At 49.9% G+C, this 118,508-nt stretch overlaps 4 protein-coding genes across 10 annotated transcripts; 3 read left to right on the top strand and 1 right to left on the bottom strand.

Moving 5' to 3' along the window:
• The first annotated feature begins 18,053 nt into the window (after positions 1–18,053).
• On the top strand, positions 18,054–20,018 carry FAM167B (family with sequence similarity 167 member B). The gene is made up of 2 exons (XM_007979588.3): positions 18,054–18,571; positions 19,532–20,018. Exons 1-2 carry the CDS (start codon positions 18,311–18,313, stop codon positions 19,760–19,762), a joined length of 492 nt encoding a protein of 163 aa, XP_007977779.1. The 5' UTR covers positions 18,054–18,310; the 3' UTR covers positions 19,763–20,018.
• A 2,222-nt stretch (positions 20,019–22,240) lies between these two features.
• Positions 22,241–56,466, top strand: LCK (LCK proto-oncogene, Src family tyrosine kinase). 6 transcript variants are annotated; one of them, XM_037995228.2, is made up of 13 exons: positions 22,241–22,347; positions 43,186–43,295; positions 43,838–43,919; positions 44,094–44,184; positions 44,415–44,513; positions 44,656–44,759; positions 45,020–45,169; positions 45,443–45,595; positions 45,713–45,892; positions 49,709–49,785; positions 49,877–50,030; positions 50,115–50,246; positions 55,815–56,466. In XM_037995228.2, exons 2-13 carry the CDS (start codon positions 43,191–43,193, stop codon positions 56,015–56,017), a joined length of 1,530 nt encoding a protein of 509 aa, XP_037851156.1. In that variant the 5' UTR covers positions 22,241–22,347; positions 43,186–43,190; the 3' UTR covers positions 56,018–56,466. The 6 variants fall into 6 exon arrangements, with proteins under 6 accessions (XP_037851156.1, XP_037851105.1, XP_037851012.1 ...); XM_037995177.2 differs by having other exon boundaries at positions 22,257–22,347; positions 43,110–43,295; positions 55,815–56,230; XM_037995278.2 differs by lacking the exon at positions 22,241–22,347 and adding an exon at positions 42,984–43,089.
• Positions 56,467–63,577: 7,111 nt separating this feature from the next.
• On the top strand, positions 63,578–106,336 carry HDAC1 (histone deacetylase 1). Of its 2 annotated transcripts, XM_007979586.3 has the most exons (14): positions 63,578–63,718; positions 72,647–72,759; positions 87,871–87,988; positions 96,871–96,945; positions 99,661–99,799; positions 100,258–100,399; positions 101,800–101,892; positions 103,309–103,417; positions 103,499–103,639; positions 104,190–104,298; positions 104,392–104,522; positions 104,802–104,954; positions 105,413–105,461; positions 105,731–106,336. In XM_007979586.3, the coding sequence occupies exons 1-14, from the start codon at positions 63,670–63,672 to the stop codon at positions 105,756–105,758; spliced, it is 1,449 nt and encodes a 482-aa protein (XP_007977777.1). In that variant the 5' UTR covers positions 63,578–63,669; the 3' UTR covers positions 105,759–106,336. The 2 variants fall into 2 exon arrangements, with proteins under 2 accessions (XP_007977777.1, XP_007977778.1); XM_007979587.3 differs by lacking the exon at positions 96,871–96,945.
• A 213-nt stretch (positions 106,337–106,549) lies between these two features.
• Positions 106,550–108,924, bottom strand: MARCKSL1 (MARCKS like 1). Its single transcript, XM_037995434.2, has 2 exons — positions 108,638–108,924; positions 106,550–107,811 (listed from the first exon to the last, which is right to left on the bottom strand). Exons 1-2 carry the CDS (start codon positions 108,722–108,724, stop codon positions 107,311–107,313), a joined length of 588 nt encoding a protein of 195 aa, XP_037851362.1. The 5' UTR covers positions 108,725–108,924; the 3' UTR covers positions 106,550–107,310.
• Between the last annotated feature and the right edge of the window lie 9,584 nt (positions 108,925–118,508).

The following is a 118,508-nucleotide window of genomic DNA, read 5'->3' as shown; positions in this document are numbered from 1 at the left end:
CTCTGGGAGTCTGGGTGGGCCGTCCTGGTTAGTAGGGTGACAGCCACTTTGGAGCAGTGATAACCTCTCCTTTTCTCCTTTTTCTTGCAAACATTGCCAGTCAGATCTTGTACTGGGCACTAGAATAAAAGAGGAACAAGACAAAGTCCTACTTCTTAAGGAGTTCTATTTAAAGGGAGAAACCAATTTAGTTTTGCCTCAGTGTCAGAGAAGGCTAATTAAGAATGTGATGTTTGAGCTGAGTCTCAACAGACCTAGCATACCCGCTGTGCAAAGCAACAGCCAACACTTGGGGAAAATGGCAGAAGCCAAAGAAAGAAGGCGGGAAAGGCCCACTGTGAATATTGATAGGCCTGGACCCAGGAGCTTTTGAAAGAAAACTGATAACAATGAAGATGCAGAGAAGAGTGAGGCAGCTGCTGGAGAATCCAGATGGAAGAGACCAGTGTGGATGAAGACGGGGGGAGGGCCTTCTGGCAAGGGAGGACCAAACTCAGACAATTTTAGGAGAAAGACTAAAGATGAAGGATGGGGGAGAGGTAGGTAAATAGAGATGATCCAAGACTAGTGGGGTTAGTGAAGCAGGATGGGGTATGGAGGAAGACTGAGCAACAGAATATAATTAAATCTGATCTTCACCCTGGAAAGGAGTGAACTCTCCCTCCCCGCATCTCAGTCTCATAAAACAGCTGGCATCTGGGGCTGATTGGGAGCGTATGTAACAAGCCAACCAAATAATAAAAATACCACTTCTTTTATTTATTTGTTTATTTATTTAATGGAGTCCCACTCTGTTGCCTAGGCTAGAACGCAGTGGCATGATCTCGGCTCACTGAAACCTCTGCTTCCCAGGTGCAAGCAATTCTGCCTCAGCTTCCTGAGTAGCTGGGATTACAGGCGTGTGCCACCACGCTCGGGTAATTTTTTTTTTTTTTTTTTTTTTTTTTTGAGATGGAGTCTTGCTCTGTCACCCAGGCTGGAGTGCAGTGGCACAATCTTGGCTCACTGCAACCTCTGACTCCCAGGTTCAAGTGATTTCCTACCTCAGCCTCCTGAGTAGCTGGGACTTCAGGCAGGTGCCAACATGCCTGGCTAATTTTTTGTATTTTTAGTAGAGACAGGGTTTCACCATGTTAGCCAGGGTGGTCTTGATCTCTTGACCTCATGATCCACCCACCTCAGCCTCCCAAAGTGCGGGGATCACAGGTGTGAGCCACCATGCCCAGCCTAATTTTTTGTATTTTTAGTAGAGACGGGGGTTTCACCATGTTGGCCAGGCTGGTCTCGAACTCTTGACCTCAGGTGACCCGCCTGCCTCAGCCTCCCAAAGTGCTGAGATTACAGGCGTGAGCCATTGCACCCGGCCAGATTACGGCTACTTTTATCCCCTTCATGCTACTGATGAGATTGAGACTCAAACAGGTTTGCTATGAACACCCAGCAGGTGAGTGATGAAACTGGAATTTGAGCCCAAATTATTAGACTCTGCTTTCAACTTCCATTCTATTGCTTGGAAAGAATCAACCTGGCAAAGTGGTAGAGAGCCCCAGAAACTATTTTTGCAGCAAATTTCCCCTGTAATCCTTGTTTTCAAGGCAGGGGTTCATTTGCAATTGACTATGGACAGAGTAGGTATGTCTAAATGATTGGCCTTAGACCTATTTATCTCTGGGTTTGCAGAAGTTAGGAGGAAGTATGAGATTTGGAGACAGGGGCAAGGAGAACACTCAGTTTTCCTAAAAGACAAACTCACTTGAATTTGAGAAAGATGGCTCCTAAGGAAGTAAGCTGCTGGCCGGGCATGGTGGCTCACGCCTGTAATCCCACCACTTTGGGAGGCTGAGGTGTGTGGATCACCTGAGGTCAGGAGTTTGAGATCAGACTGGCCAATGTGGTGAAATTCCGCCTCAACTAAAAGTATAAAAATTAGCCAGACGTGATGGCGCATGCCTATAATCCCAGCCACCCGGGGGTCTGAGGCTGGAGAATAGCTTGAACCAGGGAGGCTAAGGTTGCAGTGAGCCTAGATCGCGCCACTGCACTCCAGACCAGGCAACAGAGCGAGACTTTGGCTCAAAAAAAAAAAAAAAAAAAAAAAAAAAAAAGGAAGGAAGGTGCTGATGGCACAGGTACACAACCCCTTCCTCTGCCTGCCCCTAACCCACCTCAACACCCCATCAGCTTACCTCTCCTTTTCGCTGTTACAGAGAAAGGTGCCAAAAGGGGAGGCATAGGCGTGCCCAAATAGCGCCAACAGTAGCCCTTCCCCAAACTCCAATGACAGTGGGAACTGGCGGCCCGGCTGCCACACGCAGTCCAAGAAGAAGAGAAAGGTGGGTGCCTCATGCTTGGGGTGGGCATGGGAGAAGGCTGAGTGGGCACAGCACAGCTGGAAGGGGTGGCCAGCCTGGGGAGTGGGGCAGAGCAATGGGCACGAGGAAGCAAGGTTTCTGGATGGAGGGTAAGGCTGGGGTTGGGTGGTCGCTTACTTTCCTGGATCCACTCCCACTCCACCAGTTCCTGGAATCCAGTCATGGTTTTGCTCAAGGGGTCCAGGATGAGTTGGGCCAGTGAAGTCACAAGCAGGGTGCTGTCTGTGCCTTCAGCCCCATGTACCAGGCCAGGAATAGAATGGACCCAGTTCTAGGCTATATTTGCTTACTGAATCACAGTTTTGCATTCAAGGGTTGAGAGCCCTGCCCATCCCACCCTATTCTCTGTGTCAAGGGGGCCTTACCTCTCCATGCCCTGGGCTGCCAGGCAGGCGGTGCTCAGTGCCTCCTTTACATGTTACAGCCAGCAGCAGCCGTCCAGCAGACTCAGCCAGTTGTCCATGCTCTGCTCCGAGTCCCCACAGGCCTCCACCAGGCGCATGAAGCTGTCCTGCAGGGGAGAGCTTGGCAAGTGCTCAAGACCAATGAGGAAGACACAGAATCCTGTAAAGAGCCTATCTGATAAAAGGGACATAGAGTCCCTTAGGGATTCCAGTCTCACAGCACATACAACCCACAGAGGAGCTCCTAATCTTTGAGACAGGGTCTCATTCTGTCCATGAAATGGTTTCTTTTTTTTTTTTTGAGACGGAGTCTCACTCTGTCTCCAGGCTGGAGTGCAGTGGTGCGATCTCAGCTCACTGCAACCTCCGCCTCCCAGGTTTAAGCGATTCTTCTGCCTTACCCTCCCAAGTAGCTGGGACTACAGGTGCATGCCACCACGCCCAGCTAGTTTTTGCATTTTTAGGTTTCACCATGTTGGCCAGAATGGTCTTGAACTCCTGACCTTGTGATCCGCCCACCTCAGCCTCCCAAAGTGCTGGGATTACAGGTGTGAGCCACCGTGTCTGGCCTAAAATGGTTTCTTAGCACTGAGGATTCCTCAGTCTGATGGGAGAGACTCAAGACCCTTTGAGAAAGCACCTGGGAAGGGGTCACATAGCCCTCTGGGGAAACACAGAATGTCCTGGGAAACCACCAATTTGCTGGAAGTATCACAACGCCCTTGATGTACCACAGTCTGATGGGAGCAACATAGCACTCGCTGGGGAGCCCCAGTCTGACAAGAAAAACACAATTCTCTCGGAATTCTGAATCTCCTCCTACCTCCCAGAAACTGCTCTGTTCAAGGTCACCAGTGACCTCCTGCCAGAAAATCTAACAGAGACTTCTCAGCTCTGTTTAAAAGCCTTCAGTGGCTGCCCGCCACGTTGAGGATAAAGTCTAGGCTCATCTGTAGCCTCATCTGTACTCCCATTTCATACTCGACACTCCCACCATACCGAAGGACATTAGTTGACCCCATCCATGGTTTCACTTTCTGAGGTTTCAGTTACCCATGGTCAACTGTGGCCTGAAAATATTAAATGGAAAACTCCAGAAATAAACAATTCATAAGTTTTAAATTGTAAGCTCTTCTGAATGTTGTGATGAAATCTGGAGTCACCTTGCTGTGTCCCACTGGATGGGAGTCATCCCTTTGTCCAGCATATCCATGCTGCACACACTCCCTGCCCATTAGTTACTTAGTAGCTGTCTTGGTTATCAGAGCGACTGTGGCATTACTGCAGTGGGCTTGTGTTCAAGGTCAATAGGAGCCGAAGGCTGCATTACAAGGCCTATGTCATTCACCACATCTCATCACATGGCATTTAAGCATCTCACATCATCACAAGAAGGGTGAGTATAATACAATAAGATATTTTGAGAAAGAGATCACATTCATATAAACTTTTTTTTTTTTTTTGAGATGGAATCTCACTCTGTCACCCAGACTAGAGTACAATGGTGCGATCTCAGCTCACTGCAACCTCCGCCTCCTGGATTCAAGCAATTCTCCTGCCTCAGCCTCCCGAGTAGCTAGGACTACAGGCGTCCATCACCACACCCGGCTAATTTTTTTTGTACTTTTAGTAGAGGCAGGGTTTCACCGTGTTAGCCAGGAGGATCTTGATCTCCTGACCTTGTGATCTGCCCGCCTTGGCCTCCCAAAGTGCTGGGATTACCCACCACGCCCGGCCTCATACAACATTTTTTTTTGGAGTTTCGCTCTTGTTGCCCAGACGGGAGTGCAATAGCGGGATCTTGGCTCACTGCAACCTCCACCTCCAGGTTTCAAGTGATTCTCCTGCCTCAGCCTCCCGTAATAGCTGGGATTATAGGCCTGCGCCACCATGCCTAGCTAATTTTTTATATTTTTAGTAGAAGCGGGGTTTTATCATGTTAGCCAGGCTGGTCTTGAACTCCTGACTTCAGGTGATCCGCCCGCCTTGGCCTCCTAAAGTGCCAGGATTACAGGCGTGAGCCACTGCGCCTGGCCTTTTTGTTTTGTTTTGTTTTTGTTTTTTTAGACAAGGTCTCATTCTGTCAGCCAGCCTCAAGTGCAGTGGTGTGATCACAGTTCACTACAGCCTCTACAGTCTCAGGGCTCAAGTGATTTCCCACCTCAGCCTGTTGAGTAGCTGGGGCTACAGGTGCACTCTACCATGCCTGGCTATGACGGAGTCTCTCTCTGTCGCCCAGGCTGGAGTGCAGTTGTGCGATCTCCACTCACTGCAAGCCCCGCCGCCTCCCGGGTTAACGCCATTCTCCTGCCTCAGCCTCCCTAGAAGCTGGGACTACAGGCGCCCGCCACCATGCCCGGCTAATTTTTTTGTATTTTCAGTAGAGACGGGGTTTCACTGTGCTCACCAGGATGGTCTCGATCTCCTGACCTCGTGATCCGCCTGCCTCAGCCTCCCAAAGTGCTGGGATTACAGGCATGAGCCACCGTGCCTGGCCAAGACAGGATCTTGCTCTCACCCAGGCTGGAGTGCAGTCACATGATTACAGCTCACTGCAACCTCCACCTCCGAGGCTCAAGCCATCCACCTCAGCCTCTTGAGTAGCTGGGACTACAGATGTGCACCACCACACATAGCTAATTTTTTTTTTTGAGATGGAGTTTCATTCTTGCTGCCTAGGCTGGAGTGCAATGGCGCTATCTCAGCTCACTGCAACCTGTCTTTCGGGTTCAAGCGATTCTCCTGCCTCAGCCTCCCGAGTAGCTGGGATTATAGGCATGTGCCACCACGCCCAGCTAATTTTGTATTTTTAGTAGACACGGGTTTTTCCATGTTGGTCAGGCTGGTCTCAAACTCCTGATCTCAGGTGATCTGCCCGCCTCAGCCTCCCAAAATGCTGAGATTACAGGCATGAGCCACCACACCCGGCCAATTTTTGTATTTTGTATAGAGACAGTGTCTCCCTATGTTGCCCAGGCTGGTCTTAAACTCCTGGGCTCAAGCAATCCACCCTCCTCGGCCTGCCAAAGTGCTGGGATTACAGGCATAAGTCACTGTGCCCAGCCACAATCCTCTAAATCTCCAAAATACCTATCTTTTACCTCAGCACCTGACCTATACAACTTTTATTACAGCATATTGTAATTGTTCTATTTTATTATTATTGTGCGCTTACTATATAAATTAAACTGGCTGGATGCAGTGGCTCACACCTGTAATCCTAGTACTTTGGAAGGCTGAAGCAGGTGGATTGCCCGAGCTCAGGAGTTCAAGACTACCCTGAGGGACATGATGAAACCCCATCGCTGCTAAAATACAAAAAAAAAAAAAAAGGCCAGGCGCAGTGGCTCACGCCTGCAATCCCAACACTTTGGGAGGCCAAGATGGGTGGACCACTTGAGGTCAGGAGTTCCAGACCAGCCTGGCCAACATTGCAAAACCCCATCTCGACTAAAAATACAAAAATTAGCCAGGCCTGGTGGCACGTGCCTGTAGTCCCAGCTACTCAGGAGGCTGAGGCAGGAGAATCACTTGAACCCAGGAAATGGAGGTTACAGTGAGCCAAGATCGTACCACTCCACTCCAGCCTGGGCAACAGAGAGAGATTCCATCTCTCTCTGTAAATAATAATAATATAATAAAATACAAAAAAATTAGCCAGGCATGGTGGCAGGCTCCTGTAGTCCCAGCTACTTGGGAGGCTGAGGTATGAGAATTGCTTGAATCTGGGAGGCATAGGTTGCAGGGAGCTGAGATTGCACCATCACACTCCAGCCTGGGCAACAGAGTGAGACTCTGTCTTAAAAAATAATAATAATGGCCGAGTGCGGTGGCTCAAGCCTGTAATCCCAGCACTTTGGGAGGCCAAGGCGGGCGGATCACGAGGTCAGGAGATCGAGACCATCCTGGCTAACACGGTGAAACCCCATCTCTACTAAAAATACAAAAAAAAATTAGCCGGGTGTGGTGGCAGGCGCCTGTAGTCCCAGCTACACGGGAGGCTAAGGCAGGAGAATGGCGTGAACCCAGGGGGCAGAGCTTGCAGTGAGCCGAGATCGCGCCACTATACTCCAGCCTGGGTGACAGCGAGACTCCGTCTCAAAAAAAAAAAAATTAATAATAATAATAAAATAAAATAAATACAAAAAAGAAAATTAGCCAGCCATGGTGGCACGTGCCTGTAGTTCCAGCTACTTAGGAGGTTGAGGTGGGAGAGTCATTTGAACCCAGGAAATGGAGGTTGCAGAGAGCCAAGATCACGCTACTGCACTCCAGCCTGGGTAACAGAGTGAGACTCCATCTTAAAAAATAATTATTATGATAAAATAAAATAAGATTAAAAAAATTAGCTGGGCACGGTGGCAGGTGCCTGTAATCCTGGCTATTTGGGAGGCTGAGACAGGAGAATCACTTGAACCTGGGAGGTGGAGGTTGCAGTGAGCCAAGACAGCACCACTGCACTCCAGCCTGGGCAACAGAGCGAGACTCTGTCTCAATAAAATAAAATAAATAAAAATAATAAAATAAATTAAACTTTTTCATAGCTATGGAAAAACATAGTGTCTGTAGGGTTTGGTACTATCTGAGGCTTCAGGCTTTCACTGGGGATCTTGGAACACACTTTCCGAGGATAAGGGGGAACTACTGTACTTGGCAGTTCCCCAAATAGGACAAATGACCAGGCTGTCTCCGCACCTGGACACTTGCAATTCCCTCCATGCAGGGTCTTTCTTTCTTCTTCTGGCTCACTCCTCCATTTTCAGGACTCAGCTAAAGCATCCTATTCTCAGGGAAACCTCTGATTACCTGAAGTCATTGTAGTAAGAGAGGGGCACCTCCTCTGCACTGCTGCTCATCTCAGGGGAGCCTGATTGTCCATTCTCTGCTGAGCTCTGTCTTGTCTGAGCTGGCCACCGTGGCAGCCCCTGTTGCTCAGTGCTGGGTAAATAAATAAATAAACACAGCTTTGAATTTTGGATAGGGAAGCAGTCTACTCTCCTCAAAACACAAAACTCCCTCAGGACCTCTTCTTGGCACTGCCATCACCTGGAGACAGAGGGCACAGATTCCATCTGTGCAGGTGCAGCCCCCAGGGAGGGGGTGCGTGTGTGCAGGGAGGTTGTTCCAGGAAGACAAATTTCAGTTTAATGTAAAGAGGTGCTTTTTCTTCCCAGGCAAAGCTGGGGTGCCTAGAGAGTAAGGCGCTCTCTCAGTGCTGGTGTGCAAGTCAGGTTTCCCATGTGGAGGGATGACACCAGGAAAGGCTTTCAGGGTTCCTGGAGGACCCCCACCCCCACCCCAACACACACTGACACACACGTCCATTCACAGAGCCCTACAGGAGAGGGCCTGGGAGAGGGTGGGAGGCTCCTTACCTCTCCAGGGACCTGTGTAACCGTTACCAGCCAGGGTAAGCGGCCTTGGCCTCCGTGCCTCCGCCAGTCGGTGGGCCCGTTTCGCTGCCTGGGCCGAGAGCGTGTCCATGATGAAGCCCGGCGCCCACGGACGAGCCCCCGCCAGCACAGTTCGCAGCAGTTCCTGGTCCTTCTCGCAGCGCCGCTTCTGGGGAACGGTCAGGGGCTGGCTGGAGCGTAGCAGAACCTGCGGAAGGGACTCAGCTCTGGAAGTGACCCCCCAGGCTTAGAGGGCCCCTAGGCCAGGTCTGCACACCGACAGGCTGGAGTAGAGAGACCAGGGCGAACTCAGGAGGCTTCGGACCAGTCTGGAGGTGTTGTGGCCAAAGTGGTTTGGGACCCTATGAATAGACCGTGGGCGGGTCCTGGCTTGACAAAGAAGGGACTAAGCTTCGCGGGGCCCAGAACCGTCAGGGGCGGGGCCAGAGAATGGTGATACTCTCCCCTGCGAAAAGGCGGGAGAGAGGCGGGACCAGAATGGAGCAGGAGCTGGGGCAGCGGCCAGGCCGCGAATTGGCCAGGCCAAAAAGAAAAGGCCCAGAAAGGACACGGCCGCCTAGGGGCGGAGCATGGGAAGGGCGCGCTCACGGTGCCGCTGGGAGCAGGGGGTAGCTGAGCACCGGGAAGCGACCTCCCTGACCGAATCGGGCGCTGCGCGCCAGGGCATCATCGTCCACCACGTGTGGCACGATCACGGCACGGGGGTATCTGGGGCACAAGCTGAAGTCCCCGTTCACCTCGCTCAGCCGCCACGTGTTGGTCTGCGGAGCAGGGAGGAGAGAGGCCAGGTCTAGGGCACCCAGGGAGTGCCCTGTCCCCGCGCCTCTTCCAGGCCCGGCGCTTCCACCTCACCAGGCCCCCACGACCGCCCCACTTCGCGAGCTACTCTCTTGTAGTAGCGTTCGGGCGGAAGGAAGAGCCAGGAGTCGCCCAATCTCAGGCCCTTGGGACGGTAGAATAAAGGGAAGGAGGTGATGACGGATTCCAGGGAGGACAGCGCCCGGAGAAGGAAGTCAGGGGCTCTGAGGAGAGTCGGAATAGTCTCGCCTGCGCCCTTTCCAGCCCCTCAGCCCCGTAGCTTCAGCTTCGGCCTCTCCAAGTACCCCAGACCACCCTGCATCCCCCTGGCATTTAGCTGCGGCTGCGGGGCCTCTTTGAACAGTAGCACCTTTTTTCCCCTCCACGCGAGACAGGGATAGCTTAAAGGGCTTGGGCGCGCCCTCGACACACCTCGATGGAGGGGGCGATGTCCAGCGTTGCTTCCGCGCCCTCTATTTCCAGCTGCAGCACTCGCAGGTCCTTACAGCGCAGGGTGATGGTGCCCGAGTCACTCGCAACCCTGGGGAGGGACGGGCCCAGGCTTAGTGTCCCTCGCTAAGGAGGGGATGATGTCCTCCTGCGTAACGCAGGGTGATGGTGCCCTCCTGCGTAACACCCAATCCGGGAAACTCGTTGCCCCTCTCCTGGGACAACGAAACTCGTTGCCCCTCTCTGAGACTCATTGTCCTTTCCCAGGCGAGGGGCAACGAGTTTCCCGGATTGGGCGTTACGCAGGAGGGCGCCAGCTCCGACTGCGCCGGCCGTGACCCCTACCCCGTCAAGCCGCGCGCTCCCTAATTCCGGGGACCCCCCCCTCCCCGCCACGTCTCACTGCTTCTCGAAGAAGTCGACGCTACGCAGCAGCAGCAGCCACAGGTCCAGAGAGGACGCGGGCCCTGGCGACAGCAGCAGGTGGTAGACAGTGACGCACAGCGAGCCGCGAAGCGGGAGCGCCTCCGGGCCCAGTGGAAGTTCTGCTTGGGCCCAGCCCGTGCGGATCAGCTCCAAAAACTCCATTCTGCCAGTGAGAGACCCCGGGCCCAGCAGAAGGCCAGACTGTGAGAGTGTCAGGAGGGGCAGCCTGGAGCTGCCAGCGCAGCCAGCGAAGCCGTCTGGACAGCTGTTAAGGAGGTCACTCAGAGGAAAGGATCACAGTTTCACAGGAATTTCCCCTCATATTGCCAATATCTCTTAGCGAGGTCCCTGGCCAGAGACTGTTATAAGCAAATCTCTATTTCATCATCTGTGAAATGGGGAGATTAATCTTGCCTAAAGTCCTTAACCCTATGCCTGGGTTGCAGGAGACACTCAATATTTTTGCATTTTTGTTTTTTTAAGCCCTGAGGCGCTAACACTACTGCTAACTTTAAAAAGAAAGGCCTGGCACAGTGGCTCAGGCCGGGCGCGGTGGCTCACGCCTGTAATCCCAGCACTTTGGGAGTCCAAGGCGAGCGGATCACGAGAGGTCAGGAGATCGAGACCATCCTGGCTAACATGGTGAAACCCCGTCTCTACTAAAAATACACACACACACACAAATTAGCCGGGCGTGGTGGCGGCGGCCTGTAGTCCCAGCTACTCGGGAGGCTGAGGCAGGAGAATGGCGTGAACCCGGGAGGCGGAGCTTGCAGTGAGCCCATATGGCACCACTGCACTCCAGCCTGGGAGACAGAGCGAGACTCCGTCTCAAAAAGGAGAAGGAGAAGGGGAAGGGGAAGGGGAAGGGGAAAAAAAGGCCCGGCGCAGTGGCTCACACCTGTAATCCCAGCACTTTGGGGCGGATCACCTGAGGTCAAGAGTCTGACACCAGCCTAGCTAACATGGTGAAACCCCGTTTCTACTAAAAATACAAAAAATTGGCCAGGCGTGGTGGCTCACACCTGTAATCCCAGCACTTTGGGAGGCCGAGGCGGGCAGATCACGATGTCAGGAGATCGAGACCATCGTGGCCAACATAATGAAACCCCGTCTTTACTAAAAATACAGAAATAACTGGGCATGGTGGCGCAGGCCTGTAATCTCAGCTACTCGGGGGGCTGAGGCAGGAGAATCGCTGGAACCCAGGAGAGGGAGGTTGCAGTGAGCCGAGATAGCGCCATTGCACTCCAGCCTGGGCAACAAGAGCAAAACTCTGTCAAAAAAAAAAAAGGCCGGGCACGGTGGCTCAAGCCTATAATCCCAGCACTTTGGGAGGCCAAGACGGGCGGATCACGAGGTCAGGAGAGCGAGACCATCCTGGCTAACACGGTGAAACCCCGTCTCTACTAAAAAAATACAAAAACAAAAACTAGCCGGGCGAGGTGGCGGGTGCCTGTAGTCCCAGCTACTCGGGAGGCTGAGGCAGGAGAATGGCGTAAACCCGGGAGGCGGAGCTTGCAGTGAGCTGAGATCAAGCCACTGCACTCCAGCCCTGGCGACAGAGCGAGACTCGTCTCAAAAAAGAAAAAAAAAAAAGAAAAAAAGAAAAGAAAGGAAGGAAGGAGGGAGGGAGGGAGGGAGGGAGGGAGGAAGGAAGGAAGGAAGGAAGGAAGGAAGGAAGGAAGGAAGGAAGGAAGGAAGGAAGGAAGGAAGGAAGGAAGGAAGGAAGGATCTCTTCCCCCGTACCCTGGTGGAAGGGCTGGAAAGTGGGTTTGAAACTGGGAACTGCCTACTTCCTCCCATACATAAGAAACTTGGGTTGGGGAAATCCTTTGGTCCACCTTAAATGCTTGCAGCTGTGTAGCTGGCGCCCCTCCCCCACCTTGCAGCTGGAAGTCCCTGCCTGAGGGCGCCCTCTGTGCAACCCACTTCTGGCTAAGTCCAGACCTCAAGAACCCCATCCACTATCACACCACCTTTTCAGCAAGTGTGTATTGCCGGTACAGTGAGCTAGCTGGGTCTTGTGTTTGGTGCTGGGGCCCAAGGATGACTGGGGAAGGTTCTGTTCACAGGGTTTTCAGTCTGGCAAGAGACACAATTAAGCTGGTAAAATTGCAGGAAGAGAACTGAACCAATTTCCCACAGAACCCATCTATTCATCCATCCACCTTCTTTTTCTTTTCTGTTTTGTAAATGTTTTTGTGGAGATGGTGGTCTCCCTGTTTTGCCCAGGCTGGTCTTCAACTCCAAGCCTCAAGCAATGCTCCTGCCTCGTGGACTCCCAAAGTGCTGGGATTACAGGCATGAGCCACCATGCCCAGCCTCTTTTATTCATCTTCTTTCCCTCCCTCCCTCCCTCTCTTCCTCTCTTCCTCTCTTCCTGTCTCTCTCTCTTTCTCTCTCTTTCGTTTTAATTAAGAATAAAGGAGGCCGGGCGCGGTGGTTCACGCCTGTAATCCCAGCACTTTGGGAGGCCGAGGTGGGCGGATCATGAGGTCAGGAGATCAAGACCATCCTGGCTAACATGGTGAAACCCCGTCTCTACTAAAAATACAAAACAAAAAATTAGCCGGGCATGGTGGTGAGCAACTGTAGTCCCAGCTACTTGGGAGGCTGAGGCAGGAGAATGGCGTGAACCCGGGAGGCGGAGCTTGCAGTGAGCTTGCAGTGAGATTGCACCACTGCACTCCAGCCTGCATGACAGAGCAAGATGCCGTCTCAAAAAAAAAAAAAAAAAAAAAGGCTGGGCATGGTGGCTCACACCTGTAATCCCAGCACTTTGGGAGGCCGAGGAGGGTGGATCATGAGGTAAGGAGTTCAAGACCAGCATGACCAACATGGTGAAACCCTATCTCTACTAAAGAATACAAAAATTAGTGGGGTGTGGTGGCACACACCTGTAATCCTAGCTACTCAGGAGGCTGAGGCAGGAGAATCACTTGAACCCGGGAGGCAGAGGTTGCAGTGAGCCAAGATTGCACCACTGCACTCCAGTCTGGGTGATAGACTGAGACTCTGTCTCAAAAAAAAAAAAAAAGAAAAAAAGAATAGGCCAGGACAGTGGCTCATGCCTATAATCTCAGCACTTTGGGAGGCCGAGGCGGGCAGATCACTTCAGGTCAGGAGTTCGAAACCAGCCTGGCCAACATGGTGAAACCCTGTCTCTACTAAAATACACAAAAATTAGTGGTGGCAGGCGACTTAATCCCAGCTACTTGGGAGGCAGAGGCAGGAGAATCGTTTGAACCCGGGAGGCAGAGGTTGCAGTGAGCTGAGATCGAGCCATCGCACTCAAACCTGGGGGATAAGAGCGAGACTTCTCTCAAAAAAGAAAAAAAAAGAAAAGAAAAGGAAAAATAGAGCTGGGCGCGATGGCTCACGCCTGTAATCCCAGCACTTTAGGAGGCCGAGGCGGGTGGATCATGAGGTCAGGAGATCGAGACCATCCTGGCTAACACAGTGAAACCCCGTCTCTACTAAAAATACAAAAAATTAGCCGGGCGTGGTGGTGTGCGCCTGTAGTCCCAGCTACTTGGGAGGCTGAGGCAGGAGAATGGCGTGAACCCGGGAGGCAGAGCTTGCAGTGAGCCAAGATCGCACCACTGCACTCCAGCCTGGGCAACAGAGCGAGTCTCAAAAAAAAAAAAGAAAAAGAAAAAGAAAAAAAGAATAAAGGAATAAAACAATGGTACTTCATAGGCAGAGAAAGCTTTTTTTTTTTTTTGAGCCCGGTCTGCCTCTCACCCAGGCTGGAGTGTAGTGATGTGATCAGGGCTCACTGCAGCAGCTTTGCCCTTCTGGGCTCAAGCAATCCTCCCATTGCTTGATGGTCTTGATCTGACCTCGTGATCCGCCCACCTTGGCCTCCCAAAGTGCTGGGATTACAGGCCTGAGCCACCGCGCCCGGCCAATTTTGTATTTTTAGTAGAGACAGAGTTTCTCCATGTTGGTCAGGCTTGTCTCCAATTCCCGACCTCAAGTGATGCACCCACCTCAGCCTCCCAAAGTGCTGAGATTACAGGCCTGAGCCACCATGGCCAGGCTCTATTATTATTATTATTATTTTTTTTATTTTTATTTTTTTGAGACAGAGTCTCGCTCTGTCACCCAGGCTGGAGTGCAGTGGCCAGATCTCAGCTCACTGCAAGCTCCACCTCCCAGGTTTACGCCATTCTCCTGCCTCAGCCTCCCGAGTAGCTGGGACTACAGGCACCCGCCATGTTGCCCGGCTAGTTTTTTGTATTTTTTAGTAGAGACGGGGTTTCACCGTGTTAGCCAGGATGGTCTCGATCTCCTGACCTCATGATCCACCCGTCTCAGCCTCCCAAAGTGCTGGGATTACAGGCTTGAGCCACCGCGCCCGGCCTATTATTATTATTTTGAGACGGAGTCTCGCTCTGTCGCCCAGGCTGGAGTGCAGTGGCGCGATTTCGGCTCACTGCAAGCTCCGCCTCCCGGGTTCACACCATTCTCCTGCCTCAGCCTCCCGAGTAGCCGGGACTACAGGCGCCCGCCACTGCGCCCGGCTAATTTTTTGTATTTTTAGTGGAGACAGGGTTTCACCGTGTTAGCCAGGATGGTCTCGATTTCCTGACCTTGTGATCCGCCCGCCTCGGCCTTCCAAAGTGCTGGGATTACAGGCGTGATATTATTATTATTATTTTATTTATTTATTTATTTGAGATGGAGTCTTGTTCTGTCACTCAGGCTGGAGTACAGTGGCACAATCTCGGTTCACTGCAACCTCTGCTTTCTTGGTTCAAGTGATTCTGTCACAGCCTCCTGAGTAGCTGGGACTACAGGCGCACACCACCATCCCCGACTACTTCTTATATTTTTAGTAGAGATAGGATTTCGCCATATTGGCCAGGCTGGTCTCGAACTCCTGATCTTGTGATCTGCCTGCCTTGGCCTCCCAAAGTGTTGGGATTACAGGCGTAAGCCACGGCACCTGGCCTCTAGCAGCTCTATTATTAAGAGTGTATATGTTTTCGCTTATTTATTTATTTATTTATTTATTTATTTTTTGAGATGGAGTTTCACTGTGTCACCCAGGCTGGAGAACAATGGTGCTATCTCAGCTCACTGCAACCTCCACCTCCAGGGTTCAAGAGATTCTCCTGCCTCAGCCTCCCATGTTTTCATTTCTTAAACACTGATGTCCACACTGTGCTGGATGCTGATTACTAAGAAGAATAATACCAACTTCTGCCTTCAAAGGGCCTTCTGGTCCACTCTGTTCCAGACTTTTGCATGTAAGTTTTGCACACACACATACAAGCCTTCTTTCAAATTAAAAAAAAAAGTAAAACCATAGTATAAACATAAAATTGGAACTATGCAGGCTGAACGCAGTGGCTCACGCCTGTAATCCCAGCACTTTGGGAGGCCGAGGCGGGTGGATCACCTGAGGTCAGGAGTTCGAGACCAGCCTGACCAACATAGAGAAACCTCATCTCTACTAAAAATACAAAATTAGCTGGGCGTGGTGGCGCATGCCTATAATTCCAGCTACTAGGGAGGCTGAGGCAGGAGAATTGCTTGAGCCTGGGAGGCGGAGGTTGTGGTGAGCCGAGATCGTGCCATTGCACTCCAGCCTGGGCAACAAGAGTGAAACTCTGCCTCAAAAAAAAAAAAAAAAAACAAAAATAAATAAAATTGGAACTATTCTATGAAAGAAATCAGACATGAAAGAATACATATTTGCTTCAGCCCAGGAGTTTGAGACCTTTTTTTTTTTTTTTTTTTTGAGACAGAATCTCGCTCGGTCGCCCAGGCTGTAGTGCAGTGGTGTGATCTCGGCTCACTGCAAGCTCCACCTCCTGGGTTCACACCATTTTCCTGCCTCAGCCTCCTGAGTAACTGGGACTACAGGCACCCGCCACCAGGCCCAGCTAATTTTTTTGTATTTTTTAGTAAAGATGGGGTTTCGCTGTGTTAGCCAGGATGGTCTCGATCTCCTGACCTCGTGATCCACCTGCCTTGGGCTCCCAAAGTGCTGGAATTACAGGCGTGAGCCACCGCGCCCAGCCAAGTTCCAAACCATTATGAGCAACAGAGGAAGACCTCATCTCTATCAAAAATTAAAAAAAACAAAAATTAGCTGGGTGTAGGGTCTTGGCCCTGTAAGTCCCAGCTACTGAGGAGGTGAAGCAAGATAATCACCTGAGTCCAAGAGTTCGAGGTTGCAGTGAGCCATAATCCCGCCACTGCACTCTAGCGTGGCAACAAAGCAAGACCCGGTCTCAAAAAAAAAAAAAAAAAAAAAAGTACAAATTGTAAAATTCCAGACCAGCAGCAGCAGCTGGGATGGAAATTTGGTAGAAATGCAGATTACCAGGTCCCACCCCATACATACTGAATCTGAAACTCTGGGTGGTGGAGCCTAGCAAGTTTAGCAAGCTTTCTAGGTGATTCTGATGCATACTAAAGTTTGTGAACGACTAGAAGTTATACAAACAGAGAAAACTATGTTGTTAGAATGAGGGTGGTGTTACCCTTTGGAGATTAGTGACAGGCCAGGAGCACACGGGAAGCTAACAGCCCTTCCTGGGTGCTGGTAACACTCTGTTGCTTGATCTGGGGGCTGGTTACATGGATATATTCACTTTGGGAGAATTCATTGAGCCATACATTCATTTATTTATTTATTTACTTATGTTTTGAGATGGAGTTTTGCTCTTTTTGCCCAGGCTGGAGTGCAATGGCGTGATCTTGGCTCACTCCAATCTCCGCCTCCCGGGCTCCACTGATTCTCCTGCCTCACCCTTCTGGGTAGCTGGGATTATAGGCGTGCACCACCACGCCCACATCATTTTGTATTTTTAGTAGAGATAGGGTTTCATCATGTTGGCCAGGCTGGTCTTAAACTCCTGACCTCAGGTGATCTGCCCGCCTCAGCCTTCCAAAATGTGGGATTACAGGCGTGAGCCACCATGTCTCCATGCATTTATGATATGTACAGTTTTTCTGTGTGTATGTTATGCTTCTTTTCTTTCTTTCTCTCTTTCTCTTTCTTTCTCTCTCTCTCTTTCTTTCCTTCCTTCTTTTTTTTTTTTTTTTTATTTGAGACAGAGTCTCGCTCTGTCGCCCAGGCTGGAGTGCAGTAGCCAGATCTCAGCTCACTGCAAGCTCCGCCTCCTGGGTTTACGCCATTCTCCTGCCTCAGCCTCCCGAGTAGCTGGGACTACAGGCGCCCGCCACCTTGCCCGGCTAGTTTTTTGTATTTTTTTAGTAGAGACGGGGTTTCACCGTGTTAGCCAGGATGGTCTCGATCTCCTGACCTCATAATCCGCCCGCCTCGGCCTCCCAAAGTGCTGGGATTACAGGCTTAAGCCACCGTGCCCGGCCTTTCTTCTTTCTTTTCTTTTCTTTTTTTTTTTTTTTTTTCCTTTTCTTAGACACACTCTTGCTCTGTCACCCAGGCTAGAATGCAATGGCTTGATCTCAGCTCACTGCAACCTCTGCCTCCCGAGTTTAGGCGATTCTCTTGCCTCAGCCTCCCAAGTAGCTGGGACTACAGACGCATGCTACCACACTCGGCTAATTTTTTGTATTTTTAGTAGAGACGGGGTTTCACCGTGTTAGCCAGGATGGTCTGGATCTCCTGACCTCTTGATCCGCCCACGTCGGCTTCCCAAAGTGCAGGGATTACAGGCATGAGGCACTGCAGCCGTCCTTCTGTGTGTACGTTATGTTTCAAAACAAAGTTTTAAAAAGGGAACTGCTCTGGTTGAAGCCCTGGGAGGGGCAGGGAGAGGGAAGGCAAGGAGCCCATCCACAGCTCTGCCCTTCTCCTGCAGGCAGCCCTTGAGGATTCCTTAGAGTATTAGCCTGAAATCCTTCATCTGTCCCAACAGAGCTCTGAGAAGGTCAGTGACTTGCCCAAGGTTCTGCAGAGCCAGCACTAGAACCCAGGGCTCCTGACTCCCAGGCCAGGGCCCTGGAGGCTAGTCCTTTCCTGAAGGGCTGGTGTCACGAGTAAGGACAAGGGGTGGCTAGGCAGCCTCCTCCCGGATCTCAGCTCCCTTAACTTGGGTCTTGGGAGGAGGGCCAAGATTCTGGTATGAATGATGCTTTTCTCATCCTGGAGTAACTTCCTTTCTGGGAACTGGGTGTCTCCTTCTGGGCAAAGACAATAAAATTCATCCAAAGGGCCACAGGAGCAGGGTTCCTCCGGCCCCCACCCAGATGGGCATCACGTGGCTCTCAAGTTAGCAGTCCAGGAAAATTCCAGCCCTTGCATACTTGGCCTCACACAACCATCTGCTCACTCACCTTGGCACACTCAGCCCCCCTAACCCACCTTCAACATTGACCACCGCACACTCCCTGGCGCGCTCTTCTCACCCTCAGCTTCTACCACCTCTCCCTGGGCAATATTGCCAGCCTTTCCCTAATTCCAGAGCTGCAGCCCTGCCCTGTCACTCACCTCAAACCTGCCATGTCCCTGGGGCTACTGAAATTCCAGGCAGTGGGTGAAGAGGACGAGGAGGATGAGGAAGGGGAGAGCCTGGACTCTGTGAAGGCACTGACAGCCAAGCTACAGCTGCAGACTCGGCGGCCCTCATATCTGGAGTGGACAGCCCAGGTCCAGAGCCAGGCCTGGCGCAGGGCCCAAGCCAAACCTGGACCAGGGGGACCCGGGGACATCTGTGGTTTCGACTCAATGGACTCCGCCCTTGAGTGGCTCCGACAGGAGCTGGTGAGTCTGGTGGGGTGGGCAGCTTTGCACAGGGCCTCAGGCTGGTCCTCCTCAGGGCCCAAGACCGCAGGCATGGGGCAGTTACTGGAGGCAACTCCGGTGTCCTGGGCTGAGGAGCCGGGAATGGACTTGTCCAGTGTTGTATTCAGGGAGTCTTGCTGAAGAAGGACTCCATCCAATGTACTGACCTTGCGCTCCTATTGCTTAGGGGACAGAACACTGGCGTTGGGGAGTGTGGGGCACCATTATAAATAGAGAAAGACACAGCTTCGCCTACTCTGGGACTTTCTATGGCCCAAAGATACAGCGATGCTGTAGGCAGATTCTGAAGAGATGAAGTTTCAGTAGGTGGCTCCCAACTCACCATGTGCAGATATAAAGATACCCAGCTGGGCTCCAACGCAGAGATTCCGCTTTGTTGATCTGGTATGGGGCACAGGCAGTTGGATTTGCTTAATAATGACTCCTGGCCGGGTGTGGTGGCTCACGCCTGTAATCCCAGCACTTTGGGAGGCCGAGGCGGGCGGATCATGATGAGGTCAGGAGATTGAGACCATCCTGGCTAACACGGTGAAACCCCGTGTCTCTACCGAAATATACAAAAAAATTAGCTGGGCGTGGTGGCCGGCGCCTGTAGTCCCAGCTACTCGGGAGGCTAGGGCAGGAGAATGGCGTGAACCTGGGAGGCGGAGCTTGCAGTGAGCCGAGATCCACTGCACTCCAGCCTGGAAGACAGAGCGAGACTCCGTCTCAAACAAACAAACAAACAAAAAAAGACCCCTTAGCTAGGTTTGAGAACCACCAGGTGGAGCCAGATTGGGAGATGGGGAGAGATCAAGCTGAGGTGAGAGGGGGCTGGGCAGGACACAGCCAGTGCAAAGGCCCGGCATTGCTAGGAAGGGAGAAAGGGCGAGCGACCGAGGGCCTGTCCGGCAGGCTCACGCCCCCTCTCGGCCGCAGCGGGAGATGCAGGCGCAGGACCGGCAGTTGGCAGGGCAGCTGCTGCGGCTGCGGGCCCAGCTGCACCGGTTGAAGATGGACCAAGCCTGTCACCTGCATCAGGAGCTGCTGGATGAGGCCGAGCTGGAGCTGGAGCTGGAGCCCGGGGCCGGCCTGGCCCTGGCCCCGCTGCTGCGGCACCTGGGCCTCACCCGCATGAACATCAGCGCCCGGCGCTTCACCCTCTGCTGAGGAACACCTGTGCTCCCCTGATTCCCCGCCCCCTCTCCCAATGCTGCTTCCTCTGCCTGTCTGGGAAGAGGAAAGGGAGGGGTGCCCCAGAGGCACCAGCTCCTGGCGGGGGAGGAGGAACATTTAGGTTTCTGAGAGCTGAATTCCAAGAGTGCAAAACCCCAGCATCCTGTTTCCTCTGCTGCCCCAGCTGGGAGGGGGAGGAGGAGGATCTCACACCCTCAAACTCCTCAATAAACGCCCTCTCTGGTTCCTATCAAGGTCTCTTGCAGTCGTTTATTCAGGCCCAAGGCCGTTATCTGAATGTCGCCTGTCACTGGGACCACCCTAGTTCACTGCAGGCCCATGGGAGGTGACTTAGGTAAATTGGGCTGCTGAAGAATGCAGAATCTGGGAGACATAGGTTCAAAGCCAGCTACCCCATTTATTTATTTTTGTTGTTATTTCTTCTTCTCCTTCTTCTTTGAGACAGAGTCTCGCTCTGTCACCCAGGCTGGAGTGCAGTAGCGCAGTCTTGGCTCACTGCAACCTCGGCCTCCCGGGATCAAGTGATTCTCCTGCCTCAGCCTCCCAAGTAGCTGGGATTACAGGCGGCCACCACTACATCTGGCTAATTTCATTTTCTTTTCTTTTCTTTTCTTTCTTTTCCTTCTCTTCTCTTCTCTTTTCCTTTCTTGAGATGCAATTTCACTCTTTCACCCAGGCTGGAGTGCAGTGGTGTGATCTTGGCTCACTGCAACCTCCGCCTTCCGATTTCAAGCGATTTTCCTGCCTCAGCCTCCTGAGTAACTGGGATTATAGGCACTCACCACCATGCCTGGCTAATTTTTGTATTTTTAATAGAGACAGGGTTTCGCCATGTTGGCCAGGCTGGTCTCAAACTCCTGACCTCAAGTGATCCACCTGCCTGGGCCTCCCGAAGTGCTAGGATTACAGGCCTGAGCCACCGTTTATTTCTATTAGACCCTGAGGAGCTCCCTTAACCCCTGAGTCTATTTCCTCACCTCCACAATGGAGGTGCTGATTCTCACTCCACAGGCAGCGGATGTGCCTTAAGGGAAATAGTGCACAGTGAGCACTCAGTGAATGTGAACTATTACTCCCAGCTGCTGTCTTTCTACTCTGTGCTGAGACCGGGAGATGGACAAGTGTTCAGGCTTACATTGCAACGGAGTCTGGGCCCTGCACCTGGAGCTCCAACTCCAGGCTCTGTGTCACTGTGAAGGTTTTTCAACTTTGTCTCTCTCAGCCTTTGTTTCTGTGTTACCCTCTTTGTCTGACTTTCCAACTCAGGCTTCCTCTTCCCCCCACCCATTTCCTGCCCCCCCTTCTCTCCGCAGCTGAGGTGCACACAGCATCGCTTCCACCTCACAAACCCCAACAATGCTCTGTGGGTTCCCCTCCCCCCACTAGCTCACTCAGGCAGTGACGCATGTGCACTTTCCTCCTGCGGGGGTCAAGGCCGGGTTCTCGGACCTGATGAGGCCACCTGGCGTTCCTCATATCACTGGTGACCTGGCCCTCAGCTAATGATGGGCGCCCCCTCAGCCTGGCCCCAGGGGAAATGGAAATTCTTTGCCTGCCTGCTGCTCCTGAGGATCTTCTTACCTCTTGCTTATAACAGAAAGTCCTGTCTGTGGCCTGCACCTGGGGGCCTGAGCGGCCCTGTTTGCTCTGTCATCCACCTGTTGCAGGAGATAGTGCCAAGCCCTCCACCTCTGCCAGGGGCTGTGACCTTGCCTCTACCTGAATTCAAAGTGTTGCCCTACTCTCCGACCATGATTAGTGGGTGTTGTCCTGGCCTCTGACTACAGCAGGGGCCGTTACAATGCCCTCTTGAAGACATGAGGTTGTCCTCCTGTCTACCTCCTGAAACAGGCTGTTTTCCAGCATTCTGTCTGTAAGAGGGATGGTAGCCTACCATTCACCTACCCTTGACTATAATAAAGCCACTGTCCCGTGCTCCGAGATGACATGGGAATTGTTCTCTTGACCTGACCTGACTGTAACATGCGTGGTCTGCTCACCAGCTATTTAACAGGGATATTGTCCTCTCCTCTGACTCTGAATGATGCTACCTTTGCTGCCAGATAGAAACAAAAGGGTCTCTCAGCTGCAACGGTGGTGCTGCGGTGCTGCTTGCCTCTCACCGTAAGCTGAGTGTGTGTCTGCTTGCCCCCTGCTCCCTGGGCCCAAAGGCTGCCCTTGAATCTCTTGCCCAGATGCACTCTGGAGGGCAGAAGGGAGGGTCTATCAGACATCCTCCCCTCAACTTTAAACCTCCCAGTGTCACCCCGGGACAGTAGGGGAAGTAGGGCCTGGCCTGGAGATGTAGGGGACCCCCAGGGGCTGAGAGGTGGGGGTCTATGGTGGCAGGAAGCTTGGGGTGCTAGAGGGTTGTGGTTGGGCTGCTGGGGCCCGGTTGGCTGCGGAGCCCTCGGGAGGAGGCAGGAAGTCAGGGTGGGACGTGGGCGCGGGGAGACAGGTGGTGGCTACGACGGTGAAGGGAGCTGAGACTGTCCAGGCAGCCAACTTAGGCCAGGAGGACCATGTGAATGGGACCAGAGGGCTCCCGGGCTGGGCAGGTAAGGAGCGCTGGTACTGGGGGCGCAGGCACTGGGGTGAGAGGCCTGATAGCAGATGGCTGCGGTTATGTGGGCCCAGGCTCCCTAGGGACACAGCAGCCCTTTGTGGCTGGGGAGAGAAGATCCTCGCTCAAGGTCAGGTGGGAGGCAGGCAGTGTCGCTGGGTTGCCTCTTTCCTGCGAAGCTGGTGGCACTTGCCTCTGCCGTGCTGTCCACCAGCAGCCCCACCTCACTGGGACCATGTTTCCTGGAGACCAGGCACACGGACAGTCAGGTGTTAAAAAGGCTTCCAGAAACCACCAAATCCAGTCCCTCATGCCATGAGGATGAGGCTCCTGAGGCCCAGAGATAACAAGGCACTCACTGCCCATGGTTTCTCAGCAAGGCAGTGGCAGGGCTGGGCCTCGGGAGAGAGTGATGGCCGAGGCTGTGACCACCCGCCTGGAGCAGGGTGATGGACAGGTTGGACTCAGAGGACCCAGGAATCCTTCTGGTTTCTGGGACAGACCCCAGTGACAAGAATCTCCTGAGAGAGAGAGAGAGAGAGAGAGAGATCACCCAGGGCATCCAGATGGACATGCGAGGAGTGATTTTATCCTCAGCTATCAAGGGAAGAGTCTCCTAATGGGCATGGACTAATATGTGTGGGGGTGTCCATCACCCAGGATGGAGCTCCAGGGTGGATGGACATATCTGATCTGAGTCTGGGAGGTTGGAAGTGAAAGAGAATGATGGGAGAAAGGAAGAGGAAGTACTATTTTTATCCCAGACAGGGGTGCAGTTGACCCTGGGTGAGGAAGCGCTGAACTCCCATCTGGAAAGTCACCATTCCTGCCCCTGCCAAGTGTCACAGCAGGATGTCCTCCCCTCGCCCCTGGCTCCCTCCGGCTTCAGCCCTGCCTGTGTAGGGCCAGTTGGTTTTGCTGATTCCTGCTTCAAACCCCAGGGAGGTGGAGAGAGATTGGGGAGGCATAGTTGCTACCTGCTCACCTCCTCACTTTTTAACTCTGGGCCTTAATTTTTTGGGGGAGTCCCCACTCAGCCAGATTTCCAGGTTTCCCCTGCTTCGTTGGAGTTTTTCTTGACACACACTTTCCGCCTAGTCAGCAGGTCCCAGCCTTTCTCCCATCTACAGCTCCGAGTCCTGTAGTCTCTTGTGGGGGCTGGGGAACATGGTGGCTCTCCCCGCGCTTCAGGGAGGGTCATTCACCCTGGACAGGCATGAGCAGTTCCTTCCACCCAGCCCTATGACAGATGAATCAAACAGGGTCCCTTGCTCTTGGGCCCCAGGAACAGAGGCTCTTCTCAAAGAGAGAAGGGCCAAGTGGACAGGGGCCGACAACAGGCTGAGGGTTGGTTCAGAGGAGGGGAGAAGGCACTTCTTAAGATCTGGAAAGCGGCCGGGCGCGGTGGCTCAAGCCTGTAATCCCAGCACTGTGGGAGGCCGAGACGGGAGGATCACGAGGTCAGGAGATCGAGACCATCCTGGCTAACACGGTGAAACCCCGTCTCTACTAAAAATACAAAAAACTAGCCGGGCGAGGTGGCAGGCGCCTGTAGTCCCAGCTACTCGGGAGGCTGAGGCAGGAGAATGGCATAAACCTGGGAGGCGGAGCTTGCAGTGAGCTGAGATCTGGCCACTGCACTCCAGCCTGGGCGACAGAGCGAGACTCCGTCTCAAAAAAAAAAAAAAAAAAAAAAAAGATCTGGAAAGCTTCCTGCCAGAGTCAAGACAGTTCTGAGAAGGAGAAAGACCCATTTTCGAGAGTGCCTAGGATGTGAAGCCAAGGTCACTATCCCTGGATTCTGTTCCTTGGGTACCACGAGGCCAGAGACCTCAGAGCAAGACCAAAGGCAAGAGAGCCCACAGATGTGGTGTGGGGCAGAGAACATGCATTTTAGAGACAGGCCGACCCAGTCACAATTCCGCTCTACCATGTCCTTGAGCAAGTGGCTTCATCTCTCTCTGAACTTCAGTTTACTTACCTGTAAAGAGGCAATAATCAAGCTGGGCGCAGTGGCTCACACCTGTAATCCCAGCACTTTGCAAGGCTGAGGCGGGCAGATCACTTGAGGCCAGGAGCTTGAGACCAAGCTGGCCAACATGGTGAAACCCTGTCTTCACTAAAAATGCAAAATTAGCCGGGTGTGGTGGCAGTGGCAGGTGCCTGTAATTCCAGCTACTCAGGGGGCTGAGGCAGAATGGCTTGAACCTGGGAGGTGCAGGTTGTAGTGAGCAGAGATCAAGTCATTGCACTCCAGCCTAGGCAACAGATTGAAACTCCGTCTCAAACAAAAATGCCTCCTGGGTTCAAGCGATTCTCCTGCCTCAGCCTCCCAAGTGCTAGGATTACAGGTGCGCCACCACGCCCAGCTAATTTTTGCATTTTTAGTAGAGATGGGGTTTCACCATATTGGCCAGGATGGTTTCGATCTCCTGACCTTGTGATCCGCCCACCTCGGCCTCCCAAAGTGCTGGGATTACAGGCATGAGCCACTGCACCTGGCCGGCACGTAGTAGGTGTTCAAGGGAGGTGAGGCACTCCCTCCCCCTGCAAATGATGCACCAAAAGGAGGGCTGTCCACACCCAAATTACACCCACTCAGCAGCTTGGCAGGCCAGTGAACCACCCATTCCCTCACATTTGTGGTGCGGCTTTGCAAATCAGCCTGTTTCCTGTATATAGTGTGAGGGGTGTGAGAACTCAAGCAGGCTGGACTCTGAGCAGGGCCGTGGGATCTGCTTTAGAAGAGGGTCTCTCACACAGCCACACACAGACACACACACACAAGCCAAAACACCATACATATCATAGGAAAATGTATGTGTACAGATGTGTTCAGAGGCAGGGCAGGGACTACACATAAAACACAGACTATATCCTATAACTCCAGGCACACACCCGAGCTGATGGCTTCAAGGCCAAGCTCAATTCAGTGAAAGTAATTCTCAGTGGGGTAGGGTGGGGTGGGGGGTGAGGAGCAGGTAGGACCAAGGTACCATCCAGTAATGTGGCCTCTTAACAATCAACCTCAGTGTTGATTTTAAAGTATCTGGAGCTAGGGGTTTGAGGCTGCAGTGAGCTATGATCGCTCCACTGCACTCTGGCCTGGGTGACACAGCTAGATTCTATCTCTAAAAAATAAATACCGCAGGGTGCAGTGGCTTATGCCTGTAATCCCAGCACTTTTGGAGGCCAAGGTGGGTGGATCACCTGAGGTCAGGAGTTCGAAACCAGCCTGGCCATCATGGAAAATCCCTGTCTCTGCTAAAAATACAAAAAATTAGCCAGGCGTGGTGGCACATGCCTGTAATTCCAGCTACTCAGGAGGCTGGCAGGAGAATCGCTTGAACCCGGGAGGCGGAGGTTGCAGTGAGCTGATTGCACCATTGCACTCTAGCCTGGGCGACATGAGTAAGTCTCCGTGTCAAAATACATACACACATACATACATAACGTATCTGGAACTCCTTTTCCAACTGTTGTACTAAAGGACACTAGTTGCATTAGGCACCTGGAAAGGAGAGGGCTCTGAGGCCAACTCAACATGGCTTCAGCTACAAGCTCTGGCCCATCATAATCACGATCACATCACAACCAACATTAGCTTGTTAAAGCTCCAAAAGTCTCCCCGAGAAGAAGCCTGATTCGCTTTGTCTAAACCAGTGTTTCCTGAACTTCCTGGGTCATAAACCTTTTTGTCTCATGTCACCTATTCTATGTTGATGCCTTTTGATACAAGGAGAGGAGTGGGAGGGCAGGGTGGGCTGTGTAGAGACACTCACATGATTGTGTCTCATGGTAGAGTTTATGTCTTGGCAGTAGTTTTGTTGTTTATGTTTTCTCTCTCTTTTTTTTTTTTTTTTTTTTTTTTTTTTGAGACAAGGTCTTACTCTGTTGCCCAGGGTGGAGTGCAGTGGCACAATCTTGGTTCACTGCAACCTCCGCCTCCCAGGTTCCAGCGATTCTCCTGCCTCAGCTTCCCTAGTAGCTGGGATTACAGGCGTGTGCCACCATGCCTGGCTAGGTTTTTTTTGTTTGTTTGTTTGTTTTTTGAGATGGAGTTTCGCTCTTGTTGCCCAGGCTGGAGTGTAGTGGCGCAATCTTGGCTCCCCGCAACTTTGCCTCCCAGGTTCAAGTGATTCTCCTGCCTCAGCCTCCCGAGTAGCTGGGATTACAGGCATGGGCCACCATGCCCGGCTAATTTTGTGTTTTTAGTAGAGATGGAGTTTCTCCATGTTGGTCAGGCTGGTCTCAAACTCCTGACCTCAAGTGATCCGCCTGCCTCAGCCTCCCAAAGTGCTGGGATTACAGGCGTGAGTCACCTCGCCCAGCTGTTTTTATTTTCTTATTACAAAATTAGCACATTGCTGTTTTAAAAACACTCAAACAGGCCAGGCACAGTGGCTCACACCTGTAATCCTAGCACTTTGGGGGGCCATGATGGGAGGATCACGCGGGCCCGGGAGTTTGAGACCCGCCTGGGCAACATAGTGAGACCTCATCTCTATTTAATTATTGAAAAAAATAAATAAAATTTAAAACTCAAACAGTACAGAGGCATATAAAGAAATATAAGAAACGGCCGGGCGCGGTGGCTCAAGCCTGTAATCCCAGCACTTTGGGAGGCCGAGATGGGCGGATCACGAGGTCAGGAGATCGAGACCATCCTGGCTAACACAGTGAAACCCCGTCTCTACTAAAAACACAAAAAACTAGCCGGGCGAAGTGGCGGGCGCCTGTAGTCCCCGCTACTCGGGAGGCTGAGGCAGGAGAATGGCGTAAACCCGGGAGGCGGAGCTTGCAGTGAGCTGAGATCCGGCCACTGCACTCCAGCCCGGGCGACAGAGCAAGACTCCGTCTCAAAAAAAAAAAAAAAAAAAAAAAAAAAAAAGAAATATAAGAAACGCAGCCTCCTCCAAACCCACTTCTGGGATATGCCCATCGTGAACAATTTGGTGTGTGTCCTTCCAGATTTTCCTGTGTATGGCTGCTGAAAAACGTGGAGGTTGAGTCTAGTCTCTGCAGGCTGGCAGACCAGGACTCACTTCACAACTCCACTGTTCATTTGTTTGTTATGAGGCCTCAGACAAAGCATTTTACCTGGTTTGGGCCTCAGTCTTTGCATCTGTAAAATGGGGATAATAATAGCACTTCATAGGATTATTATGAGAATTACATGAAATAATGCAAATAAAGGCTTAGCACAGAGCTTATTTAAAAGAATCCCCTATATACATATGTCAATGCAAATAGGCATATACTCTGCGTTCTGTTCCGCAACTTGCTTGCCATGGGGTATGCGGGATGTCTTTCCATGTCAATATGTGGAGCTCTGCCTCATCCTTTTAACTGTTTCACTAAACGTTAGCTTGGTAAATGGTTAACGGTGGTGATTTTGAAATGTTACTTCCTGGCAAGTGTTGCTGTCGCGTGCGGCCATGTTGTTGGTAGTCTCAGATATTATTGATCAGTGAGCTAACTACAAGCCTTACAGCCTCCTGTGAAAATGAAGTGACCCACCAGAGGGACACCCACCTCTGTCACAGAGGGCAGGGCCAAATGCATGGGACGCTCTCTGCTCACCTCTGCATCCTCAGCACTAGGTCAGAATCTGGCATGTAGGAGGTATCTATTAAATTTTTTTTTTTTTAGAGACAGTGTCTCACTCTGTTGCCCAGGTTGGGGCACTGTAATTTCACACACCTGGGCTTGAGTGGTTCTCCCACCTCAGCTTCCTGAGTAGCCTAGGACTACAGATGTGTATCACCACGCCCAGGTAATTATAAAATAATTCTTGGCCAGGCACACCTGTAATCCCAATACTTTGGGAGGCTGAGGCAGGAAGATCTCTTGAGACTAGGCATTTAAGACTAGCCTGGGCAACATAGCAACACCCCATCTCTATTAAAACATAATAATAACAATACATTTCATTTATTTATTTATTTATTTATTTATTTATTTATTTATTTATAGATGGAGTCTTGCTCTGTTGCCCAGGCTGGAGTGCAGTGGTGCAATGTCAGCTCACTGCAACCTCTGCCTCCGGGTTCAAGCAATTCTCCTGCCTCAGCTTCCCAAGTAGCTGGGACTACAGGCACATGCCACCATGCCCGGCTAATTTTTGTATTTTTAGTAGAAACGGGGTTTCACCCTGTTGTCCAGGCTGGTCTCGAACTCCTGGCCTCAAGTGATCCACCCCTGCTTGGCCGCCCAAAGTGCTGGGATTACAGGTGTGAGCCACCGTGCCTGGCATAATACCCTTTACGTGTAAAATGTAAAATAAATTTTTGGCTGGGCCAAATTGTAAAATAAAATTTTGGGAGGCTGAGGCGGGTGGATCATCTGAGGTCAGGAGTTCGAAACCAGCCTGGCCAACATGGTGAAACCCTGTCTCTACTAAAAATACGAAAAATTAGCCAGGCGTAGTGGCAGGTGCCTGTAATCCCAGCTACTCGGGAGGTTGAGGCAGGAGAATCGTTTGAACCCGGGAGGTAGAGGTTGCAGTGAACCGAGATCGTGCCATTGTACTCCAGCCTGGGCAACAAGAGTGAAACTCCATCTTTAAAAAAAAAAAAAGTGTGTGTGGAGATAAGGTCTCACTATTTCACCCAGGCTGCACTCACACTATGTATGGTCTCAAGCAATCCTCCCACTTCACCCATTACGTTTTTGTCAATAGGCCAGCTCCTTTCATCCACAAGCAGCAGCCTAAGCTCAAAGTTCTCTCTTGTAGTGCAGCATTTCCTAAAATATGACCTGTACACCACTCAAGTGTGTGAGTGATTTTAGGGGATAATGGATGAACATTTACGAATGTTAATTTTTTTTTAGTGTGCGCTGTTGTTTCACTTCCATTTATGTCTCATGATTTTGGTTTTCCATTTATGGTAGTAAAGTTTCCATTTTAGGTACATATATCAAAGATGAAAAGGTAGCCTGTGGAAGTGCCAAAAATCATGAAGGAAAATGAAAATGATCAATCATTTTAGCCTGGAAGATGTTTAAGGCCAGTGTCTATGTAGCAAGCACTATGTTAAAAATTTTATTTTATGAGATCATCTATATATCACATATCATGCTCACCACAGCCAGCCTTAGATGCAAGTCTTATTTTTGTCATCATTTTGCTGATGAAGGAACTGAGGGAAGTACAGAGGTTTAGCAACCTGCCCAACAGCCTTCTGCCAGTAAGTCTTGTTTTTTTTGTTTTTTTTTTGTTTTGTTTTTGAGACAAGGTCTCGCTCTGTCACCTAGGCTGGAGGGTAGTGGCTCAATCTTGGCTAACCATAGCCTTGACCTCCCCAAGCTCAGGTGATCCTCCCACCTCATCCTCCCAAGTAGCTGGGACCACAAGCATGGGACATCAAGTCTGGCTAATTTTTGTATTTTTTTTTTTTTGTACCGATGGGGTTTTGCCATGTTGCCCAGGCTGGTCTCAAACTCCTGGGCTCAAGTATTTGTCTGCCCACCTCAGCCTCCCAAAGTGCTGGGATTACAGGCATGAACCACCACGCCTGGTGCCCTTCTGCCGGCAAGTGATTGGGAGAACCTGGGATTGAACTTGGGTTGCCATGGCATGGACATGGTGAACTGAGCTTCCATAACTGCCAGACTCCCAGAAACTTTCATAAAGCAGTGTGGATTGCCAAGCTGTAAGTAAGGCTCCATCCTAATAAAACTCCCATGGTGCAAGAAGCACACCAAGGTACCCAAGGGAGGGGACTCAGTAAAAGGGATTATCAAGTACATTCATGTTACTCGTTGGGGGACTTCTACTAAAATACCAATTAGAATAATTGCTCTATATCCCTTATTTATAGCGATACTTGACTAGCAGAATCAGTTCTATGTTCAAGACATAAATACATTTTGTTTGCATATAAAATAAGGCTTTTGTTGTTGTTGTTGTTCTCTGTGTCAAGAAGCTACAGAGTTCATTCAAAAAAGGTATTAAGCCAGGCGTGGTGGCTTACACCTATAATCACAGCATTTTGGGAGGCCAAAGCAAGGGGACTGCTTGAGCCCAGGAGTTCAAGACCAGCCTGGGGAACATAGCCAGAATGCACCTTTACAAAAAATAAAAAAATTAACTGGGTTTGGTGGTGTGTACCTGTGGTCCCAGCTACGCAGGAGGCTGAGGTGGGAGGATCACTTGAGCCCAGGAGGTTGAGGCTGCAATGAGCCATGATCATGCCGCCATACTCCAGCCTGGGCAATAGAGTGTGATCCCATCTCTAAAAGAAAAAAAGAGAGAGAGAGAGAGAGGAATTAAAGTCAGGTGCAGTGGCTCGTGCCTGTAATCCCACCTATTCGGGAGGCTGAGATGGGAGGATTGCTTGAGGCCAGAAGTTTCAGACTGCAGTGAGCTACAATCATGTTCTGAACTACTCCAGCCTGGATGACAGAGTGAGATGTGAGACTCCATCTCTTAAAAAAAAAAAAAAAAAAAAAAAAAAAAACCGGCCGGCCGTGGTGGCTCACGCCTGTAATCCCAGCACTTTGGGAGGCCGAGGCGGGTGCATCACGAGGTCAGGAGATCGAGATCATCCTGGCTAACACGGTGAAACTCCGTCTCTACCAAAAATACAAAAAATCAGCCAGGCGTGGTGGTGGGCGCCTGTAGTCCTAGCTACTCAGGAGGCTGAGGCAGGAGAATGGCGTGAACCCGGGAGGCGGAGGTTGCAGTGAGCCAAGATCGTGCCACTGCACTCTAGCCTGGGTGACAGAGTGAGATTCTGTCTCAAAAAAAAAACACACAACAAAACAAAAAAAACCAGCCCAGGCCCAGTGGCTCACACCTGTAATCCCAGCACTTTGGGAGGCAGAGGCAGGTGGATCACAACATCAGAAGTTCGAGACCAGCCTGGCCAACATAGTGAAACTAAAATTAGTTTCTACTAAAAAAACACATCTCTACTAAAAATACAAAAAATTAGCTGGGCGTGGTGGCGGGTGCCTGTAATCTCAGCTACTTGGGAGGCTGAGGCAGGAGAATCACTTGAACCTGGGAGGTGGAGGTTGCAGTGAGCTGAGATCACGCCACTGCACTCCAGCCTGGGCAACAGTGTGAGACTCTGTCTCAAAAAAAAAAAAAAGAAAAAGAAAAACAATGTACAAAACCCAGCCTGCGTGACATGATGAGACCCTGTTCCTACTAAAAATACAAAAATTATCCAGGCATGGTGTTGCCCACCTATTGTGCCAACTACTCAGGAGGCTGAGGTGGGAGGATCACCTGAGCTTTGGGAGGTAAAGGCTGCAGTGAGCTGTGATTGTGTCACTACATTCCAGTCTGGGCAACAGAGTGAGATACCATCTCAAAAAAAAAAAAAGTATTATATATTTAAAAAAATATGAAAAAGGAGGTAGCCCAGGACATATCCCTGATCTACCCACTAGAAATTAATTACTGACGGGGCACAGTAGCCCATGCCTGCAATCCCAGCACTTTAGGGGGCTGAGGCAGTGGATTGCTTAAGCTCAGGAGTTTGAGACTAATCTGAGCAACACCGCAAAACCCTGTCTCTACAAAAATTCAAAAACTACAAAAATAGGCCCTCTCATTCACAACTTCTCAGGTGATAAAAGAAAAAGAAAAAAAAATAGCTGGAGGCTGGGTGCGGTGCCTCACGCCACACCCGTAATCCCGCACTTTGGGAGGCCAATGCAGACAGATCACTTGAGGCCAGGAGTTCTAGACTACCCTGGCCAACATGGTGAAACCCCGTCTCTACTAAAAATAAAAACATTAGCCAGGTATGGTGGCGGGCGCCTGTAGTCCCAGCTCCTTGGGAGGCTGAGGCAGGAGAATTGCTTGAACCTGGGAGGCAGAGGTTGCAGTGAGCTGAGATGGTGCCACTGCACTACAGCCTGGGTGACAGAGTGAGACTTCATCTCAAAAATAATAATAATAGGCCGGGCGCGGTGGCTCATGCCTATAATCCCAGCACTTTGGGAGGCCGAGAAGGGCAGATCACGAGGTCAGGAGATCGAGACCATCCTGGCTAACACGGTGAAACCCCGTCTCCACTAAAAATACAAAAAATTAGCCGGGCGCAGTGGCAGGCGTCTGTAGTCCCAGCTACTCGGGAGGCTGAGGCAGGAGAATGGCGTGAACCCAGGAGGCGGAGCTTGCAGTGAGCCGAGATTGCACTACTGCACTCCAGCCTGGGGGACACAGCGAGACTCTGTCCCCCCCAAAATAATAATAATAATAATAATAATAGCCGGGCGTGGTGGCACATGCCTGTAGTCCCAGCTACTCGGGAGGCTGAGGTAGGAGGATCATTTGAGCCCAGGAGGTCGAGGCTTCAGTGAGCTGTGATTGTGCCACTGCACTCCAGTGGCACAAGACAGCAAGACAACAAGAGGGAAAGACCCTGTCTCAAAATAAAATAAAATAAAATAAAATAAAATAAAATAAAGAAGTTATTTACCATTCCTGCTAGCCCTGATTCTTGATATTGCTTGATATTGTGATGAGGGTTCTATGTGGGCATGAATAGCTAAGTCTCTTTGTTGAACATGGGCAGCTTTGTCATTAATCAAGTCTGGGTCGGGGCAAAGGCCAAGAAAATGTTTTAAATGATTCATTTTTTAAAATTTTATTTTTATTTTTATTTATGTATTTATTTATTTATTTATTTTGAGATGGAGTCTCGCTCTGTAGCCCAGGCTGGAGTGCAGTGGCACAATCTTGGCTCACTGCAAGCTCTGCCTCCCGGGTTCATGCCATTCTCCTGCCTCAGCCTCCCGAGTAGCTGGGACTACAGGTGCCCGCCACCACACTCGGCTGATTTTTTGTATTTTTAGTAGAGACAGGGTTTCACCGTGTTAGCCAGGATGGTCTCGATATCCTGACCTCGTGATCTACCCGCCTCAGCCTCCCAAAGTGCTGGGATTACAGGCGTGAGCCACTGAGCCCGGCCTTTATTTTATTTTATTTTTGAGAGGGAGTCTTGTTCTGTCGCCAGGCTGGAATGCAGTCCCAGGTTTAAGCAGTTCTCCTGCCTCAGCCTCCTGAGTAGCTGGGACTAAAGGTGCGCACCACCACGTCCAGCTAATTTTTTGTATTTTTAGTAGAGATGGGGTTTCACCATGTTGGCCAGAATGGTCTCAATTTCTTGACCTCGTGATCCACCTGCCTCAGCCTCCCAAAGTTTTGGGGTTATAGGCATGAGCCACTGCACCCGGCCTTTTATTTTTATTTTTACAGAGACAAGGTCTCACTATGTTGCCCAGGCTGGTCTTGAACTTCCGAGCTCAAGTGATTTTCCCATCTTGGCCCTAGGATTATAAGCGTGAGCCTCCAGGCCTGGCCATTTTAAGTGATTTCTGACAGATTTTGCCACAAGGTAGTCGAGTACAACAGTAGAATAGCCTGCTTGTTCTTTTTTCTTTTTTACTTTTTGTGCTCTACATGTTCAGAGAAACTGAACTATAGAAATGACCCCTGAAGGAAGTACAGTCTTGTCTGCTGTATTTTGCGTTGCTTTGTTTGTTTTGTTTTGTTTGAGACAGGTTCTTGCTCTTTCCCCCAGGCTAGAGTACTGTATTGGCTCACTGCAACCTCAACCTCCTGGGCTCCAGCGATCCTCCTACTTCAACCTCCCGAGTAGCTAGGACCATAGGCGTGCACCACTACACCTGGTTAATTTTTGTATTTTTTGTAGAGATGGGGGTCTCACCATTTTGCCCAGGCTGGTCTTGAACTCCTGGCCTCAAGTGATCCTTCCACTTTGGCCTTCCAAAATGTTGAGATTACTGGCTTGAGCCATTACTTCCGACCACCTGCCTGTTCTTGATGTAAAGCATTGGCCCAAGAAACTCAACCTAGAAACTGACACATCTTTTGGACAAAATGTTCAATAAATCAATAGGTCTATAGTTGGAGGAGAAAAAATGTTAACTTAAAAAATTTTTAATTTAATTTAATTTTTTCTTTTTTTGAGACAGGGTCCCCCTGTCGCCCAGACTGGTGCGCAGTAGTATAATCATGGTTCACTTCAGCCTTGACTTCCTGGGCTGAGCAATCCTCCCACTTCAGCCTCCTGGGTAGCTAGGACTACAGGCACACGCCATCATGCCATCATGCTTGGCTAATTCTTTTTTTTTTTTTTTTTTGAGACAGAGTCTCACTCTGTGGACCAGGCTGGAGTGCAGTGGCGTGATCTCCACTCACTGCAACCTCCGCCTACCCAGTTCAAGAGATTCTCCTGCTGGCCGGGCATGGTGGCTCAAGCCTGTAATCCCAGCACTCTGGGAGGCCGAGGCGGGCAGATCACGAAGTCAGGAGTTCAAGACCAGCCTGGCCAACATAGTGAAACCCCGTCTCTACTAAAAATACAAAAATTAGCTGGGCGTGGTAGGACGCAGCTGTAGTCCCAGCTACTTGGGAGGCTGAGGCAGGGTAATCACTTGAACCCGGGAGTTAGAGGTTGCAGTGAGCTGAGATTGTGTCACTGCACTCCAGCCTGGGTGACACAGCGAGACTCTGTCCTCTGTCTCAAAAAAAAAAAAAAAAAAAAGGCCGGGCATGGTGGCTCACAGCTGTAATCTCAGCACTTTGGAGGCCAAGGTGGGCAGATCACGAGGTCAGGAGTTTGAGACCAGTCTGACCAACATGGTGAAACCCTGTCTCTCCTAAAAGTACAAAAATTAGCTGGGCTTGGTAGGCACATGCCTGCAGTCCCAGCTACTCAGGAGGCTGAGGCAGGAGAATCGCTTGAACCTGGGAGGCGGAGGTTGCAGTGAACTGAGATCGTGCCCTTGTACTCAAGCCTGGGTAACACAACTAGACGCCATCAAAAAAAAAAAAGAGATTCTCCTGCCTCACCCTCCCAAGTAGCTGGGACTATAGTCGCGTGCCACCACACCCCACATCCAGCTAATTTTTGTGTTTTTAGTAGAGATAGGGTTTCACCATGTTGGCCAGGCTGGTCTCAAAATCCAGACCTCAAGTGATTCATCTGCCTTGGCCTCCCAAAGTGATGGGGTTATAGGTGTGAGCCACAGCTCCCAGTAGCCGGGCGCCGGCCACTAATTATATAGCTGGGCATGGCCGGGCGCCATGGCTCACGCCTGTAATCTTAGCACATTGGGAAGTCAAGGCAGGTGAATCACTTGAGGTCTGGATTTCGAGACCAGCCTGGCAAACATGGTGAAACCTCATCTGTACTAAAAATACAAAAATTAGCCAGGTGTGGTGGTGCATGCCTGTAATCCCAGCTACTTGGGAGGCTGTGGCAGGAGAATCTCTCTCTTTTTTTTTTTTTTTTTTTTTTGATGGCGTCTAGTTCTGTCACCCAGGCTTGAGTGCAATGGCGTGATCTCGATTCACTGCAACCTCTGCCTCCTGGGTTCAAGCAATTCTCCTGCCTCAGCCTCCTGAGTAGCCGGGACTACAGGCATGCACCTAGTACGCCTGGCTAATTATTGTATTTTTAGTAGAGACAGGGTTTCACCATGTTGGTCAGGCTGGTCTCTCGAACCCCTGTGCTCAAGGAGTCCTACTGCCTCAGCCTCCCAAAGTGCTGGGATTATAGCCGTGAGTCACCACGCCCAGACTCCTTCTGGTCTTAGTTTGACAAAGATTGCTGAGTAGCCAACATGATCTAACCAGGTTAATAAATGAGGTCAATAAAAAGAAAATCAAAATTAAAGCTTAATATAAATTTATCATTGTCTGAAAGAAAGAAGTGGAAGAAGGAAAAAAAAAAAAAAACAGATGAAAGGAATCCCCAGGGCTCCCAGAACCAGCAATGAGGGCAGATTCTGGGGTGAATGAAACAGGACATTCTTTTCTCGCAATTTAGGAATCCAAGGTCAGGAGTAAGAATTTCGTAGATTCGAGGCTGCCTCTGACTAGGGCATGTAATATTCTCAGTCAAACTGCAGACTGCCCGTGGTCCACAGAACATTTTGTGACGATTACAGAAAGGCTACCGGCCAGGTCTGGTAGCTCATGCCTGTCATCCCAACACTTTGAGAAGCTGAGGCAGGCAGGTCACTTGAGGTCAGGAGTTTGAGACCAACCTGGCCAACATGGTGAAACCCTGTCTCTACTAAAAATAATAAAAATTAGTGGGCATGGTCGCGTGCACCTGTAATCTCAGCTACTTGGGAGGCTGAAACAGGAAAATTACTCGATCCAGGACGCGGAGGTTGCAGTCAGCCGTGATTGTGCCACTGCATTCCAGCCTGGGGGACAGAGCAAGACTCCGTCTGAAAATAAATAAATAAATAAAATAAAAATTAGACTGGGCATGGTGGTTCATGCCTGCAATCCCAACACTTTTGGAGTCTGAGGTGGGAGGACTGCTTGAGCCCATGAGTTTGAGACCAGCCTGGGCAACATGGTGAAACCTTGTCTCTACAAAAAGGTAAAAATAAAAGGCTGGGCACGGTGGCTCACGCCTGTAACCCCAGCACTTTGGGAGGCCAAAGTGGCAGGTTACTTGAGCCTGGGAGTTCAAGACCAGCCTGGTCCACATGGTGAAACCCCATCATTACAAAGAATACAAAAATTAGTCAGGCTTGGTGGCATGGGCCTGCAGTCCCCACTACTCAGGAGGCTGAGGTAAGAGGATCCCTTGAGCCCAGGGGTAGAGTTTGCAGTGAGCTGAGACAGTGCCACTGCACTGCACTCCAGCCTGGGCGACAGAGCAAGACACTGTTTCAAAAAAAAAAAAGAAGAAGAAGAAGAAGACCGGAAGGATGGGGATAGGGATAACACCCACAGATGTATGCCTATATGACCTCACAATTACATAGGGACAGTTGCTGCTATTCATAGTCTATCTCTGTTATATATCCCTCTGCACACACAGACTCCTGCAGACCCACAGACATGCACCCATAAGCACAGTGCTCACTGCATATGGTTTCATATGCATAGACTTGCATTCACCAGTCAGGTAAATACATAACCAGAAACATGCATTCTAGGTAGAGGGAGGATTGTCTTGAAGAGAAAAGCCTTTGTTAACAGCACAGTGGTCAAATTTTTGATGGGGAATGGACCCTACCCTGTCAGACCTGCCTTCCTGTCTCACATTCTCCTAGACCTCTCAGCCCTCCCCCTCCACCCTTAGACTTCCCAGGGAATGAAAAGTAGAGGAGAGGATCTTGATAAAGAATGTAGGAGCCAAGCCAGGCATGTGCCAGCAATCCCAGCTATCTGGGAGGCTGAGGTGGGAGAAGTACTTTAGCCCAGGAGTTAGAGACCAGCCTGGGCAACATAGTGAGACCTCGCCTAAAAAAAAAAAAAAAAAAAAAAAAGGATGTAAGGTTTTGATTTGAGTTTTGTATCTGCCAGGAACCCTCAGTGTATTATTGGGACAATCACTTAACCTCTCTTTTTCCCTAGTTTTATTTTTTATTTTATTTTTTTTGAGACAGAGTCTTGCTCTGTCGCCCAGGCTGGAGTGCAGTGGCACAATCTTGGCTCACTGCAACCTCCGCCTCCTGGATTCACGCCATTCTGCTGCCTCAGCCTCCCGAGTAGCTGGGACAATAGGCGCTTGCCACTACACCCGGCTAATTTTTTGTATTCTGTAGTAGAGACGGGGTTTCACTGTGTTAGCCAGGATGGTCTCGATCTCCTGACCTCGTAATCCACCCACCTCGGCCTCCTATAAGTGCTGGGATTACAGGCGTGAGCCACCGCGCCCAGCCTTCCCTAGTTTTAAAATGAGGCTGGCGAACTATATTAGTGTTTCCTAAACTCTTGTGAGGACAAGGTGTCTTTTACCATTTCCTGTTCTACACACCCTCTTCCCCACATGGATCTCATGATTTTAAAGTTTTTACCTCCTAAGCTACCTCATTTAGATCAAATTTTCTTATTTTCAAGTTAAAAAACAATTTAAATAGAGGAAGGGTCACACCACATTGTCCAGGCTGGTCTCAAACTCCTGGGCTCAATCAATCCTCTCTCCTCAGCCTCCCAAAGTGCTGGGATTACAGGTGTGAGTCACTGCACCTGGCCTCAAGTTTAAATTTTAATCAAAGATTTGGCCAGGTACAGCAGCTCAGAGGAAGATTCTATTTTTTTTTTTTTTTTTTTTTTGAGATGGGTGTCTTGCTCTGTCACCTAGGCTGGAGTGCAATGGCGTGATTTTGGCTCACTGCAACCTCCACCTCCCTGGTTCAAGCAATTCTCCTGCCCCAGCCTCTTGAGTAGCTGGGATTACAGAAGCGCGCCACCACACCCAGCTAATTTTTGTATTTTTAGTAGAGACGGGGTTTCACCATGTTGGCCAGGCTGGTCATCTTGAACTTCTGACTCCAGGTGATTCACCCACCTTGGCCTCCCAAAGTGCTCGGATTACAGGCATGAGCCACCATGCCCAGCCTGCTTTTTTTTTTTTTTTTTTGAGACAGAGTCTCACTCTGTTGTCCATGCTGGAATGCAGTGGCGTGATCTTGGCTCACTGCAACCTCTGCCCTCCGGGTTCAAGTGATTCTCCTGCCTCAGTCTCCTGAGTAGCTGGGATTATAGGTGCACGCCACCACAACTGATTAATTTTTGTATTTTTAGTAGAGATAGGGTTTCACCATGTTGGTCAGGCTGATCTTGAACACCTGACCTCGTGCTCCACCCACCTCAGCCTCCCAAAGTGCTGGGATTACAAGTGTGAGCCATCGTGCCCGGCCTTTTTTTTTTTTTTTTTTCTGAGATGGAGTCTCGCTTTGTTGCCAGGCTGGAGTGCAGTGGCACAATCCTGGCTCACTGCAACCTCCACCTCCCGGGTTCAAATTATTCTCCTGCCTCAGCCTCCTGAGTAGCTGAGATTACAGGCACCCACCACCATGCCCAATTAATTTTTGTATTTTTAGTAGAGACAGGGTTTCACCATGTTGGCCAGGATGGTCTTGATCTCTTGTGATCTGCCCACCTTGGCCTCTCAAAGTGCTGGGATTACAGGTGTGAGCCACCGAGTCCAGCCTTTTTTTTTAGACAGGCTCTCGCTCTGTTATCCAGACTGGAGTGCTGGAGTGCAGTGGCACAATCATAGCTCATCGCACTCTTGAGCTCCTGGGCTCCAGTGATCTTTTGCCTCAGCCTCCCGAGTAGCTGGAAGTACAGGCGTGCACCACCACACCTGGCTAATTTTTAAAATTTTTTTCTAGAAATGAGGTCTCACTATGTTGTCCAGGCTAGTCTGGAACTTCTGAGTTTGAATGATCCTACTGCCTCAGTCTCCCAAAGTGCTGGGATTACAGATGTGAGCCACCACGCCCAGCCAGCAACTCCAGGTTTGCTCTACTCCAAATAGGTTGTGTGACTTTAAGCATACCTCTGTGGGCCTCAGTTTGCTCATCTAAAATCAGAGGTTTAGCCAGGTATAGCAGCTCATGCCTGTAATCCCAGCACTTTGGGATGCCAAGGAGGAAGGATCACTTGAGGCCAGGAGTTGGAGACCAGTCCGGGCAACATAGCAATACCCCCCATCTCTAGAACAAACAAAAAATCATCTGGGCTCAGTGGTGCCAGCTACCCAGGAGGCTGAGGTTAGAGGATCACTTGAGCCCAGGAGTTTGAGGTTTCAGTGAGTTAGGATTGGGTCATTGCACTGCAGTCAGGGCAAAAGAGTGAGACATTATCTCAAAAATAGATCAACAAATAGTAAAATTGGAGATTAGGCTTGCTGGTTTCTAAGACCTCTGCAGATGGGAGATTCTGTGCATTAACACTCCACGTTCCAGTTGACATTTATTAACTAATTTTGGGTGCTGGAGGCTTTCAGACGAATAAACTACAGTTTCTGCTCTTGATGAACCCCCACTCTCATCAAAGGTATAGGAGAGGCAGTGGGACCCTGGGGTGACATGTGAATCAGTAATCGTGGAACTCTGTGCCTAAGTTGATTATTGAGGTCTGAATAGAATGTTGCAAGAGACTGGGGTGAGAGGAAAGCAAAGACCATTGGGAAGTCTTCACAGACTAGGTGATATTTAGGCTAGGTGCCTGTAATCCCAGCACTTTGGGAGACTGAGGCAGGAGGATTGCTTGAGGCCAGGAGTTCGAGACCAGCCTGGCCAACATGGTGAAACCCTGCCTCTACTAAAATTACAAGTTAGCCAAGCATGATGGTGCATGCCTGTGATCCCAGCTATCAGGAGGCTGAGGGAGGAGAATTGTTTGAACCTGGAAGGTAGAGGTTGCAGGAAAAAAAAAAAAAAAAAAGGGTAATATTTGAACTGAGCCTTGAAGGTTGAGTTAGAATTCAGCAGGTGGACAAAAGAGAGCATGCCGACTGGGTTCAGTGGTGCATGCCTATAATCCTAGTATTTTGGGAGGCCAAGGCAGGAAGATTGCTTGAGCCCAGGAGTTCGAGACCAGACTGGGCAACATAGTGAGACCTCATCTCTACAAAAAAATAATCAGCTGGGCATGATGGTGTGCACCTTTAGTCTTAGCTGCTGGGGAGGTTGAGGTGGGAAGACTGCTTGAGCCCAGGGGGTGTAAGGGGATTGCACGACTGCACTTCAGCCTGGGCAAGGAAGGGAGACCCTGTCTCGAGAGAGAGAGAAAGAGAGAGAGAGAGAGGGCACATTTCAAAGCAGAGGGATCCACAAGTACAAAGGCATTAAGTAGGCCGGGCGCGGTGGCTCAAGCCTGTAATCCCAGCACTTTGGGAGGCCGAGACGGGCGGATCACGAGGTCAGGAGATCGAGACCATCCTGGCTAACCCGGTGAAACCCCGTCTCTACTAAAAAAATACAAAAAACTAGCAGGGCGTGGTGGCGGGCGCCTGTAGTCCCAGCTACGCGGGAGGCTGAGGCAGGAGAATGGCGTAAACCCGGGAGGCGGAGCTTGCAGTGAGCTGAGATCCGGCCACTGCACTCCAGCCTGGGTGACAGAGCCAGACTCCGTCTCAAAAAAAAAAAAAAAAAAAAAAAGGCATTAGGTAAGAAAATAGCGGCCAGGCGTGGTGGCTCAAGCCTGTAATCCCAGGACTTCGGGAAGCCAAGACGGGCGGATCACGAGGTCAGGAGATTGAGACCATCCTGGCTAACACGGTGAAACCCCGTCTCTACTAAAAAATACAAAAAACTAGCCGGGCGAGGTGGTGGACGCCTGTAGTCCCAGCTGCTCGAGAGGCTGAGGCAGGAGAATGGCGTAAACCTGGGAGGCGGAGCTTGCAGTGAGCTGAGATCCGGCCACTGCACTCCAGCCTGGGCGACAGAGTGAGACTCCGTCTCAAAAAAAAAAAAAAGAAAAAGAAAGAAAATAGCATGGGGTGTCTGGGAAAGGCAAGAATAGTTCAGAACACAGGCTGTGTGTGGAGGTGTGTGGGGGGGTGCCTGTGTGTGGGTGTGTTTGTGTGTGAGTGTGGATGTGTGGGGGTATGTATGGAGGAGATGCCTGTGCGTGTGTGTGAGTGTATGTGGGGGTAAGTGTGTGGGTGTGTGCATGGGGGTGGGTATGTAGAGGTGCCTGTGTGTGTGTATGAATGTGTGTGGGGGGGTCATGTGTGTGGGTGTGGGTACCTGTGTGTGTGTGTGTGTGTGTGTGTATGTATGTGGGTGTGTTTGTGGGTGTGAATGTGTGGGTGTGTGGATGAGTGTGTTTGTGGGTGTGGGTGCCTGTGTGTGGGGGGAATATGTGTAGGGTGTGTGTGTGAATGTGTGTGTGTGAGGGTGGGTGCCCGTGTGTGGTGGATGAGTCTCTGTGTGTGTGGGGGGGCACTTTTGGGGGGTGAGAGTATGTGTTTATTGAGTGTGAGTGTGGGTGCCTGTGTGTGGGAAGGTGAGTCTGTGTGTGAGTTTGGGGGGGTACCTGTGAGGGGTGAGTGTGTGTGTATGTGAAAGTGTGTGTGGATGCCTCTGTGGAGGTGGGATGGGGGTGCCTCTGTGTGTGTGTGTAGGGTGTGTGTATATATAGGGTATGTGTGAGTGTGTGATTGTGTGTGTGTGTGAGAGAGTGTGTGTGTAGCAGAATGGACTGCGAAGGTGGATTTGATCTTGAAGTTCTGGAATGCACGGTACATCAAACTTTATTTGAGGACAGCGCTTTCCAAGCGCTCTGAGGAGCAGCCCTAGACAAGGAGGAGCTGCAGGGACTCCGGGGGCTTCAAAGTGAGGGCCCCATTCTGCTTCAGACAAAACAGGCCCACACTTACCGCTTTATCTATGGAGTTCTGCTTGATTTCATCAGACAAAAAATTTCCAATGCTAACACAGGCAAATAAGCGACAAAAAAAAGTTATGGCCAACAGACTGACTGGAGGGTTTTCTGCTGGGGAGAAGCACACCCGTGTTTGAAGGAACCCTGTGAGGTGACTGTGGGGCTGTGTGAGAGGAACAGCGGGGTCCTGATGGTGGACTTAGGGAGCAGAAGCCTCTTTCTCAGCCTCCTCAGCTAGACAGGGGAATTATAATAGTAGGTGGGGCGTGCACACCTCTCCAGTAGGGGAGGGTCTGATAAGTCAGGTCTCCCCCAGGCTTGGGAAAGTGTGTGTCATCTCTAGGAGGTGGTCCTCCCAACACAGGGTGCCGGCAGAGGGAGAGGAAGGGGGCAGAGGCAGGAAGTGGGTAACTAGACTAACAAAGGTGCCTGTGGCGGTTTGCCCATCCCAGGTGGGAGGGTGGGGCTAGAGCTCAGGGGCTGTGTGTGAATTTACTTGCAGCCTGAGGGCTCAGAGGGAGCAACGGTTTGGAGCTGGGACCCCCTCTTTTAGCTTTTCTGTGGCTGGTGAATGGAGATCCCAGGATCTCACAATCTCAGGTACTTTTGGAACTTTCCAGGGCAAGGCCCCATGATGTCTGATGTTGGGGAGCAGATCTTGGGGGAGCCCCTTCAGCCCCCTCTCCATTCCCTCAGGGATCATGGGCTGTGGCTGCAGCTCACACCCGGAAGATGACTGGATGGAAAACATCGATGTGTGTGAGAACTGCCATTATCCCATAGTCCCACTGGATGGCAAGGGCACGGTAAGAGGCGAGACAGGGGCCTTGGTGAGGGAGTTGGGTAGAGCATGCAACCCAGGAGAAAGAAATTACTCTCCTGCCGGGCGCGGTGGCTCAAGCCTGTAATCCCAGCACTTTGGGAGGCCGAGACGGGCGGATCACGAGGTCAGGAGATCGAGACCATCCTGGCTAACACGGTGAAACCCCGTCTCTACTAAAAAGTACAAAAAACTAGCCGGGCGAGGTGGCGGGCGCCTGTAGTCCCAGCTACTCCGGAGGCTGAGGCAGGAGAATGGCGTAAACCCGGGAGGCGGAGCTTGCGGTGAGCAGAGATCCGGCCACTGCACTCCAGCCTGGGTGACAGAGCCAGACTCCGTCTCAAAAAAAAAAAAAAAAAAAAAAAAAAAAGGAAATGACTCTCCTAAGATCACACAGCCAGTAGTTGGTAGACTCAGGGATAACACCCAACCAGGCTGGAGAGACTGAGAGCAGGGCAGGGGGGAAGGGGGCCAGAGTCTAACCCAGTCTTCTGCTTTCTGACCCCACCCTCATCCCCTACTCCACAGCTGCTCATCAGAAATGGCTCTGAGGTGCGGGACCCACTGGTCACCTACGAAGGCTCCAATCCGCCGGCCTCCCCACTGCAAGGTGACCCCAGGCAGCAGAGCCTGAAAGACAAGGCCTGCCGATCCCTGGCTGTTGGCTTCCACCTCACCCCCACCTACTCTCTCCCCGGTCCTGCCTTCCTTGTACCCCGCCCTGTAACTCCAGGCTTTCTGCCCATCCCAGCCCGGTTCTCCCTGATGCACCTTGTTTTTACAGACAACCTGGTTATCGCCCTGCACAGCTATGAGCCCTCTCACGACGGAGACCTGGGCTTTGAGAAGGGGGAACAGCTCCGCATCCTGGAGCAGTGAGTCCCTCTCCACCTTGCTCTGGCGGAGTCCGTGAGGGAGCGCGATCTCCGGGACCGCAGCCCTCCTGAGGCCACCGGTTGGGGTGGCCGCCCTTGGGACAAAATTCAAGGCTCACGACTGCTGAGCCAGGGTTCGGCGAGGCTGGCTTAAGGGGTGAAGGGGTCTTTGAGGGAGGGTCTCAGGTCGACGGCTGAGCGAGCCACACTGATCCGCCTCCGTGGCGCAGGAGCGGCGAGTGGTGGAAGGCGCAGTCCCTGACCACAGGCCAGGAAGGCTTCATCCCCTTCAATTTTGTGGCCAAGGCGAACAGCCTGGAGCCCGAACCGTAAGTGGGGACCCGTCGTGGGGCTGGGTGGGAGCAGATCTAGGGATCCTGGAGCAGGGAGTGGGCCTGGGGTGGCGGTGAAGGCTTGAGGGCCACGGAGGAAGATCCGACGACAGCCTTCGTTCGCTTCCGCCCTGCACAGCTGGTTCTTCAAGAACCTGAGCCGCAAGGACGCGGAGCGGCAGCTCTTGGCGCCCGGGAACACTCACGGCTCCTTCCTCATCCGGGAGAGCGAGAGCACCGCGGGTGAGCGGGCAGTGGTCTCGACCGGGCGCGGGGGTGCCCCGGGGTGTGCCCGAGGGGGAGCGCAGGGTGAGCTCGAGGTGGGGGCGCGGGATGAGCCCGAGGGGGGCGGGGGGTGAGTCTGAGGGGGAGCACAGGGTGAGCCCGAGGTGGGGACGCGGGGTGAGTCCGAGGGGGACGCGGGGTGAGCCCGAGGGGGACGCGGTGGCGGGCCAGACTCACTGCGTTCTTTAGTCCCTTTGTCCATCCATTCATTCATTCAGGATCGTTTTCACTGTCGGTCCGGGACTTCGACCAGAACCAGGGAGAGGTGGTGAAACATTACAAGATCCGTAATCTGGACAACGGTGGCTTCTACATCTCCCCCCGAATCACTTTTCCCGGCCTGCATGAACTGGTCCGCCATTACACCAGTGAGCCCGGCAGGACCCCTCCCCCGTGCCCTATCAGACTTTCTCCCCTCAGTCCCCCTCGGGTGTCCCCCATCCATCTTTCAATGCGCTCCTCCATTCCCCGCAGTGGGCGAGGTGTGGAACTTGACCCTACGGACCCAAGTGTTTGGGTGACAGCCCTACAGCCCCCTGCTAGTCCACTTCACCTAGATAGGGGCTTGGAGAAGTGGGGGAGGTGGTGTCAATACGAGGCCTGCCATATTGACAGTCTTCACCCCTCCCTTGTCCTCGCAGATGCTTCAGATGGGCTGTGCACACGGCTGAGCCGCCCCTGCCAGACCCAGAAGCCCCAGAAGCCGTGGTGGGAGGACGAGTGGGAGGTTCCCAGGGAGACGCTGAAGCTGGTGGAGCGGCTGGGGGCTGGACAGTTCGGGGAGGTGTGGATGGGTGAGTGTGGCCTCCAGGACTGCCCGGGAAGAGGGGAACGGGAGGGGCTGCTGAGGTGGTGAGAGTCCCAGGACAGCTGCCTGGCGACTCTCCCACTCCTTCCCTTCCCGGATCCAGGGTACTACAACGGGCATACAAAGGTGGCAGTGAAGAGCTTGAAGCAGGGTAGCATGTCCCCGGACGCCTTCCTGGCCGAGGCCAACCTCATGAAGCAGCTGCAACACCAGCGGCTGGTTCGGCTCTACGCTGTGGTCACCCAGGAGCCCATCTACATCATCACTGAATACATGGAGAATGGTGGGTGCCGCCCGAGTCGGCTGCCGGGGGACCCTGCTCTCCCCGCTGTCCCTGCCGGAGGGTGAAAATACACCTTTTTTTCTGGCCCAAAGCTCAAGCAAGGAGGGTTTCTTGAGCTTTCCTGGCCCCTAAAGACTCACCTCCAGATGGGCGCGGTGGCTCAGGCCTGTAATCCCAGCACTTTGGGAGGCTGAGGCCAGCAGATCACGAGGTCAGGAGTTCGATACCAGCCTGACCAACATGGTGAAACCCCGTCTCTACTAAAAATACAAAAATTAGCCAGGTGTAGTAGCGCATGCCTGTAATCCCAGCTACTCAGAAGGCTGAGGCAGAAGAATCCCTTTAATCTGGGAGGATGAGGTTGCAATTGCAGTGAACCAAGATCATGCCACTGAACTCCAGCCTGGGTGACAGAGCTCTGTCTCAAAAAAAAAAAAAAAAAGGCTGGGTGCGGTGGCTCACAGCTGTAATCCCAGCACTTTGGGAGGCTGAGACGGGCGGATCACCAGGTCAGGAGATCGAGACCATCCTGGCTAACACGGTGAAATCCCGTCTCTACTAAAAAATACAAAAAATTAGCCAGGTGTGGTGGTGGGCACCTGTAGTCCCAGCTACTCAGGAGGCTGAGGCAGGAGAATGGTGTGAATCCGGGAGGCGGAGCTTGCAGTGAGCCGAGATGGCACCACTGCACTCCAGCCTGGGCGACTGAGCAAGACTCCATCTCAAAAAAAAAAAAAAAAAGAAAAAAAAAAAAGACTCACCTCCAGGCATGTGAAAAAGGTATATCCTCTGATCCTGTCTGGGGGCGAGCCTAAGGTAGCAAGAATGTTCTGGAAGAGCATTCACCCCAACCTGCCCTGACCTGCCATTCTGTTTACCTTCTTCAAAGCCCTACCTTGATCTCAGGATGCTTGATCTCAGAAAGCGAATGGGTCCCTACCCCTGTTTCTCTCCCTTCTGCCCCTGAGCTTTGGGAGGGCAGATCTGCCCCGGAAGCCCTCTTTTTCAGTTCTGAGTGAGCCCCCCCACCCCGCACCCCTCTTGGTCTGATACTGGACAGAGTGAGAGCCCCAGGAAGAGGAATACGAGTTTCTAGCCTCAGCTTTGTTCACACCGATTTGCTGTGTGACAGGCCAAGTGCCTGCACTGTCTCTGGTGCTCAGTTTCCCCAAGAATAACAGCAGAAATCTAAATGGGCTCACTAGAATTAATATAGAGTATTCATCAAGGCCTCTAGCATCTGACTGCCTGGGTCAGAAGTCTGGCTTCATGATTTTATGGCTTTGTGATAATTACATCACCTCTTTCTGTCACGGTTTCCTACTATAATAACGCATTAGTAACTTCCTCATAGGGTCTTGTGAGGGTGAAATAATTAATGCATATAGAGCAGTTAGAACTATGCCTACTTTAGGCCGGGTGCAGTGGCTCACACCTGTAATCCCAACACTTTGGGAGGCCAAGGTGGGCGGATCATAAGGTGAGGAGATCGAGACCATCCTGGCTAACACAGTGAAACCCCATCTCTACTAAAAATACAAAAAATTAGCCGGCACGGTGGCGGGCACTTGTAGTCCCAGCTACTCAGGAGGCTGAGGCAGGAGAATGATGTGAACCCAGGAGGCAGAGTTTACAGTGAGCCAAGATCGCACCACTGCACTCCTGCCTGGGCGATAGAGTGACACTTGGTCTCAAAAAAAAAAAAAAGAACTATGCCTACTTCCAGGTGTAGTGGCTCAAGCCTATAACCTCAGCACTTTGGGAGGCCAAGGTGGGTGGATCACTTGAGCCCAGAAGTTCAAGATCAGTCCGTGCAACATAGCGAGACCTCATTCCTACAAAAAATTTGTAAAAATTAGCCGAGCATGGTGGTGTATGCCTGTAGTCCCAGCTACTTGGGAGGCTGAGGTGGGAGGACCACTCGAGCCCAGGAGGTTGAGGCTGCAATGAGCTGTGATTGCACCACTGCACTCCAACCTGGGTAACAGAGTGAGACCTTGTCTCAAAAAAACAAAACACAAAAAACCCACAAAACTATGGCTACTATATAGTAACTGATCAATAGGTTTGTTACTGTTATCTGGCTCTGATTCTTTGGGAGTGCAAGATCTATCCTTCTTTCAGGAACAGAAACAAGCTGTTCATTGGCTAATGGGAGATCGCAAATAGATTATGTCATGTGTATCTTTTTTTTTTTTTTTTTTTTGTCTCACTCTGTCCTCCAGGCTGGAGTGCAGCGGCACGATCTCAGCTCACTTCAACCTCCTCCTCCTGGGTTCAAGTGATTCTCATGCCTCAGACTCCCAAGTAACTGGGACCACAAGCATGTGCCACCATGCCTGGCTAATTTTTGTATTTTTAGTAGAGACAGGTTTTCACCTTGTTGGCCAGGCTGCTGTCGATCTCCTGACCTCAGGTGATACTCCCGCCTTGGCCTCCCAAAGGGCTGGGATTACAGGTGTGAGCCACCGTGCCCAGTCTATCATGTGTATCGACTTTGATTGGTAGTTGCTTGTAGCGCTGGAGAAGGATTCTGAGGTTCATTGGAAGTGAGTGCTGAGAATGATTAGTAACATCTGCCATGGACACAATGGAAGAATGGCAGTATATATATGTCTCTGTATTTGCTGTGTGTGGGGGAGGTCTTTGTCTTTGGTAACTAGTTCAGCACTCAAAGTGGGGACACTCAGGTTGCTGTCATCCTTTCACAGGGTTTTTTTTTTTTTTTTTTTGAGACGGAGTCTCGCTCTGTCGCCCAGGCTGGAGTGCAGTGGCGCGATCTCAGCTCACTGTAAGCTCCGCCTCCCGGGTTCACGCCATTCTCCTGCCTCAGCCTCCTGAGTAGCTGGGACTACAGGCGCCCACCACCACGCCTGGCTACTTTTTTGTATTTTTAGTAGAGACTGGGTTTCACCGTGGTCTCAATCTCCTGACCTTGTGATCCACCCGCCTCGGCCTCCCAAAGTGCTGGGATTACAGGCATGAGCCACCGCGCCTGGCCATTTCACAGGGTTTTAATCTCTTGGGAAGGGCCAGTGGTCATTCACTCCATCCTAGCAACTTCCACTCATGTCCAGCTGCCCTTCACTATTAGAGAGGTGGTCCTTCAGACCCCCAGACCCCCTCTTTCTATATTCCATCCAATATATTCAGCACATTGTTATTGTTTCTTACTCTGGGCTGGGCACCAGGAACATGGATGGATGAAACAAGGTTCCTGTTGTCAAGGTTCCCCAGTTATAGGTACTGGGGAAACCAGAGTTTGTGCCATGGGAAAGTTCCAGCATGCCCATGGGAGTGTAGATGATGATCCAGTTTATTATGCCTGGTAAGATCTAGAGAGGCTTCCTAGAGGGGCAGTCTAACTGGGCCATGAAAGAAAAGTAGAATTTTTTTTTAGCAGGCAGAGATGAAATAAAGAGGCTTTGGGGTGACAGCCTAGTAGTCTGAGTGCAGGATCTCAAAATTGTTAAAGTGTTTGAAGTCAAAGGCAGAGTGAGGGAAAGAGAAGAAGTTACCAGTGTCGCCCATGCCAAGCTTTGGATACTAGTTGAGGAGTCTGAATTCTACTTTATTGATGATGAAAAACCTACAGATCCCTCCCAGCGTGCTCTACCCTAGCCCCTCCCTCTGCAAAAAAACCTTCACATATCTTGGGCATCCTTACCCTGAACACACACTCCTCCATTCTCACTCTTCACTCTTCCTTTTCACATGTCAGACACACTTCCAGACATGTGAAAAGGGTCTGGGAGAAGGGTCTGGGGACCTCCTCCTGGGGCAACTTAGGCCAGCAACTCTTACTTCTGCCCACAGGGAGTCTAGTGGATTTTCTCAAGACCTCTTCAGGCATCAAGTTGACCATCAACAAACTCCTGGACATGGCAGCCCAAGTAAGGAGACTGGGGAGGGGCTGGGCAAGGGCACAGGCCAGTGGCGTGAAGACATCTGGCTCAGGATTGCTGATCTGTGTTTGTCCTGCAGATTGCAGAAGGCATGGCATTCATTGAAGAGCGGAATTATATTCATCGTGACCTTCGGGCTGCCAACATTCTGGTGTCTGACACCCTGAGCTGCAAGATTGCAGACTTTGGCCTAGCACGCCTCATTGAAGACAACGAGTACACAGCCAGGGAGGGTAAGTGTGAGATTTAAGGGTGATCTCGGCCCTGCAGGGTCTAGCCAAGCAGACCCAGGTGACCTCACTCTGCCTCCTCCTTAGGAGCCAAGTTTCCCATTAAGTGGACAGCGCCAGAAGCCATTAACTATGGGACATTCACCATCAAGTCGGATGTGTGGTCTTTTGGGATCCTGCTGACGGAAATTGTCACCCATGGCCGCATCCCTTACCCAGGTTAGAGCCAAGGGCAGGAACTGAAAGGGTGATGGGAAGGGCAGCAAGTCCATGTCTCCCCACTCAATTCTTCCCAGTCTCAGAATCTGAAACTTTGTAGTTGCATCTCCTCTATCCTTTCAGGGGTATGACTCCAACATCCCGAGGCAGATGCCACATCTCCCAGAGCTGGCTTCCATCTCTGTATCTCTCTTTAATAACCCCAGCTCTTTTATTTTTCTCTTTTTTTGAGGTGGAGTCTAGCTCTGTCACCCAGGTTGGAGTGCAGTGGCGCCATCTTGGATCACTGCAACCTCTGCCTCCTGGGTTCAAGCAATTCTCCTGCCTCAGCCTCCCAAATCGCTAGGATTACAGGTGCGTGCCACCATGCCCGGCTAATTTTTTGTATTTTTAGTAGAGATGGGGTTTCACCATGTTAGCCAGGATGGTCTCAATCTCCTGACCTCATGATCCACCCGCCTCGGCCTCCCAAAGTGCTGCGATTACAGGCATGAGCCACCGCGCCCGGCCCCAGTTCTTTTCTTTAGTTGTGGCCCAGGCAGCCTAGTATGGTAGAAGAGGATCTAGCTCAGGAACAAGAGGCCTACCTTTTATTAGCAGATCTGCCACTGTTGCTAACTTTCTGTTTGGCTTTGTTCAGATCACTCCTTCTTTCCCATCTGTTCTCATCTCTAATATGAGATTAGAACAGTGCTTGGTCAATACTAAGCTATTATCAATCATCACTTTGAACTAGTCACTTCACTTCTCTGAGCCTCAGTTTCCTGATATTAAAAATAAGAGACTAGGCCAGATACAGTGGCTCATGCCTATAATTCCAGAACTTTGGGAGACCAAGGTGGGAGGATGGCTTGAGCCCAGAAGTTCAAGACCAGCCTGGGCAACAGGTCGAAACCCCATCTCTACAAAAACAAAAATTAGCCAGGTTTGGTGGCATGTGCCTGTAGTCCCAGCTACTCAGAAGGCTGAGGTGGGAGGATCACCTGAGCCAGGGAGGGAGAGGTTGCAGTGAGCCAAGATCATGCCATAGCACTCCAGCCTAGGGCAACAGACCAAGACCCTGTCTCAAAAAAAGAAAAAGAGAGACTCCATCTCTTCCCCCCCACCAAAAAAAATAAAAATTAGCTGGGCATGGTGGCACACACCTGTAGTTTCAGCTTTTTGGGAGGCTGAGGTGGGAGGATCGCTTGAGCCCAGGAGGTTGAGGATGCAGTGAGCCATGATCATTCTATTGCACTCCAGCCTGAGCAACAGAGAGAGAACTTGTCTCAAAAAAAAAAAAAAAAAAAAAGGAAAAATGAGAGACCATTTGTGAAAGAGCCTGACTCATAGTAGGTTGTCAGTATACACTGACTCCCCCACCATCTCCTGGACAAAGCCCTTTACCCCTGAATTCAGCCAAGACAGGGATGGAATTTTTTGAAAGGAACTTGCTAAGAAACTCTGGGGAGAGGAAATGGAGCACAAAGACAACGGAGTAGGGAGGCGCAGCACAGTGGCTAAATTTGTAGAAGCGTCCCACATCCCCAGAGTAAGGTGAACAGACCTTTGCTCCAAGGAAGGTAAAGACACCTTGGAAGGCCGGATGTGGTGGCTCACGCCTGTAATCCTAGCACTTTGGGAGGCCGAGGCTGGTGGATCACAAGGTCAGGTGTTTGAGACCAGTCTGACCAACATGGTGAAATCCCATCCCTACTTAAAAAAAAAAAATTAAAAATTAGCCGGGCGTGGTGGTGCGCACCGGTAATCCCAGATACTCAGGAGGCTGAGGCAGGAGAATTGCTTGAACCCGGCAGGCAGAGGTTGCAGTGAGCCGAGGTCGTGCCACTGCACTCCAGCCTGGGCGACAAAGCGAGACTCCGTCTCAAAACAAAAACAAAAACAAAAAAACACCTTGGAGACAGGTGAAAAGCTGAAGGGCTTCCCTGCCCTGGGCTTGCCCCAACCCAGAGTCCAGGGGTAGTGCTGGAGCTGGAAATATGGAAATACTCTCCAGTTATCCTGCCAGGGGTCCTCACTGCTCCTCGCCTATTCCCACAGAAGCAAACCCATAGGGAATGTATCTATTAGAAGAAAATAGGCAGTGAAAGCATGATGATAAGTGGAAACTGACATGTAGCATTAGGGTCAGGGAGACAATGGGGAGAAATGGGGACCTTGGTAAACTTGCAGCTGCTGCAGCAGATGGTTGCAATTAAGGCGTGGGGGACCCGAAAAACCAGATCTTTTGTTTTTTTAAGAGAAGCCAAAACTTGGAGTTTTAGGAAAATTTGTTCATTTCCATTTATTGGCGATCGAGTCAAATTGTTTAAAAGCACTCTAGGGGCTGGGCACGGTGACTCACGCCTGTAATCCCAGCACTTTGGGAAGCTGAGGTGGGCAGATCACAAGGTCAGGAGATCGAGACCAGCCTGGCCAACATGGTGAAACCCCACCTCTGCTAAAAATACAAAAATATTAGCCAGGCGTAGTGGTGGGACCTGTAGTCCCAGCCACTAAGGAGGCTGAGACAGGAGAATCACTTGAACCCTGGAGGCAGAGGTTGCAGTGAGCCATGATCATGCCATTGTACTCCAGCCTGCGTGACAGAGTGAGAGTCCATCCCCAAAATAAATATAAATAAATTAAATAAATTAATTAAATGAATAAATAAACAAAACCACTCTAGGGCCAATCCAAAGTGGATTTGTGGGCCATACTCTGGCTGGATTTAACCTGTGGGCTTGCATCCCCTAACTCTGGCCATGGCTGTTTAGTTATGTGGCCTATGTCCTCCTATGCCCTAATTTTAAAATGTGAGAGTCCCGGTCGGGCATGGTGGCTCACGCTTGTAATCCTTGCACTTTGGGAGGCTGAGATGGGCAGATCACGTGGTCAGGAGTTGGAGACCAGCCTGACCAACATAGTGAAACCCTATCTCTACTAAAAGTACAAAAATTAGCCGGGTGTGGTGGCATGCGCCTGTAGTCCCAGCTACTCAGGAAGCTGAGGCAGGGGAATCCCTTGAACCCGGGAGGTGGAGGTTGCAGTGAGTCGAGACCATGCCATTGCACTCCAGCCTGGGCAACATAGTGAGACTCTGTCTCAAAAAGAAAAAAAAAATAAAATTGTGAGAGTCCCATAGGTAGAGGCCTCGCTTGTACAAGTCCTGGGGGAAAAGGGTCTCTGTTGACCAGGCTTTAGTCCCAAACTTTCCAGGAGCAAAACTGATTTTATAAATACCCTATAAGCTTTTGGTCTTTGGGAACTGCTTGTCACAATCTTTGCTCAGAAGACTGAAGGAGAAACCAGACACTACATGAGCAATTTAGAAACAGGGAAGGAGGGAGCTGTGTTACTGCTGTGATCACGTAGTTCTCCAGAGCAGTTCTTCTTGGGGTCTACATGCCAAACGCCTGCCAGAGGGGCCAGGACCAGCATAAAGGGAGGGAACCAGCTGAAAGACTATTTCATCTGGGTCATGAAGGGGCCTGGGGAACCTTCTCAAGCCCAAATAAGGTCTGCTTTGTGAGGCCCAGGGTCCATTTGGCTTCCTGATGCAGGATGTCATGTGCCTGGTCTTAAAACTGGAGAGACTTCACCACTGTCTTGGTTGTGGGTGCCCATGCTGCCCTGGGCCCTGACCATCTCATCATTCCTACCAAATAATAATCATCCCAGGTGCCCTTTATTAATTATTTATTTATATATGTATTTCAGACAGAGTCTCTCTCTATCACCCAGGTTGGAGTGCAGTGGCATGATCTCAGCTCACTGCAACCTCTACCTCCTGGGTTTAAGTGATTCTTCTGCCTCAGTCTCTTGAGTAGCTGGAATTACAGGTGTATGCCACCACGCCCAGCTAATTTTTGTATTTTTTTAGTACAAACAGGGTTTTACCATGTTGGCCAGGCTGGTTTCAAACTCCTAACCTCAGGTGATCCACCTGCCTCAGCCTCCCAAAGTGCCGGGATTACAGGCATGAGCCACCGCACCTGGCCTCAGGTGCCCTCTATGAAGCATCTCCGATCCAGACTTTCTGTGCCTGGATAGATTCGATGCTTTCTGTGATACATATATATGATTTTTATTTATTTTTTATTTTTTGAGACAAGAGTTTGGCTTGAGTTGCTCAGGCTGGAGTGTAATGGCGCAGTCTCAGTTCACTACAACCTCTGCACCTCCACCTCCTGGGTTCAAGCAATTACTATGCCTCAGCCTCCCAAGTAGCTGGGACTACAGGCATGTACCACCATGCCCGGCTAATTTTTGTATTTTTAGTAAAGATGGGGTTTTGCCATGTTGTTCAGGCTGGTCTTGAACTCCTGGCCTCAAGTGATCTGCCTGCCTTGGCCTCCCACAGTGCTGGGATTACAGACGTGAGCCACCATGCCTGGCTTGTGCACTATATTTGATGCTTTCTCATCAATCCTCATTCAATCCTCATAACAATTCTGTCAGGTAGGAACAGCTATTTACTCTTTACTCTATTTTCCAAATAAGGAAACTGGGCTCGCCCAAGGTCCCACAACTAACATGTGTGTATTATTGAGCATTTAATTTATACTAGGGGAGCCGGTCATGGTGGTGTGCACCTGTTGTCTAGCTATTTAGGAGGCTCAGGTGAGAGGATCACTTGAACCCAGGAGTTCAAATCTGCCATGTGCTATGATTGTGCCTGTGAACAGCTGCTGCACTCCAGCCTGGGCAACATAGTGAGATCCCTTATCTAAAACATTTTTTTATTTTTGTTTTTATTTATTTATTTATTCATTTATTTATTTTTTGAGATGGAGTCTCGCTGTGTCGCCCAGGCTGGAGTGCAGTAGTGCGATCTTGGCTCACTGCAAGCTCCACCTCCCGGGTTCACGCCATTCTCCTGCCTTAGGCTCCAGAGTAGCTGGGACTACAGGCGCACACCACCATGCCCGGCTAATTTTTTGTATTTTTAGTAAAGATGGAGTTTCACCATGTTAGCCAGGATAGTCTCGATCTCCTGACTTCGTGATCCACCTGCCTTGGCCTCCCAAAGTGTTGGGATTACAGGCGTGAGCCACTGCGCCCGGCCAACATTTTTTTATTTAAAGTAAATAATCAGCTGGGAATGGTGGCTCACGCCTGTAATCCAGCACTTTGGGAGGCCAAGGCGGGCGGATCACCTGAGGTCGGGAGTTCAAGACCAGCCTGACCAACATGGAGAAACCCATCTCTACTAAAAATACAAAATTAGCTCGGCGTGGTGGTGCATGCCTGTAATCCCAGCTACTCCAGGGGCTGAGGCAGGAGAATCGCTTGAACCTGGGAGGTGGAGGTTGTGGTGAGCTGAGATCGTGCCATTGCACTCCAGCCTGGGCAACAAGAGTGAAACTCCATTTCCAAAAAAAAAAAAAAAGATATAATCTATACCAGGCACTCCAAGTGGTGTAACTGACATTCAGCAAGTACGGCTTGTGTGACCTTACCATTGATGAAGACCAAGATTCTTTTGGATTGGTGCTCACACTGTGCCAGTTAAATATTCCGAACATTACCCCTGCCTGTGGGCTTCCAGTGCCTGACCTTCATGTCCTTTCTCCCATCAACCCCTAGGGATGACCAACCCGGAGGTGATTCAGAACCTGGAGCGAGGCTACCGCATGCCGTGCCCGGAAAACTGTCCAGAGGAGCTGTACCAACTTATGAGGCTGTGCTGGAAGGAGCGCCCGGAGGACCGGCCCACCTTTGACTACCTGCGCAGTGTGCTGGAGGATTTCTTCACGGCCACGGAGGGCCAGTACCAGCCTCAGCCTTGAGAGGCCTTGAGAGGCCCTGGAGTCCTCCCCTTTTCTCTCCAGCCTGACTTGGGGAGATGGAGTTCTTGTGCCATAGTCACACGGCCTATGCACATATGGACTCTGCACACGAATCTCGCCCATATGTGACACATATGCACCTTGTGTCTGTACACGTGTCCTGTAGTTGCGTGGACTCTGCACATGTGTCTTGTACATGTGTAGCCTGTGCGTGTATGTCTTGGACACTGTATAAGGTACCCCTTTGGCTCTTCCATTTCCTGAGACCACAGAGAGAAGGAAGAAGCCTGGGATTGACAGAAGATTCTGCCCACCTACTTTTCTTTCCTCAGATCATCCAGAAGTTCTTCGAGTGCCAGGACCTTATCTAATACCTCTGTGTGCTCCTCCTTGGTGCCTGGCCTGGCACGCATCAGGAGCTCAATAAATGTCTGTTGATGACTGTTGTACATCTCTTTACTGTCCACTCTTTGTGGGTGGGCAGTGGGGGTTAAGAAAATGGTAACTAGGTCACCCTGAGATGGGGTGAAAGATGGGATGAGTGGATGTCTGGGGGCTCTGCAGACCCCTTCAAATGGGACAGTGCTCCTAACCCCTCCCCAAAGGATTCAGGGAGACTCCTGCCTGGAATCCCTTAGGGAATGGGTGTGTCACAGGACCTTCCTCCCCATTATAAAAGGGCAACAGCATTTTTAACTGATTCAAGGGCTGTATTTGACCTCATATATATATATTTTTTTGAGATGGAGTCTCGCTCTGTCGCCCAGGCTGGAGTGCACTGGCCGGATCTCAGCTCACTGCAAGCTCCGCCTCCCGGGTTCACGCCATTCTCCTGCCTCAGCCTCCCGAGTAGCTGGGACTACAGGTGCCCGCCACCTCGCCCGGCTAGTTTTTTGTATTTTTTAGTAGAGATGGGGTTTCACCATGTTAGCCAGGATAGTCTTAATCTTCTGACCCGTGATCCGCCTGTCTTGGCCTCCCAAAGTGCTGGGATTACAGGCTTGAGCCACCGTGCCTAGCCCAGATTTTGTTTTTTTAAGGCTAGTCAAATGAATCAGTGGGAGTGGAGGAGGAACAAATAAATCTGTAACTATCTTCAGATTTTTTTATTTTTATTTTTTCGAGACAGGGTCTCACTTGGTCATCCAGGATGGAGTGCAGTGGCATGACCACGGCTCACTGCAGCCTCAACCTCTCCAGCTCAAATGATCCTCCTGTCTCAGCCTCCCGAGTGCCTGGGACTACTTTCTTGAGGCCAGAAGTTCAAGGCTAGCCTGGGCAACAGAGTAAGATCCTGGTCTCCAAAAAAAGTTTTAAAAAAACCAAACACACTTAGCCGAGCATAGTAGCTCACGCTTGTAGTCCTAGCAGATCAGGAGGCTGAGGCATGAGGATTGCGTGAGATATGACTGTGCCACTGCGGCACTCCAGAGTAGGCGACAAAGGGAGATCCTGTCTCAAAAAAAAAAAAAAAAAAAAAAAAAAAGGAAGGCTTCATTGAGAAGGTGGCTTTTGAGCAAAGATTCCAAGGTGAAGGAGTGAGCCTTGTATGGAGGGGGGAGGAGCAGTCAACCAGAGGGAATAGGGTGAGGCAGGCGTTTACCTGGCAAGCTCTGAGACAGGAGGATAGATCCTACAGGCCTGGGGCCTTGTGACCTCTGCAGAAGCCATTTTGAGGAAAGTTTGTAGGAATCTCTGCAAAGCTGGTATGATCTGAATTACATTTTATTTATTTATTTATTTTTATTATTTATTTATTTCTTGAAACGGAGTCTCACTCTGTCACCCAGGCTAGAGTGCAGGGGCGAAATCTTGGCCCACTGCAAGCTCCGCCTTTCTCTGCCTCACTCCTGAGTAGCTGGGACTACAGGAGCCCACCACCAAGCCCAGCTAATTTTTTTGTATTTTTAGTAGAGACGGGGTTTCACCGTGTTAGCCAGGATGGTCTTGATCTCCTGACCTCATGATCTTCCCGCCTTGGCCTTCCAAAGTGCTGGGATTACAGGTGTGAGCCACCACACCCGGCCTATTTTTTTATTTTTAATTGAGATAGGGTCTTACTGTGTTACCCAGGCTGGAGAACAAAGGTGAAATCTCGGCTCACTGCAGCCTCTGCCTCATGGACTCAAACAATCCTCCCACCTCAGCCTCCTAAGTAGCTGGGACCACAGGCGTACACCACCACTCCCAGCTAATTTTTTGTATTTTTGGTGGAGACGGGGTTTCACCATGTTGCCCAGGCTGATCTCGAACTCCCAAGCTCAAGTGATCTGTCTTCCTCAGCCTCCCAAAGTGCTGGGATTACAGGCGTAAGTCACAGCGCTCGGCCCTGACTTACATTTTAAAAGGATGGCTCTTACTGCTGTCTTGAAAATAGACTGAGCTAGTCAGTTTATAAAACTGGGGAGATTTTACATAAAACTCCAGATTTCTGCCTTCTCTTGTAAAATAGGGGCTAGGTACGTTGGCTCACTCCTATAATCCCAGCATTTTGGAAGGCCAAGATGGGCAGATTGCTTGAGCCCAGGAGTTTAAGACCAGACTGGGCAACATGGCAAAACCTTGTCTCTGCAAAAAAAAAAAAAAAAAAAAAAAAAAAAAAAAAATTAGCAGGGTGTGGTGGTACACACCTGTAGTCCCAGCTACTCAGGAGGCACGCCTGTATTCCCAGCTACTTAGGAGGATGGCTTGAGCCCAGGAAGTCAAGGCTGCAGTCAGCATGATCCTGCCACTGTACTTCAGCTTGAGTGAAAAAGAGAGCGAAACCCCATCTCAAAAAAAAAAAAAACCAGAAAAAAAAACCGAAGATTTAGCTATGTTGGACTTACCTGTCCTCATGGAGCCAAATAATGGCCACCCCTTCAGGTAGGGCATGAACTCTGCCTTTGCCAGAGTCCCCTCCACTCCCTGTTGGTCTTAGACAATGAAACTGAGTGTTAGTAGCTATTTATCATCAAGTTCGTGCTTGTTGTTCTTATAATAAAGAGAAGTGGTTTAATAAATGGTATAACAAAGAAAATTACATTATGGTATAATAAAGAAAATGGTTTTTTTGCACACACATTTCCATTAAAAAGTGAGAAAATTAAAGATACCTGAGGATGGCAGAGTGTTTGATGAAAGATGGGGAAATGTCAGCCAGGCACAGTGGCTCACATCTGTAATCCCAGCAGTTTAGGAGACCTGGGCCTGTGGATCACAAGGTGAGAAGTTCAAGATCAGGCCGGGCGCGGTGGCTCAAGCCTGTAATCCCAGTACTTTGGGAGGCCGAGACGGGCGGATCACGAGGTCAGGAGATCAAGACCATCCTGGCTAACACGGTGAAACCCCATCTCTACTAAAAAAATACAAAAAACTAGCTGGGCGAGGTGGTGGGCGCCTGTAGTCCCAGCTACTTGGGAGGCTGAGGCAGGAGAATGGCGTGAACCCAGGAGGCGGAGCTTGCAGTGAGCTGAGATCCGGCCACTGGGCGACAGAGCGAGACTCCGTCTCAAAAAAAAAAAAAAAAAAAGATAGACTTAGCCAACATAATAAAACCCCGTCACTACTAAGAATACAAAAAGTTAGCCAGGTGTGGTGGCGGGAGCCTGTAATCGCAGCTACTCGAGAGGCTGAGGCAGGAGAATCGCTTGAATCCGGGAGGCAGAGGTTGTGGTGAGCCAAGGTCACACTATTGTACTATTGCACTCCAGCCTGAGCCACTAGAGTGAAACTGTCTCAAAAAAAAAAAAAAAAAAAAAAAAAAAAAAAAAAAAAAAAAAAATGGGGGAATGTCATATTTCTTTATTAAAGGGAAAATAATCTAATTTTTAAATTTTATTTATTATTTTTGTTTTATTTTATTTTTGAGACAGAGTTTTGCTCTTGTCCCCCAGGGTGGAGCGCAATGGTGCGATCTCAGCTCACTGCAATCTCTACCTCCGGGCTTCAAGCAATTCTCCTGCCTTAGCCTCACTAGTAGCTGGGATTATAGGCGCCTGCCACCATGTCTAGCTAATTTTTATATTTTTAGTAGACATGGGGTTTCACCATGTTGGCCAGGCTGGGCTCGAACTCCTGACCTCAGGTGATCTGCCCGCCTCGGTCTCCCAAACTGCTGGGATTACAAGCTTGAGCAACCATGCCCGGCCTCTAATTTTTAAAACATGCAAACAAAGGGCCAGGTGCGGGGACTCATGCCTGTAATCTCAGCAGTTTGGGAGGCCGAGGTGGGCAGATCACGAGGTCAGGAGATCAAGACCATCCTGGCTAACACTGTGAAACCCCATCTCTACTAAAAACACAAAAGATTAGCCGGGCATGGTGGTGGGTGCCTGTAGTCCCAGCTACTTGGGAGGCTGAGGTGGGAGAATGGCATGAACCCGGGAGGGGGAGCTTGCAGTGATCCAAGATGGCGCCACTGCACTCCAGTCTGGGCGATAGAGCAAGATTCCGTCTTAAAAAAAAAAAAAAAAAAAAAAGGCCGGGCGCAGTGGCTCACGCCTGTAATCCCAGCACTTTGGGAGGCCGAGGTGGGCGGATCACAAGGTCAGGAGATCGAGACCATCCTGGCAAACAAGGTGAAACCCTGTTTCTACTACAAATACAAAAAAGTAGTCGGGCGTGGTGGCGGGCGCCTGTAGTCCCAGCTACTCGAGAGGCTGAGGCAGGAGAATGGTGTGAACCCGGGAGGTGGAGGTTGCAGTGAGCCGAGATCATGCCACTGCACTCCAGCCTGGGCAACAGAGCCAGACTCCATCTCTCAAAAAAAAAAAATAAATGCAAACAAAGAGCCTCTGAGTCATAACAACATAAATCTATCAACTGACCGACCTGCTGCCACACCTCATGATCTCATCTGATCCCCACACTCCTTCTCTTTGGGATACTGTGTGCTACCATAGTGTCGGTGAATTTTGTATTCCTATCCTCCCCATTTTTATTATTTTATTTTATTTCTTTTATTTATTTGAGACAGAGTCTCACTCTGTCATTCAAGCTGGAATGCAGTGGCCTGATCTCGGCTCACTGCAACCTCCACCTCCCGATTTCAAGCGATTCTCCTGCCTCAGCCTCCTAAGTAGCTGGGACCTACAGGCGTGCACCACCACACCCAGCTAATTTTTGTATTTTTAGTAGAGACGGGGTTTCACCATGTTGGCCAGGCTGGTCTCGAACTCCTGACCTCAGGTGATCTGCCTGCCTCAGCCTCCCAAAGTGCTGGGATTACAGGCGTGAGCCACAGCAGCCGGCCTCCTCCCCATTTTATAACAAGGGAAATGGAGGCCCAGAACGGTTAAGTAAACCCACCCAGGGCTAGCTGAGAATTCGCAGCAGAGAACTCGGAGTAGAATTTGTTCCCTGGCCCTTTGCTATTTCTATTATAGAGGCACCCAGCCTTAGATTTTCTGTTACCTTATAATTAATGACTCAAATGCAGTTTCTGAGTGAGAAACACAAGTCCCAAACACTCTTTAAAGAGGCATAAAGATGTATCTTGTTTTGTTTTGTTTGAGACAAGGCCTGGCTCTATTGCCCAGGCTGGAGTATGGTGGTGTGATCTTGGCTCACTGCAACATCTGTCTCCTGGGCTCAGGCTATCATCCCACCTCAGCCTCCTGAGTAGCTGGAAGTACAGGAGCGTGCCCCCACACCCGGGTAATTTTTCTATTTTTTGTAGAGATGGGGTTTTGCCGTGTTGCCCAGGCTGGTCTTGAACTCATGAACTCAAGTGATCCACCTGCCTTGGCCTCCTAAAGTGTTGGGATTACAGACATGAGCTTGCCCTGCCTCTTGTTGAATGTAGGACCACGAGTAGGTGGCTAACTTAGCACAATGTTTGGCATATAGGAAGCACTCATTAAATATCGACATTATTTTAGTTATTTTAATAGCCCCGCATTGCACTTTTAGGTCTTTCCGCTTTCAGTGATGATCAGTTGATAATTGATGATCTGGTGGAGTGGTTCTCAATGGGAGAGTTGGGGGCAATTTTACACTCCCTTACACCCCACTAATCTTCCCCCCAACCCAGTGGTAAAGCTATTGCACAGTACTTGGCAATGTCTAGAGACAATTTTGGTTGTCACAGCCTGGGGGAAAGGTGCTACTGGCATCTAGTGGGTAGAGGCTAAGGATGCTGCTTAATTTTTTTTTTTTTTTTGGAGACAAGAGTTTCGCTCTAGTTGCCCAGGCACAGAACAGTTTCCTACAAAAAAGAATTACCTGGCCCAAAATGTCATTAGCTTCCAGGCTGAGAAACCTGCCCTCCTAGGCCAGGCACCATGGCTCATGCCTGTAACATTGGGAGGCCGAGGCGGGCGGATCCTGAGCTCAGGAGTTGGAGACCACCTTGACCAACATGGAGAAACCTCGTCTCTACTAAAAATACAGTTAGCCGGGCGTGGTGGCGCATGCCTGTAAGCCCAGCTACTCGGGAGGCTGAGGCAGGAGAATCGCTTCAACCCAGACGCAGAGATTGCGGTGAGCCGAGATCACACCGCACAGATCACACCATTGTACTCCAGCCAGGGCAACTAAAGCGGAACTGTCCTCAGGGAAGGGAAGGGAGGGAAGGGAGGGGAGGGGGGAGGAGGGGAGGGGAAGTGAGGGGAAGAGAAGGGGAGGAGGAAAGGAAAGGAAAGGAAAGGAAAGGAAAGGAAAAAGGAAAGGAAAAAGGAAAGGAAAAAGGAAAGGAAAGGAAAGGAAAGGAAAGGAAAGGAAAGGAAAGGAAAATCTGCTCTCCTATCATAGGATAATCCCATGTCCTCGTGTCTAAAGAGACTCCTACTTAAGTCATCCTGGGTGACTGCTTCAGGGAGGTAGGTTTTGGAGTCAGAAAGGCTAGGTTCTGTCACTTTGTTACAGTGCCTCTGGTGCAAAGAAGGCATTCAAAAAACCCTGTACAGTTGAAAAATTGAATTTAATTACTTTGTGTAACTTTGAGTCATTCACAGAAATCTGAACTTCTTTATCCTGTCCTGTAAAATGGAGGTAAAAAGCCCTTGGCCGAGAGGTGTTTTGAGGAAAAACTGAAATAACATTGGTAAACTGTCGCACAGTACTTGGCACACAGCAGCCCCTCGACAAACAGCTTTCTTTCCCTTTCTTGTCAGTTTCTTCCTCTCAAAACCAGCGTGTTGCTTTTCTTTTTAATTTAATTATTTTTCTGTAGCCCTCCTTTGCGATCACAAACTCGCTTTCTAACCCAGGTTCAGCCCTTTTATTGGCTGAGTGACCTTGTGCAAGTCACTTTTCCCCTGTAGGCCTCGGTTTATTCTCCGTAAAATCAGAAAGTTGGCCTCCGATCTCCAAGCACGCTTTTCACGACCAAGTGGGACTGTTAAGTTTACGGAGCTGCTTTCCTCCCCCGGGACTGATGGTACGGTCCCCGGGCGGCTCCCCACCCATCTGTCGCAGACCTTGGTACAGGCCCAGGGGGCCCTCGGCGGCCTCTCCGGGCTGCCCTTGCCCCCTGCCGAGTTCCGGGCCCGTGTCTGCGCAAGCTGATTGGCTGGAGCGGTGCCCGGGCTGCGCGGCTATAGGTGAGCTCAGGAGGGGACGGGCGGGGCGGGCCGGAGACCCGCCCCCTCCCCCCTGGGTCGGACGCTGAGCTGAGCCGCGGGCGGGAGGGCGGACGGACCGACTGACGGTAGGGACGGGAGGCGAGCAAGATGGCGCAGACGCAGGGCACCCGGAGGAAAGTCTGTTACTACTACGACGGTGAGCACCGTCCTCGCGGCGGGGGCGGGGCCGGGCCGGGCCGGGCCGGGCCGAACCGGGGACCTGGAGGCTGAGGCTGGAGCGCCGATGGGAGGCTGCGGGAGGCTGAGGCGCTGGGGAGAGGCTCGGAGAGGAGGCTGCGAGGGGGAAGTCGAGGCTGAGGGAGGAGGCTGTGAGGAAAGGAGATGGAGGCTGAGATCGAGGGGATCGCGTGGGGGAACCCTGAGGTAATCTTGGTGGGAAGATTCTGAGGAAGTCTGATGTGGAGAGTTTGATGTGGAGAGTTTGAGTGGGACTCCTAGAGGGGAGGGTGCGTCCGAGCAGGGAGGCTGAATCTGATGGAGACGGCTGCAAGGATACATTTTCTTGCTGAGAACCCAAAGCTCTTCCCTGCCCCGTCTCTTCCTCATCTTTTCTGGGGGAAGAGCCCTGCACGACTGGTCGCCCGCCTCCCCTCCCCCAGCCTCTGAGCGGGGCCTGCGGTTGCTACTGCGACGTGGGGCGCCAGGGGTTGCAAGGAGAAGGATGCAACCTGTTAAAACAGACTTCTCACTTAATCTCTCAAGCAGGTTACTGTGTTCGAGGAAGTGTTGAGGGGCTGGGGCGGTGGGAATGATCGGGTCCCAGTGACCGAAGTACTCTCCGTGTCAGAGCTCAGAGTGTTAGAGGAGCACAGAGAATAGGCACTGAACTCCACCTGAGGAGTCAGCGAAGGAGGGGACGTCTCAGGACCTGAAGAACAGGAGTTCTTAGCCAGGCAAAGGGAAGGCAAAGATAACAGCAAGTTTCAGAGGCAAGAGAGAGGACAGCACCTTTGAAAAACAGGCATTTGACCGGGCGCGGTGGCTCACGCCTTGGGAGGCCAAGGAAGGCGGATCACTTGAGGTCAGGAGTTCGAGACCAGCCTGGCCAACATGGCAAAACCCTGTCTCTACAAAAATATAAAAAGTAGCTGGGCGTGGTGGCGCGCGCCTGTAATTCCAGCTACTTGGGAGGCTGAGGCAGGAGAATCCCTTGAACTTGGGAGGTGGAGGTTGCAGTGAGATGAGATCAGGCCACTGGACTCCAGCCTGGGCGACAGAGCAAGACTCTGTCTCAAAAAAAAAAAAAAAAAAAAGGAAGAAAGAAAAGCAGGCATTTGTAACAGTATGGCTGAGACATAGATTTGGGGGCCTATTGTAGAAGGTGGGGACCCGGGGCGAGGGAAGTGTTGCAAATAATGAGGTTGCAGAAGTAAATGGAGACCGACCAGGCGAGGTGGCTCACACCTGTAATCCCAGCACTTTGGGAGGCCAAGGCTGGTGGATCATCTGAGGTCAGGAGTTCGAGACCAGCCTGGCCAACATGGTGAAACCCCGTCTCTACTAAAAATACAAAATTAGCCGGGCATGGTGTCGCGCACCTGTAATCCCAGCTACTCTGGAGCCTGAGGCAGGAGAATCCCTTAGAACCCAGGAGGTGGAGGTTGCAGTGAGCCAAGATCATACCACTGCACTCCAGCTTGGACAACCGAGTGAGGCTATGTCTTAAAAAAAAAAAAAAGTAAATAGGGACCAGACCATGAAGGGCTGGGCATGCTGTCCCAAGGAAGTTGGACTTTATTGAGGGCACTTGTGAATGATTCAAGTTTTATGCAGGTTAGTGACATCATTAGGTTTATACCTTAGAAATTAAAGTCATGGGCTGGGCACGGTGGCTCACACCTATACTCCCAGCACTTTGGGAGGCTGAGGAGGGCAGATCACGAAGTCAGGAGATCGAGACCATCCTGGCTAACTGGTGAAACCCCGTCTCTACTAAAAATACAAAAAAATTAGCCGAGCGTGGTGGCGGGCACCTATAATCCCAGCTACTTGGGAGGCTGAGGCAGGAGAATGGTGTGGATGTGGGAGGTGGAGCTTGCAGTGAGCGGAGATCATGCCACTGCACTCTATCCTGGGCGACAGAGGGAGACTCCGTCTCAAAAAAAAAAAAAAAAAAGAAAAATTAAAGTCATGGGGTCCAGGTGCAGTGGCTCACGCCTGTAATCCCAGTACTTTGGGAGGCCAAGGCAGGAGATCACTTGAGGCCAGGAGTTCAAGACCAGCCTGGATAACATGGTGAAACCCCGTCTCTACTAAAAATACAAAAATTACCTGGGCGTAGTGGCATGCACCTGTAATCCCAGCTACTCAGGAGGCTGAGGCAGGAGAATCACTTGAACCTAAGAGGCAGAGGTTGCAGTGAGCCAAGATTGCGCCACCGCACTCCAGCCTGGGCAACAGGGTGAGACTCCATCTCAAAAAAATAAAAAAATTAGCCAGGTGTGGTGGCACATGCCTATAGTCCCAGCTACTCAGGAGGCTGAGGCATAAGAATTGTTTGAACCTGGGAGGCGGAGGTTGCAGTGAGCTGAGTTCTCACCACTGCACTCCATCCTGAGCAAAAGATTGAGACTTGGTCTCAAAAAAACAAAAACGAACAAAAAAAGAAATTCAGATAAGGGGTAAGGAAGAAGGCATGGATCCCAAGTTCCTGGTGTGGGCAATACATATATATATAGAGAGAGAGAGGGACAGTGTCTAGCTCTGTCACCCAGGCTGGAGTGCAGTGGCATGATCTTGGCTCACTGCAACTGCAACATCCATCTCCTAGATTCAAGGGATTCTCCTGCCTCAGCCTCCTGAGTAGCCGGGATTACAGGCGTACGCCACCATGCTTGGCTAATTTTTGTATTTTTATTAGAGATGGGGTTTCACCATGTTGGCCAGGCTGGTCTCAAACTGACCTCCAGTGATCTGTCTGCCTCAGCCTCCTAAAGTGCTGGGATTACAGGCATGAGCCACACTTCCTGGCCTCTGGTGTGGGCAATTTGATGGTGAGTGTTTGGAGGTTTGGAGAATGCCATGTCAGTTGATAACTTTTTTTTTTTTTAAACTTCTAGAGACGGGGTCTCAATATATTGCCCAGGCTTGTCTTGAACTCCTGGGCCTGGCCTCAAGCAATCCTGCCACCTCAGCGTCCCAGAGTGCTGGGATTACAGGCATAAGCCACTGTTTTTTGTTGTTGTTGTTTGTTTAGAAATAACTATTGATAACTGTTAAGATGTTTGGGAGACATTCAAGTAGAGGCATCCAGTAGGTAGTTTAGAAGATAGAAATTTTTTTGGTAGTCATCAGTATCTTAGTCTGTTATAACAGAACAGTGTTTATAAAGAACAGAAATTGCTGGATGTGGTGGCTCATGCCTATAATCCCAGTAGTTTGGGAGGCTGGGGCAGACGGTTCTTTTTTTTTTTTTTTTTTTTGGAGACGGAGTCTTGCTCTGTCGCCCAGGCTGGAGTGCAGTGGCCGGATCTCAGCTCACTGCAAGCTCCGCCTCCTGGGTTTACGCCATTCTCCTGCCTCAGCCTCCCGAGTAGTTGGGACTACAGGCGCCCGCCACCTCGCCCGGCTAGTTTTTTGTATTTTTTTTTTTTAGTAGAGATGGGGTTTCACCGTGTTAGCCAGGATGGTCTCGATCTTCTGACCTCGTGATCCGCCCGTCTCGGCCTCCCAAAGTGCTGGGATTACAGGCTTGAGCCACCGCGCCCGGCCCAGACGGTTCTTTTGAGCCCAGGAGTTTGAGACCAGCCTGGGCAACATAGGGAGACCCCGTCTCAACAAAAAGTAAAAAAATTAGTTGGGCATGATGACATGTGCCTGTAGAGAGGCTGAAGTGGGAGGATCACTTGATCCTGGGAGGTCGACTTTGCAGTGAGCCATGATTGCACCACTGCACTCCAGCCTGGCGGACAGAGTGAGACCTTATGTCAAAAAAAAAAAGAACATAAATGTATTTCTCATAGTTCTGGAGGCTGAGAAGTCCAAAGCTGGAAAGGCCAAGATCAGGGTGCCAGCATTTGGTGTCTGGTGAGGGTCTGGTCTCTACTTTCAAGATAGTGCTTTTTATTCAGTGTCTTCTTATGACAGAAGGTGGAAAGGCAAAAAAGGATGAACTCTGTTTTTTTTATAAGGCCATTAATGTATTAGGATGGTAGAGCCCTTGAAACCTAAACACCTCCCAAAAGGCTCCACTTCCAAACACTGTTGGCACTGGGGATTATGTTTCCAACACATGAATTTTGGGGGACACATTCAGACCATAGCAATCAGCATGTGGATAGTTATTTTATTTAATTTTATTTATTTATTTATTTATTTATTTATTTATGTATTTATTGTAGAGATGTTGTCTCGCCATGTTGTCCGGGCTGGCCTTGAACTCCTGGGCTCAGGTGATCCTCCCATCTCAACCTCCCAAAGTGCTGGGATTATAGGCATGAGCCACCATTCCTGGCTGGTAGCAATTTTAATTATAGTAAATGTAGTCCTAAAGGATGCAGTCACCCAAGAAGTTATATAGAATTCCAGGGTGGAATTCTAAGGAAGTGGATTGAGGAAAAGTTTAGTGCCCCTCATGCTGTGTACTCCCTCACCATACTATTTGTCACTGTGTAGCGGAATTGCTCATTTACTTGGTCATATTTCTTGTAGGCAGGAGGCTCTTTAGAGAAAGGGGCCATGCCTTGTTTACCTCTGTATCCCCAGCACCAAAAACAATGCCTAGCTCATGGTAGGTTCTCAATAAATATGTGTTGATTAAATGTATAACGATATAGAGTGAGGGGCCAGAGAGGTAAGTGAAGCAGAAAGTACCGGTTGCAGAAGCTAAAGAAGGGAGGGATTGGGCAGGTGTTGGCAGCAACTGGGGCAGAAGCTAGATTGTGGTAGATTGCAGTACATGGATGGCTAGATGAAGAGGAGACATTGGGTTGAACCCTTGTTTTGGAGACAGGGTCTCACTCTGTCACTCAGGCTGGAGTGCAGTGGCACGATCTCAGCTCACTCTTCCAAGTAGCTGGAACCACAGGTGTGCACCCTTTTTGTATTTTTTGTTTAGAAGACAAACGGTTGTCTTTTGTTTAGAGACAGGATTTCACCATGTTGCCCAGGCTGGTCTCAAACTCCTGAGCTCAAGTGATCTGCCCGCCTCGGCCTCCCAAAGTGCTGGGTTTACAGGCGTGAGCCACCATGCCCAGCTGGTTGAACCCTTTCAAAGGGAAGCTTGTGTGAGGTAGGGAGAGAGGATTATTGATAAGGGAGATGTAGTGGCTAAAAGTTGAGCATATTGAAATAATTCTTACAGAAAACAGCCAGAAGAGAGGGAGAGGGTGAAGATACAGGAAAGGGACTAGTAGTGATGGAGTTTCCTGAGGAGACCAGGGGAAATGGAAACCGGAGCCCAGGTAGAGACACCAACCTTCAACAAAATCCTTTGTGATGCGAGGGTAAATGGCAAGGAAAAGTTCAAATGGAGGTAAGTTTGAAGAGGAGAAGATAAGGAGAAAGTTGAGGGAGTTCTCAAGGTGAGGAAAGAGAATATTCCTTTTCCTGAGGGTGGAGAAGGGCAGTTGGTAGATTAGGAATCTTGAAGAGAGGAGATTTAAATAGCTGTTGCAAAAGTTGGGGGCTAGGGAAAGAAATTTGGAAGGATTGCTGGGCAGTGATGAGAATCATTTTGAGGCTGGAACCTGTGATTTTTGTAGTCATATCATTTTGCACAGTTTTATGATAACATTTTATGATAACATTCTCAGTTTAAGAGAAGAAAAATATGGGCCAGGCATGGTGGCTCACACCTGTAATCCCAGTAGTTTGGGTGGCCAAGGAGGAAGGATCACTTGAGGCCAGGAGTTCAAGACCAGCCTAGGCAACAAAATGAGACCCCCCCCCACCCCGCGCTCTACAAAACAACACAAAAAAATAAGCTGGGTGTGGTGACACGTGCCTGTAATTTCAGCTACTTGGGAGGTTGAGGTGGGAGACTGAGGCAGGTGGATGGTTTGAGCCCAGGTGGAGCCTGCAGTGACCCCAATAATGGTGCTACTGCACTCAGCCTGAGTGACAAAGCAACACCCTGCCTCAAAAAAAAAAAAAAGAAGAAAAGGTAGAAAGACCTCAGTCTTTAGATAAGGGAATAGACTTCTTTTTTTATTTTATTTTATTTTATTTTTTATTATACTTTAAGTTCTAGGGTATATGTGCACAATGTACAGGTTTGTTACATATGTATACATGTGCCATATTGGTGTGCTGCACCCATTAACTCATCATTTACATTAGGTATATCTCCTAATGCTATCTCTCCCCTCTCCCCCCCACTTTTTTTTTGAGACAGAGTCTTGCTTTGTTGCCCAGGCTGGAGTGCAGTGGCACGATCTCGGCTCTCTGCAAGCTCCACTTCCAGGGTTCACGCCATTCTCCTGCCTCAGCCTCGCAAAAAGCTGGGACTGAAGGTGCGTGCCACCACATCTGGCTAATTTTTTGTATTTTTAGTAGAGACCGGTTTCACCGTGTTAGTCAGGATGGTCTTGATCTCCTTAGCTCGTGATCCGCCCATCTCGGCCTCCCAAAGTGCTGGGATTACAGGCTGAGCCACTATGCCCGGCTGGGAATAGACATCTTACTTGAGAAACCGAGTTTTGCAGTGAGGTCATTACTTTGGGACTCAGATTTGGCTCTGCCATTGAGAAGCTTTGCAATATTAGGCAAGTCACCTTACATTTCAGATTACTCTCCTGTAAAATCAAAATGATAGGAGTTCCTATTATGAGAACAATGATGGGAAAGCTCTTTAAGAATTTAAAGTATGGCTGGTGCCAGGCTCACGTCTGTAATCCCAGCACTTTGAGAGGCCAAGGTGGGCGGATCACTTGAGGTCAGGAGTTTGAGACCAGCCTGGCCAACATGGTGAAACCCTGACTCTACTAAAAGTACAAAACTTAGGCGTGGTGGCACATGCCTGTAATCCCAGCTACTCAGGAGGCTGAGGCAGGAGAATTGTTTGAACCTGGCAGGCAGTGAGCCTGAAATCGCACCACTGAACTCCAGCCTGGGTGACAGAGTAAGACTCTGTCTCCAAAAATAAAAATAAAAATTAAGTCGTGCCTAAATAAAAAGGACAATTTCTTTTAAAGTCTCTCAGCAACCTGATTAAGATATAGAGATATGTCTTTATTTTAATTATAGTAAATTTAGTCATGAAGGATGCAGTCACTCAAGAAGTTATATAGAAGAGGATCCAGTGTGGAATTCTAAGGAAGTGGACAGTACCCCTCATGCTCCATACCACCCTGTCATAGCATTTGTCAATGTGTATAGGAATACACACAGCACGGTTGGCAAACTAATTAAAAACTTAGGAAAAGGATGGTTGGCCTGCACTATTGGAGGCTCACATCTGTAATTCCAGCACTTTAGAAGGCTAATCAGGAGTTTGAAACCAGCCTGGGCAACAAAGCAAGATGCCATCTCTACAAACAAGCAAACAAACAAAAACATCAAACAAACAAAAAAATGTAAAAAGAAAAGGATGGTGTCTCAGAGCCCCACCCTGACTACCCTCACCTCAGGTACTCCCTTAACCTTCTGGATAAGGTATCTTAGTCCTCCAGGTCTGAGCCTTGACTGGATGCAGGCTTGATAGGCAAGGGAGTTGCTAGGGATCAAGGCTCATGCCTTTTTTTCACTGGGTGGCGAAAGCTCTGCCTCAAGCTAATAAACCTCTAAGGAGAGATCTTTGGGTGTGTAGTTTAGTTGATTTTGCAACAGTGTTCAAGGAATTTTCTACCAGGTAGATTTTTTTTTTTTTTTTTTTTGAGAGGGAGTCTGAGTCTGGCTCTGTGGCCCAGGCTGGAGTGCAGTGGCCGGATCTCAGCTCACTGCAAGCTCCGCCTCCCGGGTTTACGCCATTCTCCTGCCTCAGCCTCCCGAGTAGCTGGGACTACAGGCACCTGCCACCTCGCCCGGCTAGTTTTTTTTGTATTTTTTAGTAGAGACGGGGTTTCACCATGTTAGCCAGGCTGGTCTCGATCTCCTGACCTCGTGATCCGCCCGTCTCGACCTCCCAAAGTGCTGGGATTACAGGCTTGAGCCACCGCGCCTGGCCACTACCAGGTAGATTTATAGAGCCCTCTAGATTAAGTGCAAACTAAAGTAGGTACCTGAGAAACCCAGTGTAGGGCCGGGCACAGTGGCTCATGCCTGTAATCCCAGCACTTTGGGAGGCTGAGGCGGGTGGATCACAAGGTCAGGAGATCGAGACCATCCTGGCTAACACAGTGAAACCCTGTCTCTACTAAAAAAAAATTGCAAAAAATTAGCCGGGCGTGGTGGCGGGCGCCTGTAGTCCCAACTACTCGGGAGGCTGAGCCAGGAGAATGGCGTGAACCCAGGAGGCAGAGCTTGCAGTGAGCCGAGATTGTGCCACTGCGCCCCAGCCTGGGCAACAGAGCAAGACTGTCTCAAAAAAAAAAAAAAAGAAAAAAGAAAAGAAAAAGAAACCCAATGTAGCTTTTAGCATATTGGATTTGGAGTCAGAAGAGTGGGCTCCAGATCATTCATTAGCTGTGTGATCTTGAGCAGGCACTTAACTTCTCTGAGACTCAATTCAATTCATTGAATCTTTATTGAGCCTCTGTGATATACAAGGCATATTAATCCTTGCCCTCAAGGGGTACCCAGTCTTGTGGATATAGTCGTGTAAATAATTCAGATATAAAATAATCCTAGCACTTTGGGAGGCTGAGGTGGGTGGATCACTTGAGGTGAGGAGTTCAAGACCAGCCTGGCCAACATGGTGAAATCCCACCTCTACTAAAATACAAAAATTAGCTGGGTTTGGTGGCACGCACCTGTAATCCCAGCAATTTAGAAGGCTGAGGCAGGACAATTGCTTGAACCTGGGAGGCGGAGGTTGCAGAGAGCTGCCGAGATAGCACCATTGCACTCCAGCCTGGGTGACACAGCGAGACTCCGTCTCAAAAAAAAAAAGAAAAAAAAAATTCCTGGGTTCTCCTGGGAGTGTATGTCTAACCGTTTAGTGAAGCTGTCACTGTCTCTTCTTCAGGGGATGTTGGAAATTACTACTACGGACAAGGCCACCCAATGAAGCCTCACCGAATCCGCATGACTCATAATTTGCTGCTCAACTATGGTCTCTACCGAAAAATGGAAATCTATGTGAGTTACCAGATGTGCTATTATTCCCTAACTGCATCTGCTCTGGTTCCCCATATGCCATTCATTGTCTTATTTTCTCCACCACTCATTTACATGTTGACTGCTGTTACAAGGCAGGTACAATAAATGATAAAGATTTTTGGCTGGGCATGGTGGCTTACGCCTGTAATCACAGCACTTCAGGAGGTGGAGGCAGGGGGATCACTTGAACCTAAGAGTTCTAGGCCAGCCTGGGCAACATAGGGAAATCCTGTCTCTACAACAAAATTTGGCCATGGTGGTCTCAGGTACTTGGGAGGCTGAGGTGGGAAGACTACTTGAGCCTGGGAGGTCGAGGCTGCGGTGAGCTATGATTGCACCACTGCATTCCAGCCTGGGGGACAGAGCAAGACTCTGTCTTAAAAAAAAAGTTAGGCTGGGCACAGTGGCTTACGCCTGTAATCCCAGCACTTTGGGAGGCCGAGGTGGGCGGATCACGAGGTCAGGAGATCGAGACCATCCTGGCTAACACAGTGAAACCCCATCTCTACTAAAAATACAAAAAATTAGCTGGGCGTGGTGGCGGGCGCCTGTAGTCCCAGCTGCTCAGGAGGCTGAAGCAGGATAATGGTGTGAACCCATGAGGCAGAGCTTGCAGTAAGCTGAGATCGCACCACTGCACTCCAGCCTGGGTGACAGAGAGAGACTCCATCTCAAAAACAAAACAAAACAAAACAAAAAAAACAAAGCCAGGTGCGGTGGCTCATGCCTGTCATCCTAGCACTTTGGGAGGCCAAGATGGGCAGATTGCTTGAGCCCAGGAGTTCGAGACCAACCTGGTCAACATGGCAAGACCTCGTCTCTACAAAAAAGTAGCCGGGCATGGTGGCAAGTGCATGTGGTCCCGGCTACTTAGGAGGCTGAGGTGGGAGGATCGTTTTGAGCCTGGGAAGCAGAGGTTACAGTGATCTGTGATTGCACTACTGTGCTCCAGCCTGAGAGACAGAGTGAGACCCTGTCTCAAAAAAACAAAACAAAACCAAAAAACCAAAAATTTAATGCCTAAATAAGAGTGAGTAGGACTGTGTTGAAGTAGATGCCAAATCTCTAGTTATCAGAGATAACTAGACTCTGTCTAACCTATAGATTCAGCTACAGGTGACTTCACTGATCTTTGAGTTTTTAAAGAGATGCTGGAAATCCAGATTATTATGTAAAATCTCCCAGGTTTAAAATGTTATCCCAAGAAACCTTGTCTCTACAAAAAATACAAAAAAAAATTAGCTGGCATGCTGGCCTGCACCTGTAGTCCCAGCTATCTGGAAGGCTGAGGTCAGAGGATCACTTGAGCCTGGGAGGTCAAGGCTGTGGTGAGCCGTGATTGCACCACTTCACTCCAGCCCAGGTGACAGAATAAGATTTTGTCTCAAAAAGAGAGTTAACCCAGAGTTGTTGCTTTTTGGTTTTTATTTGAAGCATGTATACAAACCAAACACATTAGTACATCTGTAGACCAAATAGGTCCAGTGGTTCCCGGTTTTAACCTCTCCGGAGACAGTGAGGAGGAACAAGTGAAGGGTTTTTAATGAAAGGGAGATAGGAACAGGCATGTATTTTAGAAGCAGAGAGGCTAGGTGAGTAGCTGTTACAAGAGTCCAAATGAGAAAATAAAGAGGGGCTGGGGGTGCATGTTGCCTTACAGCATAAGAATCTGTGGTTAAAGTCTGTTTCTACAGCTTGTAATCTAACAACGGTGGTATTTTTGTCACCCATTCCAGAGACTGAAAGGAGATGAGTGTTCTTTCCTAGATGGCCTTGTCATGTCTCTGGAGCCAGTGGAGGCAACTGGGGAAGCAAGGAAGGAAAGTAGAGGAGTAGACAGACCTTGGGACTACAGAGCTTTTTTAGGTGTGAAGGCAGCTGGGAATGAAAAACAGAAAAGGCAGAAGATATTTTTAGGTACTCTAGGGAGCAGACTATCTCTGCTCCCTAGAGCTCTGCTCCCTGCAGGCTGGAGTGCAGTGGCGTGATCATAGCTCACTACAGCCCTGAACTCCTGGGCTCAAGTTATCTTCCCACCTCAGCCTCCCAAGTAGCTAGGACTACAGGCAGGCACCACAATGCCTGTTTTTTTTTTTTTTTTTTTTTTTTGTGAGACAGGGTCTCACTTTGTCACCCAGGCTGGAGTGCAGTGGTGCGATCTCAGCTCACTGCAACCTCTGCTTTCTGGGCTCAGGTGATTCTCCAGCCTCAGCTTGCCAAGTAGCTGGATTTAAAGGTGTAAGCTACCATGCCTGGCTAATTTTTTGGTAGAAATGGGGTTTTACCATTTTGCCCAGGCTGATCTTGAATTCCTGAACTCAAAGCAATCCGCCTGCCTTGGCCTCCCAGAGTGCTGGGATTACAGGCGTGAGCCACCATACCCAGCCTCTCTTGGCTAATTCAAAAAAATTTTTTTGTTGAAACAGCGTCTTGCTGTTTTGCCCAGGCTGGCGTCAAACCCCTGGCCTCAAGAGATCTTCCTACTTAAATCTCCCAAAGTGCTGAGATTTTAAGCATCAGCCACCATGCCTGTATTCTTTTTTTTTTTTTTTTTTTTTTTTTGAGACGGAGTCTTGCTCTGTATCCCGGGCTGGACTGCAGTGGCCGGATCTCAGCTCACTGCAAGCTCCGCCTCCCGGGTTTACGCCATTCTCCTGCCTCAGCCTCCCGAGTAGCTGGGACTACAGGCGCCCGCCACCTCGCCCGGCTAGTTTTTTGTATTTTTAGTAGAGACGGGGTTTCACCGTGTTAGCCAGGATGGTCTCGATCTCCTGACCTCGTGATCCGCCCGTCTCGGCCTCCCAAAGTGCTGGGATTACAGGCTTGAGCCACCGCGCCCGGCCGCCTGTATTCTTTTTAAAAAATTATAAAAATGATTTTTGTTTTTTACCTGCAGTTCCAAGCACAGTATGTTTTAGGTTTACATGTTTGATTGTTATATAGATGGAGCCATACAGTATTTATTATGTGACTTTCTTATTTTTGCTAAACATGTTCTTGAGACTCACCCATGTTGATACATGTAGGTGTATTTATTTATTTATTTATCTATTTATTATTATTATTTTTTTGAGACAGAGTCTCGCTCTGTCATACAGGCTGGAGTGCAGTAGTGCGCTCTCGGCTCACTGCAAGCTCCACCTCCCAGGTTCACACCATTCTCCTGCCTCAGCCTTCCCAGTAGCTGGGACTACAGGTGTCTGCCACCATGCCCGGCTAATTTTTTCTATTTTTTAGTAGAGACGGGGTTTCACTGTGTTAGCCAGGATGGTCTCGATCTCCTGACCTCGTGATCCGCCCACCTTGGCCTCCCAAAGTTGGGATTACAGGCGTGAGCCACTGCGCCTGGCCGCTGTATTTATTTTTACTGTATTTCATTGAAATAAATGTATTCTAGTCTGTTATCTCATTGATGGGCATTTGATTTGCTTCTGGGGTTTGACTATTGCAAATACTGCTGCAATGAACTTTCTTGAACATGTCTCTTGATGCATATATGCTAAAGTTTCACTAAAGGATATACTAGGAGTAGAATTAGGTCAGGACATATGAAAATATTCACCTGTATTAGATAAAGCCAAAATAGTTTCCAATTGCCAGCTATGTAGGAGAATTGCAGTTGCTCTGAGTCCTTGCCAAAACTTGATTTTGTCAGATTTCAATTTTGTTGCTAATTTAGGTAGACATGAAATGGTATGTTACTATTATTTTAATTTGTATTCCCCAATTCCTATTCAACCTTTTTGCCCATTTTCCTATTTGGTTGTCTTTTTTTTTTTTTTTTTTTTTTTTTTTGAGACAGTGTGTCACTCTGGCACTCAGGCTGCAGTGCAGCAGTGTGATCTCAGCTCACCACATCCTCTGCCTCCCAGGCTCAAGCCATCTTTCCACCTCAGCCTCCTGAGTAGCTGGGACCATGGGTGCATGCCACCACACTCGCCTAATTTTTGTATGTTTGTAGAGATGGGGTTTTGCTGTGTTAACCGGGTTGGTCTCAAACTCCTGGGCTCAAGTGATCTGCCCACCTTGGCCTCCCAAAGTGCTGAGATTACAGGCATGAGCCACAGTGCCTGACCCATTTCTTTTATATATTAAATGTCCATTTTTACTTATTCATTGCATATATACTCATCAGGCACCTATTTTGTGCCAGGCAGTATGTGTGTCTGGCTTTGGGCTCTCTGTTCGGTGGACTTGGTCTGCTTATTGACCCATATGCCAATACCACAGTGGCTTAATTACAGTAGCTTTATATTATAGTAAGTCTTGTTATGTGGTAGCACAGTTCTCCCACTTTGTTCTTCTGAAAAAGTGATTTGGCTATTTGCCCTTTCACTTTTTTTTTCTTTTTCTCACTCTTTTTTTTTTTTTGAGACAGAGTTTTGCTCTTGTTGCCCAGGCTGGAGTGCAATGGTGCAATCTCAGCTCACTGCAGTCTCCACCTGCCGAGCAGCTGGGATTACAGGCATGCACCACTATAGCCAGCTAATTTTGTATTTTTAGTAGAGATGGGATTTCTCCATGTTGGTCAGGCTGGTCTCAAACTCCCAACCTCAGGTGATCCGCCCGCCTTGGCCTCACAGATTCTGGGATTACAGGTGTGAGCCACGGCACCCGGCCTCTTTTTCTCTCTTTTAGAGACAGTGTTTTACTCTGTTGCCTGGGCTAGAGTACAGTGGCACAGTCATAGCTCATTGCAGCCTTAAGCTCCTGGACTCAAGTAATCCTCCCTCCTCAGCCTCCTGAGTAGCTCTTCTTTTTAATTTAATCGTGATTTTGATACGCGTTTCACTAATTCACCAAGGTCTATTTAGATCTGATTCTGTTTGTTGTTGTTTCTGTAGGATCCTGGACTGTATTTCCTGTGTATTTTGTGATTTTGGACTGTGGGGTAATGCAGTAGCCCACTCTTATCTGAGCGGGGATACTTTCTAGGACCCCCAGTAGATGCCTGAAACCATGGATAGTACTGTACCCTATATATGTTATATTTTTTCCTATACATATATACCTCTGATAAAGCTTAATTTTTAAATTAGGTAGAGTAAGAAATTAACAACAATTGGCCGGGTGCGGTGGCTGACGCCTGTAATCCCAGCACTTTGGGAGGCCGAGGCGGATGGATCACAAGGTCAGGAGATCCAGACCACGGTGAAACCCCGTCTCTACTAAAAATACAAAAAATTAGCCGGGCGCGGTTGCGGGCGCCTGTAGTCCCAGCTACTCGGGAGGCTGAGGCAGGAGAATGGCGGGAACCCGGGAGGCGGAGCTTGCAGTGAGCTGAGATCGCGCCACTGCACTCCAGCCAGGGGGACAGCGAGACTCCATCTCAAAAAAAAAAAAAAGAAATTAACAACAATAATAATAAACTAGGACAATTGTAACAATAAACTGTTTACAGTTTCATGCATAGAAGATTCATTCCTGGCCAGACGTGGTGGCTTATGCCTGTTATCCCAGTGCTTTGGGAGGCCAAAGCCGGTACTGAGGTCAGGAGTTTGAGATCACCTTGACTAACATGGTGAAACCCTGTCTCTACTGAAAATACAAAATTAGCCAGATGTGGTGGCGCATGCCTGTAATCCCAGCTACTCAGGAGGCTGAGACAGGAGAATCATTTGAACCTGGGAGGCAGAGGTTGCAGTGAGCTGAGATCGCACCATTGCACTCTAGCTGGGGCAACGAGAAACTCCTTCCCAAAAATAAAAACAAAAGAAGATTCATTCCTACTGTAGATCTTAGCTCTTAGCGACTTCAGCACAGGATTTTTTTCTTTCCTTATTGTATTGAGAACTTCAACCCTTTCATGTAAAGGAAGCATAGCACAGCTTCTCTTTGGCATATTGCCAACATCACTACTCTTGTACTTTGGGGCCATTATTAAGTAAAATAAGGGTTTCTTGAACAGAAACACTGCGATACCTTGATAACTGACCTGATTACTGAGAGGTCTACTAAGTGACTCACAGGTGGGTAGTATACAGTGTGGATATGCCAGATAAAGGGATGATTCACACCCAGGGGACAGACCTGGATGTTACAGAATTTCATCATGAATGGCTCACAATTTGAAACTTATGAATTGTTTATTTCTGGCACTTTTCATGTAATATTTTTGGATAGTGATTGTGTGTCACTGGAACTGTAGAAACCACAACTGAGGATAAGAGGGCACTGCTGTATTCTTTGGAACTTTGAGTCCTGGGATGAAGATGGGTTGTTAGAAGGTGATTTGCTTTTACCTTGTAGAAGAGGTAGCATTTGAGATGAGCTCTTTCCTTCAGAGATTTGGGATAAGGGATGAATTTCAGATAATAGGAAGAACATGAGCACAAACATTGTTGAAAAGCTCTATAGCTCTCCAGATCTTAAGGAAGAGTTGTTTGGAGTATAATATTTGTGAAAGAGAGTGGGGCAATTACATTGGGAAGGGAACCATGTGAAATTTCTTGATTGCTATATCAAAGAACTTAGAATCTTTACTTCGTCAACAGGGTGTCATTGAATGAGAGCAGTACATTAATGTTTTAAGATTTTTGTGATACCAGTATGGAAGATGGAAGATGATAAGGCTGGATAGAAATAGGACCAATTAGGAGGCCAAAAATACTCCAAGTGAGATTTAATTTATGTATGGGTTTTGTTTTGTTTTATTTTTTCTTTTTACTTATTTATTTTTGAGATGGAGTCTTGCTCTGTCGCCCAGGCTGGAGTGCAGTGGCGCAATCTCAGCTCACTGTAAGCTCTGCCTCCCGGGTTCATGCCATTCTCCTGCCTCAGTCTCCTGAGTAGCTAGGACTACCGGCGCCCGCCACCATGCCTGGCTAATTTTTTGTATTTTTGTATTTTTAGTAGAGACGGGGTTTCACCATGTTAGCCAGGATGGTCTCGATCTCCTGACCTCGTGATCCGCCTGCCCCGGACTCCCAGGCGTGAGCTGCGGTGCCCGACCTGTTTTATTTTTTGAGATAGGGTGTTGCTCTGTCATCCAGGCTGGAGTGCAGTGATGTGCTCACAGCTCACTGCAGCCTAACCCTCCTGAGCTCAAGTGATCCTCCCACCTCAGTCTCCTGAGTAGCTGGGACTACACTGTGTGCTACTATACCTGGCTAATTTTTGTATTTTTTATAGAGATGGGATTTCCCCTTGTTGCCTAAGCTGGTCTCAAAGTGCTGGGCCCAAGCAGTCTGCACCCCTTGGCCTCCCAAAGTGTTAGGATTGTAGGCATGAGCCACTACACCCAGCCAAGAGTTAATTGGTTAGGTCAACAGTTACTCATTGAGCAGCTGCTGTATGTCAGGCACCATGCTTGTTGCTTCAAATAAAGGTAGAACCTGCTCCTGGCCTCCCAGAGTAGACCAAGCAAACATGCAATTTCTATGCAGTGTGGTGAGTGAAATGATAAGGGAAGTACAGGCTTCTCAGGGTAGCATTTCAGAGAGTTACTTAACTGAGATTCCGAGAGGTCAAGGACAGCTTTTTGGGGGAATGGGCTTTTCTTCTCTCTCTCTCTTTTTTAAGAGACAGCCTTGGCTGGGTGTGGTGGCTCACGCCTGCAATCCCAGCACTTTGGGAGGCCGAGGCAGGCAGATCATCTGAGGTCAGGAGTTCGAGACCAACCTGGCCAACATGGTGAAACCCTGTCTCTACTAAAAATACAAAAATAAGCTGGGCATGGTGGTGGATGCCTGTAATCCCAACTACTCGGGAGGCTGAGGCAGGAAAGTGGCTTGAGCCTGGGCGGCAGAGACTGCAGTGAGCTGAGGTTGCGCCACTGTACTCCAGCCTAGGCAACAGAGCGAGTCTCAAAAAAAAAAAAAAAAAAAACAAAAAAAAACAAAGCCTTGCTTTGTTGCCAAGGATGGAATGCAGTGGCTATTCCTGGGTGAGATTATAATGCACTATAGCCTCAAACTCCTGTGCTCAAGTGATTCTCCTGCCTCAGCCTCCCAAGTAGTTGAGACTACAAGTGTGTGCCTGGGTTGACTTTTAATTTGCAATCTAGAGGGTGAGTAGAGGGTGTGAAGAGAACAGTGTTCTAGGTCATAGCATGTATAAAGGCCTAAAGGTGAGAGAGATGGCCCTTGGGGAACTGCAAGCAAAATGGTGCTTGGCAGATTGGCACAGTGAATGAGATCAATTCAGCCTCTCAAACATGTTTTATTTAACTCACAAAGTATTTTAAGGGCTTTAAGTTAGTGACCAACCTTTAAAAAATGAAATCTGTCCAGAAAGGATCTGGCAGTTGGGCCCAAATTCCCTCATGGCAGTCATTAGCTAGAGCTATGTAAATAAAGGCTGTCCTCTGCTCACCAGTGTTTTGTTTATGTTTGTTTTAAACACCAAGTTAGTTAGCTAAACTGACTGGCCCTTATGAGTGCTTTGAGTTTGGTGTTCCCTGGGATAGAGCACAAAATATTTAGGGGAGTGCAAGTAGGGTGAGTAGGCAGATTATTCTGGTTTTCCAAGCCAGGTTAAAGAGTTTGAACTTGATATTTTGAGTAATGAAGCCATTGAAGTGTTTTTAGAGGGGAGTGACATGATTCAGTTTGCATTTTGAGACTGATAACTCTATAACAGGCACAGTGACACATGCTCGTAATCCCAGCTACTGGCAAGGGTGAGGCAAGAGGATCACTTGAGCCCAGGAGTTCGAGACCAGCCTGGGCAACATAGGGAGATCCTGTCTCTAAAAAAGAAAAAGACAGGCCGGGCATGGTGGCTCACGCTTGTAATCCCAGCATTTTGGGAGGCTGAGGCGGGTGGATCACCTGGGGTCAGCAGTTTGAGACCAACCTGGCCAACATCCCCATCTCTACTAAAAATACAGAAATTAGCCGGGCGTGGTGGCGGGCGCCTGTAATCCCAGCTACCTGGGAGGCTGAAGCAAGAGAATTGCTTGAACCTTGGAGGCGGAGGTTGCAGTGAGCCAAGATCGTGCTGCTGCACTCCAGCTGGGTGACAAGAGTGAAACTTGGTGATAAAAAGAAAAAAAAAGGCCGGGCGCGGTGGCTCATGCCTGTAATCCCAGCAGTTTGGGAGGCCGAGACGGGCGGATCACAAGGTCAGGAGATCGAGACCATCCTGACTAACATGGTGAAACCCCATCGCTACTAAAAATACAAAAAAATTAGTGAGGCGTGGTGGCGGGTGCCTGTAGTCCCAGCTACTCAGGAGGCTGAGGCAGGGGAATGGCGTGAACCCAGGAGGCGGAGCTTGCAGTGAGCCGAGATCGCGCCACTGCACTCCAGCCTGGGTGACAGAGAGGGACTCTACCTCAAAAAAAATAAAAAAGAGAAAGAGAGAGAGAGAGAGAGAGAAAGAAAGGGGGAGCGGGAGAGAGAGAGGGAGAGAAAGAGAGAAAGAAAAAGAAAGAAAGAAAAGGAAGAGAAAGAAGGAAGGAAAGAGAGAAAAGAAGGAAGGAAAAGAAAGAAAAGAGAAAAGAGAAGAGAAAAGAAAGACAGAAAAGTCTGCCTGTAGTATTGAGCATAAATTAACAATGGTTAAGAGGGAGGCTAGGATACCAGTTAGGAGATTGTTGCCAGAATCCAAGTCAAAAAAAATGGTAGCCCCGGAATGGACGTGGACAGATTTGACAGATAATACATTGGTGGTAGTTTCAAGAGAAGCTGAATGTAGTGGATGAAAAAAGAAGAATCAAAGATATTACCCCAGACCGGGCATGGTGGCTCATGCCTGTAATCCTGGTACTTTGGGAGGCCGAGGCCGGCAGATCACCTGAGGTCAGGAGCTTGAGACTAGCCTGGCCAACATGGTGAAACCCTATCTCTGCTAAAAATACAAAAATTAGCTGGGCGTGGTGGCGGGCGCCTGTAATCCCAGCTGCTTAGGAGGCTGAGACAGGAGAATTGCTGAACCTGGGCAGCAGAAGTTGCAATGAACCGAGATCATGCCATTACACTCCAGCCTAGGCGACAGAATGAGACTGTCTCAAAAAACAAAACAAAACAAAAACAAACAAACAAAAAAAACAAAGGTGATGCCCTGGCTTCGATCTTGAACAGCTAGGTAGTTGGTGCTGAGAATAGGAAACCTGGGAAAGAGGGGCATAGGAAAAATAGGGTAGTAGATGCAATCAAGATTATGGAGTCACGAGAGAGACTGGCAATGGGTTGAAATGGGAAAGCAAAAGAGGGCAGAGTTTAAAATGACACTTAGGTTTTCAGCCTGAGTAGACATTGGTATCATTAACAGAAATAGTGAAAGAGAACTTCTGGAAGTTAAGTGGAATTTGAGTGCTTCTAGGCTTTCAACAACAAATTGTTTAGTCCAGTTGAATTTGAAGTGCCTTTAGGATTTGTGGGTGGAGCAGACTGAGAAGCTATTGGACCTATGAATCTGGAGCTCAGAACTAAGATCAAAATGGAGTTTGTGCAGTCATCTGTGTAGAAGGGATAGCCAGACCAGAGTTTTGATGACATTAGGAAGAGGGTAAAGGGCTTAGTATAGTAAAAACAACTTGGTATTTGGAGCCAAGTCTTTTTTCTTTCACTGTGGGTGTTTTGGTTTGCCTTTTTAGAGATAGGGTATCACTGTTTGCCCAGGCTGGCCTTGAACTCCTGGGCTCAAGTGATCCTTACATCTTAGACTCCTGAGCAGCTGGGACTACGGTGCATGCCACTGCACCTGGCTTCACTATGGCTGTTTTTCATAAAACAGTATCTGTCGTTCAGTCTTGTATGCGGCATTAAATTAAGTGAGGATTAAATGAGAGTCAAAGTACCTGGAGCCAGATCTCTGGATTCCTTCCAGTTTACCAGCTGTGTAACCCCAGGCAAATTACTTAACTTCTCTTTTCTGTAGTTTCCTCCCTGTGAAATAAGGATAATAATAGTATGAATTTTTTTTTTTTTTTTTTTTTTGGTGATGGAATTTCACTGTGTTGCCCAGAGTGCAGTGGCGTGATCTTGGCTCACTGCAACCTCTGCCTCCTGGATTCAAGCGATTCTCTGCCTCAGCTTCCCGAGTAGCTGCAATTACAGGCGCCTGCCACCACGCTCGGCTAATTTTTTGTATTTTTAGTAGAGATGGGGTTTCACCATGTTGGCCAAGACTGGTCTCGAACTCCTGACCTCAAGTGATCTGCTCCGCTCAGCCTCTCAAAGTGCTGGGATTACAGGCATGAGCTATTGTGCCTGGCCGTGAACTTTTTTTTGTTTGTTTTTTGTTTTATTAGATGGATTCTCACTCTGTCGCCCAGGCTGGAGTACAGTGGCACCATCTTGGCTCACTGCAACCTCTGCCTCCCAGGTTCAAGCAGTTCTCTGCCTCAGCCTCCTGAGTAGTTGGGATTATAGGTGCATGCCACCACGCCCGGCTAATTTTTGTATTTTTAGTGGAGACAGAGTTTCACCATCTTGGCCAGGTTGGTCTTGAACTCCTGACCTCTTGATCCACCCTCCTCAGCCTCCCAAAGTTCTGGGATCACGGATGTGAGCCTCTGTGCCCGGCCAAACTTTTTTTTTTTTGAGACAGAGTCATGCTCTGTTGCTCAGGCTGGAGTGCAGTGGCACGATCTGGGCTCAGGAACCTCTGCTTCCTGAGTTCAAGTGATTCTCATAACTGCAGCCTCCCGAGTAGCTGGAATTACAGGCGCCCGCCACTGTGCCCGGCTAATTTTTGTATTTTTTGTAGAGATGGGATTTTGTCATGTTGGCCAGGCTGGTTTCAAACTCCTGACCTCAAGCAATCCTCCCACCTCGGCCTCCCAAAATGCTGGGATTATAGGCGTGAGCCAACGTACCTGGCCATGAACTTTAAAAGTGTTTTTTTTTGTTTTTTGTTTTTCAGAGATGGGGTCTTGGGAGTCTGAACCTATTCTGGCTAGGAGAGGTTGCCCGATAATTTATTTTATTTATTTATTTTTTTGAGCTGGAGTCTCGCTTTGTTGCCCAGGCTGGAATGCAGTAGCATGATCTCAGCTCACCGCAGCCTCTGCCTCTGAGTTCAACCAATTCTTCTGCCTCAGCCTCCTGAGTAGCTGGGATTCCAGGCACCCGCCACCACTCCCAGCTAATTTTTGTATTTTTAGTGGAGATGGTGTTTCACTGTGTTGGCCAGGGTGGTCTCAAACTCCTGGCCTCAGGTGATCTGCCCACCTCAGCCTCCCAAAGTGCTGGGATTACAGGTGTGAGCCACTGTGCCTGGCCCTGATAATTATTTTAAAAAAGAGAAAAAGACAGGGTCTCACTATGTTGTCCAGGCTAGCCTTGAAGTCCTAGGCTCAAGTGATCCTCCACGGCTTAGATCTTTAAAAGGTTGTTGTGAGAATCATATGAGATAGTATTTAAAGTGTCTGAAAGAGTGAATGTCATAGAGGAAACAATAAATGTTGGCTGTGTATTGAAAATGCTTTATAAAATACAGAAAATATGGCAGGTTCTCAAATAACATCACTTCACTCAGCATCATTTAATTACAACGTTGAGAAAAATAATTGATATCTGGCGTGGCCACTACCTGTGTGGTGTTTGCACATTCTCCCCTTGTCTGTGTAGGTTTTCTCCGGGTACTCCATTTTTCTGCCACATCCCAAAGATGTGCATGTGAGGTGAGTTGGCATGTTTTCATGGTCCTAGTCTGAGCAAGTGTGGATATGGGTGTGAGTGCACCCTGTGATGGAATGGCATCGTGTCCAAGGTTGGTTCCTTGTGCTGAGCTGCAGGGACAGGCTCTGGCCACCCTTGGAAATGAATGATTGAATTCAAATTATTGTCAAATAAACATTCATAAAGTAGACAATAATCATACAGATGCACAACAATAAAAGATGTGATACAGAAACACTCAGTGAGCCAGCCTGCCATATTTATTATTGTTCGTTTTTGAACTGCATGATGGCAGAAGGTTCTCCTTACAATTTTCACTTTGCATACATTTATTATGTGATTTAACCCACCACCACCACAACCACCATCACTCACTGGTTCACCAAAAATTGGGTAAATAATAATGTATATATTTTTTGAGACGGGGTCTTGCTCTGTTGCCCAGGCTGTAGTGCAGTGGCAAGATTACAGCTGACTGCAGCCTTGACTTCCCTGGGCTCAGGTGATCCACCTTAGGCTCTTGAGTAGCCGGGACTATAGGCAAGTACCACCACAGCTGGCTAATTTTTTATATTTTTGTAGAGACAGGGTTCACCATGTTGCCCAGACTAGTCTCAAACTCCTGGGTTCAAGTGATCCACCTGCCTTAGCCTCCCGAAGTGCTGGGATTTTAAGCATGAGCCACTGCACCCAGCCCAATAATCATCTTCCTTATTTTTATAAATCTTTCTTAAATATAGGGATAGTTCACATTTATTTCAGTATTTAATGTTTGAAGTGCTTTGGGTCTTTATTTAGAATTTTAGTGATGTTTTTGTGACAGAAATATGCTGTAGGAGCTTAAATTCTTGTTTATATCAATTATGTTATGGTAAAATTGGTTTCTTAATACATTGTTTTGCCTACAGTCACAATTTCCAGGAACCTGTGGATAACATTAAGTGAGGACTTTTGTTGTATCGGTAATTAGAGAGGCAGAGGGTCATCTCTGAAGAAGACTACCTTTAAGGGATGGGAGGAAAAGAAGAGAATTTTAAAAAGAGGGAAGGAGGAATCAGAATGTTGGGATAACCAGGAAATTATCTTGTCAAGGAAGTGGCAAGGGGAGGATGTGATAAAAATTGTTGATGTGATGACTTATAAAGGATTTCCCATCTGTTTCCGTTGTCATTAGATACCCTTTTTTCATGAACTCTTGGAGCCATTTTGTCCATAATTTTATGATACATATATATACATATATATTTTTATTTTTAATTTTTGAGAGGGAGTTTCGCTCTTGTTGCCCAGGATAGAGTACAGTGGCGCAATCTCAGCTTGCTGCAACCTCCACCTCCTGGGTTCAAGCGATTTTCCTGTCTCAGCCTCCTGAGTAGTTGGGATTACAGGTGCATGTCACCACGCCCAGCTAATTTTTGTATTTTTTGTAGAGACCAGGTTTCATCATATTGGTCAGGCTGGTCTTGAACTCCTAACCTCAGGTGATCTGCCCGCCTCAGCCTCCCAAAGTGCTGGGATTATAGGTGTGAGCCACCACACCCGGCCAGTTTTATATAATATTTAATAATAAAAAGTAATAATTTTGTAGGCCGAGCACAGTGGCTCACGCCTGTAATCCAGCACTTTGGGAGGCTGAGGCCGGCAGATCACCTGAGGTCAGCAGTTCGAGACCAGCCTGACCAACATGGCAAACCCCGTCTCTACCAAAAATACAAAAATTAGCTGGCTTGGAAGTGGGCACCTGTAATCCCAACTACTCGGGAGGCTGAGGCAGGAGAATCTCTTGAACCCGGGAGGCGAAGGTTGCAATGAGCCGAGATCGTGCCATTGCACTACAGCCTGGGTGACAGAGTGAGACTCCGCCTCAAAAAAAAAAAAAAAAAAAAAAAAAAAAAAAAAAAAAAAACAGAAAAAAAAAGGCCTGGTGCGGTGGCTCATGCCTGTAATCCCAGAACTTTGGGAGGCCGAGGCAGGCGAATCACAAGGTCAGGAGATCGAGACCATCCTGGCTAACACTGTGAAACTCCGTCTCTACTAAAAATACAAAGCAAAGCTTGCAGTCAGCCCAGATCGTCCCAGTGCACTCTAGCCTGAGCAACAGAGTGAGACTCCGTATCAAAAAAAAAAAAAATAAAATAAATAAATAAATAAATAATAATTTTGTAAAGCACCTTACAGTTTACAAAGAGATTTAACAACCTCTTCCGATTCTCTTAACTTCCCTGTGTGGTCCATGTTGTCCCTGTTTAATAAATGAGGAAATGGAGGTTCAAGAGATAGTAACTTGCCTAAGCAACAGAGCTTGAGTTACTCTAGGCCTTCTGATACTCTGTCTCCTTTGGTAATCTTGTTTGCCTAGTTAGCTTGTAAATTTCTTGAGGCCTGAATCTAATCAGTTATTTCTTTTTATTCTTTATAGCACCTAGCTCCGTACTGCTCAGGAAATAGAAATATTCAAACTCGATTGAGTGGACTGGCCGTGGTCAAAAATAACTTGCCCTTTCTCCCTTCTGCCCTCTAGCGCCCTCACAAAGCCAATGCTGAGGAGATGACCAAGTACCATAGTGACGACTACATTAAATTCTTGCGCTCCATCCGTCCAGATAACATGTCGGAGTACAGCAAGCAGATGCAGAGATGTAAGTCCATTCTGTTCCTCCACACTCTCGAGCCCCCAGTTGCATCTTACTTTCCACTGCAGAGGCCTGCTCTGCTGTCCTGGCACCTCCCATTCAGTGGACACCAGATTTCCCCTACCTCCTAAAGGTGCCAGAGTGCTTTTTCCCCTCAAGTCAGGTTTTTCATGTTTCCTGATTTGTGAACAATAGAGGTAGTACTTTTTCTGGTTATGTTCACAACACTGTCCCAAGAGTACTGTAATTATTGTAGTGGAAAAAGCACTGACCTGGGACGGACAGACAGTAGATACAGTAAAATTTAACTCTAACTCTCAGCTGACTGGGCAAGTCACTTCTCAGATTTTTGTAAAGTGGACTGGGCCATGTGATCTCTGATTTCTGTCCAACTGTAACTGTTTTAACTTAGTGGGTATTGATTGAGAATTTAGAGGCCACTCAGGACAGATTCTAGATGGTGTAATCTTTGAGATGAGGTGATTGCGCCCCTGGCCCCTTGGACTTGAAACTTCAGAGCAGGTCTCATCTTGGAAGCCACGCTTAGTTTGTAGGAATCGTGGGAATTATTTTAGCTGTGGGGAAAAACAAAAAGTATTCAAATTTGGAACAAAACTATCATACCTGACTTCCCCCCTGTGTTATTTTAGAAATTATCTCTAGCACCTAAGACTTCATATAGTGTAACAGCATTGACCAGAAGAAGTTTTGTTTAATTTTTTTTTTTTTTTTTTTTTTTTTTTTTTGAGACGGAGTCTTGCTCTGTCGCCCGGGCTGGAGTGCAGTGGCCGGATCTCAGCTCACTGCAAGCTCCGCCTCCCGGGTTTACGCCATTCTCCTGCCTCAGCCTCCCGAGTAGCGGGGACTACAGGCGCCCGCCACCTCGCCCGGCTAGTTTTTTGTGTTTTTAGTAGAGACGGGGTTTCACCGTGTTAGCCAGGATGGTCTCGATCTCCTGACCTCGTAATCCGCCCGTCTCGGCCTCCCAAAGTGCTGGGATTACAGGCTTGAGCCACCGCGCCCGGCTGTTTTGTTTAATTTATGACAGCTTAGATTGAAGTGTCAGAAAATATGCGGCACTTGTTTATTGCTGCTGACTACAAGGTAGTCTTATTCCCAAGGAAGAAAGGTATTTATAACTATTATTATAACTAATAATAACTGTACAGTGGTATTGATGACAGAACCACAGAGACCTTCCCTGAAGCATTAAGCTTCTTTGCTACCGACAACTCCAGGAGCTGCCAGCTGCTCTGAGTGAGGTGTTTGTTCTGAATTGCAGGGTCTTATTTCCCTCCAAGATGAGGCAAATTCATGCCTTTCCTGTAGATGGCTTTAGAGGTTTCCATAACCCATTTAGGCCAAGGATCAGGCTGTATTCTCAGCAGAGTGGGCTGTCACTAGAGGAGCAGCTTGCTATTAAAGTAAGAAAATAAGCTTTCATGTCTTAGTTTGAATCCTTGGTCTCCTAACCCCTCTGGTGTTATTTCCCCGCCCCCTCCCTTTTTTTTTTTTTTTTTTTGAGACAGAGTTTCACTCTTGTTGCCCAGGCTGGAGTGCAATGGGGCGATCTCTGCTCACCACAACCTCCGCCTCCTGGATTCAAGTGATTATCCTGCCTCAGCCTCCCGAGTAGCTGGGATTACAGGGATGTGCCACCACACCCGGCTAATTTTGTTTTTTTTTTTTTTTTTGAGACAGAGTCTCGCTCTGTCGCCCAGGCTGGAGTGCAGTGGCCGGATCTCAGCTCACTGCAAGCCCCGCCTCCCGGGTTCACGCCATTCTCCTGCCTCAGCCTCCCGAGTAGCTGGGACTACAGGCGTCCGCCACCTCGCCCGGCTAGTTTTTGGTATTTTTTTAGTAGAGACGGGGTTTCACCGTGTTAGCCAGGATGGTCTTGATCCCCTGACCTCGTGATCCACCCGCCTCGGCCTCCCAAAGTGCTGGGATTACAGGCTTGAGCCACCGCGCACCCGTAATTTTGTATTTTTAGGTTTCTCCATGTTAGTCAGGCTGGTCTCGAACTCCTAACCTCAGAGATCCACCGGCTTTGGCTTCCCAAAGTGCTGGGATTACAGGCGTGAACCACCGTGCCTGTCCTGTCTTCCTCTTAAAGAGGGAAAACAGGTCGGGCACGGTGGCTCACGCCTGTAATCCTAGCACTTTGGAAGCCCAAAGTGGGAGGATTGCTTGAGCCCAGCCAGGAGTTTGAGACCAGCCTGGGCAATATAGTGAGACCCCCATCTCTACAAAAAAAATTAAAAAATTAGCTGGGCATGGTGGTGCACACCTGTGGTCCCAGCTACTCGGGAGGCTGAGGAAGGAGGATCTTTTGAGCCTGGAAGGTCGAGGCTGCAGTGAGCCATGATTGTACTACTACACTCTAGCCTGGGCAACAGAGTGAGACCAAAAAAAAAAAAAAAGACATTAGTGCCTATTTCCTAGTGAAGGATGAGGGGATAAGTGAAGATAATGTATTTAAAGTATCTACCCTCAATGAATTGCTTTTGATATTTTGCTGTTGTATAATCGCTTTTGCTATTATGACTTACTATTTTTATTATTTACAAACTCATCAAGGCAGACAAAATACTATGCCCTTAGGAGTGTGCAGGTTCTGCTCTGGTGCTCCAATTTTTCTGAATCCAGCATTCTAAAGTTGTACATTAAAAATTCAGTCTGGCTGGGCATAGTGGCTCACACCTATAATCCCAGCACTTTGGGAGGCCAAGGCAGGCAGATCACCTGGGGTCGGGAGTTTGAGACCAGCCTGGCCAACACAGTGAAACCCCGTCTCTACTGAAAATACAAAAATTAGCTTGGTTTGGTGGTACATGCGTGTAATCCCAGCTACTCAGGAGGTGGAGGCAGGAGAATTGTTTGAACCCAGGAGGCAGAGGTTTCAGTGAGCCGAGATCGTGCCACTGCACTCCAGCCTGGGTGACAGAGCGGGACTCCATCTCAAAAAAAAAAATTTGGTCTGGGCACCTATAGTCCCAACTACTCAGGAGGCTGAAGCAGTAAGATTGCTTGAGCCCAGGAGTTCAAGGCTAGTTTGGGCAATATAGTGAGACCTGATCTTTAAAAAAAAAATTTTCTAATTAAAATAATTAGGTCTTGGATTTTTCTGTCATCAGAAATGGGGGTAGGAAGAATAAGCCTCTCTAAGGACTTCAGAGTACCTCACTGAGTTGATTCATAGGGTTATGGAGGGTCAGAGTAGACAAAGACTTTAGACATCACTTAACACAGTGCTTTATAACCTGGGATATCTACCAAGACAGTAATGAGCTCTTTTTAAAAAAAGAATTATTTTTATTTTTATTCTTGTTTTTAGAGATAGTTTATTATCCAGGGTAAGTACAGTGGCAAGATCATAGCTCACTGCAGCCTCAAATTCCTCTTTTTTTTTTTTTTTTTTTTTGAGACGGAGTCTTGCTTTGTCACCCAGGCTGGAGTGCAGTGGCGCGATCTCAGCTCACTGCAAGCTCCACCTCCCAGGTTCATGCCATTCTCCTGCCTCAGCCTCCAAGTAGCTGGGACTACAGGCACGCACCACCATGCCCGGCTAATTTTCTGTATTTTTAGTAGAGACGGGGTTTCACCGTGTTAGCCAGGATGGTCTCGATCTCCTGACCTCGTGATCCGCCCGCCTTGGCCTCCCAAAGTGCTGGGATTACAGGCATGAGCCACCGCGCCCGGCCTCAAATTCCTCTTACTCCTTAACTTGCCCTTTTAGAATATGTACCAATATCTAACCTAGGCGCTGGATGTAGTAGAATGCACCTGTAATGCCAGTGCAGGAGGGATAGCTTGAGGCCAGGAGTTCAAGACCAGCCTGGGCAGCATAGTGAGACCCCCCATCTCTTTAAAAAAAAAAAAGTAAAAAATTAGTTGGGCATGGTGGCACATGCCTGTGATTCTGGCTACTCAGGAGCCTGAGGCAGGAGGATCCCTTGAGCCTAGTTCAAGCCTGCATTGAGGTATGGTCTCATTTCACCACCACACTCCAGCCTGGGCAACATGGCAAGAACTTGTCTCGATAAAAAAAAAACACACATGGCCAGGTGCGGTGGCTCATGCCTGTAATCCCAGCACTTTGGGAGGCCGAGGCGGGCGGATCACGGGGTCAGGAGATGGAGACCATCCTGGCTAACACGGTGAAACCCCGTCTCTACTAAAAAAATACAAAAAATTAGCTGGGAGTGGTGGCAGGCGCTTGTGGTCCCAGGTACTCAGGAGGCTGAGGCAGCAGAACCTGACAGACGGATCTTGCCATGAGCTGAGATCACGCCACTGCACTCCAGCCTGGGCAACAGAGCGAGACTCCTTCTCAAAAAACAAAAACAAACAATCCAAAAAATAAACCACACACACACACAAAAAAACATCCCACACACCTAACCTAGGAAGTTATGCTTGTGATAAGATTGAGTAAGTCAGGTTTCCTTGCTTGTGGCTGAAATGTAATAAACCCTTTCTGGTCACTTTGAGAGCCTTGACCAGAAGTGCTGACCTCGTATTTAGCAAGTGAAAATGGGAACACAAATAAATGCACTTAGGGGGCTTATGGTGAAAACATGATAAAAGGGATTGGTAAAAAATTAGGAGACATTCTCATCCATTTTACAGACATGTAAACTTTCCCAGTCACACAGCAAGGTGATGATAGAATGCAGAATGGAACTCTAGGCCCCCAATTCTGGAGTTTTAAAAAATATAGTGTGTATAAAATATTTTAGACACACAGGCCAGGCATGGTAGCTCATGCCTATAATCCCAGCACTTTGGGAGGCTAAGGCAGGTGGATCACTTGAGGCCAGGAGTTTGAGACCAGCCTGGCCAGCATGACGAAACCCTGTCTCTACCAAAAGTACAAAAATTAGCCATGTGTGGTGGCGTGTGCCTGTAATCCCAGCTACTCAGGAGGCTGAGGCATGAGAATTGTTTGAACCTGGACGCAGAGGTTGCAGTGAGCCAAGATCGCACCACTGCACTTCAGCCTGGGCGACAGAGCAAGACTCCATCTCAAAGGAAAAAAACAAAACAAAAACATATTTTAGACACACACAAAAAGCATAAAAAATAATATAATACACTTTGGGAGGTCAAGGTGAGCGGATCATGAGGTCAGGAGATGGAGACCATCCTGGCTAACACGGTGAAACCCCATCTCTACTAAAAATACAAAAAAATTAGCTGGGCGTGGTGGCAGGCGCCTGTAGTCCCAGCTACTCGGGAGGCTGAGGCGGGAGAATGCCGTCAACCCAGGGGACGGAGCTTGCAGTGAGCCAGGATGGTGCCACCGCACTCCATCCTGGGCGACAGAGTGAGACCCCCTCTCAAAATAAATAAATAAATTAATAATAATATAACGAACATCGGCTGGGCGCAGTGGCTCACGCCTATAATCCCAGCACTTTGGGAGGCTGAGGCGGATGGATCACGAGATCAGGAGATCGAGACCATCCTGGCTAACACGGTGACACCCCATCTCTACTAAAAATACAAAAAATTAGCCGGGCGTGGTGGTGTGAGCCTGTAGTCCCAGCTACTCGGGAGGCTGAGGCAGGAGAATGGCGTGAACCTGGGAGGTGAAGCTTGCAGTGAGCTGAGATCGCGCCACTGCACTCCAGCCTGGGCAACAGAGCGAGACTCTGTCTCAAAAAAATAAAAATAAAATAATAATAATAATATAATGAACTTCCATGTGTCCACTACCCAGCCTGAGAAAGAAAACATTATCAATACAGTTGATGCCCCCTTGGGCATCTTTCCTTGATCACATACCCTTTCTCTCCCACTCCCCCAGCCCCCCACCCCATTATCAGCACTGCCAAGGTATAAGCACTATCCTGAGGTTAGTGTTTAATCCCCACACCTCTTTCTACAATGAGCATTTGACTGCCTTCTCTGCCTCCACCTCTCACCCGGTATTGCTTCCCTTTAGTCTAAAACTAGCCTGAGAATGAGAAAAGTGTTTATAGTGGAAAGAGAGAAACCCATAGAAAAGTCTTCCCTAGCCTCACAGATTAGCTCACATGAGTATCTGCTCTTCCATTTGCCCCCTTTCCATCTCTAATCACCTAGTTTATTGACTGGGAATAAATGGGCTGGTCATTTCAGCCACATGTTGGTTTGGGGCCTGAAGAAAAATATTTTTTTTTCTCACCTCCAAAACACCCATTCCTTCCTGTGGAGGCTCCATATCCCAAATAAGAGTATAAACAAAGCTTTGGAAAGGCAGGCAGGCCAAACCCTGTGCAGGAGGAAGTGGCCAGAGAGGGAAATCAGTCGCCAATGGATAAACAGCCGGGCCCAGGGACCAAAGTTCTTATTTACACAGTCTCCCAGTGTTTACCCAGGAAGTGAGGAAGAGACCCACCCGCTGCACACTCCCTCATGCAGCCACGCTTCCGCAGAGCACCAGATCTTGGCACCCTCCAAGTTTAGGGCAGAACCAGAGCTGGTAACTCTTGTGGTCATTGTAGATCTTAAGCTTCAACTGTGTCTTGAGAGTTTACCAGCACGATCCAAACTGGGCTTTTCTGCTGTCACCCCAGGGCTGCTCCTTCCTCTGCTTTTGGAACTCTTGTCAGTAACAGTGGGTACAGCAGAAGGCTGGGCAAGAGAATAAGTATGCAGGCCCATACTTCCTGCCTCTGACTTCCTGTAGCTCATCGATGTCTCAGCAGTTACTTTTTTTGTTTTTTGTTTTTGAGACGGAGTCTCACCCTGTCGCCCAGGCTGGAGTGCAGGGGTGCGATCTCGGCTCACTGCAACTTCCGCGTTTTGGGTTCAAGTGATTCTCCTGCCTCAGCCTCCCAAGTAGCTGGGATTACAGGCTCATGCCTGGCTCATTTTTGTATTTTTAGTAGAGATGGGGTTTTGTCATGTTGGCCAGGCTGGTCTCGAACTCCTGACCTCAAGTGATCCACCCACCTTGGCCTCCCAAAGTGCTGGGATTACAGGCATGAGCCACCACACCCGGCCGGCAATTACCTTTTCTGTAAGAGGTTTGGAGCTATAAAGTTCCTCTAGGTCTGAGTCTACAACCTCCAGGTGTGCTTTCCTTCCTGTTTTCATTTCATTTGCCTTGTTGTTTGCATATGTTTCCACATTATGTACTACTTGATACTTTTACCCCATTAGGCTCAAAATAACTTTACTCCAGTTGTCACTGTGAATGTAACAGTAAGACACTGGACTATGGGAGTCAAGACACCGGGACCCTGATTCTGGTTCTGCTACTGCCTGGTTTTATAACCTTGGGCAAATCACTTAACTGCTAGGTATCTGTTCTTCCGCGCAGTGGGGTTGATATCTGTCTTGTCCAGCTCATAGAGTTGTGAAGATCACGCGAGGTTGTATATGTGAAAGGACTTAGAAAAGGGCCAGGATATATTTTCACAGGCTTTTAAGACAGACAAACCGGCTGGGCGCGGCGGCTCACGCCTGTAATCCCAGCACTTTGGGAGGCCGAGGCGGGCGGATCACAGGATCAGTAGTTCGAGACCAGCCTGGCCAACATGGGAAACCCCGTCTCTACTAAGAATGCGGAAATCAGCCAGGCGTGGTGGGAGCAGGTACCTGTAATCCCAGTTACTCGGGAGGCTGAGGCAGGAGAATTGCTTGAAACTTGAGGGCAGAGATTGAAGTGAGCCAAGATTGCGTCACTGCACTCCAGCCTGGGCAACAAGAGCGAAACTCTGTCTCAAAAACAAAACAAAACAGACAAACCAAAGCTTAAGGCTTACATACTGCTTCTGCCATTTACTAACAGTTCACCTCTCTGAACCTGTTTCCCTACTTTTTTTCTTTTTTTTTTTTTTTGAGACAGGGTCTCTGTCTCGCCCAGGCTGGAGTGCAATTGCGTGATCTCAGCTCACTGCAACCTGTGCCTCCCGGGTTCAAGCGGTTCTTGTGCCTCAGCCTCCCAAGTAACCGGGATTACAGGCACCTGCCTCCACACCTGGCTAATTGTTATGTTTTTGGTAGAGATGGGATTTCGCCATGTTGCCCAGGCTGGTCTCGAACTCCCGGCCTCAAGTGATCCTCCTGCTTCAGCCTCCCAAAGTGCTGGGATTACAGGTGTGAGCCACTGCGCCAGGCCCTGTCTCCCTACTTATAAGATGGGACCAAATCTTACCTCAGAAGCTTGTGTGAAGATGGATGATCTCGGGTGTTTAACGCATGTAGCGCAGTGTCTGACGCATTGTAAGTGCCCAGTGAACAATGTTCTCTGAGTCTCTGTTCTTGCCCCTTGTTTGTCAGCGGGCGTGAGGTCCAGAGGGTAAATTTTTCTCCCTCCAGAAACGAACCAACATTTTCCAAGTTGCTAACTGCTTCTCCATATTAGATTTTTGTTAATTTTCTGACCAGTGGGTGAGGTGGGATATCAGCACTGCTTGTTACAGATAATGGGCTAAGACCAGGTGTGCACATGCCTATTGGGAGGCTAAGGCAGGAAGACTGCATGAGACCTAGGGAACATAGTGAGACTCTGTCTCTACAAAAAACAAACAAAATTAGCCGGGTATAGTGACATGCACCTGTAGTCCAAAGTACTTAGGAGACTGAGGTGGAAGGATTTCTGGAGCCTAGGAGGTTAAGGTGAAGTCTGCTGCACGTGAGCCATGTTTGCACCACTGCTTGCACCACTGCACTGGGCAACAGAGCAAGCCTCTGGCTCTAAAAAAGAAAAAAATAATAATGGACTAAAGCTCAAAGATGTTAAACAACTTGATGCAATCATACAGCCAGTAAGTAGTAGAGCCTGCACTAGAACCCACACCTCCTGAATTTAAAGTCTGTTTTTTTCCATCAGCTCATAAATATGTAAACTAAAGGAAATTGTGGAAACTAACATTTTACTTATTTCTTTCAAGTCAATGTTGGTGAGGACTGTCCAGTATTCGATGGCCTGTTTGAGTTCTGTCAGTTGTCTACTGGTGGTTCTGTGGGTAAGGAATATTCATCCTCCCCCCAGGGGTAGACTGGGTTGTTCTAATGAGGTCTGCCTTTTAGGCTGCTATCCTAGTTGGCTGATCTGAAACTATGTAGAATGGTCCTGTGGTTTTTACTTAAGTTTCTAAAGTGGCTGGTGTAATGTCTCACACCTGTAATCCCAGCACTTTGAGAGGCTGAGGAGGAGGATTGCTTGAGGTCAGGAGTTCAAGACCAGCCTGGGCAATGTAGTGAGACCCTCGTCTCTACAGAAAAATAAAGTAAAAACAATTAGCTGGGCATGGTGGCTTGTGCCTGTAGTCCCAGCTACTCAGGAGGCTGAGGCTTAAACCCAGTAGCTTGAGGCTGCAGTGAGTCGTGGTCACACCACTACACTGTAGCCTGGGCAACAGAGCAAGACTCTGTCTCCAAAAAAAAAAAAAAAAAGTTTAAAAAGTCTCTAAAATGTCCTTCTGGTTCAGTCCCAGCCCACGTTCAATCTCTGACATGGTACTGACAGGTGTCCTTGACTGTCCTCTCCTACTAAGAGATCTTATGTACAGGAGTTCCCTGCAGACCTCCTGGGGTTGTTAAGATGCTGTATGTAAAAGCAATTTGTGAACTGCAAAGTGCTATAAAAATGGAAGTGTCATCATCTGTGAATCTGTCCTATGAAAAAATATGGTAATTACCTTTAGAGGTCAGAAATACTCCCCACGTATCTCCCACTTCCATTTGCAACTTTTGGGTTATCTCCAGGATTACTCTAAACCCTTTCTTAAATATTTATTTCCCTGTGATCCCCCACCAATATAATCATTGTGTCCACCCCCGCTGCCCAGCCAGTATAATCGCAGAAAACAAAGAAGTGCACAGAAAAAAACACAGTCACCCATAGTCACAGGGTTGGTGGATAACCTCTGTTACCATGTTGGTGTTTGGCCATTCTTTGGTGTGTGTGTTTATATCTGTATAACACATATACAACATCTATATTTTACAAAAGTAGGTTGTATACATATCACATATATATGGTTTTATGCCTACATTTCCTACTTAACGAAATTGTCTGTAGTTTTCTACAGCTTGCTTTCTTGTGGCTCTATGATTATTCCATGTTGTGGATTTACTTGAGTTGATCTAATCTGTCCCTCTTCTTGATAATTTGGATCTATCTATGCTTTTATTGCTGTTAAAATCAACACTGCAGCCGGACACGGTGGCTCACGCCTGTAATCTCAATCCTTTGGGAGGCCGAGGCAGGTGGATCACCTGAGGTCAGGAGTTTGAGACCAGCCTGGCCAACATGGTGAAACCCCATCTCTACTAAAAAATACAAAAATTAGCCAGGCGTGGTGGCGCACGCTTATAATCCCAGCTACTTGGGAGGCTGAGGCAGGAGAATTGCTTGAACCTAGGAGGTGGAGGTTGCAGTGAGCCGAGATTGCGCCACTGCACTTCAGCCTGGGTGACAGAGTGAGACTCCATCTCAAAAAACAACAACAAAGAATTAACACTGCCACAAATGCACTTGCACACATGGGTGTGTATTTCCCTTTTACTTCTTCTGGGACCTATTTGTGCTAGTGCTTTTTGACCTAGTGTATCGGCACTATCTTTGGTCATTTTTTTTCTTTCTTTCTTTCTTTTTTTTTTTTTTTTTTGAAGTAGAGTCTCCCTCTGTCACCCAGGCTGGAGTGCAGTGGCGTGATCTTGGCTCACTGCAACCTCCGCTTCCTGGGTTCAAGTGATTCTTCTGCCTCAGCCTCCCCAAGTAGCTGGGACTACAGGTGTGTACCACCACGCCTAGCTAATTTTTTTTGTATTTTTAGTAGAGACAGGATTTCACCATGTTGGCCAGGCTGGTCTTGAACTCTTGACCTCAGGTGATCTGCCCACCTCAGCCTCCCAAAGTTCTGGGATTACAGGCGTGAGCCACTGCACGTAGCCTATCTTTGGTATTTTTTCAAAGTTCCTTGACCATGAGCCATAGTAAGAAATAAATTTATGGCCGGGCGCGGTGGCTCAAGCCTGTAATCCCAGCACTTTGGGAGGCCGAGACGGGCGGATCACGAGGTCAGGAGATCGAGACCATCCTGGCTAACACGGTGAAACCCCGTCTCTACTAAAAATACAAAAAACTAGCCGGGCGAGGTGGCGGGCGCCTGTAGTCCCAGCTACTCCGGAGGCTGAGGCAGGAGAATGGCGTAAACCCGGGAGGCGGAGCTTGCAGTGAGCTGAGATCCGGCCACTGCAGTCCAGCCCGGGCTACAGAGCAAGACTCCGTCTCAAAAAAAAAAAAAAAAAAAAAAAAAAGAAATAAATTTACACATGCAATCCAGGATACATATAACACATATGCATGCATGCACACACTCACTCACTCTGAAGCCAGAGTTTTACAAAACAGCAGTTACCTTTACTGTTACTCTGATATTTTTTTCTATGCTATTTCATTAAAAATATATATATACTAATAATGATGCACTAAATCAATTTTAAGGCCTGCTAATGGGTTACTACCCTCAGTTTGGAAAATAGTATTTTAAGAGTAGCCAGTATCATGTTTATTTCCTGCTGGAGTAGGGTGGGAGGGAGGGGACTAATCTATGAATTGTACAATACAGCTGTTGAATAGGCAGGTCTTAACCTCTCACTTGGTTCCCTGGGCTTCTTGGAAGAAGGGGAGAGTGGCTTAGTAACCAGCTTATGTTCTCTCTTCCCATGCCCAGCAAGTGCTGTGAAACTTAATAAGCAGCAGACGGACATCGCTGTGAATTGGGCTGGGGGCCTGCACCATGCAAAGAAGTCTGAGGCATCTGGCTTCTGTTACGTCAATGATATCGTCTTGGCCATCCTGGAACTGCTAAAGTATGCCTGCCTGGCCTTGTCTCTTGGAAGAGCACCTTAGGCCAGTTTCCCATTTCCCTTTCCCCCTGGGCTTGCCTCCCTAGTTTGCTTTTCCTACCGATGTGCTGGCTAGGATGTGCTCGGTGAGTGTCTCTGGCCATCATCTCCTTGATGGGGTCTTGGTTTGAACTGAGCCACGGCATGATCAGGGGCAGGTGCTGCTCAGATCCTGCCTCCAGAGTGTCCCTGTGTGGCTGGAGTTGACCCTGGCTGTAGAGTAGGAAGATCGGACTTGGTCGGCTTGGTCAGGCCTCTGGAGACACCTGGCCGCTCTTCCACCTTCCTTCAGCCAGTTTCCACGTCTCTGGTGCTTAGAGATACCTGAGGGAGGCAGCCAGCCCGGTAAGCTGGGACCTGGCGCCCTTGGCGCGTCCCATCCCCAAAGAGCCCCCAGACCCCTGACCCCCTTCTGACCCTAGGTATCACCAGAGGGTGCTGTATATTGACATTGATATTCACCATGGCGACGGCGTGGAAGAGGCCTTCTATACCACAGACCGGGTCATGACTGTGTCCTTTCATAAGTATGGAGAGTACTTCCCAGGAACTGGGGACCTGCGGGTGAGAACGCCCTTTAGGAGCCAACCAGCTCACCCTCAGCTGGCAGCTCTACTTCTCTGTCCTATCTCATGCCACTAAAAACTGCTTCCTGCCTCTTCTGCCATTCAGAATACCATGTCCCAATCTGAAGCTCTTGCCCTGATCTCTTTCCCTTCTTTATTCTGGAGGAAGGGAATGATGGGACACAAAGGGCCAGAGAAAGGAGAAGGGGTCTCCTGACTCACTGTACTTTCCTCTTGGCCACAGCTGGGTTGCATCACACTATTCTTGTGTCTCATAAGCCTTGAGTTCGGGGGTAGGAATTGGGACTCTGAAGGACATCTCAGGTGTTCTTAATGTTTTTGGGTCACTTTCCCGTTTAGCCTTTTGACTGAAAACTATGGACTCTCTCTCCAGAAAAGTACTTGAGATTTTACATCTGATATAGAATAGGTAATAGACAAAGTTCCCTTACTGAAGCCCATCCATGAACCTTAGGATAAGAATCCTTGGAAGCTACTTCCTTGAACTGTTCCATCTGCTTCTGTTAGCATGAATGTGGTGAAATCAGCTGCTTTGCCATGCCCAGTGGCCCTTGCGTAAAAAAGTGGCACTAATTCAGTTGTTTGCCATGGCAAGCGTTAGAATAAACGAGCATTCACTTTTGTTGTTGTTGTTGTTGCTGAGACAGTCTCTCCCTGTCACCCAGGCTGGAGTGCAGTGGCATGATCTCGGCTCACTGCAGCCTCCGCCTGCCGCCTCCAGGCGATCTTGTGCCTCAGCCTCCGAATAGCTGGGATTTAGCTGGGATTATAGGTGTGTGTCACTCTGCCTGGCTAATTTTTGTATTTTTAGTAGAGATGGGGTTTCGCCATGTTGTCCAGATTGGTCTTGAACTCCTGACCTCAAGTTATTCACCCGCCTCGGCCTCCCAAAGTGCTAGACTTACAGGCGCATTCACTATTTTGAGGTTACTGGGAAGGACTTTCTGACCTTTCTCCTTCCCTCCACAACACCCTAGAGAGGGAGCATGGGGGAAGAGGAGTGAGCATTAGAGCCCTCTGGAGTGGAAAGGGTTGTCAAGGATGGGTGTTATTTCTGTGACCCACCTGCCAGCCAGCTCTAACCCAATCCCAAGGTAGAAATCTTGTGCTATAGGGTAGGATATTCAATCTCTGGTCCCATCAACAGCTCGCAGCCTGGGTGTAGGCTGAACGCTATGTCCAGAGATGATTTGTCAGTGAAGTTAGATTTGCCAGTGAAGAGAATGGTACTAGCAAGATACCCCTGTTCTGTCCTGGCCCACATCATGGGCCTAGCTTGTGTCTCTTAGAACATCTTCCTTTATCCCTCCAGCCCCCATCCTTGACCTTCCTTCAAGCTTCATCCTTCAGTTTTACTTTAATGTCCTTCTTAATTAGGATATCGGGGCTGGAAAAGGCAAGTATTATGCTGTTAACTACCCGCTCCGAGACGGGATTGATGACGAGTCCTATGAGGCCATTTTCAAGCCGGTAAGTGGCTTTATCCACCCCTTGGGCTACAAACAGGGGATTGGTTGGCGGTCGGGGGGAGCAAAGCACCCCCACCATACCTCAGGAATCTCTCCTTACTAAAGCTGGTGGGGAGATAGAAGTATTTGAACCCTGGATTGTTGTGTGTTCAGTTAGGGGAACAGACACCCATATTTGTTGTTTCCTTCTATGGGTCAGGTCTTCTGCTGGATACAAATATATCTAGACATGATCTTTGCCCTCATGGACTACAGTGGGGAAGGCAGGCACATACCCGGTAGTCTGTGATTAGTACTGTTTTTATCTCTGTTTCTTTGGGCTACTGGGAGATTATTGTGTTCTTTTGGTAGTGGTATGTCTCCTTGGTTTTTCGTGTTCCTCATTGCCTTACGTTGATGTCTGCACATTTGAAGAAGTAGGGACTTACCCTAGTATTCGCAGACTGGCTTTGTCTGGGAAAGCCCTTCACCAGTCAGCCCATCCAGAGATTCTGGAAAGGCTGTCTGGCATGTTCCATGGGCAGGCTGGCCTAGTGCCTGTGTTTTTGAGGGCTGATCAGAGGAATGAAAGACGAACTACTGCCTGGGCTGGCAGGAGGGTAGCTGGGGATGATTTCACAGAGATGCTGATGTTTAAGCTGGACTTTGAAAAACGAGGAAGTGCCCATGTGAAGAAAGAGGTGATGGCAGTAAGGGTGGCATTTAGTAGAAGGAACAGCACCAGCAGAAGTGCAGAGGTACCAGTGTAGCAGCATGTAGGCCAGTGTGGTATATGGGAGGAATGCTGAAGGAGGTGGTGGGAAGTGTATGCTGGGCTCAGTATTTCAAAGGGAGCCTTGAATGCCATGCGGAGGAGTTAAATCTTCACTTATAAACAATAAGAAACTGTTTAACCTGATAAGGTCAGGTAGTCATTTAGCAAACCCTGACTACCTACTACGTGCCTAGTATTTAATAAGGGCTACAGAAGTGGGAGTTGTGGTCTCGGTCTCAGTAATATTAGACTCTGCTTGTGAGAATAAGATAAACTAAAAGTGCTTGCTCATAATGTAAGGCTCCAAGTCTGTAAAACCGAATGAGTAGAGCAGATGCAGCTAAGGGTCAGGAAGGCTTCCTGAAGGAAGTGGCACTAGAGCTTGGGCAATAGAAGAAGAGATATAGGGAGTTGACAGGGAGGCCATTCTAGGTTCAGTGTTACTAGAGTTAGAAGGGTCTTAGAGAACTTTTCAAATTGGAAAACTGAAATCCCAAGTGGGGAAGCAAGAGCTTCAGCCTGGCACTCCCTTTTCTCTCCCACGTAGCATGAGGGAGAGTGGAAAGGTAGGAGTGGGGTGGGAAAGTGTTGCACCCAGCCTTTCCACCCCAAACCTCCTATTGCTTTCTTGAGGTTGGTGGTGACCAGGATGTATCATTTTAGGTCATGTCCAAAGTAATGGAGATGTTCCAACCTAGCGCGGTGGTCTTACAGTGTGGCTCAGACTCCCTGTCTGGGGATCGGTTAGGTTGCTTCAATCTAACCATCAAAGGTGAGACCAGGTAGCACAAGGATGGGTGGGCGGGGTCCTGCTTGGTGCTCCTGTAACTCAGCACCCCTTCTCCCACCAAAGGGCACGCCAAGTGTGTGGAATTTGTCAAGAGCTTTAACCTGCCTATGCTGATGCTGGGAGGTGGTGGTTACACCATTCGTAATGTTGCCCGGTGCTGGACATACGAGACAGCTGTGGCCCTGGATACGGAGATCCCTAATGGTAATAGCTGCAGGGCCAGGTTTGGCTGGGCTGGGTGGGAGCTAGAGCTCATCTGTCCTTAAGATGGTCATATGACCACTGTTCTTCTGATACTAGTTACTGAGTCCCCTGCGTGTCCTCTTGTGATCAGCAGACCATAACCATCACTTTTTCCCTAGTCCTTTTTAGCTCTGTCCCCTCTCCCTCCTGCTTTTGGTCTGGACAAAGTTCTCAGTGGTAATTTACAGCTTTGGAATTTCTGCTCTGTAGAGTAACTGGAGTAGTGAGTGAAGGGAGCGTTCATAATGAGCATGGGCTCAAGTGTCCTAAACCAGGAACATGGACCTTCTCCTAGCAACATATACACCACTGGTATAGACATAGAGTGATGTTAAAAAGATGGAAATCTCATAGGTACCCGTGTCTCACCATGTCTTGGAGGCATTCTCCTCTGTTTGACAGATGGATCAACGGGCCCAGAGAAATCTACAAATGCTTTAGGGTGCTTACGTGCAAATGGTTCGGGTGCGGTGGCCAGGTCTCTTAATGGTCTTCTCCCTGTCCCATTCAGAGCTTCCATACAACGACTACTTTGAATACTTTGGACCGGATTTCAAGCTCCACATCAGTCCTTCCAATATGACTAACCAGAACACGAATGAGTACCTGGAGAAGATCAAGTGAGTATATCCTCCAGCCACCCCTTGGTTGAACATTCCTGACTTTGGTTTGTCCCTGACCACAGCCCTGCTACTCTCTCCCATTGGCCACAGACAGCGGCTGTTTGAGAACCTTAGAATGCTGCCGCATGCGCCTGGGGTCCAAATGCAGGCGATTCCTGAGGACGCCATCCCTGAGGAGAGTGGCGATGAGGACGAAGAAGACCCTGATAAGCGCATCTCGAGTAAGACCTAGACCCAGAGCCCTATGCCTTCCACTCAGTAGGCAGCCCCCACTTCCACCACCATTCCTGGCTGCATACTCTCCAAGCTCCCCACCTTGGAGTAATCTGTTTCCAGTTCCAGTGCCTGTAGGAACAGGTTAGGGAGCCGGAGCTCCTCCCTCTTCTCTGGTTCCCTTTCCCTTGGTGTCTCTTGGAGGGCCTGCAGGGAAGCACTGGGCATAGATGCTGAGCTAGATCGGCACCCGCCTGCTCTCACCCATGCTTCCCACTCCCTCCCAGTCTGCTCCTCCGACAAACGAATTGCCTGTGAGGAAGAGTTCTCTGATTCTGAAGAGGAGGGAGAGGGGGGCCGCAAGAACTCTTCCAACTTCAAAAAAGCCAAGAGAGTCAAAACAGAGGATGAAAAAGAGAAAGACCCAGAGGAGAAGAAAGGTGGGTTTGGGTTCAGCTGGGACTTGGGTCTTGAGCCTGAGAGGATGAATCTATGTAGGGCAGTGGGAGGAGGGAGTGACTCAGGCCCTGCCAGCTCCTGTGGGGCTCTTCCTCAGTTCCTTGAGCCTTTCAATGTCTCCCAGAAGTGGCAGGGCCCACAAAACAATGAACCTCTACTGGCCAAGCACGGCTCTCACATACCACCCAAGCCCTTTTCCCAGTACTGCACCCCAGTTTCCCAGGGGGCTGCCTCCGCCCACCAGGTTCTGGCTGTAGCAGGCTGGGAAACCGGTCCAACCTGTTCTCTACAGGGCTCACTGGGAGGACCAGGGATGGGCTTTTCTCTCTTTTATGTCCAGTGAGCGTAGTGTTGGGGAAGGGGTCTCAGGGTAAATGAAGACCTCATGGGTCTTTCCAGAGGTGCTGCCCTTGGCCATCCCTGTACTCTTGTGTTCTAGAAGTCACAGAAGAGGAGAAAACCAAGGAGGAAAAGCCAGAAGCCAAAGGGTGAGGAAGGAGCTGCCTGCAGCCATCTCCCTGGCATTGGAGCACCAGCCCCTTTGTCCCACCACTCTGAAGAAAGGCACAGGGACAGCTGGTCCAGCTTACAAAGGCCTCTTTCAGGGACCAGTCTGTCCAGCTCTGCAGTTCTAGGCAGAGCTAGGAGCCCCAGCCCCCAGTAGTCACCTGGAATCCTGTGGAAGTCACTGTGTCTGCACTTTTGCCCCAAGGCTCTGGGCTGGGTCATCTCATGCCAGTCTCTGCTCTCTCCACAGGGTCAAGGAGGAGGTCAAGTTGGCCTGAACAGACCTCTCCAGCTCTGGCTTCCTGCTGAGTCCCTCACCTTTCTCCCCCAACCCCTCAGATTTTATATTTTCTATTTCTCTGTGTATTTATATAAAAATTTATTAAATATAAATATCCCCAGGGACAGAAACCAAGGCCCTGAGCCCAGGGCAGCTGTGCTGGGTGAACTCTTCCAGGGGCCACATTGCCACCCATTCTTCCCCAGTTCTTAACTTTGAACCATAAAGGGTGCCAGGTCTGGGTGAAAGGGATGCTTTTATGCAACCATAAGACAAAATCCTGAAATGTGAAGTGCCTGCTTAGTAGCTTTGGAAAGGTGCCCTTATTGAATATTCTAGAAGGGGTGGCTGGGTCTTCAAGGATCTCCTGTTCTTTTCAGGCTCCTAAGGTAACATCAGCCATTTTTAGATTGGTTCTGTTTTCATACCTTCCCACTGGCCTCAAGTGAGCCAAGAAACACTGCCTGCCCCGTCTTCTCCTAATTCTGCAGGTGGAGGTTGCTAGTCTAGTTTCCTTTTTGAGATACTATTTTCATTTTTGTGAGCCTCTTTGTAATAAAATGGTACATTTCTATATCCTCCTGAGCTTGTTTCTTATGTGTCATTGGGTTGGTTTCAACTCTTACTTCCCTGCCCTTCTGGTGTCCATGAGTATTGGGGCAACTTCCTGAACAAGAAAACCCCATAAACTTACCTGCCTGCCTTAACTCCTCCCTTGAGGTTTGAGGTGAACTACTTTCCACCAATCTTCTCACCCTACCCCCAGAAGACCACTCATTAAAGCACCACTAAAGGGACGACATTTATTCCTTTTCCAAATGTTACAGTAAAACCAGGTGGAAGAGAATGGTTTTAGCAGTTAGAAAAAAAAAAAAAAAAAAGTACAAATCTGGGGTTTGGCCATTAAAAGTTATTTACAACAATGGGAGAAAAAAAGACAACAAGAAGTTGTTTCACATTACAGACCTCCCCCCACCCCAAAGCCTAATACTTGCTTACCAAGTCAAAAAAGAGACACAGTTGATTCACAAGCTGGAGGTTTGAACTTGAGTAAGACATTTATAAAAACCTAGACGGGGCAGTGTCCTCCCCAGCCCAGGTGCCACTAGGCACAGCACAAGAGACTAAAAACAACAGGGGGAAGGCTGGACACTCAAGGTTTGGGAGTATAAGCACCCCACTTCTGGCTCAGGGATTTGGGGAGTAGGATAAACAAAACCTACTTGGAAAAGAATTGGGGAAGAAAACCAACAACTGCCTTATGCAGGGGTGGGGACAGGGAAGGAGGTAGGGCTAGGGACAGGAGCATTTCACATCACTAACCTAACTTGGGAAGCTGTAAGGGACCATCTTCAACTGGCCTTAGAACCAGATGGCTGATGGGAGAATCCACAGGAGGGAGAGGAGGAAAGGGAACGTGGCTGGGAGGAGGCAATAGCCCCTTCCTTTCTGGGCACAGGAAGGCAGCCAGGGCACCAGGTCCAGGCAGTGACCTCACAAGGACAGCACAGTTTTTGCAGCTTAGAGATCACCCACCTGCCCCCACCTAGCTACTCATTCTGCTCAGCGCTGGCTGGTGTAGGGCCACTCTCCGGCCCCGAGGGAGTGGATGGCTCTGTAGCCTGGGGCCCTGCCTCTTCTTCTGAGGCCGCACTAGCCTCTGCCCCCTTGGCCTGGGGTTCCTGGCTCTCAGGGGTGGCTGCGGCCTTCCCTTCCTGGGCAGTGCCCTCGTCGCTGCAGGCACCGATCTCCCCCTGCTCCTGCTCTTCCTCTGTGGGTGAGGAGGCAGAAGAATCACCCCCACCCTCCTTCCGATTTCTCTTGAAGGACAGGCCGCTCAATTTGAAAGGCTTCTTGAAAGAGAATTTCTTCTTCTTCTTGGGGGTCTCCTTGGGGGGGACCTCCCCCTTGGCCTCAGCACCCTGGCTAGGGGGTGCTGGCTCGATGGCATCACCAGTGGCCCCGGCTGCCTCATCTGTTCCGTTCACGGGGGGCGACTCCCCTTCACCCTTGGGGGATAAGTCTCCATTGCTTTTCACGTGGCCATTCTCCTGCAGGGCAGAGGGGACAGCAATGAGGGCAGGGGCTCCCCCTCCCCCAGCCCGCTTCTGATCCCTTCTAGAGGAGGGGGTCCCCGATTCGAGTCTACTGCAACCCGAAAGTCTGGCCCAGGATCCCGTCAAACACCTCCCTCTCGCCCCTCACGGGCGCGCGGGCATCGAGCGCGCAGAGGCCGCGACCGGCAGGAGGCGCTGGGGTCCCGTGGCCCCCACCCCCGTCCCCCGGGGCGCGCTCTCTATTCCGCGCGGAACCGCTCCGGATCTGCTGTGCGGATCACGGGCAGGCTGGCGACCCGTTCCAGGCGACATTGGGCGGGAAGCCGCCCCGGGGCGCTGTCTCTCTGCACCTGGACGGCCTATTTTCCCAGCCTTCCGCTTTGTGTAAACGGCCCCCACCCACCCCAGGCTCTCCCACATCTCGGCTCCCCTTTAAAAAAAAAAAGACCATGGGCCACCGAGGTCGGGTCTGCGGGTGGAGTGCGCTCCCCGCCGGGCCCCAGCTCCGCGGCCCCTGGGCGCCCCCTTGGCGTGGCCCAGCAGCGCCTTTGTTCCCCGCGCGGCACTCGGGGCGGCCGGGGGGCAGCGCCGGGGGCCGGGGCCGTGAACAAAGAACGCGGCGGGGCCCGGCCGGCGCCCCCTCCCCGCCCCTCCCCTCGCTTCGCCCGCGGGGGCTGCGGCGCCGAGAACAAAGGGACCGGGCGGGGGAGGGGGCGCCGCGTGTCCCGGGCCGGACAAAGCGCGCGGCCCCGGCCCCGGGCCCTAGAGGGGGCGAGGTGCGAGAGGAGGGGCTGGGGCCGGCCGCGCCAAGCGTACCCACCTGGCCGTTGGCCTTCGCGGGGGAAGCGCCTGCTGCCTCCTCGGCGGTCACGTCGCCCCGGGGAGCCTTGGAGCTCTGGCTGCCCATGATGGGGGTCTGCTGGGGGGCGCTCGGAGCCGCCCCGGGCTCGCGCCGCAGGGGATAGTACGGCGGGGTTGGCCCGGCCGGCGGAGGGGTGGGGCTGGCGCCCGAGGGGGAGGGGTGCCGGGGGAAGCCGAGCTGCACCTCCGCTCCGCGGCCGACCCGCTAGCCGCACCCGCCGCCGCTCCGCTCCGCGCCAGAATGCCGCCCGCCGCCCGCCGAGCTGCCTATATATAAGCCCCCGAAGCTCGGGGCGGGGCCGGACATTTAAATGCGCGCCCAATCGAGGGGCGGAGGCGGGGTCGGCTCGCAGGCCCCACTTGCGCAGCAGGCGACGCTGGCGGTCGGGTACCCCTCACCCCTCCCGAATCCCAGGGGCAGGTAGAGTCCGGTGTGGGCAAGAGCGAGGCCGGTCCTTCCGCGAGCTGGGCGGGTCTGGTCGGGCTGGGCGGGGGGCCTAGAGGAAGGGGACGGGCAGTCATTCCTTCCTCTCCGCTCCACCTCTTCGGTGGGCGCCCCCGCAGCCTGGAGCGGCCCCCAACGCCTTGGTCCTGCAGCCGCTGTCAGTCTCCCCGCTTGAACCCTTCGAAGGGCTCACACGACCAGACCCGTCAGATGACTGGTCCTGAATTACATACTCTAGAAAATGTGGTCATAGAAGCCGCAGGGCCACTGCGCTGGACTCGGCACCCGCTCCGGCCTGGAGAGCGGTCAGAGGTCCCACCCACGTCCCTGCCTGCCTGCCGTGGCCAGCCGTGGAGCAGAGGGCTCTAACTTGCCTTGGGGTCACTCTGGTCAGACTAGTGAGGACTTTCCCTTATTCTTCCTTTCAGTCCCTTGGTGGCCAGTCATTCTGAGTGGGGACAGATTTGCCTTCAGCCCCTACCGCCCTCAGCTGGGACGCACTGCAAAGTCCCACGTGGGGTATTTTGTGACCTTGAAGGGCATCTCCATCCCCGTTGAAAGGCCAGGGCTTAGCGGCATTGACAACCTGTCTGACCTGCTCTGGTCTTTCCTCTTTACACACAATTCTGCTCCCCTACATCAGGGTGCCCCAGGCCGGCAGAGAAACCCCAGCTGGGGACTCAAACCTCAAAACACCCCAGTTTAGGCAGGGTGGGGGTGGCTGGAGACTCCCTAGCTCTGGTTCTCTGCCACCTCTCCTTCCGCTGGCCTGGATAGGCTGGTGGGAACCCCAGAGTCCTGGCCGGCCCCGGATGTCTGTGTCCGGCTGCCAGCCCTCAGCCCCCAGGAGGAAAGGGATGGAAGGAAGCAAAGTGTTGCAAATGCAAGGCTGTGTCCCAGCCAGCTCAGCAAGTCCCTCCCCTCCCTCCTACGGTGAAGCCTCCTGGGAGGCCTGAGGCTGTGAAGTGTGGAGACACCCCAGGGCCTGAGAACTTGGGAACTCCCCAGAGATCTGACCAACAAAGGGGCGGGGAGGGCTGAGGTGGCTTCTACATTCTGCACTCACTCCTGTATCCTCCATCACCACCCCCACCCTGAGACTACAGAATACCCTCAGCTATCTCAGGTTCACTCGCCCTCCACCCCCCACTCCATTTCACAGACTGGGACACTGAGGTTCATGAAGAGAAAGTGACATGCCCAAGGGCACACAGCAGCTACCAGTAGCTGAGGGTGAGAAAAGGTTTGGAGAGATTTGATAACTTGGGCCAAGGGCTGTAAGGAATCCCCTGGCAGAATGTTCTGTTGAGATCTGGGGCTGCCTGGTCAGAGTGGGAGGCAAGGACTACTTTTGGGACAGGGAGAGGCACCGTGCCACCACTGCAGCTCATTGGAAGTACCGTGACTTCTCCACAGCTTGCCACTAAGGGACGGATGTCATGACCTGCTCTCTGTCTCAGCCACAATAGGGAACCCACAATGCTACCAGGCGCTGCCTGCACCAGCTGGCTGGGCTCAGATGGAGGGAGGGTGTGTGAGTCTTGGAGGGGTTGGGGTCACAGGTTAAGAGCAGAGCCTAAGGCTTCTGATCTCCAGGCACTGCCTGGCGGGGATGAGAGGCAAATCCTCACAAGGATCCCAGGAGTAGCATCGAGGAGCATCAGGGTGAAAGACCCTGGGTCCCCAGAGCCCCAGAGGGAGCCTGGTCCCCGGGGGAGGCCCTGCATCCCCACCAGACATCCCAGGAGGCTGGGGAGGGGGTGCCTGGGAGCCTGATCCCTCAGTAAATCCAGGTCCCAGCAGAATCTGACTTCTGGAAGAGGCAAGAGGTTTAGGATGCTTTAGGGTGGGGGTGGGAGGGTACAGCAGCCCCATGGCCTCCTGGGTCCACACTGCGGCTCCTTCCTCCCCAGCTGCTGCCAACCCAGACAATGCGCCCATTGTTCTGTGTCTCCGGGAGCCTGTGTGCAACTGCGTGTATCTGTTTCTCTCTGTGTATGACTGTGTGTATTGCTCTGTGTCTGTGTGTGTGAGACTTTCTGGCTGTGTGTGTGTGCGCGCGTGTGCCCAGGTGTGCACGTTTGTGGTTGCATGCGTCTGGATCTTTGTTTGGCCCTGTATATTCAAGGGTGAAGGAGAGAGCCTGGTGATCCTGGTAACTGAGACTTGCTGAGTATGTACCTGCCCTTCCTTGAGACTGTTGGTGACTGTGTCTGACTGGGTGTGAAACTGTGAGTGTGTGGCTGTATGAGAGAATATCGATGGGCCGGGTGTGGTGGCTCTCGCCTGTAATCCTGGTGCTTTGGGAGGCTGGGGCGGGAAGATTGCTTAAGCCCAGAGTTCGGGAATATCTGAGTGTGTGGAGCAAAGAGCGGCTCATTTATGTCTGGGTGAGTGTTCCTGAGGGGGGCTGTGTGTGTCTCAGTGTGTCATTAAGGCTGTGACTGTGGTGGTTAGAACATCTGAGGTGTGGGCATTTGCCAGGATGGAGTGACAGGGAAAGGAGGAATGGGAAGGACAGGGTGACTCTGACATGGATGGGGGAAGGGAAGCTGTAGAGACCAGACACCCTGCGTTCATACAACTCCTCATCTGTCCCAGTTCTCCTAGTAAGGGCTGTGGCCCTGGCCCTGGCCTGAGATGCTCCCGGCCCCACCATGAATCAGTCAGGGACAGCGGGGGATGAATTTCCCTGGCAGGAAACCTGGGACCTCTAGAGAGACGCAGAGCAGCGCTAAAGATGGGAGGGGACAGCAGAAACCAGTGCCCCATGAAGGAGGTTGGGGGGGCTACTTTGAGGCCTGTCAGGCCCCAGAGCCTTGTGTTGAGGACTGGATTAGATGCCAGGGGAGGTGTGAATGGGCAATAAGTAGTCAGAGATGGAGGCGTGGGCCTTCCTAGCGGAGGGACCGGCATATGTAAAGGCCTCGAGATGGGAAGAGACATCATCAGAGGTTCCAACGGAGGCCCTAGGGAACGGCGACTTGGCACAGCCCCAGTCCCCATCTCCTTCTAGGGAGCATCAGCTGGACCTGAGACCTCAGTTCTTGCCCCAGGTTGGCCTCTTCTTGCTGTCACCATCAGCCAGTCCTCTCTCTTTGGCCTCCGTTTGCTCATCTGTACAGTGAGAGGTTGGGCTCTGTGACTCATATTGCAGACACTGACTGGAGTTCCTCTTTCTGCTCACACTTAGACGTCAAGAGTGAGTGGTGAGTCAGGCAGGGTCCCAGCCCTCAGGGGTTTCCCATGACGGGAGGGAGAGAAGAGACAGGCCATATCTTAGGGAGAAGAAAGCCAGACCTAGCATTAGATGAAGGACCTGTGGGCTGCCTGGAGGAAGAAGAGCATGGAGAAGAGCTCAGAGCAGGACAAAGTGGGAACAGGAGTGGTAGGTGTGAGGGTGCAGAGGGAGGCAGAGGCCTTTTCTGGAGCAAGGTTTGGGAGGTGGGATCCCTAGGATTTGTTAACTGGCTGGGTGCAGGGACCAGATGCTGATGCCGCCCACTTTTCTGTTTGGGGTGACAGTGGGTGAAGTGGACCCGTCAACTGAGATAGGCCATCAAAGGGAAAAAGAACGTGGGAGGGAGTTGCTGAATCTAGTCCTGTTACATTTGCGATGTCCAAGGAAGATTCAGGGGGATGTCCAGAAGGCAGCCTGAAGTCTATATACTTCACATAGACATGTGATCACATTTCCTGAGCCAAAGGCTAGAGCCTAAAGCCTGGCTAGTGACCTTACAGGGACAACAGACAGAAGGTTTTAAGTCAGGACTGACCCCTGAAAATCTAGGCCTCTGATAGCTGCCAATAAGAGGGTAACAGCAGCTAAGTCATGCATAGGACGCCCAGGAGGTGCCTGGGTGGCAGGAGCACTGCATTGGTGGGCAGCAGGAGAAGGCTCCGGGAAAAAGCCAGCAGCAGACTAGGGGCAGGAGAAAGCCCGGAGTGCAGACCAATGGGAAGAATCTTTAAAAGGCGGGAAGGGGGCAGGGTGCATCCCAGCGCTGTGGGAGGCCAAGGTGGGCAGATCACTTGAGGCCAGGAGTTCGAGACCAGGCTGCCCAACATGGTGAAACCCCACCTCTATCAAAAAATACAAAAATTAGCTGAGTGTGGTGGTGCGTGCCTGTAGTCCTAGCTACTCGGGAGGCTGAGGCTTGAGAATTGCTTGAACCCGGGAGGCAGAGGTTGCAGTGAGCAGAGATTGTGCCATTGCACTCTAGCCTGGGTGACAGAATGAGAATCTGTCTAAAAAAAAAAAAATGGGAAAAGGCAGGAATAGGGACAGGGTGCAGTGGCTCACACGTGTAATTCCAGCACTTTGGGAGGCCAAGGCAGGAGGATTGCTTGAGCCCAGAAGTCTAAGACCAGCCTGGGGTGTAACATAGCAAGACCCCATCTCTACAAAAAATAAGATAGGCGAGGTACAGTGCCTCATGTCTGTAATCCCAGCACTTTGGGAGGCTGAGGCCTGTGGATCACTTGAGGCCAGGAGTTCAAGACCAGCCATGGCCAATATGGTAAATCCCTGTCTCTACTAAAAATACAAAAATTACCCGGGTGTGGTGGTGTGTGCCTGTAATCCCAGCTACTTGGGAGGCTGGGGGATGTCGGGGTGGTGGAGGTTGCAGTGAGCTGAGTTTGCGCCACTGCACTCCAGTGTGGGCAACAGAGTGAGACTGTCTCAAAAATAAGTAAGTAAAAAGTAAATGTTTTTAAAGGCAGGAAGAACAGAGAGTAATCACCATCATTGCTGCCAGCGTTGATTGCGTGCCTGTTGTATGGCAAGCCTTGTGCTGACTGCTTTCCATATGTTCCCTCTGACCCTGTGAGATGTGTCCCACCATTGTCCCCATTTCCAGAGCAGGAAACAAGGCCAGGACTAGGGGAGGGTGGTTTTTAAAAGCTCTGAGGCGTGTGTGGTGCTAGGGTCAGCTGGAGGCATCCAGAGAGGGTTCTGAGCTCCAGGCTGAGAGGAGATGCCAGAGGTGCTGGCTAGGAAAGCCGAGGCAGCTGCAGAGCCTGCCCCAGGGGCTGGACACCGCAGAACCAGCGCTGCTTCTCATGCGCCTGGGCTCCCTGGCTCCCTGCTTGGTTGTCAGCAAGACCCAGGTGTGCTGTGTCCCTGCCAGTGACAGGCCTTGAACCCTGCTCTGGACACCTCAGGGGCCCTTCACTGGGAGCTGCCATCCAGACAGTGACCAAGTCATAAGGACAGGGATTTCAAAAGTTCCCTTTCAGAATTCTAGGCCACCCAGACCTTTCATTTCTCCCTTCCCCTCCTGCTTCCCCTGGCTGTGTGTGTGTGCGCGTGTGCACACGCGTGTGTATGTGTGGTGGTTGCATAGACTGGCTGAGGCCCAGCCACTATCTGATAGAGCTGTCTCTCTGGGGCTCAGTTTCCCCAATAGCAAAGAAGCCTGTAATTCCAGCTTGCCTGCTGACCTCCCCCAGGCTTGATGAGGTCACCAGAAATTCAACCCAGTTTATCTGGGCTGCCTGGAGCCTACCCTCTCCCCCTTCTCCTCACCTCTTCCTGGCTTTCAGTTTCTTTACAGATCCTGGGTACCTCTGGGAAAGGAGTGGCCAAATCAGTGGAATGCGGGTTGCTTACAACTTTCCAACCAAAATCCCCCACTTAGGGGAAGTCCCTTCAAAAGAGAAACTGGGCCGGGCATGGTGGCTCATGCTTGTAATCCCAGCATTTTGGGAGGCTGAGGCAGGCAGATCACCTGAGGTCAGGAGTTGGAGACCAGCTTGGCCAACATGGTGAAACCTCGTCTCTGCTAAAAATACAAAATTAGCTGGGCATAGTGGCATGTTCCTGTAATCTCAGCTACTCGGGAGGCTAAGGCAGGAGAATCGCTTGAACCCGGGAGGCAGAGGTTGCAGTGAGCCAAGATCACTCCATTGCACTCCAGCCTGGGCGACAAGAGCAAAACTCTGTCTCAAAACAACAACATCAAAAAGAGAAACTGAAACTCCCTCCTAGCCTAGTCCCCAATCCCACCCCTTTCTACATCACCTCAACCCCACCCCACTACCTCTCCTATTCTGCCTCTGCCCCCAGATGATCCGAGCCCACACTACTGCTGCCTTCCAGCTTTGCAGCCCTAGACAGGTCCCTTCCCCTTGCTATCCCCACTTGCCCACTCTAAAATGAAGACACTGGGAACCACTTCAGGTGGTTGTGAGGGTTGGGTGAGGTATTCTTGTGTTGAGGTGGTGTTCGTGGTAAAGAGCTGGCTCCATCGCCACTGTGTGACTTTAGGCCCTTTCTGAGCCTCAGTATCCTCATCTATAAAATGGGAATGATAGGCTGGGCGCAGTGGCTCACGCCCGTAATCCCAGCACTTTGGGAGGCCGAGGCGGGCGGATGACGAGGTCAGGAGATCGAGACCATCCTGGCTAACATGGTGAAACCCCGTCTCTACTAAAAATACAAAAAAAACTAGCTGGGCGTCGTGGTGGGCGCCTGTAGTCCCAGCTACTTGGGAGGCTGAGGCAGGAGAATGGCGTGAACCTGGGAGGCGGAGCTTGCAGTGAGCCGAGATTGCGCCACTGCACTCCAGCCTGGGCAACAGAGTGAGACTCCGTTTAAAAAAAAAAAAAAAAAAAAAGAGAATGATAATAGTACTCATTCTGTGGGGTTATTGTGAAATAAATGAATTGGAAGCATCAAAGAAGGCCCTTAAAACAGAGTATCCTGGCACGGTCACTCATGCCTGTAATCCCAGCACTTTGGGAGGCCGAGGCGGGCGCATCACCTGAGGTCAAGAGATTGAGATCATCCTGCCCAACAAACCTCGTCTCTACTAAAACTACAAAAATTAGCTGGGCATGATGGCACGTACCTGTGATCCCAGCTACTCCGGAGGCTGGGGCAGGAGAATCACTTAAACCTGAAAGGCACATGTTGCAGTGAGCTGAGATCCTGCCACTGTACTCCAACCTGGTGACAGAGGGAGACTCTGTCTCAAAAAACAAAACACACACACAAACACACACACACACACACACACAACACAAAACCCGCGCATTTGAGGTGCAGACCACACTGGAAGATTTCAATAATGTTCCTCAGGGCTGTTACATAAAATTCCGGGGCAGGCGCCAGACACAAACTTGGTGCCCAACAGTTTCCCATTCTTGTCTTCTCTCTCTCCTCTCTTTCTGCCCTGGGGAGGGGAGCTGGGAGCCTAGGATTGCCCTGAGTCAGCCCTGTGGCCCCTTCATCATCTTTCCTCTGGGGCAGGTGGTGAAGGCACTGACTGGGCTGTCCCAATGATGGGACAGGGGGGCATTTATTTGGCTTCAATAAATTTCCTTATTTCCTATCTTCTCTCCCTCTTTTTTTTTTTTTTTTTTTTTTTTTTACAGGGTCTTGCTCTGTCACCCAGGCTCGTGTGCAGTGGTGCAATCATAGCTCATTGCAGCCTCGACTTCCCTGGGCTCAGGTGATCCTCTCACCTCAGCCTCCCAAGTAGCTGGGACTACAGGTGCACACCATCATGCCCAGCTTTTTTTTTTTTTTTTTTTTTTCCATAGAGACAGGGTCTCGCCATGTTGCCTAAGCTGGCCTTAGAACTTCTGGACTCAAGTGATCCTCCTACTTCGGCCTCCCAAAGTGTTGGGATTACAGGCGTGAGCCACTGGCCTCAGTTAATTTCTTAATGAGAAAGGAATGTGCTTCTTTCTCAGAATCCTGAAGATTCTCTCCCTTTCCTCTTGCACCCCATAAGTGTCCTCCTGGGACCTCCTTTTAGTACCTTTTTCCAGAGAAATATACTGTGGAGTGGCCCCCCACCTGCACCCAAACACGTACTTCATCTTTCTGTCCCCTCCCAGCCCCTCCTTAAATTCCCCTTCTCTCTCTCTCTCTTTTTTTTTTTTTTTTTTGAGACAGAGTCTCGCTCTGGCACCTAGGCTGGAGTGCAATGGTGTGATATCAGCTCACTGCAACCTCCGCCTCCCAGGTTCAAGTGATTCTCCAGCCTCAGCTTCCCAAGCAGCTGGGATTACAGGTGCCTGCCATCACGCCGAGCTAATTTTTGTATTTTTAGTAGAGATGGGGTTTCACCATGCTGGCCAGGCTGGTCTTGAACTCCTGACCTCAGGCTATCCACCTGCCTCAGCCTCCCAAAGTGCTGGGATTACAAGCGTGAGCCACTGTGCCCGGCCTAAATTCCCCTTCTCTTCTGCTTACTCAGAGAGGTCTCATATCCCTGGCGACCCTTCCCCGGTACCTCAGCATTCACCACTGTTGCATTGGGGAATATGCCAGGAATATAACACATGCTTTTGGGGGGACATATTCAAGTCATAGCACTCCACTCGGCCTGCCGAGCTTCAACTCACTGGCTTCTCAGTTCCTCTGAGTGCTGAGCTCTGTCCTGCCTCAGGGCCTTTGAACATGCTGTTTCCTCTGCCCAGCATTCCTCTCTACTTTCTGAATTTCTACTCTTCTCTTTTTTTTTTTTTTTTTTTTTTTTGAGATGGAGTCTGACTGTATCACCCAGGCTAGAGTGCGGTGGCACAATCTTGGTTCACTGCAACCTCCGCCTCCCGGGTTCAAGCAATTCTCCTGCCTCAACCTCCCGAGTAGCTGGGATTACAGGCACCCGCCACTATGCTCAGCTAATTTTTGTATTTTTAGTAGAGACGGGGTTTCACCATGTTAGCCAGGCTGGTCTTGAACTTCTGACCTCAAGTGATCCACCCACCTCAGCCTCCCAAAATGCTGGGATTACAGGTGTAAGCCGCTGTTCCCGGCCTACTCTTCTTTTAAAACCCAGATCAAACCACTCCCAAGGAGCTTTCCAGAGTCCCCAGGAGGAAGGACTGGCTCTTCCCACCACAGACTCCATTGCTCTGGGCTTTGGGCTCGGCACCTCTCACACCTTACTTACGTCCTCCACTGCCCAAGCCAGGAACCTGGACTGATCTCAGCTCATTGCTCCTCTCCATTCCGCACTGCGGAAGACCCTTCGTTCACCTAGGCTGGGCTATGTCATCTGCTTCTCACTGATCTCTCTGCCAACCAGTCCTGCCCCTCCAGACATTCTCCACTGTCTCAGGGTCACTTTCTAATAGAGGGTGCTCAGCAGCTATTTGTTGACAGACAAAGTAAACGACAGGAGGAATGAATGAAGGCGTGACAGAAATGTAAAAACAAATGTGCTCCCCTTGGATTTTAACCGTTCAGTGGTTCCCTATTGCTTTCAGGACCAAGCCCGAGCCTTACATTTAAGGTATTTGCTATCTGAGCCCCACAACACACTCTGGGCTTCTGGCCAGGCCATAACCTTGCTCTCCTTCCTGCCTTAGCACAGGCAGTCCCCTCTGCCTGGCTGTCTTTCCCTGCTATTGCAGTCATCGAGACCAG

The sequence above is a fragment of the Chlorocebus sabaeus genome, chromosome 20 (assembly GCF_047675955.1).
Source record: "Chlorocebus sabaeus isolate Y175 chromosome 20, mChlSab1.0.hap1, whole genome shotgun sequence".
NCBI lineage: Eukaryota > Metazoa > Chordata > Mammalia > Primates > Cercopithecidae > Chlorocebus > Chlorocebus sabaeus.
The sequence above is the reverse complement of the archived record's forward strand: the minus strand, read 5'-3'. Positions and strand labels throughout refer to the sequence as shown.

Excerpts from the sequence above, each read along its gene's own strand:
- HDAC1 (XM_007979586.3), top strand. The coding sequence starts at position 63,670 with ATGGCGCAGACGCAGGGCACCCGGAGGAAAGTCTGTTACTACTACGAC. Across the intron at positions 104,523-104,801 it reads CCCTGATAAGCGCATCTCGA|TCTGCTCCTCCGACAAACGA; the intron begins GTAAGACCTAGA and ends ACTCCCTCCCAG. Across the intron at positions 105,462-105,730 it reads GAAAAGCCAGAAGCCAAAGG|GGTCAAGGAGGAGGTCAAGT; the intron begins GTGAGGAAGGAG and ends CTCTCTCCACAG.
- FAM167B (XM_007979588.3), top strand. The coding sequence starts at position 18,311 with ATGTCCCTGGGGCTACTGAAATTCCAGGCAGTGGGTGAAGAGGACGAG. Across the intron at positions 18,572-19,531 it reads AGTGGCTCCGACAGGAGCTG|CGGGAGATGCAGGCGCAGGA; the intron begins GTGAGTCTGGTG and ends TCTCGGCCGCAG.
- MARCKSL1 (XM_037995434.2), bottom strand. The coding sequence starts at position 108,724 with ATGGGCAGCCAGAGCTCCAAGGCTCCCCGGGGCGACGTGACCGCCGAG. Across the intron at positions 107,812-108,637 it reads CCGCGAAGGCCAACGGCCAG|GAGAATGGCCACGTGAAAAG; the intron begins GTGGGTACGCTT and ends TCTGCCCTGCAG.
- LCK (XM_037995084.2), top strand. The coding sequence starts at position 43,131 with ATGTTGGGGAGCAGATCTTGGGGGAGCCCCTTCAGCCCCCTCTCCATT. Across the intron at positions 45,596-45,712 it reads GTTCGGGGAGGTGTGGATGG|GGTACTACAACGGGCATACA; the intron begins GTGAGTGTGGCC and ends TCCCGGATCCAG. Across the intron at positions 45,893-49,708 it reads CACTGAATACATGGAGAATG|GGAGTCTAGTGGATTTTCTC; the intron begins GTGGGTGCCGCC and ends TTCTGCCCACAG.